The following is a 144,179-nucleotide window of genomic DNA, read 5'->3' as shown; positions in this document are numbered from 1 at the left end:
TTTACCTTTTAAAGACAACATGACTAGTGGCAAGGGACACTTGGTGATAATGTACATGTGTCAAATGACAGAGTGTGTACTGAGATTGTTATAAGACAATTACACATTGTAACTATGCTGATGGTTGTTTATTTGTTTAACCACTGTGTGCTCCTGTTTTTGAAACCCTGGTGTTGAGAGGGTCCTTTGGGCAGTTTGGGTCTCATAGCTTAGAGCTGTGTAAAAGCTTATTTCATCAGAGAACCAATTCCCTCTTCCTTCAACTGACTCAAGGTAATCAGACCTCCAGTTTTGTTATTTCTTGTTTTTCGGTGTTTGCTTTTTAAGCCCATGGATGTTTGGTTGATATCAAGGTTCTTGCTCAGTGTAAAACATACACCTTGGTTTGTCTTCCAACTTGGTACTAAAGGACATTTAAATAGGTTTATTTCCTGAATCGTTGACGCAGTATGTTTAGATACTGTAAACAATTTGTAGTCCGAACCCAGGAGGCATTTTTGTTTTAGGAGGCACCCCAACCCAACCTTTTGGCTTGGTACATAACTCGATGTCCAAACCTACTCAAACGAGGTCATTGCTGGAGAAAAAAAAGTTTCCCCCCATGGGCATTGGTTTGAATTAAAATGGTGCAAAGCTTCTAGATCTAAACTGATCAAATTGTTAAAAATGACTACCCTCACTGTGTTTTATCTTCAATGTGGGGAATTGAAGATAGTAACTGCAAGATACGATCTGTCGTGTCCCATCTTCAAGTGAATGAATCACCAGCCGTCTGCGATTTCCAACACACTCGTAATGATTTCTTCTTGAAGATTTCAAGTTGTCATGAAGTGATATACCTCAGTCACCGGATGTTTAGACTCGAGTCCCACTCCCCCAAGATCCAAATATTAGATTTTCAGATGTTAATTTTAACAAAAGTTTACTTCAGGTTGTAATAACAACTTGTTTCTCACTCGTCGACGAGGACATTGCACTGCTTACCCGCTGAATGCCTCACTATCGGCCTTAAGAGCTTTACACTGTGCTGTAAGCGCAGCATTCTGTGGTAAGAAGAGATACGGAGGCAGGGGTCGTATTCCTAGGAGATATTGAAAACTGTAGTCCTAGTCCGTAACTCGAGATAAGACTAGTCGTAACTCTTTGTGAAATCCATCCAAGGTGGACTAGAAAGCTTCACCGTTTCACAAGTCCACTATAATCTCACAAGTGGATATCTAAAGATTTTCTGTCATCTGCCTCATCTGTACGGCACTTGAATATATTGAGCTTGATGAACAGTTTGTGCAGGCAGTTGTTTAGTATGTAGCTTAGTAGAAAACAAAAACGATAACAATTAACTGGTCAGTCGATCTCCTTGGGGAGATATATTCCTCGTTCCTCTTCTTCATCAGTGTTTTTTGAAACAGGGAACATACTTTTCATTTTGTGCTGTTTTGTTTGTGTGGTAAATATTTAGCTGCTGTTGGACTGAACAAAAAAAAAAACCCAAGGCTGGTTGTGATTATACACCAAGGTGATAGTCCAACAAGGTATTGTGTTGTGTAACGCCACCCATTCTTACCCACAAAAACCCTCTCTTTCTGTCTATTTTTCTGCCAAGGCCCAAGGAGTTCCACATGAATGCATTTCCCATGTTCTGCTTGAGACATTCAAATTCCTGCTTACAATGGATGGTTTCTTTGTCTTCTTCTGTTACTCATCAAATTTCAAGAAGGTGGACACTATTTTAACGCTTGTCTTGTACTCAACATGTTGTGACTACCTGAAACTTATTTGAGAATTAAGAATAATATTTTATACACGTAAGCTTGGGCGATATCACGATATTATCGAATATCGCGATATTAATTTGGAAACGATTTCGATATCGGATGGGTTTGGTTTTAATCGAAATATTGATATATCGCGATATATCGCGATATTGATTAAATATCGTTCCCCAAGCAAAAAGAGAATGCTGAAGATTTTATTTAAGTGTTTAACGCCACTTCCTCAGAAAAAAAAAACAAGAAAAAAGCAATTACAGAAATTACAATACTGGACAGATGTGCATAAAATCTCCATGCTTGTTATATTTGCTATCTGTTTCAGGTTCTACATTGTAACCAAAGCCCTCAAAAGTATGTAGGCTTTTACATTCTTAAGGGTCTTAGACCTGGGGATAAAATGCATTGAGGCCGGGGTGTCTTCCTTTGGTAATAAGCAAAGCAGAAGAACACTTGAAGGCCACACAGTGATCCCACTAAAGTCCTCCTGTCCTCCTCTAGAAGGAGATAAGCAAAACTTTGTCAATAACACCATTCTCGTTAGGAATGTGCAAAGCTCTAGGGCTCTGTTGTTGGCTTTTTTTTTTTTACCTTTGTGTTACCTTCACAAACTTTAACAGTCTGCTCCGAAATCTTTCATACGTCACCCATTTTTCTTGGCTATTGTAAAAAATAAAACACCAGTTGTTCAATCCTCCCCTCAGCTTTTTTTGAAGGTGCATTTTTAAAAATGTTTTTTTTTTTCACTTCATTGTGGCATCATTGTTTCAATTTACCCATAATTTTTTTTAAAAGGCCCTCATCTTCTTAACCTCCTAAACTTTGGATCCTCGTTTTTAAAACTTGTTGTCAGCAAATTCTCTCACCTCCTTTTACTTTAAAATGATGGTCTCCTACTTCAGTGTACATATTTCAAAGGCTTATTTCATGCAGTGCTCTGATTTGTGTGTAATCACTTTTCCCCTCAGACTGTTTTCTTGACATCTCACAGCCTGACTTAACTGACAACTTCTTTATTCCCAAGTGCTAAAAATAATCTATTGTTAAATTGACACCCTGTTATTTGCAGGGTGTTCCAAACTGAACAAATCCTCATTGTGCTATGCCTTTGCAGAATACGCTGAAATCATTATACCCAACAAGAGCAGCGGACAAAACCACATTGTCCGACAGACAAATACCCGTCTTTATAGGGCTGAGGTTTAGTACGAATTCCAATTGAAGACAAACTTTTCCTTTCTTCGTGTTTGTTCTGTAAGTCCCATGTTGGTGACTCCAATTCAATGGGTGGCGTGCCAAAGCAAGAATTAGAGGCAAAGTGTGAAAAAAGTATAGTGGTGTTGAATCTTTACGTCTTCGGGAGGTGCTGGGCATTGGGATAATGGGTTTTGGAGTAGCCTCACATAGTTGGCATTGCAAGAACACTGACTCAGTAAACTCTCGTATTACTAGGCAAGCATTGATCAAAGAGTGGATGGGAGTCCAACTCAACATTAAAACGGAAAAAATCACAAAAAACCTCTGAGTTTGACATTCCACTTGAAAGACTCTTTGAATCTTTCTGCTGATGTTTTAAATCGAGCTGATCTAATCATTGTAGAAAATCTTTAACAAAATAAGATGTGATGCCAAATTTGGCGTCATCTGCGCATTCGTCGGCTTTGAGGACGGTCGTCCCTCAATTTCTACGACAGTACTTGGGATGAATCTTCGTTGTGCTGAAAACGACATCGTTTAGCTGAACAACCGTCGCAGAACCATCCCTATTAACTCACAGAGGAGGGACGGATGTCTAATCCCTGTGATAGCTTGCTCCCTCGTGACTTTTTACAAATACAAATTTCTTTAGGCCAGGTTTTTTTTTTTCCCCGACGCAACTCAAATGAATTGGTCATGTTTCAGAAATATAACCTGATTATTCAAGGAAGAACCCTGACTTTGGTGGAACACCTAATTAAGTTAGCCTCTGAAAATCTAGGGTGACTTAAAGACACTGGACACTATTGGTAATTATCAAAGACCAGTCTTCTTGGTGTATCTCAACATATACATAAAATAATAAACCTGTGAAAATTTGAGCTTGATTGGTCGTCGGAGTTGCGAGATAACTATGAAAGAAAAAAACAACCTTGTCACATGAAGTTGTGTGCTTTCAGATGCTTGGTTTTGAGACCTCAAATTCTAAACTTGAGGTCTTGAAATCAAATTCGTGGAAAATTACTTCTTTCTCGAAAACTCTGTCACTTCAGAGGGAGCCGTTTCTCACAATGTTTTATACTATCAACCTCTCCCCATTACTTGTTACCAAGTAAGGTTTTATGCTGATAATTATTTTGAGTACTTACCAATAGTGTCCACTGCCTTTAACAAGAATGAATTGCAAATCTATAAATCCTTTGAAAGTAACACATAAATAGAAAGTTTTTGTTGTTGTTTTGTTTTGTTTTCTCCAGTAAAAGTACATTGCTCGTTCAATGAAGTTCTGTTTTAGTTTGATCTTGGAACACTGGAAACGTTAAACCTTGAACAGTCACTTTAGTTTAAAGGAACGTTAACATCAGTGAATTAAAATGTCTTCACACTTCTAAAACCAAGAGAGGACACCCAAGATTTGAAACTGAGTTTCATTAATATGTTGACGCAAATGACCTTGTGTGAAATACATGTACTAATTACAAAGGAAATTGCCCGGCAGGTGGCCAGTCTACCCACCGTCTGACCCCTGTCTGGACTTGCTTCCAATACAGTGGGCTTCATGTATCCATGATGGTGGATTCTACAATTTCATTCCAGAACAGTTACGTCCCGTTTTGAAGGTGGATTTTCTAACCTTGGGAAAACTCTTGGGGAATAGCCATTTCTCAGGAAATATTATATAGCCACCCCTACTTGGGAATGGAATACTTGTAAGGGTTTATAAGGGTTTAGCAAGATAACCCAAGGGAAGCTGGCTGAATGTTCATTTTGTTTCCCTGAGAATTGCATAAAGTTTGAAACGAGCTCGGCTCGTGACGTGAGGGCGATGTGGTTAAAATCCCCCAGGTAAATTCATGAGCGCTGGAGTGGAGAATGCTTTAGTAACTTGGAAGTATGTACACACAGTCATAAGCAAAACCTCACTGCTTAGCTGGCCTGTGGAATATGCTTACTAGATTTTACTGCTTCTGAAAGCTGCTGAACATGGGCTCTGGTTAATATCATGAACTGAATCTTGGCGTCAAAACAAAAGCTCCCTCATGGGTATTTTTAGTTTTTGCCAAAAGTTTAGTTAGGGTGGGGAAGGGGGGGGGGAAATCACACGTGGTCGTAAACTTTCGATGACAATTCCACTGAGCCAAGACCTCTTATCCTCGGGCCAGTACTACCTCAGGGACTCAGCTAAAGGTCTTGTGGGGACTGCAGGATGAATGATCTGAGTAAACTTGCAATCGACCTGGTTCATGTTTCTTGATGTTTAATCAATCTTAACAGTGAGTGTGTGTGGTCACATAACCTTAAACCATGGTTAGTTTACATCATGACTTCACATGATCCTTTCAAGACCGCATTCTGGCTTGTGAAGTTGAACACTGTCTTGGTTTTGAAAAAGGTCAAGGGTCAAGAAGGAGTGCTGCATCCTGTTTCCTCAGGTAGTGCTCTTTAGACTGAGCTGCTTTACTCTAAGATGGATTTCCACAGAGCTTTTATTAGTAACTGTCTTGGGGCTGGTCTTGGGGTTAGCCTCATTTATTGGCAACTTTAAAGTGCAACTGTTGAGAAGGTTTAGTAGTGATTTGAACTTGCAAAGGGTGACAAGGAAAATTTAAGTGTTAGTCGACGAGGTAAAAGGAAAACCACGCAGTTTCGAGGCATGGTTTTATTTGGATTATTGTATTCTACTTTTAAAACATCTTTCTAACCATATGCATTTCATAACAAACGGTTTCAACACTTTTCAAAGACCAACTCGACCGATCCAAGGCAACGTGTTGCTTTAAATCCTACCTCTGCACTCAAATTTTGTGGACAATGTCCCCTTTCAAATGCAGTGAAGAGTTGTCTAAACATAAAAAGATTAGAATTGAGAAGTCTCCCGAATTCTGAAAATCTAACTGAACAGAACTGCCCCTTTAAGGGTGGCATAAGTGAAGCCCGAAGCCCAAGCACCTATTAAAGGAAGGAACCTCCCTCCCCATGATCCTTGGTAGGAAGGATGGGGGCAAGAATGACCCCTGGATGAGTAATACACAATGGGTGGTAGCCATGAATTTCACCTCCTGTGCTGTACTGCAGTGCAGTACAACTTTGCTGTTTAAAAAACAAATTGTAAAATGTCAAGTGAGTAATAGTGTGGTTTATTCAGATCGAACAGCTTGTGTTTTTTAGTATTTTGAAAGTCTTATTTGATCTTGCTGACTTTTAAAGAAAATGGAAGAAATCTTTTCCCTTTTCTTAAGAAGCTTCATTCCAATCCTGAGTGAAAAACAGTCCCGAGGTTTGTTATTACTCAGACACATCAAGCATTCACATTTTCCTCTCACCCACTAGCTTTTCAAGAAACCTAGTATTAGGCCTAACCCACTGGTTTTCAAGAAACAATGGACTCAAACCATCGACCCCGCTGCTAACCAAAATAGCAGCGTCATCGCCCGGGAAAGCTAGGATTAGGAGTCCAGTGACACGCTCCCGCCCCACTTTGAATCACTTTCCAAAGAGTGGCATTTCATTGAGATTTATTGATAGACTTGTCCACATAAAATACAAGCCCATAAAAGTACTCCCTAGAGTAAAAAGAACTAAATCACTAGAGTTGAACTTTAGTGCACCCCCCCCCCTAATATTTTGTACCAAGTTTATTTTGTACAAAATTATTTTGTCTGAAAGCGCCCTCTTTTCAAACAACTTCCCATGGCCCACGTTAACTTACCCTATGGTGGAACACATACCGGTATAACGTATAACATGTACACTGGGGAACAACATTTTTTAAAGAGTTAAGACCGGCCGTTTCCTCTTCTTTTTTTTTTCAACTAGAAAGTTGCATTGTCCTAGAGTTTATATGGTCACTCCGACTTGCATGTCATAAGACACATTGGTCAGAGAAATGTCATTTCCTCTCAGGACTCAAGATGGCCAAATTAAAACAGAAAAGTCAGCAGCCTACCCCTGTGGTGTCAATCTAATGTAAAGTGACAGGGTACTAGACTTAACTGTTGTATCACCAGTTACTTAGATAATGAACTCAGACATCTCTGCATCCAGCATTTCTTCATGGTCGAAAAAAAAACCAAGTTTGTTAAGATTTAGGGTTTTGATAAAATTGTTGTCAGAAGTCGTTTATTTTCAGCAACAAGTAGAGCGTCAGTGTGTGACTGGCAGGCCTGTATGCTTGGTTTTTTTTTTAAAGGGCAAGGGCACCAAGGCATTTTCTCCCACGGAAGAAACTCTATGAGGAAATTGTAAATTTTCTACTGGAGCATTTCAGAGGTATAAAGGCATTGACAAGGGGGAATGGATATAATCGCCTTCATTGCCTCCATGAAGTATCAGGGCTGGATTGGTGTTGACTACTGGGAAGACACTTGATTGATGATGATTGGAAAGACATATGAATGAATTTTAATCTGAATGCATTTTTCTTCTAAACGTCATAAGATGGTTACTCCGCAATCAAGAGCTGTCGTACCTTCCTTTAAAAACACTAAATTTCAGTTTAAATTTAGAAAGGTTGTCGCATGTATTCGGAAAGATCTTAAGATGGTTACTACGAAATTGAAAACTGTCACACCTTCCTTTAAAAAGGATAAATTCCAGTTTACATTTAGCAAGTTCCTCGCTTGTATTTGGAAATGCTGTGGTGCATTTTCCTCTTTTCTTCTGACCCCAGTAAGCCTGCTAGCTTGAGGAGCCATGTAGGAGGCAGACGAAGCAGACGACAAACAAATCCTAGCCTTTCACCATACCGTTTAACAGCGTAGAAAAGCCTAGGGATATTGCACGATATTTGTTTGCCTTCTCTAAAACTTTGTGGAATAAGACAGCGTTCATCGCCGTCGCCTTGGTGTAGTTCTCATTCAGCACATTGTGGTGTCGAGACCCGCCGCTAGCCATCCCAAGATCCTTTGGGTTGACAGTAATTGAAACGAAAATGCCCCTCGTCAGAATTCCAGAACCAAAAGCATCTTGAGCAGGAAATCTCGTCCCATCTCAGCATGGTTTAATGGAATCCCCATTGGAGGCATAGCTCTGGCAGTGGTGAGGTCGTGTCAAACTGAGCTGTCGGGTCAAAGGTGAATCACCTGGTGCTTCCACATGTGGAATTCAAACATTTGTCTCAGAAAAGAAGCCAATCCTCCTTCTTTCCTGGCTGAGGAACTCTGAAAGGAAATACGGAATCAGGATGAAGGTTTTTTAATTTAAAAGTCTGGCTATTTATGGTTTTTAAACTTGAGTTTCAACTCAGTTAGCTGTTAAGCATATACATGTGGGCTCATGGTCCTTCATTTTCCAGATGTCAAACATGTGTTCAATGTCATTACTTTCCGCTTTTGGTAGATTTGGGAGGTAAAAGACCTCAGTTTAGCCCAGAGGTTGAAATAATGGTAAAACATTCCCCCACAAAAAGTGTATTTGCGACTGTGTTACACTATGGTTACACTGTGTGTAAGGCCTAATACAGAGTTCAAGACACTATGGTAAAAATGCTGTGTAGGCCCAAAAAGGATTGATTTTTCTGAATGGGAAACTCCCCTGGTTGTCATAAAAGAAAATAATGGACTATTTATGTTGATCCCTGATATTGCCTCTGAGGGGGTATTCTACTAGTATACAAGGAAGCAGAGTGGAGTTACGCTGTCTGTTATGTGGCTCATTGAGCAGAGTTAAATTACATGCAAAATCCGATAAGGGCTTGACATGAAATTATGCTGGACAGGCAGTCTCATTTCAGCTAAAGTGTTTTAGGCAACTTTCTTTAAGGGTTGAGGGGTGGACCTTTATACTGTTATAGGACCTGGTGATCTAAGACAGGTGTCACCAGTTTGACCAGGTATTTTTTGTTGATACAGCAATAGGTAGTGTTTCCTTCCTCTTTGTGGTTGCCTCCAGCAGGATTAAATGCCTCAAGGTTCCATTGATCTTGGAGGTCTTCTCTTAAAGTCACTGGACATTCTCACTTGGTGTATCCCAACACCCTTGTTGCACAAATTTGTGTGCTTTCCTAAAAAAAGGCTTGAAGTCTTTAAATTTTGGAGTAAGAAATTACCTGTTTCTAAAAAAATGTGTTGTTACTTCAGAGGGAACTGTTTCTGCAATGCTTTCCTCCATGGGACAAGCGACTCATCCACCCTTGGACCTTGTCACTTCACTAGTCCTTCTCACCTTTTTAATTGTCCATATTTTAAATGAAATAGGGTACTTAAAAGAAAATATATTGAAAATAATGCTTGAATAAAAGTAGGCCTAGACTTGGTTCCAAGACTTTGATCGTGGCTTTTTAGTCGCCCTGATAGGTTCCAATATACGGCTTTGGATAGCCGCTACAAACAGCGCCCCCTTGTGATCAACCTTCGTCATTTAGCCTACGATCAATTTAGATTGCGAGTTTCGCGGGATAGCTAATAATGTTGGGGCGTTTTCGTCGCTGAGATGCAGAAGAATAAACATGATATAAGACTTGAATCAAGTCTAGAGTAGGCCTCATTTGTTTACTGAGTATTTGGATGCCACAATTTGATAATTATTTTATATCACAAGAGTTTGCTGGCGTTTTTTCCCCTGGAAGTTTCCCCTGTTTTGTTTGTTTGGTTTTTTTTACTTGGGAAATTGGTTTACCCATGGAGCAATCATGGTTTACCTCTCTCATGTGATCTATATATAGAAATCAATGTGGATACATTTTGAGATTTAATTGGTTGGGTGTTTCCAGAAGGGAAACAAAGCCCAACCCTGTATGTGGTAAAAAGGGGACTGGCAGAGGGAATGAATTAGATTAGCAGAGGGGGGATCACAAAGACAGATCTTGGTACTGCTTCTGACATCCAGCTGGTGACCCATAGGACCTGTCAGAATAGTGAGACGGGAATCAAACAAACAAGAAAATCATGCAGTTGCATGTTATGATGGGGGGAGTTGTTAAAGGCACTGGACACAATTGGTAGTTACTCACAATTGTTGTTTGCATAAAAACTTACTTGGTAACGGCAATGTAGAGTTTCTGATAAAACATTGTGAGAACGGGCTCCCGCTGAAGTAGCGCAGTTTTTGAGAAAGAGGTAACTTCTCAGTTCAAAAGCTGGTTGGCGCTTTGAGGTATCGGTGATAACCCTGAGCGAGTATGTCCACACAGGAATCCCTAATAAGAATACATATCTGAGAAGCGTTTCTGCAGTAACGCTTCTCAGATACAAACTGATATCTTTTTACATAACCACATAGTGAAATATGGATTGTGAAAGCTGCTGTATAGGCTTCTAGTTCCACCCAACAGTTTTTATTGCCTTTTTTTAAAGAGTGATTACCAAACCTACAGGCAGGCCCTACCTTTCCTTTAATACAACTGGGGTGAAACCAATTTGGTCTGTCAAATAGTTGAGACAGGGTCGAACAAACATGAACATCATTGGACAGGGACTCCATTGCTTTCTTTTGATTGTAGGCAAACCGAGTAAAAATGCAGAGGTGAAAGAGGTCCTGTCACATAAAGAGCCAAACAGGAGTGGGAAATTATAAGACTGATTTGTAACTTGTATTAAATTGTGTAATGCAAGCCGTCAAACAGTGAAGGCTTGTGTGTAAAAGATTTTAACAAGGTTATGCTGCAGATGGATTTGGATAGTTGAGGGTGGTTTTGTAATGTGGATGTCAGACAGTCTCCTGATCGGGTAACTCCAATGTGGGAGCAGGGTTCCAATATGGGAAACCGTTACCTAATTGGGACAGTTTGACATCGATTGCTAACCCATATAAATCGTAATTGGGTACCATTGATATTCTCATTTGTACTCTCATTCTCATTTGGAAAAGAGGTTCCAATCTGGGAGCTAAATCCCAATCGGGAGAGTTTGTGTAGACAGTTACAAAGAAGAATCCGTTTTGGTTTACCGAAATCATTCCTAATTGCTACCACTGTTATTCTCATTTTGTATTCTCATTCTCATTTGGTCAAGAGGTTCCAACCTAGGAATGTACATGTATATCCCAATTTGGATAGTTTATATTGTTAGTAACAGAGCAGAAGCCGTTGCGGTGACACACAGTGTTCCTATCAGGTCCAGAAAAATATCCCCAATCGGGATAGCTTGGATGACAGATGACAAGTGGATGCCATCACTATGTCACCCGATTGGGTATCACATGGTATCAGAAGCTCACAGGTGGTAAGCACCATCCAAACTTATTCCCCAGCAGATTGGCTCCTAGTGTGGTCCCAGTCTGGTGGCAGTTGAAGGATGGCCCCGTTTTATCATCTCTCATATGGGAAGCCATTTAACCTTCATGTCTCAAGAACAATTAAGAGAACTGAACTCAAATGGGGGTGAGACTTCACAAAAGATCCCCCAAGATTTCAGTGTGAAGGGGAGACCACAGAGAAAGGACCTACAGGAAAAAGAAGAGACCTTCAAATATGTTGCGTAAAGCATAGAGAAAGCGTGAAGGGACTGATATTTTTGATAGGTAGAATTGTAGAGAGAGGACCTTTTTCTATGGTAGAATTTAGTGAGACAGGGTATCCCTTAGGGCTGCTCTCAGAGGGTGGTAGAACAAAATGGTTACTGACCGAAAGTATCGACAGAAGCCACATGCAAAGTGATGCAAAGTGACTTGTGACTGTTTAGGTGTCATTTTCTCTTCCATAATTATGTATCAGGGTGAAAACAAAGTACTAATAATAATTGTTAGAATTTTGTTTTTGCCCTCAAACCTTCAAACCTCCATGTTTGGAAACATGAACAGACTTACAATAATCAGTTGGGATTCGAACTCAAGACCCCTAAACTCTAAAGCGGATCATTGTAAAGTCTTAACCAGGCATGCAACTTTTCAGAGTGCGGATTCGAGTCGCGATCTTGACACTTGTGTCCTTTTTTGCAAGACACTTTACAATTATTGTTTGGTCCTCCTTTGGATGGGACGCGCAGCCTCAAGTCCTGTGTGTTGTTGAGTAATGCACAGAAAAGAACCAAATACACTTAACGTTAAAGGCAGTGGACACTATTGGTAATTACTCACAATAATTATTAGCATAAAACCTTACTTGGTAACAAGTAATGGGGACAGGTTGATAGTATAAAACATTGTGAGAAACGGCTCCCTCTGAAGTGACGTAGTTTTAGAGAAAGAAGTAATTTTCCACGATTTTGATTTCAAGACCTCAAGTTTAGAATTTGAGGTCTCAAAATCAAGCATCTGGTCGCCCACAACTTCGGTGTTTTTTCATTTATTATTATCTCGGATTGACAATTACCAATAGTGTCCATTGTCTTTAAGAGATTTGTTTCGACCAAGTGTTTTCTGGCATGTATATTCCGAAGTCCGGAGGAGGTTTCTCCACAGTATATAAAGATGAAGATGATGAAGGTTCACGCAATGCCTTTTTCTTTCAGTATCAATCACAGGTAACCTTCTGTGCTGGGTTGGGCAAAAGGCTTCATTGTTCTGTTTACATCAGCGGAAGGGTTTTGTGGTCTTGTCCAAAGCTCCCTTAAACTGCCTCGGGGTGAAAAATTTGAATAATATTGTCAGCACCCATTGTTCATCCTCCTCAGTACTTTGCCCGTGATAAAAAAAAAATACACATGATTGTTACAACTTCCTGTAACTGTCAGATCAACCACCCAAAGAGTTGTTGAATGGTGGCTGATGGTGCCACTAAATGCAGGATCACAACCAATTCCTGTGTGTGGTTGAAAATAAATTCGGCAGACATAAACTTTTCACCCTTGTTCCCAATTGACTAGTTAAAAATTTGGGTTGTGATTGTCGGTTTTTATTTTGTAATAAAAGAACGATATGTTGTTGGTGATATTGGTTACACGTGTGCATGCATGGGAGAATAATGGTTGGTGGGAACACTGGTGCAACCATCCGGGGAATATTTGGTTTTGTTTTTTAAATTTTGTTTAGGAATTAGTACCACAAAGTAGGTTCTCTTTTTGTGAATGTTTGTGTATTTTGATGATTTTGTCTGAGAAATAGTAGCAACATTAACAAATTTTTTACCTGTTTTTTTTTTTGTTTTTCAATTTATTACAATGTCAACATTTTGAGGGCTGAAACACAGTCTGGCTCCCGTTTGCCTAATCAGAATCACTAAGCTTTACTGCTTGTGTATACAAGGAACATGTCGACATAGCATTCTTACGGTGACTGCTCTGGATAACTTTTTACTTTTCTTGAAAATTACAAATGCACCGCAAGTAATTGGCCTCGTATTTGAGTTTTGTTTGTTTTGTGAATAATCAATGGAAAGCAAACAGCGGAAGTAGCTTTCTTGGTTGCGACCCGTACCTGTTCATTGTCCCTTGGGGTCCTTGCAGGCTATGATCATATGGTCCTCATCAGCTCTTAGGAAGGCCTCAGGAACACAGGCAATCAGCAACCCAAGGAACACTCTTTCGATTCTGGTATTTTCTTTTTTTCACAAGAAATAACAGATTTATTAGTGTTTTTGTGTCATGTAGGAAAACACTAATCCGTGCGATTGTACCAAGATTACCGCAAACCGGTTTGCTAATCAGAAATTATTGATTGATACCTGGCTTGGTCGATAATACAAGCCACAGTGACCAACTCAGATAACCTGAATTCTCTACCCACTCTTGTTTTTGTTGTTGTGGTTTTTCTACTCGGATATTTTTGTCCGCGGAATGGGTTATTTTTAGGAATAATTTTTTAATGAGGACCTCTTGCGGTTTTGATGAGAAAGTCCTCCTCCGATTCCCTAGGTGGTAAGAAGGGGGGAGTAAATTTACACCCCTGGTGAGACAAAACACCTTACCTAACTCCACTCCCCCAAACACCCCTTAACTATGTTTACCAGGAGGGGGTGTATGTTGCTGTAGCGAGGCACAGCACTTCATTAAGAACAGCAAGTTTTTGACAATCACCATGACTAGGTTGGAAGAAACCATTTGCTAGCTCATTATCATATTGTGTAGGGGCCTCAACAATAAATTTGAAGGCGGAGATGGATTCCAGAAGAGCATACTTCATGTATAGTGCCATAAAACTTTTAAACGGCTACTTCAAATGATAGCAAGGTTAATTTTGTAATAATATTAATAATAATAATATCGAAGTCTTATATAGCGCACGTATCTACCAAACAAGGTACTCAAGGTGCTGAGTATATACAAACTTTCAGAAAGATAGGTTATTGCAGTGATGAATTCTGAGACCCAATTATTTAGCACCTTATAAGGGTTTACAAGGTGCACAGCGCATTAAGCAGCCACAACCAGGAACACCGGGGCAATCCCCTTACTCTTTTTGATAAGTGCACTGGGTTCTTTTACATGCATTACACAACACATGGGACCAACGCTTTTACGTCCCATAGCCAAAGCTGCAGCCAGCTCTATACCATGTTGTAGCCAAGAGACTTCATTTAGTCACAGAACTGAGAAATCTCCCGAATTCTGAAAATCTATTCCGCGGTAGTAGAATATAAAGCAAGACAGTTCTCTATTAAGAACAAAATCTACCTGGCAGGTAGATACACACATGGTGTTACCGCAAACCAAATATATATTGATACCTCACCATCAATGCAATGCCTCAAATCCACAAAAAGCAACAATGCTGTTCTGTACTCAATCATCACAGAGTCAAGGAGGTGTTTTTATGGTGTTTGTAATGACACGCTAATCGAGGTTGGCTTACCAAGGAAAAGTCATTTAGGGAAGGCGTCATTGTTGTGATCATATAATAAGTGAAAGTATAAAAGCCATGCCCGTATACAAAGAAACTTCCAACTCTCCTCTTGCCTCTTTACTAATAAAGCATTAATCCTCTTATCTCACCATCTTCAATGTCTGGACATCTTTTATGGATGATGCCAAATACAATACGACCTGGAAGTGTCATTGCTCCGTCTTATAAGTCATCTCCTTTGTACTTGGTGTGAAGTAATCTACTACCTGAACCTTTCCAATGTGAATGGCTTGAAATGTTCTCCTGGACGTTCACCCAGCTACAGTTCGGGGATTATGATTGGTTTCTTGTGGACAAAATAGTAACATTCTTAAGATGAGCTGAGACACTGTTGAACAATTCTAGATGACACCATGGCTTTTTCAGATCCCAGACCTGTATGCTTCGTTTTTGAAAGGGCAAGGGCACCAAGGCATTTTCTCCTTGGTAAAAGGCATGCTATGAGGAAATTGTGAGATTTCTTCAGGAGTATTTCAATGGCATCAACGCAATGACAAGGGGGCATTGAGGCAGTCGCCTTCATAGCCTCCATGAAGTAGATCAGGCCAGAGAGCCAACGCTCCCTTCCAAAGAGATTTTTTTTTACGTGATATATTGTAGCAGGGTTATTCAACCCATTGGTTGCCATACTGTACATTACTTGTTGTTGTTGTTATGAAATAAACCAATAAATATATGATGCAAGTTCATTAGTTAGTAGTAATAATAATAATAATAATAACAACCCGTTTTTATATAATGCTTTTCACGCCCGATGGGTGTCTCAAAGCGCTTCCGACATTATTTGCCGCTGGTCACTGGGCCTTAAATCATTCTTTAAACCATCTCAGCTCCCTGGGGAGTGTATACAGCCTGTGCGCAATATATGCGCTACTCTGCTCAGCCAATCACAAGACCCATCTCTGTCCTCACAGGTACCCATTTACCCCTGGGTGGAGAGAAGCAATTATACATGTAGTTAAGTGTTTTGCTCAGGAACACAAGTGTCTCGACCGGGATTCGAACCCACACTCTGCTGAACAGAAGCACCAGAGCTGCAGAACAGAAGCATCGTTAGTTATAGCTGCTTCTTGGTGTTCACACCAAGTGCAAACATCACTTGAAACAAGATCATGTATGCCTACATTAGAGATGCAAAGGAGACAGGTTTAAGTTTCAATTTTCTGTCCCTTGTTCAAAACACTGAACATGAGGTTTATTTGTTGAGAGAATAAATCGATCAAAATAATGAGCACTATTAGGTTCATTTCCAGACTACCATGCATTTGTTTACAGGGGTTCTTCTTTTTGATAGAAATTTGCCTCTCTGAATGTATGTAGAACATGCACAGAATAGATTTGCCACCTGTTTGACATAACAACAATGCAAAATGAACTTGAGCGTCTAGCCAGAGCTCACTGTCTGGTCCTGCACGGACACATAACCAACAGGATCTGTGTCACTATCAAACAAGGATGAGAAAAGGGGGAAACTACCAAACAATCAGATCCTGAATTGAAGTTCACACTCGTGTAGACTACCTGCTCGGCTCTGGATGCCCAACCGAAATGTTTTATATTTATAGTGAGCTGAAGGTGCTGTTGTGTGAATGTGTAGAGTCGAGCCATGTCACAGAGCACATACTTCAAATGAAGATATGCAAAGCAACAATAGTAAACAATTTTTTTTTTTTTCAATTTTCAATGGATCCAATTTAGTAACTCTGTTTTTCGCTTCATTTCCTTATTCTACTCCCAAATAGAGGTGTCTTTTCCTGGGAAATGTCTATTTCCCCAGGAATTTGCAAGGGTTGGCAATCAAGTGTGAAAAGGTCAAACAAATTTTGTGTTGGAATGTCCGGTGGATTTCTGTCTTGTGTGAAATGACACAGGTGATGATAAGAAATTCTTTTTTAAAATTGGCGAAAATCCACAACAGACCGTACTGAGATTTCTGACAGTTTTATTCTCAGTTGTGAGAGACCCACACTGAGATCAAATAGTCATAAAAGAACCGTGCTGTCCGACTCCATCACATATTGATTGCAAAAGAGTCACTCTTCGAAAGAAAGGAACTCACCAACCCTGGTACAAAAACCCATTATTTGACAAAACCTGCCCTTGATAAGATTACATAAAACCTAGCCGCGGCAATCGGGGAGCTCCAAACTGTCTGATAATGATAAAAGAGTACGTAATTTTCCCAAAGTGCATGAAGGAAATGGTGGTGCCATGGGTTGGGATGGAAAATGGAACACAATGGGGCATCACAATAAAACTGTCCGGATTGTCCTAATGGTGGCCAGTTGTGGGGAGAATAATGCAGGGATGTTTATGGCTAGACTGGGGGTCAAATATCCATTCTTATAATACTCTGAAGTTCCGGAAGAAAACATCTTTATGTCCGTTTTAACAGAACATCATTGTTTAGAATTAGTCTCTCGTCCATCAGGGTACTACATAATAATACTAATAATGACAAAGAAACTTATAAAGCGCAGTATTGCCGCAAAAACTGACTCAAAGCGCTGAAGAAAAGTCTTGGAATAGTCTCAACGATTCCACTATAAAAGGGAAATCATTCACTGTGAAATAATTAACAAAAATATTGATTACTTTGGGGAGTATTTTGGCGCCAGTTGAGGATAATTGGGACAAATAATCTTATTGTTTTATGCTATTGCGATTCAAATTGAAGGAAATAAATTTTTGCAATACTATAATCAAATAAGTTTAAAGTTCAATCAGGAGCTATGTGGTGTTGCTTTTCCTGCGGCCATACAAAATTTGCAACTCTTCAATCTCTCACTCTTCACCTGATCTGAACAAATTTAGGGAAAAGTGTTTTTTCAATGGAAAAATTACAATCTTTGAGGGTTAAATTGGTGTATCCTTGCTTGCCTGACCCCTGTCCAAGTCGGACCACTACACCACCCACAAGCATCTAACCCGATCCAATTTGACTGCTTCATTGGCCTTTTTAGGGTGCTGAAGGGTTTATTTCAACCCCCTAAATTTGTCACATGGTTTAGGAATTACCCAAATTGTTGGCCGTCAGCTTGTATTTCACTTCAGTCCGTAAAACCCGACCCACAACTGGAGTGATAGTTTTAAAATGTGACGGTGAGAAGAAGAAAACAAAACAAATCGAGAACGGACCATTATTATGAGGAGGGGGATGTTTGGACTCTTAGCCAATCATCTTTCAGCCAACCCGGTTGATGTGCAGTTCGTAAACTGGAGGCCAACATGACACAAACTTAAAAGTGTAATGTGGGAAAATTTACGCTCGCAAGTGGTCTGAATGTTGGGAATTCAGGACACGAGGTTGGAGGTCCGAGGATCCATCCTGTGACAGCTTGGGGTAGGAGAGATGCCAAAGTGTAACACCTTTTTTATGGCAAACCCAAGAATGGGAACATGATTTTTGTCCACGTTGTAGATTTTCAACCGAGACCGCCAACATAGGACAGTTCAGTTGGTAGAGTGCTGGCATGTTAATCTGGAAGTCGTTGGTTCAAATCCTGCTCTAGTCAAATTTTTCTTAGACAACCCCGAACAAAATTATTTGTTATTTTGGTTTTGACCTTTAACTGAAACGTGTAGGCCTACTGAGTGCTTTCCGATTCCTGAAGGGAAATGAATCACAGGCTACTTGGATGGGATTCGAACCATCAACCCCTGCAGTGTATTAGAGCACATGTCTAAATCGCTGGACCACAGAATCTGTCCATTGATGGGAGGCCTGTTCAAACCTATCAGCAGCAACAGCTTTGGTTTGGATGTGGGTGTTTTTCTTCATGAAATTTTAACCAGAGCCGAGTCTTAAACTACACAGAGCCTTGAAATAGTGCAAAGACGGCTGCTGTTGGTGCATGTACGAAGAGGTAGGAGTTTGTGGCAAGGCCAATGACCAAGCTGGATGTCGTTGTACATAATTATTGTACAATCACGTGAACATGTCGCTGGATTACAACCAAGGATCCTGTAACAGAGGATCTATTACATAACAGATTAGTCATTGTTTCATTTCCACGTGGATTCTTTCCCAATAATACCAGACTTCATTATCAGGGTCTGTTATAATTCAAGAGATAAAATAATGCGCTTTGTGTATAAACTGGTTCCTCTAAATTACATCGCTGATAAGTCTGTATCAGTGAACAATATCCTTTCAGAAAAAAAACGTGGCAGTTGCTATTCAAAAAACATCATTTGGCATTCTGTGTGCACAAAATCCGTTCAGTCAAAATATTTTGCTGTGCAAACTGCTGGATGGAATTCATTCGCTGTCTCATCCCCGACAACCCCCCCCCCCCTCCACTACTACTACCAACGACCCCATGGTCCTACTAGGGCCATTGGCTGAGAGATTAGGGAAGTGGTTTTTAGTTTGATGGCTCTAATTTCCTCGTCAGAAATAACAACGGAGGTCAGATGATGTTCAACTATGCGAGTGAATCATTTGCGTTTCCTTGCGGAGTACCGGTATATCCTGGTATAATTGTCTTTTTGAGTGTTCGTCAGACACTTTTTTCCTTTCAGATTTTTTTTTTTGGGTTGTGTTTGTTTTTCTTTCGATTTACCTCTGTTTGTTTAGATTTTTTTTGTTAAAGCTTGTCTTGTCTGGTTCTCGACTTTGATGGTAATGATATGCTTCGTGATCTGTTTATTTATTGTTCAGATTTTTTTTCCTGGCTGTGTTTTTGCATAATTTGATATGCATTTTGAGCAAATTAGTTACTGAGCGGAGGAAACCCACAAACAAATAAAATAAAATAAAAATGAAATAATAAAAAAAACAAATAAGAAGATAAAGAAGTAGAAAGAACAATAAATAAACAAATAATGAGTGATAATGTTTAATAAGGAACTAATAAAAAAAAAAAAATAATAATATAAAACATCGTGAGAAACAGCTCCCTCTGAAGTGCCATAGTTTTCGAGAAAGAAGTAATTTTCCACGAATTTGATTTCGAGACCTCGGATTTAGAATTTGAGGTATCAAAATCAACCATCCTAAACGCACACAACTTCGTGTGACAAGGGTTATTTTTCTTTCACTATTATCTCGCAACTTCGATGACCGATTGAGCTCAAATTTTCACAGGTTTGTTATTTTATGCATATGTTGAGATACACCAACTGTGAAGGCTAGTCTTTTACAATTACCAATAGTGTCAACTGCCTTTAAAATAAGCCTAAGGTGCAACAGCTCAACAAAATGTCATCTCAACAGGTCGTGGACAGTTTCTTCTTATATCACAATAACATTTCAAATGAAATGTAACTTTCAAATGTTACCAGTGAACCCTGGTCCTACACAAAATGTCTACCTTACTTCCAGGAAGTTAGAAAGTTCATCGCGCTTCTCCGGTATAATGCCCCCATTCCGGGGCATCGGAAGAAAGTGCTTCCTGGGACTTGAAAGTCATGTCCAAGCTGTTGGAATACGACTGGTTGGAGAGAGAGTGAGAACGTTTGCGTGTCAAACGCTGGCTTTTGTTGCCTTACCGGTACTTTGGTAATTCCGGAATTCAAACCTGGTCAACCAGGAGGCTTTGAACTAATTGTCGGTTTTTTTCTTCTGGTCTTTGCACTGATTGAAAACTTTGTATGAGGCCACATGTGGATTGATACAGCTTTTGATGTTACCGACAAATAGAGCACTGCGTGTTTGAGAACTCTGTATTAAAGACACTGGAAACTATTGGTAATTATCAAAGACAAGTATTCTCACTTGGTGTATCCCAACTTGTGTAAAATGACAAATCTGTGAAAATTTGGACTCAATTGGTCATCGAAGTTGCAAGAGATTAATGGAAAAAAAATGTGTGTGCTTTCTTTTAACAATATTTTGTTTGAATGGCGATAACAAATGACTGCTTTCTCAAAAACTATACTACTTTAGAGGGAGCTGTTTCTCACAATGTTGTATACTATCAACAGTTCTCCATTGCTCGCTACTAAGTAAGTTTTTATGCTAACAATTATTTTGAGACAATAATTACCAATAGTGTCCAGTGGTTTCAAGACCACCTATTTCCTTGACAATCTCGTGGGTGGCCCACTTTGTCTAACCTAGTAACAGGCATAGATCCCTAACTCAAAGTCAACTGCAAGGTGTCCATCCATTTCAAAGTGTTGTTTCAACTAAATTTTCTGCAAATAATGTAGAATCATGAGTCAATAAAAATGTAATTTGCTCCGGGATGTTGGCTATGGTTGGCAGCCACTCAGGAAAATCCAACTGTGTGGTGCTCAAACTTATCAAATGTTTACCCTTTTTCTTTTTTTGGTGGAGTTCCAACGCAGCATGGTGCGCCATCCAAGTGTGCACCATCTGCTGTGAGGCAAATTAGAGTATTACAGTTTAATATTTTGGCAACAACTTTCAATTTTCGTGTGTGTAAAGCGCAAATTGTTATCATAATACTCGGGCGAGATATGAACCTCTTATGTCAATATTTTTGACAAAATGGTTTTGTGGATTTCAAAGAAGTTCGCTGTGAAAGCCCTAGCTGGAGAGAAAGGAAGAATGTAGAGACAGTTTGCCGTGCTGGTCGTGAATGGTCCGTGTGTACTTAAATGGCTTATGAGAAGTGCAGATTCTTTGTACTTTCATACCAGTGTAACAGTCTTATTTATGTTTCCCTCCTTTTTTTTGGGTATCCAGACATGTGTGGAGGGAAATGGTGTGCGAATGTTTTCAAACAGTCAAACGCCTTTCTTTCCTGTGAGTGGGCCACAGTGGGTTGTGAAAGTCTGTGTCGTCTCTTTGGAGTTACCTTTTGTGTTTGTTGGAAATCTAAACGGTATCGATACTGTCATAAAAAGTTACTGAATTTGTGAATTCGTCGTAAGCAATATTTTCTGCTTAGCAACTTGATGGAATTTTGGCCAGGGTCGTCATAAACAATTGTTGATTCAGCGTGGTCATTATTGAGATTGATTGAGAGCGATGTTTACTAATTGCTCATAAACTTTCTACAAGATTTGTTTGTACACAGGAGACTTTGATATTGCTGACTGTCATACCTAATAAAAAATACCACCAATTTATTTTTGTTTGGTCTCGTTTTACCTTGTAATGATAATCTACAGGCCATGGGGTAAGGGGAATATGCAACAAAGTGGTTTGGAAGGCGGGCTGAGTTAGGCATCAAGTCTTGTTCATGTTTTGCAAAATGTTTCTACCTCTCTAAAGAAAGTGAGGACATTTGAAAAAAATCAAGCGTTTTCATGTTTTTCCCATTCCTAATCTTCATGCATCTTTCTCGTTATTGATATTCAAAATTTTTGTTTGGAGTTCTGAGAAGGGCAATCGGTTGTGGCTGCAGTGTGGTGAAGACCTAAACCTTGCATCTATTGAGACTCCAGTTGGCTGTGTACCATGATTTGTAGTTTTCGGGTGAGGGGGGCTGGGTGGTTATAGGGAGCTTCTTAAAGCCATTATACACTTTCGGAACAGAAACAAAAAAAAAGTTCACAGATTTACAAATAACTTACAGGGTTTGCAGAAGGTAATGGTAAAAGACTTCTCTTGAAATATTATTCCATGAAATGCTTTACTTTTTGAGAAAACATTAAAACAATTATCAATTCTTGACATCGAGAATTACGGATTATAGTAAACACATGTCATGACACGGAGAAACGTGTGGAAACAAGGGTGGGTTTTCCCGTTATTTTCCCCCGACTCCGATGACCGATTGAGCCTAAATTTTCACAGGTTTGTTATTTTATATAGAAGTTGTGATACACAAAGTGTGGGCCTTGGACAATACTGTTTACCGAAAGTGTCCAATGGCTTTAAAAAGTCTGAGGGTAGGAATGATGTTCTGATAGGATCCATTGAGCCATTTGTATCAGTAGGCTTTTCACTGGAATGTTCAAATTACCAAGCTGTAATTCTACCTTGGAGAAATGTTTGGCATAATGTCACGGACGGTCCAGCAGAACATTCTAGTTGCCCACTGGATTTGGGGCGTCTGCCTACGGGGACATTCCTTCTCACCTAGAATGTGCCCGACTTTTAGAGACGCTCCCCAAGGCAAATAAATTTGTTAAAAATGGACTAAAATAGCAGAGGTGGACAGGAAGTATAGTGAGGAGGTGGAAGTGAAAGCGGGCAACGTCAAGGTGCTGCGTAGGTACAGACTTTTTATGGTTCCTGGCAACTTTGTTTTACTTTTAGATCGATGCAATTTTTATGTTACAAGCAATGTGAGATATGTGATTGATTGGGTAGAACAAAGTAAAACTGCAAGGAGAGGAAAAGAAAATGGGTCGTTCTATCCTTTGGGAATAAGGAGGAACCACTTTGGGCAAAAAAGCCAGACCGAAGTTTTTATCTTGTGGTTCCCCTCTCTAAAGTTCAAGTAATGTTAGTCATCTTACATACCGAATGTTTTCTTTGCCACTCATGAGGACAAGGGAAGGACAATGAATGCTCATCAATCATTACAAGACAGATGATTCTTGTCTGTCCTTGTACCCATAAACTCTTAACTTTCATGGGGTGAAGGGGTTGACAGAGGGCACAGTATGTGGTCCCTGGTTTACCCCCACTTTGTTACCCCTGGTGGTTGATCAGAGTCTGGAGAGGGGGCAGGAAGGAGTGTGGTGGGGGGAAAGGACCACATAGGAAGACGTGACTAACCATAAAAACACTTTGGGTTTTCTTCTATAAAGGGCAATTTATAGTGAGTAAGTTGATTTCAACTGGACTTTTTAAAGTTCACTTTGTATAAATATCTGTCTCGGAGAATTGAGTGGCGTAATTAGGTGTTAGCAAAAGTTCCTCGAAATTTTCAGTACAAATGTTGACCTCATGAAATCATGTATTATTTTGTTTTAATTTTGTGTTGCGAAAAAATAAATAACCGAGGACACAATTTATTTCCTAATTGTCTTCAAAGACCCCTCCCATCCGCTTTCCTCAGAACCTTAAAGAAGTTCCGATTACAGATCCGACCCAAATTAATGAGTCTCTTTAAGCTAGGAAACCACTGGGGGAAAAAGAAGTTAAAGGCGGAGATAAGAAGGAAGGGTCTTCTTGCGGAAATGCAAGTCTCAAGACATCGGCTGGGTGAAGAAGGTTCAGTGTTGATCTTAACACTGCGTCACTATTGGTCCGCATCTAATGACTGTCTCAGAGGACCTAGCCAGATGAACATCAAAATTTGTTCTGATTTTTAACAGTGTCTAAATTACGGCTTGGTGTTTCAGATAAGTTGCAGTTGTCGAAATGGATGATATGTGTGTGGCTGAAGTGAAAAGGTTGCGCCCGCAAAAAAAAAAATTATACAAAGTTTTTGTCATAGTTCAGATAGAAACTGGAAGTGCTGAAATTGATTGCTTATGTTTAAAATGAAGCTGAGACCGGAAATACGTCATTTTCTCTCAGTTTTTATTTTATTTTTAGCGACAAGATTTGGTTTCACTTGTGGTAGAGCCACTTCTGGTATAGTGGAGCCTTTTCAAAATGGCATTTTAAACTACATAACATTTCTCAGAAGAGGTACAGGCCTTGATTTGTTTTTGTCCTTGAAGGGGCACTGCGATTCTCCTCTGGTAAAGGGCACTTCAATGAGCAACATTAAAGTTTGGAACTTTGCAAAAGGGTACCACAGCAAAAGCACAGGGCACCACGGCAGTTGCTATTGGTTGGTGCCATGGGCTTACTTCAAGGCATGTCTTCATTGTAATGGTTGAAACGTTGAGTTCCATTAGAGAAGTAATGGGAAGTTTTCCGCTCATAGTTGGAACCGAAATTGCTCTTAAACTTTGTTTGAATTTGCGCTAGACTTGCACGGTTCATCAGAAAAGGAGGAAGTCATGCGCGAGAGATATTGTTCCTGTCATGACGACTTATCGCACAATTTAGGTTTCTTTGCGGAAACATTTCAACTGATGAGTACTAAATACTTTTGGAATATCTCAAATTCCAAACTTCATCCTGGAAATGTGGGTGAAAATATTCCTTTCGAACCCATTTCTGACATGTGCCTCGTTCCCCAGGAATTCCTTGGACTTAACAGCTGCTGGGATTCATCTGATGAGGAGATGATGTTATGAAGTTGACAATGTGGTTTCTTGGGGGGGGGGGGCTCTTCTTTTGACAATACTCGCCCAGGAAAATAAACTTGTGCTGGATACAGTCATGGGGATGGGATGAGTGTTTGATCCGTAATTCCGTTAAAACCGGATGTTTCGGGACTCTTAATTTTGTTCTTCTTGTTCTTTTTAATAAGCATTATCTACTGCTAGGACACCTCCTGTGCTTTGTATGTGGATAAAAAACTACTCAAGTAGACGCTTGTGTGATAATATGACTTCAATAGAACCTGCTACATAGTGATGCGAAAAAGTCAACACTAATCCTGGCGATTGTACCAAGTTTAAAGCCAGTGGACACTATTGGTAATTGTTAAAGACGAGTCTTCACAGTTGGTGTATCTCAACATCTGCATAAAATAACAAACCTGTGAAAATTTGAGCTCAATCGGTCATCGAAGTTGCGAGATAATAATGAAAGAAAAAACACCTTGTCACACGGAGTTGTGTGCTTTCAGATGCTTAATTTCGAGACCTCAAATTATAAACTTGAGGTCTCGAAATCAAATTCGTGGAAAATTACTTCTTTCTCGAAAACTACTCCACTTCAGAGGGAGCCATTTCTCACAATGTTTTATACTACCAACCTCTCTCTATTAATCGATACCAATTAGTAAAGTTTTATGCTAATAATTATTTTGAGTAATTACCAAAAGTGTCCACTGCCTTTAAGAGGCCCCTTCTTGAACGTGGATCATCTACCACAGAAAGAGAATCTGTAGGAGGAAAAAGGATTATTTTAGTAAAGGTGATGTCAAGGTTCCCCGGAAATATCTTTACTTTATATCAAGCAAGGCCAAGCTCCTGAAACGTGACAAATTTTGTATTGGTATTTCACAGGTTGATGTTTATTAATATTAGTACACGAAGTTGTAAATTAATTTACACTCTGCCAATAATAAACAAAGACTGACTTTCCCTTTGGTTTTTGGAATTTTTTGTAGGACACAAAACACAATGTCCACAAATTTACATTAAACTTACAGGGTTTGAAGATAATGATGGTAGAAAGCTTCCCTTGAACTTATTACTTGCTGAGATGCTGTAGGTTTTTGAGAAATAAGTAAAACAATGTCACAAAAATAATTTGTCTCTCAGTGAGATTAAAAAATATTTTAGCATGTACAACGAATACGCAACTTTCCTGAAAACATTGCTCTTTGATTTTCACTTTTTCCTCACACACTTGACAACCAATGAAGCTGAAACTTCTACAGGTAAATTATATTACAAAAATCTTCATTCAATGTGAGAAGGGACTCATTTCATATGGCCAAAAACTTGATCCACAAAAGGTGTCCAAAACCCTTTAATCTTTGGGCTTTAGAGATCCGCACCTGCCCACATGAGTCCTGACTCCATATCTGTCATAATATCTGTACAGGCTGCGACAGGTGAATAATTCAGCCAGGTGAATAATCATGGAGGCCTCCATGATTAAAGTAGCCTTCTGAAGGACGAGGAAAGAAAATTGATTGATTTGTACATTTTGATGAAATAATAACCCTGTACTGGTCTCCATGTGATTCATGTTACTGGGTTTACAATATGAAAGAAAGTAGATCAATTGAAGGACAGCGAACTACTGTGTGAATCTTGTTAGAGGGGTGTCATGGCCAAGCGGTTTAGAGCACCGAACTCAAGCTCTGGTGCTTCTGTTCAGCAGAGTGTGGGTTCGAATCCCAGTTGTGACACTTGTGTCCCTGAGCGAGCTACATAATTGCTTCTATCCTCCTAGGGGTAAATGGGTACCTGCGAGGGCAGAGAGGGTTCTTGTGATTGATTTAGCCGAGTAGTGCATATTTGTTGCACAGGCTGTAGGGCCTATAAGGTCCACAGTGACCAGGGGAACTAGTGGTGGAAGCTCTTAGAGATGTCCTTTGGGTGTAATTAGCGCTATATAAAAACTGGTTATTATTGTTTATAGAGTGTGGGTTCGAATCCCGGTTGTGACACTTGTGAGTGAGCTACATAATTGCTTCTATCCTCCCAGGGGTAAATGGGTACCGCGGATAGGGCAGAGATGGTTCTTGTGATTGATGTAGCCGAGAAGCACATTGACCAGGGGAAATAGTGTTGGAAGCATTTAGAGATGCCCTTTTGGTGTAATTAGCGCTATATAAAAAATGGTTATTATTATTTGTTTACACATAGGATTAAAACAATCAAATGGTTCCACAAATCAAATGTAAACTTTGCCTTTAAAACCGAAGCCTACCCAATGATGGGGTTTGGGGTGGGGGGTCATTAATCATGACTTTACACTCCATATCAAGGCAGTTTTATGACAGTCTGGGTGTCTTATTTAAACATTTTTATGAAATATGCCTGGTCTGTGTGTGACAAAAAGTACTTCTTGCCATCGTGACCTGTACATTCCGTATAAACGTCATGATGCATTATTGTCCAAGTTGTTTAATTTACAGTAACTTTCAGTTAATGTGGACCTTTGAGTGGAATGTGCTATGTTTATTGCCTGGCTGGATGATAATGTTTTATTGGCAGAGTGGAGTGATTGTTTGTGGGGGAGCTGGGGTTGTAATTTTATGTTAGTAAGGGTAAGGGTTATTCATGAACAGATATGTAGGGGAGAGAGGGGTAGGAGTGATATATGGGGAAATGTTTAATTTTCAATCTTGTATTCAGTGTCAATTTCCTTGCACATGTTCGCATATACAACATTAAAATAGTCACTCTTCAATATTTGATCTTCAGTCTTCAGACATAAAGCCTTCCTTAGGCCTCTGAAAGCACATAAGGTTATGCAACAAGGACAATTTTTCTTTTCTTATTTTTTGGACACATTGTGACCGATTCATCCCAAAATTTTGCAGGTTTGTAAAGTGAGCATACTAGTCTTTTTACAAAAATTACCTAAAAGTGTACCGTTCGTTTTTAAGCGCTCGATGAATGAAACGAATGAGAGACTATCGCAACGAGAACCTTTAAAAGTTTGTTATGTTCTCTTATCTTCAAAGGACCAAGTTTATCTCTAGTCTAGACGTACTGTGATGGGCGTACTTTTGTAACATAGTTCACAGACTACACTGCATGCTGAATCCAATCTGGATCCATTCCTTAGAAGCTCTGAGATTACTCCCTGTTGTATGCAAGGAAACCTATGTCTCAGGATCTCGTCTTACAATGAAAAAAGCTCCACCCTAAATTCCTCATGTTGTTTTTTTCATACCTGCCAAAGAAAGTCTTAAGATTGCATTTAACAAAATTTGGAAGGAACACATTAAAATGAAGACGAGTAGAGTATACTCTTCGAAAGGTCAACACCACACCGGCTCTTTTCAGAGCAAACAGTCACCTCAAAAATGATATTTTACACATGGTTGTGCCAGCAAGCTTACTATTTATTAGTTACTTATGACATTAAAATGGTTTTGCAAGGATTGTGAGTTAGCGTCTCTAAAATACATCCTTCCCAGACGTTGTTTTAGAGCCCATTGAGATCCAGTGGATTTCTCGTCTCCCGAAAAAGTTTCCTGTCGTCACATTTGGAGGAAGGAAAGGGAGTGTCGTCTCTGCATTTAGGCCCAAGTCTTTACTCTCAACACTCTGTAAAGAATCCTCGGCCCTCCGGCCCTCCCTCTGGCGGCCATCTACAATGACTCATTGTCTTCAGCTGTCTCTTTTAATCTTAGAGAGGATAATCTTAAAGGGAAGGGTTTGGCGAAGATGGCAGAAACCCTCACCAGAGTTTGAGTGGGTTTGGATTGTAGGCCCCTATGTATGTAGTTCCATACTTGAGAGAAGGGACTGGGTGATTAACTCTGTGGTTAACTTTGCAGTCGAAGCCTACGCAGGAACATTATGTGAATGTGAAAGGCATTGGCTCCAGATTCGGCCGTATTCCAGAAAGTCAAAGTTAACCCTCCTACTGTCTGACCAATCAATATCATCCACTGTGCGGGTTTTGAATGGTGGATAATCTATGTCAACCTTTGATGTGATTTCATGTGCTGGGTGGTTTACACAGCTACACATGTAGTTGGTGCACAGTTCTGCCACCACACAGCTCATGTTGCTGAATCACGGTGGACTAAAACGTTCATCATGAATGATTGGTTTCTACCATCCTGTAACGTTTCAGAGGAGTGGGGTGTGCTGATGACTTTTGCACTTCCAAAAGTCAATTCTTCCCACCGCCTTTAAAAACGACTCTAGCTTCTGGGGATTTCCTTTCTGTACCTTCAGTAACTTGATACCTCAAACCCTCAGAACCCCCCCATGTGGGCGGACCCTAATGATTATGCCTATGCTCATTTTAGACACTTGTTGCTGATTTCCAATCATTGCCAGATTTTTCTCAACTGCTGGTTGATTTATGTGAATCTCCAGGCTGTAATTTGTTCTTTTAACCTTATCCCCACCTCACAAGTTGTACCAGTCAAGAGTGGCTTTGTGTTGAAATACCTTATAATGATTTCCAAAAACTGGTTCAGGTGTCATATATCATAATCTTTGGGTGGGCTGGATGTCCTGATTGTCCTTTTTGAAAAATGACAATATTGGAGCAGACTAAACAGTAATACAAAAACAAGATTCTTAATTTATTATCACACCCCTAGGGGTGTGTATCAAAGAGCTCAGTACTTTGTCCTCAAGGTATTTGGATCTTCCACTCTTGGATTGGATTCTAATATAATATGATTGATAGGCGTGTGCATTTGTACACTCCCCACACATATATCATGCATCGTTCTTTTGTCGTGAAGTACATGTAGTACTTGGTTGAGTGCACAACATTTAATTTTTTCTTCCTTATTTAAAGGCAGTGGACACTATTGGTAATTACTCAAAATAATTATTAGCATAAATCCTTTCTTGATTACGAGTAATGGGGAGAGGTTGATGGTATAAAACATTGTGAGAAACAGCTCCCTCTGAAGTGCCATACTTTACGAGAAAGAAGTAATTTTGCACGAATTTGATTTCAAGACCTCAGATTCAGAACTTGAGGTCTCGAAATCAACCATCTAAACGCATGCAACTTCGTGTGACAAGGGTCAACCATCTAAACGCATGCAACTTCGTGTGACAAGGGTGGTTTTTTCTTTCATTTTTCTCTCGCAAGTTCGATGACCGATTGAGCTCAAATTTTCACAGGTTTGTTATTTTATTCATATGTTGAGATACACCAACTGTGAAGGCTAGTCTTTGACAATTACCAATAGTGTCCACTGCCTTTAAACTGTGCGAAAGGTTAAGTCCAAATGGGGTCATATATTGACCCCTTGCATTTGACGTCATTTTCTCAAACAGTGCCCTCACTGAGGCTAAAAGAGGTGGATGACAGCTGTTATTGATGCGTAAGAATGTGCGCATGACCTCAGCATACCAGCAATGTAACATGTTGTGTAAGAGGTCTGTTGTGTGAGAAAACTGAAGGAAAAAACAAACAAACAAACAAAAAATACTTTTTTAATAATTTGTAACAAGATGAAGCATTTTACAGAAGGGGGGGGGGGTCCACAAAAACATCTACATTGAGATATACCATAAGTTTGTGCAAAATTGGCGAAAAAATTGCCTCCCAACTTAACCAATGGTGTACCACACCCTTTAAGACAAATTGCCTCACATTTGGGGGCTGGGGTACCTGACACCCCCAAAAAGGTACTCATTTCAATACAATACAAAATACAGCATTCATCTTTTTATGGCTGTTTTCTTTTGTAATGGTTCAGCTGTCATGACTGACCGAGAAGCACAATTCGCAGAAATGGATAAGTCCTAACTCCTGAACAAATGTCCCGAAGGTTTCTGCACACCACTCAGCCCACAGTTGTTATCATGTACAAACAGCTAACAAACTTATCACTGTCACTGTCGATGACTTACAGCTATGTTTTATTTGTTTAGTTAAAATGAATAGGTTGGATGGTCAGCTCAATGGAAGAGTTGAACAGTCTTGCATGTTGTACCTTAGTTCAATGCCAAGTTTAGACAGCTTGTCTTTGGTGTGTCATCAATGGTTTTATTCGAGGGCTGTTGAGAGAGTGTCACTTATTAAAGAATTTTACCCACCCACTCATGCCATTGTTTTCAATCAAACAAAATTACTCAACTTTTTTGTCTGAACTTGCCACTACATGTAGGCCCAGCCAACTAAACAAAAACAACATTTTACAAATAACTAAATAACTTTTAAAAGCCCTGTTGCCCAACAAAATCGAAATGACCAGTATTTTTTGTAAACTGTATGAATTGTTTGAATAAGTTTGTTAGTATCTATCCCTTAAATGCCTTGTCTTAGTTTCCCACAAACCCAGTGAGTTTTATCATTTTTTTTATCAAAAGCAGCACTTTTAAAAGCCCCTTCGCACTGCAGAATGACTGGTATTTTCTTGAATTGTTTGAATAAGTTTGTGTGTATCTATGGTAACTCTTGATTTTTACTACGCTCATCATTAAATGTCCTTGGAGCTTGATTACAAAGACAGGAAGCGAAATCAATCACCCCGCCAGAAATAAAACCAAAATCCCAGAAAGTGTATTCCTTGAATTGTCATCGTGGCTAGGTTCTAAACTCTCTTTGAGAGGTGTATGTGGTGCTGTCAATCATATCAGGGTTTCTTGCGGGGCAGTGTGCTGCCATTGAGATCTCTGTCAACTGACTTGTGGCTCCGTGATGACCTGCTCACCCTAGCCACTGATCCTAGCCGTCCCTGGCAACCTTCCATGACACATTTCTATCTAGCTTGATGTGGCCGTTCGGGTCTGAATGTGTCTGTTATTTTAAAACCAATACTTCACACAAATGACAACAAGCAGTTAAGGATGAGACAGTTCTGTGGTATTATGTTGGCACCTGTTTGTTTTTGTTTCAAGAAGTTTGACACTAATCAGATCAGATCCATATTATGAGTTTTCCCTGAATTTTTTCTTTCATTGGCCAGTTAGCTTGTCTTTTTCACTTGTCGTCAGCTTTTTCACTAGTCCCTACATGTATGTCATGTAAAGTGCGGATGTTTTTTCAACTCTGAGCTCGTCAGCCCACTGTATGGGAGAACACTGAAAAAAGAGGGGGGGGGGGAGAGAAGAAGATAGTACCCGTAAAAGGATAGACAATTCCATCATTCAGAAATATCGTTTATAAAAGTTTTGAAAAGTAATAAGATCATAGGTTGCAGTTGTTCATATTGTTCAATTGCCGACCTGTTTTTTTCCCATCAGGTCCAGTGCTGTACTCTTTTTATGTTTCTTCCTTTCCTTGGACCATGGAGTTCTTAGGACAAAGCACTTTTTTCCAGATCCTTTTCAACCAAGAAACAACAAACTACAATAGTCAAACATCAACACAAAAATTAACCACAGCTTCCCCCAGGATGTCCTAAATCTTGACCATTACCTTCTCTTGGAAGTGGCGGTCCTTTCCCTTTAATTCAGGCCAAACGAGGATCATGCTACCAACAATAATCACTGTGGAGGTGTAAACATTCACCATCGATGGTCATGGGGAAATGGTCTTGATTGACCTTTGGGTTTTTGTTTCTTTTGGGGTTTCTGTTTGAGATCTTGGCAGTCTAATTTATCAGCTCATTGAAGTGGTGTTTTTATAAGTGATGACCACAGTGACCCAAAGGAAGGTCAAATCTGATGTCAGGAGTGACCTGCTGAATCTGATGGGAAGGTTGGTCATTTAGGGGTCATCCGGTCCACGGTTAAGACCTCCTCAATGGTTTAGGTTAGGCACTGCATCAGAATTTAAAAGCTGTCCATTCCAAGTTGATCTTGTTAGAGTCCACTCACAATAGTCACCAGAGCTTGCCTCAAACACTAGCCTAGCTACATTGCTTAGTAGAACCTCCTTTGGGCCAGTAAACATAAAGTCTTTTGCCATGTGGGCGACTAAAATCTGTGTAACCTACTTTTTCTATATTGCTCATATTTCTTCCTGATCAAGTGTGAGTGATTTATTTCCAAAGGTGTTAATTTGTTTTATTTCCAAAAGTTTTAATTTATTTTGAGTGCTTTTTTGTTGACAAAGAAACAAGTATCTTTAATACATCAAATAATGTGTTCACAAAATGTTCCAAACCGAGTAAAAAAAATGGAGACACTTAATAATTGACTTCCTACACTTCAAAATTCTCAACATTCCGAACATCTTATTTATGCCACAGTTGAATAACAACTCAGGGCAAATTACTTAGTAATTCATAATAATTTACCAATCAGTGGTCCTCGCGGTCATTCATTGGTGATAAATCCCTAGTAATCTGAGTTGACGTGTTATAATTTAGTGGACACCCTTCAAAGAAAAGAGGGGGGGCCGCCATATTATTATTGACATTGTGGGCTGGTTGTAAAACACTCATCAGAGTAAACCATGGGTGTTAAAGTCCATGAGGTGTCCGATTTGACCCAATTACTCACCAATCTTCCATTATACCTCTGACCACTCTCAGTGACCAGGAATGCTTTAGAATCTGCCGTGTCCCCCCCCCCCCCTTCTTTCTTGACTGGCTGGTGACTTTTTTCCCTGGAACTTTTTTTTCAAGAAGAATTGGAACGTACTTGGTGTTCTGTGTTTCTTTTGACTTAATTGTATTAACAGGTTTTTTTTTTGGGGTGGTTGTTGAGGTTTATGATTTTATACCCATGCAGAGATTGATAAATGAATGGTCTCTGGCCAAGAGAATGAATAAAAAATAGTTTCTGGTCGGGACTTTTTGAAAAAGGAGCTTTTTCTTTTTCTCCTTTTTCATCTTCTTTTAAATAAAAGAGGAATAATTCAACCCCCAAGATCCCTTGAGTAGAAAAGATAGACTTATATTGGAAATTAATCGTTATAAATACTGGGGCGGCTGTGAACAAAGTAAAGCAGGCACAGGCCTGATATTTCACGTAGGCAATGACAGCGATTGCCTCCATGTCCCCCTGGTTATTGCCTTGGTGCCCTTGAAATGCTCTGCTGTAGGAATTGACAATTTCCTCAATTTCCAAGGAGAAAATCCCTTGGCGCCCTTGCCCTTGCAAAAACGAGGTATACAGTCAGGTCTGCAGGCAGGGACAAGAAACTGGTTTTCTTCTTTACTAGAATCTTTGTGATGTGCATTGACTAACGACATGCAGTCTGTAAAACGTTCCATGCGGCTGGTTAGGTACGTCTCCTACACACCTGTTGGCCACAGCTGGATCAACAACGTTTGGCATTGAACTTCTTACCCTCAACCAGCTGGTCAAGTGTTAAATGCCTTGTCTGCCGTCACTATTTCTAGAGTTGCAGTTTCTCAAAAGTGGTAGTTTTCAGCTCAAGTGTATGCTTGGCTAAAAACATATTTAACAGGCCTCGAACTTTGGTCTTGAAAGGCCTCGAACTTCGGTCTTGAAAGGGGCATAGCCATTTTGCTCTGGTAAGGGGCGCCTCTATGAGTAGGCCTGATACTTCACGAAGGCAACAGAGGCGATCGCGTCTATACCCCTTGGTCTTGGTGCCCTTAAAATGCTCCAGTACAAATTTACAATTTCCCCAAAAGGTGCCCTTTCCATTTTTAAAAACAAAGCAAACGGGCCTGTATGGGGAAAATATAAATTTCTATTGAAATTTTGCACTACAGCAAAAGCACAGGGCATCATAGTATTTGCTGTGGGTGCCATGGGTTTATTTGAGGTCTGATTTAATACGGGGCACTCACTGCAAGGAGTAGGCTAACCATCTTGTAGAATGATGCTGTTATAGATGTCAACTTGGATGACAACTTGTGGTGGAAATAGATTTGTTATGGTTGAGAAAATCACGTCTATTTTGTACTGCACCTTTACATGTAAGCTGATTACAGAAAAAAAGTAGGAGTTACTGCCTAAAATGTGTGGCTTTAAATGTTTCTAATACATGTCCCTGCTGGGGTGATACATGAAGAAGGTGTATTGGCTAATAATGTTCACTCAGTTGACAACTTGTGAGGAAAATGGATTTAGAATGTTTGAGGAAAACACTTCAAACTTCCCCTTTAAATTGATTACAGATAGTCAGTGATAATCAGTGTAAATGCTGCAGGAAGTGTGAATAACAGACAATTAAAAGATGTCTAAATTCCTTAACTTGCTCTATTTTTTTTGATTCATTGTTTAGACAGTTAGAAAAGTCAAATGAAAGAGGAAGATTTGTTGTATTTTAAGGTTATGAGTTAGTGGAGGTTGCAAAACGGAAACAGTCGCGTCCACAATCTAGATTCCGATTTTGAGTCATTCCGCCCGTGAACAGGAACAAAATATAAAATGTTATGACATTTTTAAAGTTCCCGACGTAGAGGACGTATAATACGCAGGGCGGGTGTGCTTTTGTGAATAGGCCGGATGTTGTTATGTTGGTTCATGATGCTGTGTGTGAACTCAGAAATCCGAAGATAAACCGTATCAGGTTTAACTTTGAGCTATCCGAACGAAGGTATTTTTATTTTCACAACCACCCTTCACTGCTTGTAAAGTTTAAACCTGTTTGGTTCTTATATGCCGTCTGAACATGGCCATAGTTGCACATTCTGTGTACATCTCTGACCCAGTCACAAGACTAATGAAAATATCCCTTCTATTTGGATATTTCAAAGTCACACATCTGGGGGTTCTGATCGAGCATGGCTTTCTGAGAAGTTGTTGCAGCATATCGCGCTGGGAATGAAGTTGGATAGATCCCTCGCACGTTTTCGTACATTACAGACTAAAAAAAAAAAAAAAATGTGCGAACAACAAAAGTAATTGTTTCAAATGCACAGTTTGGTTTGTTTTTCTGTGCAAAGATAAGTAACTGTGTGAATTATGAGACAGTTTGGTTTGTTTTCTGCGCAAAGATAAGCAATGTGTGAATTATGAGACTCACATCAAACAGGTTCTCCTTGAAGTACTTAACACCTTTGCCGATAAGCACTGGAAGGACAAATCAAGCAAAAGTGATGACAGAATTTGAGTTTGTTTCATTGGATGCCTTCAACAATTTGAAGGCCTTCCCCATGAAGTTTCCCAACAGCTAAACTCAAACTAAAATAACATTGTAAGACTCCATGTTTCCAATTTAGATTAAACTATATGTTTTCAATAATTCAGATCAAAATTGAGCAACACACATTGTATTTATTTCTTTTTATTTATTTCAAAGAACTACTCAATGTTGTGACCTGTATTGAAGTGAACCCCTTTCCTTGATTAATGGTGATTTTTTTAAATGTTAATCCCCGAAGTCTGCTACGGATGTTTTTTAATATAGCTGGCAAAGATAAGAATTCAAGTGACTTCCTTTAAGCCCCCCCCCCCCCTCCCGCCACCCTCTCAAATAATAACAACAACAAATACCAAGTTCAGGTTCTGGTTCAAATCTTCAAATCACTCGTCGTCGTCATCGGACAGTTCCAGACTTTTTCTCAATCATGTTTGGAATGTGACCAGTCGTTAAATATCAATTTGCGAATCTCTTGGAAATTGTTTTGACAAAGTAGAATAATGTGATTTTCCCTGATTGCAAATTGTGAACCCCATGAGAGTAAATTCCTCCAAGGAAAATGTTTTAAATACTTTTAAGCAAAACCCTAAAGTCCCTTGAGTGATCTGATGACCGGATCCATCGGCACTCTAACAAAACCCAACAGCAGACTGTATACTGCCAAGATGCCCAAACTTTTGGACTCAGTTAATTTTGTTAATACTACTAGATCCAGTGGCGTAACTAGAGGTTGGGGGGGGGGGGGGAGTTCGCCTCTAAAACGAGATCCAAGTAGAGCATAATCACTTTCCTTGTGAACCAACCAAAACACAATGCATGTGGATTTTGAAGGGGTTGTGGCGATATTAAGGGTTATAAAAATTGCACGGACATAACCAAATGGAAGTCGAGAACGTTTTTGCAAATTCATGCATAAAATCATTCTCTGACATTTCCATGTCTGGTTTCTAATAAAATCTGAAGTCTATTTCCAAACCTTGTTGACCCGACCTTCTTTTCCCGACCTTCTTTTAGCCGAGGAGCTTCGAGGGACGCTCTTTAGACTTTGAAAAGTCTCAAGACATTTTTACAAAAAAAAACACTCATGGGCCCAATTTCATAAAGCTGTTAAGCAGAAAATACTGCAAGACAAATTTATATTTACTAAGCAAGAAATTGACTCGGTCACCAGCCAAATAACGAAAACTTAACATAATTTTGGCTGGTAACCTGTTTCTGCTAAGCAATACTATTCTGTGCTTACCGAGTTTTTGTGCTTACATCAGGCTTCATGAAATTGGGCCCAGGCGTTACAGGGGAACACCTGTGTGTTTTATACGCGGAAACGGAAGGGAGTTGTAAACGATTCTTATAGAGGGTAATTCCAACCCCTATCCCTCCCCTACCTGTCAGAGTTGCACCACTGCCACACTTCCCGATGGAGGAAGGGGCAGGGGGGTTTATTTTCCTGTCCTTGGATCCACAAATAATTCAGACCAAGTGTAACTCCTGTGGTGAACGTCTTGCAGTAAAATTGTGTGTTTGTTTTGTATGCAACGCTCTGTTTTGCAGGTGGTCCCTGGCAAGTTTCAGTTGCTCTTTCAATGGCTATGATCTACTGCATCCTTATCATGTTCCCTGTGTTAGATGGCAATAACGCATACTGATTTCCAGTACACTAAAAAGGGACCAGTCTATTTGTTCACTCTCACTCAAAGGCTGAATTGGAATTAGCGGCAACAGCTACGGCTGGATTCCCGCGTCACCATGCGTTGGGGTATAGCATGTCCTTACCAACACCCCTAGCAACAGCCGTAGCCATATCCGCCAATTTGGATTTGGCTTAAGGCTGAGTTTGAATCGTGTCTACGGCTATCGCCACAGGATCGCCATTTCATCATAGTTTGTAGTATAGGCCCTACTGTAGGTTGTCCTCTAGCAATAGCCTTTGTGACAGCCGTAGCCAGAGCTGTATCTGCCCAAATCTCCGATGTGATGTTTGCTTGTTGTACATTTACATACGTTTTATGAACTTTCAACTTTCTCGGTTGAGGAATTTTTTTAAACTTTGTTCTACAATGAAACAAGGCCCCTTTGACAACTATTGTACTCCTCTTTTCTTATCAGTGGGAGGGCATGCATCTATAGCGGGGTTGGAACACTACTATACCCCCTCATGTTTGCTAAAGCCGGTGATTAATTTTTGTCTTCCTTCTTTTTTCTCTTAATCCACAGCTTCCTGCAGTGTGGGAGTGTGTTTCAATGGTGGAACATGCCAAGGTGGCTATTCCCAGATGTGTCTCTGCCCCCCTGGATTTGAAGGGCCCAGATGCCAGTACGGTAAGTCAGTATAACAGACAATTGTCTTGTAGAAAAGGCGATTGATTTGATTGTTATCGACCAAAGACCTTCTTTGGAACAGCGTTTTTGGTTTTGTTTTTAAAGGCACTTGACACAGTTGGTTTTTACACAATTTTTTTTTAGCATAAAGTTACTTGGTAACGAGCCCTGGAGAGCTGTTCATAGTATAAAACATTGTGAGAAACAGCTCCCCTTGAAGTAACAAAGTTTTTAAGGAAGAGGTAACTTCTCAGTATTAAAGGACTTCAGGCCTGAAGCCTTAAACATGTATTTGGCAACTGAAAGCACACACATATGTGCAACAAGGGAGTTTTTTTCTGTCATTATTCCCTTGGAACTTCGATGACCAATTGAGCCAAAATTTTCACAAATTATTTTATGCATATGTTGGGATACACCAAGTGAGAATACTAGTCGTTGACAATAACCAAAGATGTCCAGTGCCTTTAAGTGACTACAGGGTAGTGTAGTTTCAGACTTTCAATCTTTAATTTATATTTAGCGCTGCCTGACGCAAAGCGTAGCGGTTGTGTTACTCAATATATTAGGTTCCCAGAATCTTCGTAAAATCTTTAAAGGCAGTGGACACTATTGGTAACTACTCAAAATAATTATATGCATAAAGCCTTACTTGGTAATGAGTAATGGGGAGAGGTTGATGGTATAAAACATTGTGAGAAGTGGCTCCCTCTGAAAGAATGATAGTTTTCGAGAAAGAAGTAATTTTCCACGAAAACTTCCATGACCAATTGAGCTCAAATTTTCACAGGTTTGTTATTTTATGTTGAGATACACCAAGTGAGAAGACTGGTATTTGGCAATTACCAATAAAAGGTGTCCAGTGCCTTCAAAGTTTCAGACTTTTAATCTGAATTTTGGTTTAGTGCTGCCTGACGCAAAGCAGAGCGGATGTTTTCCTCAATATATTACAGTAGGCTCTTCTTTAACGCTGAGGACACTGTTCCCAGAATCTTTGCAAAATCTTTAACCCCGGGGGTTATCCAAAGGTTAAAATGCCATCATTTCAACGTACCTGCTTAGATCAGGATTAAAACAAATTTGTCAGCAATGACTCGACTTACTCGACCTTGTCAAAGATGTTCCTGAATTGATCATCGTGACAGCAATTATTGATTTGTTTCCTAAAACACTTTGAGCAACATTTAATGTCCAGTTCAATTTGGATGATGAATTGTTTCTCGTTCTTTGATTCTTATAAGGGGGGTTGATGACTGTGTACGGGATAGATAAATGTCCTGCATGAACGCATCAAATCATAATTATGAGCTGGCATAGTTTTCAAAACCAATACGGATGATATTGAGTGGTCATAGCATGGTCGTACTGAAGCAGGGTTGACTGTACATTGTAGATGCATTATTGCAGGCTGCCATATTTTAGTGGTCAAATCAAAGGCTTTTTCAACTTTCCAAGTTGTATTTAAAAACTATTACATGAAGCTGCTCACAATTGCCCTGTTGTTGTGTTTCATGGTTAAGGGGTTGTAGCTGTTATAATTGCCAATCCAAATACGTTTTTTGATAGAGTGCCACTCACTTTCTTGGAAATTAAATTATTTGACTTTCACGCAGAGCGTTGTGGTTGGATATTGAAGTACCTTTATTATTTCTAAATAAAAACCTCCTGCCCCCCCCCCATCGAGTTAAAAACCTGCTGAAGATGTTATGATAACACCTACTATGCCAATTAAAGTTGTCTACCACAACATTTAACAACTTCTTGGAAACTTGGTTTTTTAAAAGGAGTTAATCCCCTGTTTGTGTACTCTGTACTAATAATAATAATAACGGGAAGTTAGTCTGCAGCCATTGATGAGGGTGATTGGAAGTCACTACTTTGGCTCAGTTGGTCTAGTGCTGTTTATAAATAGAACTGAGTGGTCGTGAACATCCCTTGACTGCTTGAACCAATGCTTTAACATACCTTGATGCATACTGTGTACATGTACACATGAGCCACCCCTTTCACACTAGTGTATTCCCCGGGGGCAACCATGGGGAATAATGGCCAGCCCTTCCACACTAGGATCACTTCAAGCCACTGGACACTATTGGTAATTGTCTTCTCACTTGGTGTATCTCAACATACGCATAAAATAACAAACCTGTGAAAATTTAACCTAAATTGGTCGACGAAGTTGCAAGATAACAGTGAAAGAAAAAAACACCCTTGTCACCAATGTTGTGGTAATATGAGATGACAGTTTTGGGAAATCGTATCAGTAATGGGAACAGTTTTATCGCTTGGAAAGAAATACCTGGTGTTTGTGAAACTCTAAGTTTAATGGGGAGTAGGAACAAGTTACCAGTAAACAAAATATGTGGGTATTGACCCCTCTGAAGGGGAGCTAAGCCTAGCTGGGATCCAACCACCAATATCAACAAACGGTTAGGGCTCAACCAGAAGCCTTTCGGGGTATTAAACTGCAGAGAAATGAGCCAGAAAATAACAGGTGAATGACCAGAAAGGTTGGTCAGATTTGATTTGCCCTTTTTTTTTTTGACACAACCAAGCATGGCCGGGGAGCCAGCCCAAGAAATTTTTGACAGGCCCCAAAAACCTGGCAGGTAAAAATCGCTCAGTGATGTGTAATAATTGGCGATACAAATAGGTGTGTCCAATAGTTGAGTTTTTGTTTGGGAAATTTTGTTTTTTTTCTTTCTTCCCCTTTGTTGAGAGCGAGAGAAAGAGAGAGGTTTGGGGGCTTGTTTCGAGATGGCATTCGTTTGAACCAGTTAGGCACGTAATTGAGCGTAAGCTTGTAACAAAAATTGCGACAATGACGTACATGCTTGACAAGCGGTCAAACCACAGAAACGCTGTGCTGTCGATCATTTTGAAGTAGAAAAAAAAAATCAAATTCAAAATTCCAGACAAGGTCATGGCCTTGACAAAGCTCTGCTTCTAATGTACGAAAAAACATGACTGATATTACAGTGGGACTTTTTTTAAGGGTAGGTCTAATTAAAGCCTACATGTAGTAAAAGGTATAAAATACCCTTGAACTTTTTTCTTTTTTTTTGGGGGGGGGGGGATGATTTGCCTTTGTTAATCGGCTGTAGACTTAAAGGGTTCAGGATTTTCAATTGAAATTTGGGGGACAAAATCTTGCCATTGTATTAAGAAAAAGAAAAAAAAATTCCTATAGGTGTTGAGTTTGTTTTCTTCATTTTTATACTTTACCAAATACATACATATGGAAGAGTTCAACCATAACTAATGACTTCTTTTTAAGAGAAAGAGCCGAGAGATGTAGCTTTTTCAGGAATTAATTTTTTGAATTCAAAGTGTGGGGTTTATTCTGAGGGGAACTCTGTGTGGGAGCTTTTTCTACCAATTGTCATTATTTTCAATGCTTGGGAAGCGTTTAGATTTTTGTTTTTAGAAAGGAATCAAATTTTGTTTTTCAGTTTGAGTACACACTGAAGTCCCAAATCTTATTCCCGTCTTTTGTTTTGCAGTCCTCTTGTAAAAAAATAATTCCTTTTTTTAAAGAGGTCTTTTAGCAATAACCAGCAATAACCACCAATCGTGTTACTTATAATGAGAGTTGCTCTCTACATTTCCTAGCCTAGGAATGCAGATAATCTCAGGCCTGCGCCAAGGCATTTTCTCCTTGGTAAAGGTAAAGGGCCCCCCTACTGTATGTTAATTTCTACTGGAGCATTTCAAGGGCACCAAGGCAATGACCACGGGCATGGAGGCAATCACCATCGTTGCCTCCATGAAGTATCAAGCCTGTAATCCGTTTCGTTCAAACTAACTACCCAAATAATAATAATACAAAACACTGTGTATTGTTAGCCTCAAGGGGGAAATGAGTCAATCCGATCATGTTCCTGCCACAAGCCATCCTGAAGATTGGTCAGGAATCATGTTGAATTTCATGCCATCAGACATGCCAATCAGGGGAGGGAGCTTTAGACAATGCGTTAAAGACGTTCGTTGCTGAGTCATCCGTTGGAGCTATATTAAGCACCTTACTGTCCATGATTCCCACCCTGTGTTGAATTCATATGGTAGAGGTTAACTCAGTATCATTATAACAAGGGATTGCCTTTAAGGTTTCCAGTGAAAAGCCACAGCCCTTTTGTGCCCTTCACCCCTCTTTGAAGGTAGGCACCAATTCATGTTCTGCCGCTATAATAATATTTGATGATAGAAATCACTATAAATTTACAGTTATAGTTATGGTTAATTATCACAATAACAATTGGGGAGGGGGCGCTGTTCACATCTGCAAACTTTATTTTAATCACCTTTAAAACTCTATACTGTAGGCTGACTTGGTGGCTCTGGCTTCCTTTGTTGCTTAGGACAGCTATAGCCAGAGCCACAAGTTTGGAATCAGCCAAAAAGATTTATATTGACCTAGACATAGCCACTTGAAAAAAAAACTTCATGCTATTATTCATTTTTTGTAAAGCTTAATTGCAACTAGTTCCCTTTTTTTTTTTTTAGTTACATGTAAGTGTGAATGTTTAACTACAGTTCAGTCAGTTAATCTGTTTGTATTTAAAATATATGTACCCATAACTACAAAAGGGTTGGTCATAAACCAGCCTTTTCTACTCCACGAGATTGTCCCGCTGAGACGTGAATTTAGTCATAACTTTCCCCTCAAGCTGCGCCGCTCAGAAATGAAAAGAAAAGGGGAAAAAATGAAATGGAAATGTTCCTTCCGACAGTTCTATGCCCTGAAGTAATTCTTCACCTTGATTGTAAAATCAAAAACGAAACCCTTCAACAAAACCGGTAACCTCTTACTCCGGCAAATAAATCAATTTGATATTTTTCAGGTCCCTAAAAAAATGTGCCAACCTTAAATAAAAGGCAAACACCGCTTGAGCAAGGGTAGAAAAAAAATTCTCACCCGGGGGCTTCAATTATGTCATCTTGGCTTAATAATACCCTTGATGGGGAATTGTGCATGACTTTATAATCAGTTTTTGCTACTTTCTTTGTGTGGTTCGCGCCCCGAGCGTTTGTGGAGCTTTAACAAGGTGGTGAGGCCAGGACTCTGTAGGATTGAAGTTTTTCATTTTTGTCCGATTGCGGCTGGCCCTAGATCTACCTCAGAGATATGGGCGCACAAGTCTTCGTGGAGACCTCTTGAATAAAATTGTTTCCTTTTGTGTCCCAGGGTTATTATTTGGGGTTTTTTTTTGTGGAGAGGGGGAATACAAAAATTCAGGCTTGTGTCTGGGTTGGACAATCAAAATTCCTTGTCACCTCCCTTAATCCTTAATAGGAATTGAATTAAGTATCGGATAATCACTCTTCACAATAGCGATTAAAATGCCTTTTTTTGTAGTAATCCCCAATTTGACATTGTGAACTTGTATAGTGAAATAATTGTTTTGTAACTATCCATATTTTAGATTCATCTACAAAAAATACGCCATCTCCGATACGTACAAATTCATTTACAATTTTGAGGGATTTGAGATCTGGGGCAGATATTGTAGGTCCTTTTGCTTTTTGTATTCTGCCCTATATACGTGGAAGAGAAAGTGCAGTACCCACGAGTACACACTGGTGTTTTTCAATAAGCTTTCTCTGAAATGTCAGCTTATTAAAAAAATACTTCACCTTTAAAGCCAGTGGACACTATTGGTAATTGTCAAAGACCAGTCTTCTTACTTGCTGTATCTCAACATATGCATAAAATAACAAACCTGTGAAAATTTGAGCTCGATTGTTCGTCGGAGTTGCGAGATAACTATGAAAGAAAAAAATCACCCTTGTCACGCGAAGTTGTGTGCTTTCAGATGCTTGATTTCGAGACCTCAAATTCTAAACTTGAGGTCTCGAAATCAAATTCATGGAAAATTACTTCTTTCTCGAAAACTACTCCACTTCAGAGGGTGCTGTTTGTCACAATGTTTTGTACCACCAACCTCTCCCCATTACTCGTTACAAAGTAAGGTTTTATGCTAATAATTATTTTGAATAATTACCAATAGTGTCCACTGCCTTTAAAGAAACGTTACAGAATTGGTAAGAAACAAAAATCGTGAAGATCATAGATTTACATAAGACTTACATGGTCTAATGATGATGATAGTAGAAAACATTCCTTGAAATATTTCTGTCTGAAATGTCATATTTTATGAGAAATAGATAGTCTAACTTCGCGTTTGGAGTTAAAATTTGTAATCGGTTGTTCACTATTCTCTCGTGACCCAGACGGCCGATCGATTTCAAACTTCTACAGGTTTGTCAGTTTATGTATATGGTGGATTACATAAAGTGCTTACACTGCCAGCAACTGTTTTGTTAGCAAAAAAATGTTTTTGTAATGTTCCTTTAAATGTATTTTTCTCAAAACATGGAATGGAATTTCAGGCTGTGGGTGAAATCACCATTTCATGAAGACAGCAATTATTTTGTTTTCAATGAATAATATTTTTAGTTGCACAGAGATCTTGCTGCACCAGTTGAATGACACCAGGGGATGGGAACTAACTATTACGAATTTGTCAAGGATGTTTTCAACTTTTTAAAACTATCACAAAACTCCAACCAATGAGTGAGACAAAACGAGAACACTCCTTCCGTGTTAACGACAGAGATAGATTTTTCATAACGTCATAAACAATTCAGTCATCGTATTAACCTGGAACTACGGTGCTTCGGTTCTTGCCTAATTGTTTGGGAAACAAGGTCTCAGCGCACCTTGATAAACAGGTAAAAGCCATTCTCTCACAGATCTTGAAACTGAAGGTTTTGGTAATTTTTGAAAAACATATCCTCGGGGAGTGATTCACACGAAGGCAAGAAAACAAAATTTCCTTTTTAATTTTTCTTTTTTTATTAAGAGGATTTCTTCTAGTCTTATTATTAAGTTCCTTCCTGATGGTTTAATTAAGGCAAGGAATGGACTATCCACTTTGTCCACCATTCAGTGAATCCCAATCTCAATAAGGCAAATTCGTTAAATGTCTTTTCCCTCTCGGATTCCTCAAGCCGGACGTTTAAGATTGCAATTGACACTACATCTGCCACTAGCCACTTCACATTCACACATACATTCAACAACTCATGATCTCTAATAGATAGAGGTTGCTCGTCAAACGAGGGGGGACACCACAGAATAGAGAAAAAGAGGGAACGCTGTTGTCATGATTTTTGAAGGCACGGTAAACACAGGATGTTCATAACAAGCATCCTGCAGCACCAAAACCCACTTACGTGGTGACAACAACCAAGTTAGGAGTTGTTTTTTTCACTCTATTTAATAAGTTTAAACCCATGTGATGGGATTCTTGTTGTTTCCTGTTTCTCTGTATGATTCAGTTATAAAAGGGCAAGGGCACAAAGGCTATGTCATGGAGGCAATCGCCTTTGATGCCTCCGTTAAGTATCAGGCCTGCACAGTCCTGTTTGTCTGTAACACTCTGTTGCCCAAGACGAGGAGGCTCACTCTAGGCCCGCCTGATACTTACAACATAACAGTCAACTACTAAGTAGCCCAGTCCCTTAACAAGTTAACCCATCACTGATCAACCTGTTAACTTTCCACTGATTATGGGGCGTCTCTGATCGGAGTATCACATGAGATGACTTTGGGTTGGGATTCCGCTGCAAACTCTCAACCTCCTGTTTACCGTATTTTTCCCCTGTATCGTGCAGACGCGACCATATGGCAGCCACCAAGATTATACCCAAGGACGATTTTTTGGCAAGCAATTTTAACCGAGTCTGACAGTTTGATTGAGTAGGAACATGAATATCTTCCCCTTTCCCCCTTTTTTTCCCCTTCAAGCAAAAATAACCTGCCCTGGGAAGGAATATACTGTATATATCACGCTCTGGTGGTTGAAGGAACCTTCCTGTGATGTTCGTCTGATGAGAGTGCTTTTCTTGGTGACTGTTTTATCTCTTGTTTACCCTAAACTCCTTATGACTGTTTTGTTTGTAAACATCGTGTAAGATCCTCACATAAATCACAATTATGCATGTAAACCCTTACTCTCAACAATGTTTCACTGTCTGGTCTCTCCTCAATCTAACAAAATCCAACGCCCTTTAGTCACTCAACACAAACTGTTTGACTCTGATTATGGTGGTATGCCTGATCCCATGTAAAGCTCAATCAGTTTACTAGTTCGGTCCTCAGTCCAACATCATACAGTAAACTCGGCACCCAAACTGTTGGGACTCTGTTTATGGCGGTATGCCTGATCCCATGTAAAGCAGTATCATTTTGAGCAGTTGGCCTACTCCGTCCAACACCATTTACTTACTACATATACATACACAAATTGTTGGACTCTGATTATGGTGGTAACTTTCGATTTATATAGCGCCTAATAACTAACACTTAATTCTCTAAGTGCTTTACATTAGTGCCCTGGTCATAGGGCCAATAACATCCCTTTTTTAATGTTTCTCAGCTCCCTTGGGAGTATACAACCTGGGCAACAGTTTATATCGCTCCAAAGGCTTTTTCATTCACAATATCAACCTCTACCCTCGCAGGTACCCATTTATACCCCTGGGTGAAGAGAAGCAATTATAGTAAAGTATCTTGCTCAAGGACACAAGTGTCACGACCGGGATTCGAACCCACACTCCGGTGAAAACGCACCAGAACTTGAATTCGATGCTCTTAACCACTCGGCCATGACACTCTACAAAAAGCATAACAAGTTAACGCCGGGGGGGAAAAAAAATAAGAAAAAAAAATAACCCTTTCATCGGTGAATTGATAATCAAACATTATCAAACATTTCCTCTTCGCTACTCCCCAGCTGTAAATCTTCTTGATAATTTGTTTTTAATTAGAACCATAAACTCGGTTCTTTGAGTCGGTTGCGATGCTGTTTAAAGTATCCCCTTGAGTAATTGACATTTTCCTGATCACTGTGTTCCAACTGAGATGACCCATATTAAAATAACCTTCGCGTTGAAAGAGAAATGTCATTGAAATACAGGAAATGATTAAGGCATTGATGGCAACGATTTGTGCCACTCAAAAGTTGTGTCATTCCAGCCCCCCCCCCCCTTTCCAATTCCCTGCTACCTTTAAACACCATCATATTTAACGCAGGGTGTACTTTTGGTAAATACCCCGCAAGTTAATGACCCATAAAAACTAAATTGGTAAAGAACACCGTAAGAGGTGATGATGTTTATAAAAGAGTGTGAGAAACAACCCACTTTTAAAATAATTTAGTCTTATAGTGAGCAAATTTTCACCCAAATAGTTCTCAGGCATCTAAAAGCACACAATTCTATGCAACAGGTGTTTTTTTCTTTTTTCTCTTTCAATATTTTCTTGCCACGTTGATAACCAATTGAGTCTAAATTTTCACAGGTTTGTTATTTTAAGCGTACATTGTATGTTTGGATACACCATGGATACACCATGTGCGGATACTGTTCTTTGACAATCACTACGAGTATATCCTGCCTTTAAAGGTTCTATTGACAGTCTGCTGTGTTGATGAGGCTCCATGCCAAAACCAGACACTTCCTGTCAAAACGTAAAACACAAAACTGGGTACTCATCAAGCACAATACGCCTTAAAGGTTCCATTGACGGTCTGAGGCCCCATGCCAAAGACAGACACTTCCTGTCAAAACACAAAACTAGGTATATTTTCTCATCATATACCTTCGTAGCCTTTAAAGGTTCCATCGACAGTCTGAGACTCCATGGCAAAAATCAGTCACTGTCAAAACACAAACCTTTTTTTCTCTTTCTCATCATACACCATATCCAGTGACCATGATCCAGTGGTTAGGTGACTTGCATGACTTGCATGACTTGCATCCACAAGGTTGTGGGTTCAAATCCCATCAAACTAACCACTGATTTCACACTTACTAGAATAAGTAGTCTGTCAAGTTACTGAATCACAGTTTATTGATTTGTGCAATTCACAATCATAGATGGTAGTAATGGTATGAGATAGATTAACTGTTGCCCGCTTGGTCAGCTTGATCGTCTAAACAATCAGCGAACAAACAAACATAATAGTAAAACTTTGAATACATTCTTGGTAATTGAAGAAGGATCAATGCCTTAAAACGCCTCTTTCCTAACCTCACCACTCCCCCACCCCCAATCTTAAAGATGACAAGGCTACCTCTTAAACTTCATAAACATTCACTTCATGTGCACTGACTTGTCGTAATCCGTTAAGTGCGGGCAGAGTGGTCGACTTGTCAATGTCATCCAGACATGCACATGAGACATCTGGACAATTGTGTTCGGAAACAAAGACATTGAAAGCGAAGCTTTATATATTCTGGTGATGACATTGGATCAATAGATTATGGATTGTTGGAGAATGTTTTAGTTTTGGGTGGGTGTGTAGTTTCCCTGGAAGCACGAGTTCTGTGGACTCTGATTGTGGTGATATGCCTGATCCCATTTGAAGAAAGCATGACAAGTTTATATTATACTACGGCAGGCCGTAGTTCAATGGAATCAAACAAGACATTGAGATTGAGTTTAAGCAAAACCAGAACCAGGGCGAGAGTGCTCTCATCTTGGAGGCAATATGACAGACCCGGCCCTCCATAAGACATCTGGACAATAGCATTTAGATCGGAGACATTGACAGAGAAGATGCAGTTCAGCGATTACTTGGATCAAAAGATTATGTAGTTTCTTTGGGGGATTGTTGGGGAATGCTCTAAGTTTAGGATGGTGTGTGGTTTCCTAGAAGCTAAAAGGTCTGTGCCAGAAGAGTTTATGTGTTAAAAGCCAAGATGTATTCATCATGGGGATGGGCAGCTGACAGTTGTATTCTTGAGGAAACTGTAGATGCAACTCCCCCCCCCCCCCCCCCAAAGTAGAGCGTTGGTTTCCGTTACATTTACTCACATTGCATGAAATATAGGATCATCCGTCATGTTTTCATATTCCACCCTTGACTTGTGCCGCCCAAAACTGATAAAATTACTCAAAATGTACATGTATTTAGGAGAGGTGGAGTAATATGAAAACTGAATCGTAACAAATAAGTACTCAAAAAAGTACACATTTTATTGTTACTTTTATGTATGCACTTATTCAAGCATTTGATTTCTCAGGATTTGTCCTAATTTAGGATTTTCTCAGAATCTCCTCGAGCCTTCAGATGTTCTAAAGAAGTAAAGTTAGTCACTGGAAAGTAACAAAGAAATAGTCCAAAACATGTATTTTTGTCTTCTTTGTGATGTCATAGAGTCTAGACGTGCGGGAACCCAAGCAGGCCCACTTTCAGGAATTATCACATTTTGCTTAAACATACTGACAACCACCGCATTGAAGTTTAAAAGAACTTGACGAGAAAGTCACCAAGAAGCTCTTGCACCACAACCTCATCATTCTCTCAACCAAATGACACCATTTTTGAAACTCAGAGTCGATGCGTCGACACGTAGTAGTTTCTGACTTATCAGGCAAGAGCCCTGTACTGGTCATTAGTCAAACACACCTGTATGTATACAAATAATACATACCTGGATTCTGAAGAACTTAAATCCATCCACAAACAACACTCCAACGAGAAAGTCTTGTATCTTCTGCTCGTACCCCTCTTGAAGAATAAGGGATATAAAGAAAGAAGAGTATGGGTTGAGGTTACTCAAAAGTCAGCATTCTAACCTCTTGTTCTGAAGGCAAAACACGAGTGGAGTGCATACACAAGATTGTGAAACACACAAGTTGTGCAACATGTGAATCTGGCCACTGAAGGAGTGCCAGAGGAAACTCTGACTTACCGGAATAACGAAAACAAATTGTATAAAAAGCAGTCCGCTTCTTTCTTATGTCACAATATATTATAATGTTATAAAGTGTTATAAAAAAGTACTATAGGTTTACGTTTATATAACTGGTTGAAGAGAAGCATGCTATGTTTGAATAGAAAGCACAATGACTAGGAATCGAACCCCACACTTTTTGAGTTAATAATACAGACTTCAGTCTCTGTTATGGGTTTGTTCAGTACCATGTGACTGATCTTTGCTGTTAAGGATCTCTTATCTAGGTCACTCCATCAAACAGTCCTACAGATTTGTATTTATACAACTGGTTGAAGTGAAGCAAGTTATGGTTAAAAGCACAATGACTAGTATTGAACCCACACTTTTTGAGTTGATATTATAGACTCCACTCTCTGTTGTGGGTTACTATTGTTCAGTACCATTGAGTTACTGATCTTGGAAGTAAAGGATCTCTTCTTGAAGGCACCCAATGGATTGGAAAGATCACCTTAATTTGTATTATCGATGTTAACCATGTGTCACCTCGGGACTTTTACCTACCCGACGGAGAAATAAGAAATTAACTTGTTTTCTTAAACAGCAGTCAAAGAGGACAATCGTCAAGGGATGTATCAGTTTTCTTATTTAATCTAAAAGACTAATTTGAGATCAAAAACTGCAGGAAACTAGTAATAACTTCAGGGCAAAATAGTTTCTTCTCTGCAAAAAAAAAAGAAAAGTACAAGTAAGTTGAAACTCTGTAAAGACAACGGCCACGACGGAATATGAGAGACCCTTGGTGTATGGTGTCATTTCAATCAGTTGTTATGCCAGCATTAGGTGTCAATGGTTTTGAACAGCCAGCACGCCCGGCCAGTGGAGCCTGGAGATATTTTTGTGGGTTTTTCTTTTATGTGACCGGGGCATAGTTTCTGTCAATATTGAATCGAGAGCAGGGAAGGGTTGAAAAAAAAATATATATATTTTTTTTAAAGATTTATAACGGAGTAGTAGCAAGCCCTCCTGGGTCTAAAAGGATCTCAAATAGTCAAAGAGGTATTTCTTGTGTTTTTCCCAGAACTTCTTTATGCTGTGGATTTAATTGGCAGACTTATAATGTTAGACACCATTAATAATAGTCATAACCGCAGTTTCAGTGTTATTCATGCTGCAGACAAATAGGCCTGCGGTACACAGTGATATTGACTGTTTTACTGCTTAAAGCCATTGGACCCTTTCGGTAAACAGTGTTGTCCAAGACCCACACTTTGTGTACCACAACTTCTATATCAAATGACAAACCTGTGAAAATTTAGGCTCAATCGGTCATCGGAGTCGGGAGAAAACAACGGAAAAACCCACCCTTGTTTCCGCGCATTTCGCCGTGTCATGACATGTGTTAAAAATAAATCCGTAATTCTCGTTAACGAGAATTTATATTGTTTTGCTGTTTTCTCAAAAAGTAAAGCATTTCATGGAATAATATTTCAAGAGAAGTCTTTCACCATTGCCTTCTGTAAACCGTGTAAGTTATTTGTAAATCTGTGATTTTTTATTTTTTTTTCTGAACCGAAAGGGTCCAATGCCTTTAATACCAAACCACATTCTTAACAGAAAATTCTATCAGTGACACCCCTCCCATTATGTCCACGCTGGACGAATAATCCATAATTGCAATACACAATCTGAAAAAAAAAACGTATCTGACAGTAAGTTTCTCAGGTTCTATAAACTGATACATTTACTGGAGATGATTCTCAAAATGCTTCGAAAGCTGTTGCACCAAGTATGTTTTTTTATTGCCATTAATTTTAAGAGTGACTTCTAAACGTAAACCTTTCCTTTATGGTTTATGCTTCTTAAACTTTTAGGAGCATAAACCCTCGTTCAAAACACTCAACATGAGGTTTATTTGTTGAGCAAAAAAAATAAATCAAAAATAATGAGCGGTTTTAGGTGTCTGCGGTCGCGAAACCAAGGGGTCGTAATTAGTGGAAAGCCAAGCAACAAACGCTTAAAGCAACAAACAGGTCTTGTTTTTTGTGACGCAAGACGGCAACTATTTATACTTTTAGAGAGAACACTTCCCTGTTGCCACAATAAATGTGGTTGAAATCAATCCAAGAACTTGAGGGTAACGGAAATATCATTGAGAAAACTTTGGAACTCAGCTGAATGTTTACTTTGTACTTTTTTTTTTATTGAGAAGGGTGATGGTTTCTGTTTTGAAAACAAAAAACCACAGACTTCTTGTTTTATAAGAGCATGTTACACCCCATTATACGTGGTCTTGGTAAAGTTTGATTAAGACCTGGTTTGAGCTACTTATTCTATAAACTCAAACCCTTTGCGGTACCTACACTTTAAAGAGCAGGGTCTGAAAACACCCTAAAGGGGTTACTACTCCCCCCATCACGTTCCACCCTGGGTTGCTCTCTGGAGGTCAAGGGGGGACCAACACCAATGTGACTGTTGTGACTCAACGTCATCTTGGCCATAACCGCCAAGGATGAACAACAAACACATTGCTGTCCTTCTCTGAGTCCACAGACCACTCAAGACCAATGTGACAACAGCTTGGGCAGATAAAGTTACAAGAGTTATTGGTTCGGAAGATTATAAAGTCGCCCCAGTGGTGCTTTTTTTGGTTGTGGTGGTGGGTGGGTGTTCGCTTATGGATGGGGGAATACTAGCACTATAAAAACATAATGCAAGTTCCCCCAAAACAAGTTAAAAGCCAATCTCAGTAAGGAACTGCGAGAAGAAAACATTTCAGATGAAAATAACTTGAGGGATTTTAAGGTAGGAATTGAGGCTCCTCTTTAACCAATGGGATGGAGGGAATTATGTACCAGGCAGGGAGTTCCAAAGAGATGCAATATTTGGAATAAAGCTGTCAGCATGACTTTTTGTTCTGCAACTCAGCAGAGCATGAGTGTATGGGGTGAGAAGAAGCAGAAACAAGCTTGGTTTCTTAACATGGAGTGTTTTGACCAAGTTTGGAGTTTTGGGGTTAAAGCGCTTACACAAGTCAAAAATCTCCTCAGCTTCCAGGATTTGTGGATTTGTCCAGGAAGCTATTTCGGAACCCAATTCATTTCACTTAATACTTTGTCTTAATGTAATCATGCTTCAGTAATGCACCTCCTCCAGCCTGGCACCACTTGCTTCACCTTTGACCTTTCCTCTTCATTCATGTGAGGTTTGGTATTTGGAGGGACTGTCAACGTCTTGAGTGGTTTGGGGTGGACCTCTTGCCCCTTGTCCAGGCCTGGTGTGTGTTCCGTTGATGGTTGTCAACATCTCTCCCTTCTCATTTTAAGACTTAATGCAGCTGAAGACGCTGTGTTAAACATTGTTCACGGCGTGCAAATTTGTCACCAAATCATACAGTAAACTCTGATACTGGGATGATTCCTAAATGTTTGGTCCAAACTCACAAAAGTCCTGTGAGAGAAGAATTAATCAGTGGTCAGAGCTGTCAAAGTTTTTGTTGGACTCTGGTTTTGTTGTGGTTGTTACCTTATGTGGAGTGAAGTATTCAGGGATGAATAGAATTTCTTAGTGAAAGAAGAATTAATCAGTGGTCAGAGAGATGTTGAGTGTTTTGGTAGGTCTAAGGTTTTGTTGTGATTGCTTCATACTGTCCTTATGTGGGTTGCCAGTATTCAGTGAGGAGTAGAATTCTTTTGTGAGAGAAGAATTAATCAGTGGTCAGAGAGTTCTCACATGGAGAGTTCTCACATAGGACTCAGCATGGAGGTAGTTATGGTTGTTTCATATACTGTCCTTTTTCTGGGTTGCCAGTATTCAGTGAGGAGTAGAATTTCTTTGTGAGAGAAAAATTAATCAGTGGTCAGAGATGTCAAAGTATTGGTTTTGTTGTGGTTGTGTCCTTATGTGGGTTGCATTATTCAGTGAGGAATCTCACTGGAATGTGAAATGCTGAAAGGGGGAAGACAACAACACCTCATGGGTATCATAGTGTCCCTTAAAAGCTTTTACATATAGTATGTTCTACTTGTGAAGAACCGGTCTCTTTTGTGAAGATGCGTGTAAGGATTGCGAGTTACTCATACACTATTCATATGGAGGTGTTTTGTTTAGAGTTCCCTTCTTCTTCAAGGTGTGTGGGAAGAAAGACAAGAATTTTATCAGGAGGGGGAAGAGGAAAGGTCGAAGGTACGTGTAGCAGATGTTAGGTCCAGAGGTTATGCCCGTGTTACTCAACCACACATTGACCATTGCAGGGGTGACCATTCTTGATCAGTCACAATGGTCATCCTCCCCTGTGCTTTTTTTGGTCACTTGCGCAACCCCTGTGGTCAGAATGTTAGGACAAAGTTTTGACCAACCTTGTTGTCATCAGTCCTTGATTCAGAGTTAAAAGACTGTCCCAAGAGACCCCTGACCCCATGAGTCATTACTTGATTATGCAGAAGATGGATTTAAAGAAAGTGATGTAATGGTTGTCAGGAAGGGGGGGAAGATGCATCTGCACTCACTTTCTTCGCTGTGAAACAAATGTGTTTCATGATTCATCTTAAGAACTTGCACTATCCTCTCAAGAAGAGTGAGAGATATGAGATAAAGATGTATTGATGAGTGCTGAAACGTGTCCTTGTTTCATTTCAATTATGGACCTTAGTGAAACAGCTGACAGACCAGTGAAATGACAAGCTAATTATTCCTGCTGGCCAGTTACTAAAAGAGTTATAGGGCAAATCCTGATATGTTTTTTTTGGCTGGTAATCTGTTTCTGCTTAGCCCAATCGGTGCTTAGCAGCTTTGTGAAATTAAGACCACTGCTGTCTCATTCTTGAGTTATGTCTTGCTTCCTATATGTTTTGGCTGGTAATCTATTTCTGCTTAGCAAATTCTTTGCTGTGCTTAGCAGCTTTGTGAACTTAGGCCCTCTATTGTCATTCTTGATTTCATGCCTTGCTTCCTACGTGTTCTGTTTGGTTGGGATGGGATGTGGGTGATGCCATAGCTAAGTGATGAATATCATGTTATGAAAACATCTCCTAAGTCATCCCCATTTCAAGACTCTGGCTTTTTATTCCAGGCAAACCCTGTTGAATACACCTTCATAGTGGTAGGCAGCTCTGCAAAAAAGGCAGCAACCACACAAAATGCATACAGAGGAATTCCTGCATGTTATAGTCCTCATTATTAGCCAGAAAGTTAACAATTACCCAACACTCTATTTGACAAACACAGAGAGGGACCTGTTTTTTGTGGATTGTAATTCCCTGGCAGGAGGAGCAGTGGCCTGAGGTGCTCCCCACCGTCCTCAAAAGAAAACCAAAAAAGAAAACTGGTACACACACAGGACTCACGACTCCATACAAATAAAAACCTGTATTGAGTTCCCCACGCTGTAAAGAACACCATCACAAAAGACAGTCAAAATTGGCTGAGGGTTCCTCTACCTGTGGATGTTACGTGTCTGTTTTCTTCTCAAGGAATCTGAGTTTGATAAGAGTGAGCGAGAAACCGGGGGTGGAAATTGGCAGGAGGGATTGTGGTGTGGTGTCAGCGTGATTTTCACTAACAATAAGAAGTCGGGTTTTAATGTGTTATTTACAGGGTCGTTATGATGGATGACTAATTACTGCGATGATTGTACTGGGTGGGAGTTTTTATACAGCAGGGGGCAGTGATAAAAATAAAGAGTATTTGGCACCTGAGTCATGAATGGTTGAGTGAAAGCATGGAGAAATAGACTGGAGCTGGGTGCAAAATGGAATCAATAAAGAGTCGGAATTTCAAGAGTCTGATTAGGCTAAGTTAAAATAAATATGTGTTTAGCGTTCTTATTCGCTTTCTGTCGGGGGGGATTTTATTTGTGTTTTTACCAATTGAAAATAAGATTTTAAAAGTTTCTTGTCTTTGTCCGTTTCCTTTTTTATATCCATTTCCTTTTGTCAGTCAACGGCTCTGAGAAAATGTTATAGAAAAAGACCGACTTTTCTTTTTCCCTTTTTAGAAACAAAAATGGCAATCAAATCAAGGGCATTTGGTTCTTCAAAATACTATCTCTCAACTGTTATATTTATACTTCCGACAGAAATGCTTCTCTGGAAGATTTGTTTCGGTACAACCCTATGTCAGCTTGAAACACTCCAGTTTTGCATTTATAATCTATTTTTTGTATAATTCTTTGTCTTGGAAATCCTGAACTTAAACCATTTCCTCTTTCCCAATCCCCCAACCCCTCACCAGGTACCAATCAGTCAACAGGGAAGGTCCTAACTGAAGGTTGACCTGCCAATAGAAATCTTGGTCCTAATTGATAAGAAATGGATGGAGTCTGCTATTTGTCCCAGTGGTCAGTGGATACTTCCTCCTGTCCACACCTCTTCAAGGTGTCCTTCAAAGTCTTGGTGCAAGACATTTTTGTTGAGCTGGTAAAACCATAGAGAAAGGACAACTCTATGGTAAAACCCAAGACTGTACATACTCACACAAGTGTGTAGGGCCATAGAGAAAGTCCTTCCTCTATGGTAGGGCCTATATGCCTGCAACCATACACCTGCTACAGTGCTATTGTCCCTACTTTGTTTATTCTAATTTTTGGCAACAGCTCACATTATTAGTTTTGTACACGTTTTCCAACTGTGGACTATTCCCAAATCGAGGACCTTATTGCCCCCTTTTGTTATACGTCCCCGGTTTGAATGTGTTTACCTATTAAACGCTACAAACATCATGACTATTTTCCACCTATAGATGAGTATTCCTAAAAATCCTAAACATAGGATTCAAACTGCCTGTATATTATATCCACTGGGGTTGTCTCACCAGTCTAGTGCTAAGACATCTGTTCTAGCATTGCAAAGGTTGGAGGGTTCGAATCCCACCCGAGTGATTTGCCTGTTTTTTTTATATTTTACATGATAACAGAACTTTGTGTAAAGTATTAAGGGTTAAAACAACTTAAATTTAATTCATGTAAAACTTGCATCAGGGGACTCCGTTGTTAGACAAACTCTGAATTCTCAGTTCTTCCCAAAGCCCTGTTGATTGATAAACAGTGAGAGCATGGAGGTAGAAATAGTACTTCCTTGGTGAGAGCGGTGAGAGGTACAAGGATGGTCCCTACACCTTGAGTGTCTACACAATGCCAAGACTACAGGTAGACCAGGAGGAAACAGGATACCAGTGATTGTTTCCAGATGCCTCCGGTATTTATTAGAGAGGCCCTAGGGTCCACTTGAGCTAAGAGGGGCTTTTGTGGCGGCCTTGTCTGGAATACTCCAAGTAATGTACTAAGGTGTCAATTTATGAGTCTTGGCCTGTGTTTTCAATGTTGGAAAATGTGCTGGTGGACAGAGTTGTGGAATTGAAATGGTATAAATTTTGCAGTTAACTGTCGGGATTATCCTTGATCTGAGAGGTGTTTGGTGTGGACAAATTACCTTTGTTTCATTAAAGGGACACTATGCCTTGGATCAGTGCCTTGGACCGGGCGAGTTGGTCCATGAAAATCATTTGAAATCGTTTGTTTAAAAATGCATATATGGTTTGGAAGATGTTTTAAAAGTAGAATACAATGATCCACACAGATTTGCCTTGAAATTACACGGTTTTCCTTTACGCCGTGAAATAACATGGCACGCCAATTTGTGGAGTCAAGTTTTTGACTCCATAAAATGGCTGATCGTGTTAGTTCTCGAAGTAAAAGGAAAACCATGCAATTTTTAGGCATATTTTGTGTGGATCATTCTACTTTTAAATTGGCTTTCTAACCATATCGATTTCATAACAAACGGTTTGAAACGCTTTTCATGGACCAACCTGACCGATCCAAGGCAACGTGTCCCTTTATTGATTGTCTGGTTATAGTTAGTGAGCCTTCTGGTTATAGATTCTCTCCATGGATTGGCTGGAATGATTTAAATCTCAAAGAGGCAGAAGGGAATTGGCTACACCAATATTATGTTGTTATTACTTTCCATTACTTTCCATTTGGAAACTCACTGACACTTCACAGGTTGTACCCTTTTAAAGCCATTGGACCCTTTCGGTACAGAAAGAAAACAAAAAGTTCACAGATTTACAAATAATTTACAGGGTTAACAGAAGGTAATGGTGAAAGACTTCTCTTGAAATATTAGTCCATGAAATGCTTTACTTTTTGAGAAAACGGTAAAACAATATAAATTCTCGTTAGCGAGTATTAGGGATTTGTTATAAACACATGTCATGACACGGCGAAACGCGCGAAAACAGGAGTGGGTTTTCCCCGTTATTTTCTCCCGACTCCGATGTCTGATTGAGCCTAAATTTCCACAGGATTGTTATTTTATATATAAGTTGTGATACATGAAGTGTGGGACTTGGACAATACTGTTTACCGAAAGGGTCCAATGTCTTTAAAGGGTTATGATACCTTTTGTAGATCACAAGTTTTGGGCCATGACCTGAATCCCTACTCACTGTGAATGAAGATGTATGTGATATAATATAATCTACAGTACCTCTAGAAATGTCAGCATCATTAGTCGTCAACTTTTTGAGAAAAAGTGACAATTACAGAATAATGTTTTTAGGAGATTCGCATAAATTCGTTGTACATTCTAAAATATTGTCTGTCTCATTGAGACAAAACCTTTTTTTGTTTGTAAAAAGGCAAATTTATTTTTTTATTTTTTATGAACTGCATGTCAAGACCGTTCAAAAACTACGACGAGAACTTTGTTTTGACATCCTTCTTTTTTTCTCTTCTCTAAAAAACCACAATCCATTTCTGTCTTTCAATGTTTATCCACACACATCCAGAGCTATATTTATCCTTGAAAATCCCTGACTTCTTGAAGGAGGTCTTAAGACTTCTTTTGTCTCTTTATACCTACCCCGCCCCCCCTTTCATTGCACAACATCATACACTGGGATCTTAATTCCTAAGTCCAAGATCGTGTCAAGTATTGACTTAAACGATCCCCTCGGCGGCCGATTGCACCTGCTGGTAGGGAAGAGAGGCAAAACAAGGGAGTCACTTCTGGAGCGGTTCTAACAAAACACTTATAGCTTTAAAGCCATGGTACGGTCCTGGTTTAAAAGGAGAGAAACCGAGACTGGAGCCTAGCATGTGGATTGGGTTTTCAGTTCCTACCTATAGTTGCCTGGGTTTTCAGTTCCTACCAGGGGCCAATTTCATAGAGCTGCTTAAGCAAAAAATTTGCTTAAGCATGAAAATAGCTCGCTTATTTTACACATGTTACTGGCCAAAATTTCATGCCATATACATTGCTTGTGACTTGTATTTAGCTGTTGTTTACTTAGCATAACAGGTGAGTGGAGTCTTGGCGGGAAATCTGATTTTACTAAGCAAGGATTTTTTTGCTTAAGCACAATTTTGTGCTTAAGCAGCTCTATGAAATTGGGCCCTGATGTTGCGTGGGTTTTCAGTCCCTACCTGATTGCGTGGGTTTTCAGTCCCTACCTGATTGCGTGGATTTTCCCCCCCATAGGGGTTTTTCCTCCCACATCTAAAACTGAACTTTTCTTCTTTCCTATTCCTCCAACGGTTATTGGCACTAATTGTAAAGTTGGATGTGTAGTCAAATAAATATAAATAAATAAATAAATAATAAATACATAGCAATTGGTAAGGAAAGATAACTTGTGAAAAGTATCTTGATATACATGATTGAATCAATAAAACCATTTAAGATATGCACTAAGGTTTCAGAAAAATGAAAGTTAATTTTCCCCCTCCCCCAAATAAAAGAAGAAGAAAAAAAAAATATATATATGTACTTTTTAAACCATGGAGGTAGAAAATAGAATGTTTTCTCTTCTAAGTTTGGGTTTTCGCTCACTCTCGCTTTAAGGAAGTCCTCTTAATAGTCCGAGGTGTCCATGTCACACATTTGATATCATCCTAAGTGCTACAGCACATCATTAACAAAACATTGACAAGTTTCTAAAGTATAAATGACTGCATGTGGTGGCTAAGAAAACAGGACATTCCAGTAAGAGTTTCTCTCATGGGATGGATGAATCAAGCCCTTACGCCTACCTCTCTCTACACCCCCCCCCCTCCGAAATGGTGTGATTTGTGGTGATGTTTCTTGCACAGTAATTTTGCTTGAGTAGGCCTTTCACCTACCTCTCTCTACAAATAGCATCCCATGGAAACCTGTGTTTGGATTTGAAAACCACCGTAGCAAATTATTCCGGATTATAGATTTGAAGTGCGTGTACTAACCAGCTCCAAATAATCCGTCCTAGTTACCCTGCCTACTTTCAACACTTACTTGTTGACAAAGGGATGATCACCAGCAACATGGGCTGACCACAGTCCCAAATCAAGAAGTCAACCGGAAGGTTTTCTCCTTTTGCTTTCTTTCAAACTCCTCGATCGGTGGTTTTTCGTTTTTATATAACAATGGAAAACAAATTGTGAATGGACGTTCCAATAGCAACAGCAATAATCCCTTAGTGAAATGAAACTACATGAAATAAATCTACCATGATTTGACTTTTGAATTCTATAGGGAAAGGCAACGAGGGTAAAGGATTTGTTTTTATTGGTTCACATTGTAATGTCAGGATTGTGAAGTTTGTGGAAAAGTCATGCAGGAATGAAATGATCGGCGCAGGAAAAGAAACTTGTTTGTTGATTTAGGAAATTCTGAATGTTTGTTTGAAAATGAAACCTCCATGGTAGAAATGACATCACAGAAATAGGGTAGTGTTTTGGGAATGTTCTTTTTAATGTTCGGTTTGCGGGTTTAAAAATAACCTTCCCTCTCTCCCGATCAAACCTTAACTTTTACAAAAGTTGCTGTAAATTTTATCTTAGGTCAAATCAAGAATATGTTGCTGCAAGCTGCATACCAAGCTAAATGACATATGGACCCAAACTCAAAGGGACCATTTGAATTTAGGTCCAATGCACTTGATCATAATTGTTTCTTTCCACCCAGGAGTACTAGTGAGATCTTGGATGGACTGGCATCCTGCCCATGGGGAATAGAAATACTCTCAGTTTTTTTTAAGGAAACCAGACATTTGGTGGGAGTGGCCGCTGGCTCATCACAGACTTTACTTTTTACTTTTACTTTGCAACAAATAAGACAATTAATTTGTTCTTAAATTTTGTTTTCTTCTTCTTTTGCTCTTTCTTATATAGATGTCAATGAGTGTATGTTCAACAATGGAGGATGTCAAGGTGATTGCTGTAACAGTATTGGAAGCTACTACTGCAGATGCTCACCTGGGTTTGAATTATCACATGATGGTGTTACGTGCATAGGTAAGTCTAGTTCAGAACCGCACATGCTCATTTGAAAGAAAAAACAAAAATTAATATTAATAATAAAAATGATAACAATAAGAGTAAAAAATTATATAGAGCCAAATCCATCGAAAGCACTGATGCTCCATGACTCTTTACAGAGAAACATTTAAAAACAAAATCCCTAAATAGATAAACAGGGAAAAAATAAGGTATATAAATGAGCTTAAAATCAGTTAAAGGCAGTGGACACTACTGGTAATTACTCAAAATAATCATTAGCATAAAACCTTACTTGGTAACGAGTAATGGGGAGCTGATGATAGTATAAAATATTATGAGAAACGGCTCCCTCTGAAGTAATGTAGTTTTCGAGAAAGAAGTAATTTTTTACGAATTTGATTTCGAGATCTCAGATTTAGAATTTCAGGTCTCGAAATCAAGCGTCTGAAAGCACACAACTTTTCTTGACAAGGGTGTTTTTTTTCTTTCATTATTATCTCGCAACTTCGATGACCGATTCACAGGTTTGTTATTTGAGGCATATGTTGAGATACACCTTGTGAGAAGACTAGTTTACCAATAGTCCCCAGTGTCTTTGATTTATGTTTTATAAGGAATGAATAAGTAACACCAACAAAAACCTGGCAAAATCGGGCAAAGTCTTTAGAAAAATATGTTTCTGTTAACAGAGCAGTTATTTAGTCAGCTGGTTTTATTTAAGTATATTTGCCGTTAACAGAACAAGAAATTAACTGTTCCAGTTTCATAATTAGAGTGATTGTTTCAAATCATATTAATATGTTTCATATTAATTTGCCAGACAGACATATTAAGGAACAGATTAGTAACACACATTTCAACAAGGCAAAACCAGACTTGGTGTATGGTTAAAATCGGTATGAAAATATGTAGTCTTTGAAAAAAAAAAATACATTTCTGTTACAGAGCAGTTATTTAGGCAGCTGTTTTTGGCTAAGGATATATAGAGCAATAGAGCAAGAAATTAACTGTTCCAGCCGTATATCCGATGTGTTCCCCCAAACAGTTGAAATGTGACAGCACTCAGATGGAAAAAGCGGATGAACAACTATTGAAAAACACAAAAGTGTTCATGTTTTACCCAAAACATGGAAATTATGTTTATCCTTTGTGTCGGGGAAGTCCCAGCATATTCCTGGGCGTTGCTGTAATCGTCTGCAATTCATGACATCCTTAGAACGTGCACTTTACAGGAACATTGTCACTGTTGTTTTTGTCGAACGTGTAACACATGAATGCCTGTCATTCAATTATGACAGGTGGGTTAAAAATAGATCGGAAAGTTTGTATCTGCCATGCCGGGGCAAAGCCAAGGGAAATGTTTTTACGTGACGCTGCGAAAAAAACACGGATTAGTTCCTTATTTTTCGGGGGGCAAGATTGAGTTCAGAAGTGTTTTGTTTTTGGAAATTTAGACGACCTATATTTAAGGGCTGGAATTTCAAGTGGCAACGTTGGAGACTATTTCAAGGCCAATAAGGATGGGCGGATGTCTGGGTCGTTCAAATCGGAAAATTAATAGTTTCCACCTTACAAGGAAATAAAAATGAAAACATGCACAGTAAAAGAAAAAAGTAACGAGAACACATTTCAGTATTTTGGCTAAGTCATGCTACATTGATCTAAGATGTAGGGTAAAAGGAAAGAGGGCCATGGTGAATAAAGATCTTGAGAAAAAATCCTACCCCAAGGCCTATCAGGACTCAAGCCCTTGTTTGCCTCCATGCCCCCTGGTCATTGCCTTGGTGCCCTTAAAATGTTCCAGTAGAAATTTACAATTTCCTCATAGGGTGCCCTTTACCAAAGAGAAAATGTCCTTGGTGCCCTTGCCCTTTCAAAGACGAAGCATACAGGCCTGAGGATTTTTCCCGATTTCAGGTTTCTCATATATAGCTTAAGGCTTCTTGAAAGGATTAAAGCAGTCACTAAAAAAGGAAGACAGAATTTGGCTATATAGCTATAAACCCATAAACCCAAATGAAAAGGTCGCCCTCTATTGCCCAACTTGATAACCATTTTTTCTGCACCTGTCCTCAGATATCAATGAATGCCGAATTCAGAACGCAGGATGCCGTGGCTCTTGTCTGAACACTGAGGGAAGTTTCACCTGTGAATGTCCAGTCGGTCAGAAACTACAATCTGATGGAAGAACCTGCATTGGTAAGCTGACCTTAACATCCCCCCACCCCCCCCCCCCCCCAAAAAAAAACCCTGAATGTTTTGCAGAAGTTGAGAACATTTCAACTGATGCGAATTATATGTTGCAAATTTCTGACGTTAAAACTCATAACGCATTCGCAGGATGGTTTTTGTACAGGGATTAGACATTTCAGACGTTATCTGAATTGAGACTTTTTATGTCTGCCTCGTGAACAAAAAAAAGCTGGCATATTCTCCATTTTGAACTAAATCCTTGCTGTTTTATCTACATCTGTTGTGGTTAGGATGCTGTTCCAGAAGTGCTCCTTTGAATCTACAATGTGTAACTCTAGGGGTTAGCAAAAGATGTGATCATTTCATACCTCCTAACACTCGGAGCATGGTTTCAGACATACAATGTCTCTCACCCCTGGTTGTATGACCAGGGGCCGATTTCACAAAGATCTAAGATTGATCGTAACTGCAAATCACTCGTAGTTGCTAAGTAAAGTGTGATGTCACAATACAAATCACTATGGTGATACTGAAAATTTGTCTTGCGATGAATTTAATGGCTTTGTGAAATTGTCCCCCGGGGTGGAGTTACACACAGACCATGGAGGCCATGACCACCGTTGCCCCTGGTCTTGGCCTTGATGCCCCTTCAAAAGGTATCCCATTGACTTTAAGATTTACCAATGGAAATGCTCTTTGCAAAATGGAAACGGCCTTGCCCTTTCAAAGATGAAATTCCAGGCCTGTATGACGTGGCCCACTTCGGTAAAAGAAAAGTAAGTTTTGGGTGAATAATTATTAGTTTAATTGGTATTCTACTGCACAGCGGAACCATTGGAGCGGATGTGGAACGTGCTCCCCGGCAGACAAGAAAGAAAAAACATACAGTGTCAGTCAATCCAAAGACGTCACAAACCTAGTTTACCCCGCCCTCATCGCCCTCCTACCCCCTCCCCAGAGAAATGAACGTGCCAAAAACTCCTTCTAGACTGGAGTGGTGAGGATAGTTACTGCATGGTGGATTTCCTCCATGGCCTCAGTGTGTATACATTATGCACATTCACGGTATTAAAATTTACATTACACACCAGGTAGGTTTTCCCTTTGCTGTCGGAAGGCACAAAACCTTGTTTGCACTGAAAGTGGGGTTGGAACGGGGGTGTAGGCTAGTATTTGGAAGCTTCGGGTATGATTTGCATTATTGTAGGGTCAACTGGAGAGGTTTTTGGGTGTTGTGTGGGTAGGAAGTCTTTGGGTGTTTTTGTTGTTGGGGTACAGGGGTGTCATTGGGTCACGCCCACGAAAGGAGGCCGTAGGGGTTTGGGAGCTTAGCTGTTTTGAAATATCATGCTGGATTATCATATCTGTAGCTCGGAAGAAAAGGTCCTAACTGGATGCATTTTTATTTGGTTTTTGATATTGAGAAAGATGAAATTTGGCAGCAGAAATATGCTTACAGGTGGAAAAGCATGTGGGGGGCTCTTAGGGAAGGGGGAGGTTGGCCTACTTACGAGCATCGCTAGTTCCTTTGGACGTAATCGGGCATCCTGGTGTGTCTTGCCAAGTTCTGGTTTGAGTGGGCTGGGGGGGGGGGGTATAAATGATGTGGATTAATGTTCCACAGAGGCACGTACTTCCCAGACGTGTTATGCACGGATGAGTGGGGGGATCGAGGATCGAGGTTAAAGGTTATCTTGATATTGTTATGCACTGAGGTACAGCAAAATAAGGAACCGTGAGGTTTCTATGAACGAGAGAAGAGGTTTCAGAAATGCTGCGTCAAGAACATGTTCTTTTGCATGCTTCTTTAACAATTTTTTTTTTAAGGTGGCCTGGGTTGGAAACAGCAGGGAAAGGATCGTTACTTAAAGTTGAGATATGTTTTTGCTTTAAATTTGTTTATTTATTTGTTTAAAGGTGGGAAAAGGGAGAACAAGTAATTAAACCTCCTATTCTTTTGAGAATCCCAACAACTTAGTCATAGTGAGAGAGATTATCTTACCGCAAACCTCACAAGATTGATATTGACTTATCAAAGGCAAATGACTAAGAACACACCATCCTCATTCCTCCAAAAAGAACTGAAGAATTATTACTACTTGGAAACATTTATTTATACTTGTACCGATTATAAGTTGGCTAACATCTACCATAACAGGGATTTCGTCTCTGTTCACGTTCTTCGTCAAAACTAAATGCTCAAGGTGTTAGTTCCTTGTAAAAATTGTGACAATTGTTTTCACTTTTTTTCTTCACCTAAATGTTTCATGATTTAAAAGAGGCCCTATGATTGTGTGAAATGTCGACAATAAACTATTATCCCTCGGGGTTAAAAAAGATTTATACAAATATCTTTGTGAAAATAAAATAATAGTAACAAGTTGAAATTGACTTTTTCATTTACAGCTGAAGACCCGTGTCTGGTGAGAAAAGGTGGATGTGATCATGAATGTATATCGCAACCTAACGGACACTTCTCGTGTCAGTGCTACGACGGCTTCAAACTAGAACCCAATGGGATGACATGCGCTCGTGAGTACTGCCCCCCTGAAGTCCTTCGGATGACTTCTTTTTCGGGGGGGGGGGGGGGGGGGGTGGGGGGGAATGAGAGTTCTATCTGAAATCTGAGACAGGCCTGATACTTCACCAAGGCAGGCATCCCTTGTTGCCCTTGAAACGCTCCAGTAAAGATTTCCTCAAAGGGTGCCCATTACCAAGGAGAAAATGCCTTGGTGCCCTTGCCCTTTCAAAAATGAAGCATACATGTACATGCCTGCTGAGATGTATGCTTTTTTGGCGTGTCTTTGGCAAGCGGTCTAAATCAACAGACCCAAGCTCTGGTGTTGCAAGCAGCAGAGTGTGGCTTCGAATCCTGGTCATGACGTTTGTGCCCTTGAGCAAAGCACCATAATTGCCTTGTAAAAGGTTGGGAAGGTAGTGCATTCTACTCTACCAGCCAGGCTCCTATGTGGATGATACCCATGCCTACATCCCAAGGAGTAGGTGGCAACTCGTCTCTGGTGGCAGTTGATTTTAAACAATATTTTTACAAAAATGTAGTAAGCAGAATCAACAAGGGAGCTCAGATAGAATTAACACATCTCGCTTCGACATTAACTGTGAAAGCCTCATTGGTTTTGAAACTCTAAGTTTGCCAAAACCTCAGCAATAACTTTGCTCTTTTTTTTTGTTGACAGATTCAAATGGAACTCTCATTAAAAGCAAGCCATACAATGTAACTTGTGAGTTGTTCTTTGTAAGCAATCAATTGTTCGATTGTAAATTGATTGATTCATTTATAATTGATTGATGCAGGTGCGTATTCGTGTAGCAGAGATAATGGCGGCTGCCATCAACTCTGTATGACCTATGAAGATTCCGTACGATGCAGCTGCCATACTGGATTTTACCTCCTTCAGGACATGAAGACATGCGCAGGTATGTAACTCTAGAGGTTGGTTTATAGTCGGTCGCGCGATGGAAATCTTGACGCGCGATCCTTAAAAAAAAAAAAAACAGTTATGACCATAATCTGTGTTTTTTAGGATCGCGCGTCAAGATTGACATCCAACGACCATCTCACGACCGATGGTCGCGCAAGCGACCATTAACCGGCCTTAAGGGCTTTGTCACATGATGCAACATCAGACGTTCAGGGCTTGCACAGTAAGCGAAGAATTATGACCGAAAGCCAAGAATTCAGAAGAAAGGCCTATAAGCAGATCCACAAAATTTTGACCTGATGCTTTTGTTTATCTGAAAGTTGCAGTTTGGGGTATTAGATTCTAGGGAAAGTGGAAGGTATAATTTAATTGAAACATCTCCCAAGGGGAAGGAAGATTATGCTGTGACTTTTCTTGTTTTCGAAGACAAAGTATACCTTTGGTTTCTGGAACCGTTCAATTGTATAGATGTATACGACAGTGAATACTTACATGTAGCAGAGTAGAGGCTTCCCAGATTCAAATTCCGGGGCAGAACAAAATTATATAATTTTACATAACCACATTATTTCGAAGTGAAATGTTTCTCAAAATGCTTGATACTATCGAAAGCTGCTGTAGGCTTCTAACCCAGAAGTTGTTTAATGCCATTAATTTAACGAGTGATTACTAAACGCATGCCTTCCCTTTATATTTAACAGATAAAGATGAGTGTGAGATGGGATTCAACTCATGTTCTCACTTCTGTGTCAACACTGAGGGGTCATATCGCTGTGATTGCCCACCAGGCTACCAACTTCAGCCGGACGGAAGATCATGCGAACGTAGGTTTACTTTGATAGCACAGGGATGTGATTTCTCCCAAAAATGTGTACTGGAAACTTTTTTTTTTATTTTTTTTTATTTTTTTTATTTTTATTTTTATAAATTATTATATTATTCATAAAACATGAGATAAAGCCATATAGATTGCACCAAATTGCTGAGTAGTGCTATTATCATCATAGATAATTGTATGGTAGCAGGCTGAGAACTCGCCAGCTTTCACGTTCAGTTTTTTTTCTTTCTCAACAGTCTATCACTTCCCTGGTAGCAAGAAGTGGTAGGGGAAAGATAACGAACTTTGAAAACCTCTATTGTCTGGCTTTGTGACTAATTAGTTTCAAGCAGAGGGGTTTGTAGTACTGTGGTGCCAATTACAGAGGCTGAATATCAAAGTAAAAAGTAGACATTCGGTGAATGCCCAATATCCAATATCAAAAATAAAAAGTTCGTCCAATATCCAATAGCAAAATAAAAAGCAGACATTCGTTGTGTAAACCAATATGAATGTCAAATGTCCAATATCAAAATAAAAAGTTCGTCCAATATCCAATAGCAAAATAAAACGCAGACATTTGTTGTATAAACCAATATGAATGTCAAATGTCCAATATCAAAATAAAAAGTTCGTCCAATATCCAATAGCAAAATAAAACGCAGACATTTGTTGTATAAACCAATATGAATGTCAAATGTCCAATATCAAAATAAAAAGTTTGTCCAATATCCAATAGCAAAATAAAACGCAGACATTTGTTGTATAAACCAATATGAATGTCAAATGTCCAATATCAAAATAAAAAGTTCGTCCAATATCCAATAGCAAAATAAAAAGCAGACATTTGTTGTATAAACCAGTATGAATGTCAAATGTCCAATATCAAAATAAAAAGTTGGACATTCGGTGTATAAACCTATGTGAATGTCAATATCCAATTTCAAAATAAAAAGTTGTGTAAACCTATGTGAATGTCAAATGTCCAATTTCAAAATAAAAAGTTAACATTTGTTTTATAAACCAATATGAATGTCAAATGTCCAATTTCAAAATAAAAAGTTAACATTTGTTTTATAAACCTATGTGAATGTCAAATGTCCAATTTCAAAATAAAAAGTTAACATTCGTTATATAAACTTATGTGATTGTCCAAAGTCAAACTAACTTTACCCTCATTCAATATTGTCTTCAATTATGTGTTTTTTGTTTGAAACAGAGGAATCCATGGTGATTATTGAGGCAGTCGACCCATGCAGGAATATCAACTGTCAACATAACTGCACCGTCATAGCCAGCAGTCGTACAGCAATCTGTACTTGTCCAATCGGGTTTCAACTCCGTATGGACCAGTTGACTTGTGAAGGTATAATTTTTGTTTGTTTGTTTGTTTGTTTGTTTGTTTGTTTGTTTGTTTGTTTGTTTGTTTGTTTGTTTGTTTGTTTGTTTGTTTGTTTGTTTGTTTGTTTGTTTGTTTGTTTGTTTGTTTGTTTGTCTAGATGATCTTCCCCGACAAGAGAACTCCCACAAGGAGAAAAAGCACCAAGCTGGCAACCGCCAATTAAATCTTTCTCGTACACACATTGGTTTAACTTCTATGATGATGTATTGCACAAATCAAGAAATTGTGATTCAGTAACTAGACGACAATACTTGTTCTAGTCATTGTGAAATCAGCTGTTAGCTTGGGGGATTCAAACCCACAACCTGGTAATTGCAAGTCCTGCGGTCTAACCACTGGACCACGGTGACCTAGTCTGGTCCATGGATGCCCAGAGCCACTGATCTAATTTGTGTGATCCAATTAGAAAATTACAACCATTGTGACTTTTGAGTTTTCCCTAAAGGCCCCCAAAAAAAAAAAAAAAAAAAATTATTGTTAGCATTAATCCCTGCCCCCTTCCTTTTTAAAAATCTGCCTCCTTTTAAATTATAAAGAACTTAGGCAAGAAAAAAAAGGGAAAAAAACAAATAAAAATATCCCAGCTGGTTGTCTTTAAAAATATATCAGGCAGCCATTAAAAATAAAAGAAAAAAAAAGGCCCTCCTCCTTTCTGCTTTTCAAAAAAGGCTTCGCATGTTTTTGTTTTTATTTGGCCAAAGCTGCGACTACAAAGATTTCATTTTCAACTCGTCTTTCCCCTCCCCCCTTGTTCCCCTCCTTGTCGTCTAGATGAGAACGAGTGTGAGAATGGTCAGTCCTGCTGTCACCATGATTGCTACAACACGGAGGGTGGTCACTCGTGCGGATGCTTTGCTGGTTTCGAGTTGGCCGACGATGGATGCTCATGTAATGGTAAGTCAAATCATAGCTTGAAACTCTTGGTCTTAAAGCCATTGGACCCTTTCGGTAAACAGTATTGTTCAAGGCCCACACTTTGTGTATCACAACTTATATATAAAATAACAAACCTGTGGAAATTTAGGCCTCAAGTTCTAAATCTGAGGTCTCTAAATCAAATTCGTGGAAAGTTAGTTCTTTCTCGTAAACTAAGGCACTTTTTATAGAGGGAGCCGTTTCTCACAATGTTTTATACCATTAACCTCTCCCCTTTACTCGTCACCAAGAAACGTTTTATGCTAAATAATTATTTTGAGTAATTACCAAGTGTCCACTGCCTTTAAAGTCAAGTTGTTTATTGAAAACACATCTGCAGATTTTATTTCAATGCTTATTTTAACCCATTTTTCTGTTAATTATTAGGAAGGAAGTTGCCAAGATAAACAAAAATGTGTTTTGTTTTGTTCCAGATATTGACGAGTGTACAAACAACCAGGGAGGGTGCAGTCAGCTGTGTCAAAACACCGCTGGCGCCTACGAATGTTTCTGCTACGAAAAATTCATCTTAGACTCTGACGGCACAACATGCAGACGTAAGTATTCCTTAGGACTACTATCTGATGTGGTGACTGTACATAGCCAACCCTCCTACTGTCTGACCATTCAATCCACTGTGGTCTTGAATAATGGATTTCTATGTGTATTATGGTAGCTTTCAATGTGGTACCATTTGGTGATTGTACACAGTCAACCCTCCTACTGTCTGACTTACTTTCAATATTATCCACCACGTTTGGAATAATACTCTAGATTTGTATGTGTAATGTGGTACCAAGTGGTGAATGTACACAGTCAACCCTCCTACTGTCTGACCATTCAATGTTATCCACTGCGGTTTGGAATAATAGACTTGTTTGTGCATTATGGTAGTATTCAATTTGGTACCATGTGGTGAATTCATTCCGCACGTGTTGTCACAAAACTACCCTTTTACCAGTTTGTTTGTTTCAAATTAATTTTTGTGTGTGTTCTTGGAGTTTATTTATTGAGTTCACCCATTACAAAGTTACTCTTCCTTTAGATGTGACACCATGGATACCGTTACATTTTGTAATGGTTTTTCTTTTTTCCACCGCCTGTTTTATCACTAGGTGTGCCAGAGATCAGGACACCATCACCTCTTATCCTCCCACCTGGTGGACGCGGAGACTTTCAACCACATCTGCAGCCGGATATTAGCATAAGTAAGTCTTACATATTCATGAGCTGATAGTGTTTTAAGGAATTACGTCATGCATATTCAAGAGCTGGCAGCTCTCTCTGAGGGTTGTGCGCTTGTTTCTTGTGCAATAATTTTATTTGTAACTTTTGAAATGTTTGATACTTGTGGTGCTTTTTAAACTTGTGCTTTGCCATTTTTCTTTTTGAGAGTAATAAAGTTTCTTCCTACAGTGTATGTCTAATGATGTAGCAAGGATTATAATGTTTTTATTTTATTATAATACTTAATTCATATCAGCTGATTCTATTCCTTTGTTTGTAGATTGGTTTCTAGCTTTCCGATTAGAATTGTTTGAAGCTATCACAATTTAACTGAAAAAAAAAAAAAAAAAAAAAAAAAAAAAAAATTCACTCACAATTCACCTTATACATATTCATGATTGTCAAAGTTGCCACGACATTTTACTTTAAAATCACTGAAAATAAAATCCTCTTGAATTTTTTGTTCTAGAAAACAACATTTTTTTGTGCATGAAGCCAAAGGAAAGCAACTTATATTAGGAGTAAAAAATATTTTTGTTCGGTTTGTGTTGATTGCTTTTCCTCGTTACTAGAGAAGTTGGCAAACAACTTCCCGCCTGCCCCACCTCAGGAAACACTTTGTCAGCTTCCATTACTCCATCGCACTCATTTGATCAGTCTCTTTTTTTAAAAGTCTTGCTCCATTACATTATCTTTGTTGAGTTTAAGCCAAGGAGCACTGCCTCCTGCTTGATACATAATTGTAGGCTATTTTGGGGGTGAGGTCTAAGCCACGCATAAGCCAGATATAGCCTTGTTGTGACCTTTCTAGCTGTTTTTTAGGGGTAGCTCCACATTGGGCGAAGCTCCTAAAGGTTGTTTTCCAATAACCTTTTATGTTTTGATGATGTTATTCCTGTGATTTGGGTGTTTCGGGTTAATCTTTGACGTGACAAGCTTACCTAACTGGTCCTGCTGGCTGGGCCCAATTTCATAAAGACTAAGCAGAACAATTTGCTAAGCACAGAAAAATATTGCTTACTAAAAACATTTTACCCGCCAAAATCACATTAAATTTACATTGTTGTGACTGGTACCCCACTCAATTTTTGCTTAGCAAATAATTTTGCAAATCAGTTATTTCTGCTAAACAGCTTTATGAAACTGGGCCCTAGTCACTAAATAAGTCAAGGGCAAATCCTATCAGCTATGGCGACCTATGCATTGATTGCCTGATGATGGTAACCTGTTTTGCTCCATCCAGGATGTCTACCGGGTGCCTTTGGTACGCAGTGTGAGTTCAGCTGTAGCGATTGTTCAAATGGAGCTATGTGTAACCAAGAGCAGGATGGATGCGACTGCCCACCGGGCTGGACTGGCTTGGTCTGTAACGAGAGTAAGTATCACTAGTTGGTAATATCACACTGCCCTAGAATTGCAAGGGTCTTGGGTTCGAATCCCACCCTAGTAATATGCCTGTGATTTTTTTTCGCAGAACTCGGGTGTACTGAGTATACAGTGCTTAACACACATCAGTGTATATAGGTAAAAACCAAAATGAATATCTCATACATGTTTAAATTTGTATCCAGTTTGAAAGGCACTGGGCACCTTTGATGATTGTCAAAGACAAGTATTCTCACTTGGTGGATCCCAACATGCATAAAAACAAATCTGTGAAGGAATTAACTAAAGTACAGTAAACTTGCGGGTACAACCAAGTAGTAATTATCTTTTGTGGGAGTAATGGCTCTGAAAAGAGCTGAGCAAATTTGGACTCAATTGGTCATTGAACACTTGCGAGAGAATAATGAAAGAAAAAATACCCTTGCTGCACAAATGTATGTGTATTCAAATGCCTAAAAAAGGGCTTCAGGCCTGAAGTCTTTTACTATAAGAGTGAGAAATTACCTCTCTCTCAAAAACTATGTTACTTCAGAGGGAGCCATGTTTCACAATGTTGTACAATATCAACAGCTCTCCATTGTTCGTAACCAAGTGAGTGTTCATGTCAAAAGTTATTTTGAGTATTTACAAATAGTGTCCAATGCCTTTAAAGCCATTGGACAGTTTCGGTAAACAGTATTGTCCAAAGGCCCACACTTCGTGTATCACAACTTCTATATCAAATAACAAACCTGTGAAAATTTAGGCTCAATCGGTCATCGGAGTCATGAGAAAACAACAGAAAAACCCACCCTTGTTTCCGCGCGTTTCGCCGTGTCATGACATGTGTTTAAAATAAATCCGTAATTCTCGTTATTGAGAATTTATATTGTTTTGCTGTTTTCTCAAAAAGTAAAGCATTTCATGGAATAATATTTCAAGAGAAGTCTTTCACCATTGCCTTCTGTAAACCCTGTAAGTTATTTGTAAATCTGTGAACTTTTTTTTTTTTTTCTGAACCGAAATGGTCCAGTGCCTTTAATGCCTACAGTATGCGTACATCTAGACCATCCCATTGTACTCGATAATGTGGTCCCACTTTTTTCAAGGACCAAATACCATAGCTGTGTAGTTATGATTGTTACCTGTTTTATTGTCATATTTGTCTTGATTCTGAGTTGTGTTATTTCCATTCCTGTTCCAGCGTGCCCTCTCAATACCTATGGTCAGGGATGCAATCAAGTTTGCCCCTGTGTGAATGGCGGTAAATGCGACCCCATTAACGGAGGATGTACCTGCCCTGCCGGTGTCCATGGAGAGTATTGTAGCGATGGTAAGAACATAACCTTTGACCTTGCGTCAATAGACCCTTCCTAAATTGCACGTAGCGCGTACGCATTAACATTTTGGTTGGCAAAATGAGGGAACATCGCGCTGTTTTGTACACGGCTAATGGGTGCGTGACTCAGACGCAACTGCGCGTCTGCTTAGTGCACAACTCTATGGCGTTTGCCAACCAACAGGGTCTGTACGCATGCGTGAATGTAATTAGCATATTTCATGGGAAGGGTCCATTCAAATGGCACTCATAGGGTTATATATAAGAACTGGAGGGCGTACTGGTGATGCTTCTTGCACAAACATGACAGAACCTTAAGGAGACACGCGCGCGCCATTCTGTACGTGTGTTGAATATGAAACACATGTTGGAGTTTGTGTTTATTGAACGCTAGGCAATGCTGTTTGTTCAACTTAGAAAATGGCCGCCTGCGCGCATGCCGGTTCGCGTATTTAGGCCAGTGCGCCCTCTTGTTCTTGTATGTAACTCTATGATGGCACTTCATCATGGTTCTGGAGATTGACAGTAAAATCTGACATACATGTGTCTACATAAACTGACACATCATCATTATTGTTACTAGTTTTCCCTCCATGGGAAAGGTCTAGAAAGCGTTAATTGTGACACTTTCTATTCAAGCTGAACAAAATTAAAAAGAAACTAATGGATGGAAACTAACGAATTTTATTTAAGTGTTTTTTCAATTTGTGTTCAATCTCCCCAGATTGTTGTTAACAAACCTTTTAAAAATGGCTGTATTTTATTTTTTTTTGTATTTACTTATTGACTTATTTGTATTATTAATAAGTACTTGCAGTTTGTTTTTCTGTTTTCAAAGCTTATGAATTTTCTTTAAAAATTATTTGTTTTTCATTGTTTAAGTTTTTTGTTTCAATCTTGCCCGACATTTTGATTATATTGTGAACATTTTGTATGAATGCTTCCTTGGTTCTTGTTTTTCTAGCTGATAAATGAAGTTGAAAAGGTTACTTTTTTTTCTCATTTTTTTCTTCAATCTTGCCCATTTTTTTGAAAATTTTGTGAATTTTGTTTCTGAATCTATCGTACAGGTTGTCCAGTGGGAATGTACGGCAATGAATGTGACCGTTACTGCAACTGCCCTAGCAGTGTTCCCTGCGACAGACGTTTCGGATTGTGCTTATGCCCGGGCTCATTTGGATCACAGTGCAATCACAGTAAGTTGTTTCCTACTTAGCCTTAGGGCTGTGTTATGGTAGTGCGTAAAAGTTGCAAGAGAATAATGAAGGGAAAAATATCCTTGTTGCACAAGTTTGTGTGCTTTCAGATGTAAGGGCTCCAGAAAGTCTTTAATATTTGAAGGATAAATTACTTCTTTCTCAAAAAACTACATTACTTCAGAGGGAGCCGTTTCTCACAATGTTTTATACTATACCAACAGCTCTCTATTGCTCGTTATAACAAGTAAGTTTTTATGCCAACAATTATTTTGAGTAATTACCAATAGTATCTGGTGCCTTTAAGTTCACGTCATCTGAAGTGACTACATTAGAAACCACAATTCAAAAGATAGTTGATTTCAGTTTTAGCATTTTTTTTCTTCTACCTTGTAGAATGTCCGGAGTTCTTCTTTGGGACAGGATGTACAGAGCGATGCGACTGCAGTATACATTACTCATCGGGATGCGATGCGCTAACTGGGTCTTGTGCCTGTAAGGCGGGTTATGAGGGAGTACGATGTGAGAATGGTAAGTGAGATCAGGTGATGCATGGAACCAGTCTAAGGTGATGTAGCGATTTGCCTTCGATCCCTTCTCTCAAACTTTTATGATAATGGGAAACTTTTGAGACGCTGGCGGCAGCAGACAAAGTAATACTTTTTTGGGCTCTGAGCATGCCCGCACATGCTCAGTATTGCACATTTAGGTCTGAGCATGCGCACTTCTGGCGAGAACTGTAAAAAAGAACATCCAAAAGTCTCCCACTGCAAATATTTACTAGATTTAATAATTACATCGGGGATAAAGAGTAATACGTTTGGTTTTAACCTTGCAGCGATCAATGACAAAAACTGTGCATATATGTGTAGCATTTGAAAATGTTTTGTTTTGTCAACTTTTTGTCATCATCCGAATAGTCATGAGGATGACAAGTGACAAAGTGTCAATATTTGTGTAGTTTCGCATTAAAACTGTAGCGACCTCTTGTGACACATTGTTCGTCAAACGGTACCCTAGAGTATTGCCCTCCCCACTCCGTCACAATTAACGTTAAAGTCAGTTGTCACTTTCAATAAACCCAACTGGCTTTGAAAATAAGTTTAAAAAAAAAACAGTTTGTCACCAGGTTTGTCATTGCTCCTCCTCGAACTCATTATCGTCATGATGTAATTTGTCACTTATTGCAGAGTGCCCGTCAGGCCTGTGGGGCGAGCAGTGCCGTCACGTCTGTCAATGTCCCGATGTGTCATCCTGCAGTAAGATCACAGGTGACTGTACCCGTGAATGTCCTGCAGGTTACTACGGAGAGGCTTGCGAACAACGTAAGTCAAGAAAATACAATTCTGATTCTTGTTTATATATTTGATTGATTCAGGCTTTAAAAATATGCAAATACGTGTAAGAAAGATAATGAGCACAAAAGGAAGTTTTGGGATTGCCAAAAAGCGAAAACGAAATCATTATATACAAGAGAACTATTTTTGAATCCGTTGTGAATTTTGTTTAAACTAGAGACTGATCGAGACCTTCTGGGCCCAATTTCATAAAGCCTGTAAGCACTAAAACTTGCTTAGCACAACAAACTTTTGCTTAGCAAAAAAAAGTTTACCAGCCAGAATACCATTGCTGCCCCTGACACCCCAGACATTTCTAAGATCATTCTCAGATGACTCAGAACACCTTAGCGCAGTTTACAAAAATGGTAGTTGTCTTGTTTGAAGGTCCTGGGTGTTTTCATCGTCAGTCAAGTGGTTTTTATAATGACTGAGACAGTGAATGAGTCAAATGAAAGCCGGGATTCCATCTTGATGCCCAATTTTTATGGCTGTGCTTACCACCAAATCCTGCGCTTAAGATCACCATTCTCCGCTTGGTCGGCAAGCGCCACATTTTTGTGTAAGCAGAGAATGTCTAGTAACGTGAGCCAAAATTCCCTGCTTACGCGTGAAATACGCTTGACTAAATCACAAACTTCTACAAGTGCCAATTCTTTGCTTACAGACAGCAGAGCCATGAAATTGGGCCCAGATTTTTTGTCTTTTTATCTTTGTCCTGAGACATTTGTGCCTTAATTTTCTAGCATAAAATGTGAAACTTGTGTGACTTATTAAAATCATAGAAAGTTCATCAATTGTTAGTAGTTAATTTGGGGACAATTTTGTTTTGTCCTGGCGATTATAAACAATCAATTCTTTGTCACCAGTTTGGCAGGGAGATTTATTTCATTTTTTTTTTTGGTTTTTTGTTTTTCTGGCGATTTGTTCTTAATAATTGATCTATGATAAGTTAAATTGAGCTATATTTTTAAAAGTTGTATTATTATAACATGCATGTAAGAATTGTGACCTTATCTTCAGAATGATCATCATGTTTTTAACAATACTTTTTTTTTTATTAACCATATAAAATTAACAGTCACAGTTTAAGATTACAATTTTTGGAGAGGTTAAAGATTTTTCTGAACTGAGCTGTCTCTAATGAGAAGTACAAACTCAAATTGCTGACTCATTTTTAAAGATCGGTCACAAATCTTGTACACAATTTTCTGAAGCATGAAACAGAAGTCATCAACCATGGGCCTTTCTCAAACCTAGGTTAGGACTCTGGCTTAAAGGCAGTGGACACTATTGGTAATTACTTATAAGAATTATTAGCATGAAACCTGACGAGTAATGGGGAGAGGTTGATGGTATTAAACATTCTGAGAAACGGCTCCCTCTGAAGCGACGTAGTTTTCGAGAAAGAAGTAATTTTCCACAAATTTGATTTCATGACCTCAAATTTAGAATTTGAGGTCCCGAAATCAAGCATCTGAAAGCACACAACTTCATGTGACAAGGGTGTTTTTTTCTTTCATTATTATCTCGCAAATTCAACGACCAAATGAGCTCAAATTTTTACAGGTTTGTTATTTTATGCATATGTTGAAATACACCAAGTGAAAAGGCTGGTCTTTGACAATTACCAATAGTGTCCACTGTCTTTAAGCTCCAGGCTCTGTCTGCTGATATTCAAACCACCGCTTGCAATACTCGCTGCTCAAAAAATGCAGGTTATTGGCTGAGCTACGTTTCCACTGCATAACGCAGCCTGAGCCTGAGTCAGAGCCCAAGCCAAGGTTTTAGAAAGGCCCCCTACTATCATCTGTTTATAATTTTGAGTTGATTTCATACTCTCTGCCGCTATTTCATGTATCATTTATTTCTTGATTTCCTTCACACTGCTGCCCGGTAATCCACTTTGTGTATCTGCACACATAGTGTGCGATTACGGGCGTTACGGAGTCAACTGTAAATTTGACTGTCGTTGCGGAGGCAACAACTGCAATAAGATTACAGGTGCATGTTTCTGTTCGGCTGGCTGGACAGGCGTGGATTGTGCCGAGGGTGAGAATGACTATGCTGTGCTTGTTATGCCGAGTCCAATATGGTATTTTGGAATCATCCAAACCCCCTCTTAAAGGAACGTTACAGAATTTGTAAGAAACAAACATCGTGAAGATCACAGATTTACATAAAACTTACACGGTCTAATGACGATGATAGTTGAAAACATCCCTTGAAATATTTCTGTATGAAATGTCATATTTGATGAGAAATAAATAATCCAACTTCGCGTTTGGAGTTTATCGCTCAGTGAGCGTTTTATTCATTTTTGTTTTGGCATCGATGCAATGCAAAATTTGTAATCGGTTTTTCACTATTCTCTCGTGACCCAGATGGCCGATCGATCTCAAACTTCTACAGGTTTGTCAGTTTATGTACATGGTGGATTACATGAAGTGCTTACACTGCCAACAACTGTTTTGTTAGCAAAAACCATATTCTGTAATGTTCCTTTAACAGTAACACCGTTTGATTTTAAACAAACACAACAATTCCAAGGCAGCAAAATAAAGGGGAAAAAACACAAAATGTTTCCTTTTTGGGTGTGTGTGGAAAACCCTGTGAACTTTATGGCTGCCTTGCCTCAACTCTACGAATTTTTGTAATTTTGTAACCAACAAAAATAATTATTGATTTAATAATGCATCTTTTTATATAAAAAAAAATCAAAAAAATCAAAAAACAAAAAAGTTTTATGCTTTGATTCAATTTTTTCTCACAAAAAAATTAATTTGTTTCCTTTTGAAGTTTCGCTTTGGAAACACATTCACCGATAAAATGACATTTTTTTTGTGACTTAAAAAAAAAGGCTTAAGGACGATCATTATGAGATATGACATCATCAAAACCCGAGCTTGATTCCATAATGTCATCTTGGCCGTGCATGCATGTATTTTATGTTATAGCTGTGGATGTCTAACGGTAGCATGTAGCTTTTAGCAATACTAAATCTTTCCTCTAACACATTTGATTTATTAACCATGTAGACTTAGAGAGACACGGAGATACATCTCATTTTCTGGACAAAGAGATAAACTTCCGACTATAAAAGAAAGCAATATCTTACTTGCTGAGACATTTTTATTTTTTTTTTCCCCAATTTGTTTTTCATAGGTTTGTAATTTTTTGTATACGATTGGGATGCAACAATTGAAGACACTGTTCTTTGCAAACTACCACAATTTGAATTCTCGGGCATTCAAAAGCACAACGATTTTATGCAGCTAGTTTTCTTTATCTCTTAACGTCTTGCAACTTTAATGACCAATTGAGCCCAAATTTCTGCAGGTTTATTATTTTATGCATAAGCGGGAATACACCAAGTGAGAAATACTGGTCTTTGACAATTATCAACAGTATAAACCGCATTTAATCCTGATTTTACTCATACATGTACACTACAGGGTTTTGATTGATTGCCCATGCCACCCAGATTCCTCCAGAGTTCAAAGTGGTACTGTGAACCCCCCCCCACTCTTTCTCTCTTTTGACAAGGAAACCCTGATGTCAATTATGAAGTATCAGAAACAGGTGTCGCTGTTGAGTCATTAACACATCAAGTTCAAAGGTCATAGCCTTCTCATTGTCACATACATTCCAATGAATGGAACATTTGTTTGTTTGTTTGTTTGTTTGTTTTTTTATTTCCAAATATCACAATAAATAATCATGAAACATACAAGAAATAAGAACAACGAGTGATAAGAGGAGGGCACCAGGAAAAAGCCTTGGCTTATACAGAGCCTGGACCCTTTATAATGTAAATTAATAGGTTTTAGTTTATAACCAAAAGACATGGTAAAGTAATCGGCATAATTTGAAGAAGAAAAAAAAATTATAAGAAGGAAAATATTATAAGTTGAGAATAATTCAGTTTATTTGCGATGAATTTTTTCTTACCCACGTTTTTCCAAGTTCCTATGATGAAGAAACTATGCATTAAAGGCAGAGTGACTTCTGGTTATTGTACTGGACTATTATCCATGTGCATGAAATAACGAAACCTGAGAAAATTTGGGCTCCATTGGTTATCAAAAGATGCAAGAGAATAATGGAAGGAAAAACACCCTTTTCGTTTCATAGAATTGTGTGCTCTCCTCGGATTGAATTTTTTGGGGGAGGACAAATTACCTGTACAACTTTAAAGTGTAGCGTTTTTAAACTGTATTTTATAGTACAAACAGCTCTCCAGTCCTTTTTTCCAAGTACATTTTATGGGAATTAATTTGTTGAGTAATTACCAAAAGTCTACCCTCCCTTTATTCCAGGGAAACTCCAAAAAATAAAGAGTCTAAAAATAAGAGGAAGATATCCTGGAATTCGGCCAAAGGTCTTTTTTAACCTCAATAAAGGGTTTGGGTACTTCTTGTCTGACACAAAACACAACATCCACAGATTTACATTAAACTTACACAGTTTGAAGATGATAGAAAGCTTCCCTTAAAATATTATACACATAATGAATGTTTATGAGTGCAATGGTGCAAATATGTTCATGAGTTGAAAGATGGAATGTTCTATTCAACGAGGCGGAGCCGAGTTGAATGGAACATTCCAGCTTTCAACGAATGAACATATTCGCACCATTGCACGAATGAAAAACATTCATTATTTGTTTTATATAACATCCAAGTAGATCTTTGTCATTTCGATTGAACTTTCAAAACAAACAAAGCGTAGGCCTCCAATTTTTAATTGTAGAAGACGAATGCTAGTAATTTACTAATATGCCTTGCTGCGTTACCGAAGACAACGCGCACGCAGTGATGTTTTTACTCAGCTTTTTCGTTCCATCCGAAAAGTACCATTGCACGCTGGCAGCGTGCAATGGTATTTTTCGGATGGAACGAAAAGCACGGTGAGTGACTCAGCGTGCAATGGTACTTTTATTTGCTATCACGTGACGGACAATCCTCCAATCAAATGGCAAGGATCTGCTTGGGTGTTATATAATACTTGCTAAGGTGGTGTCTGAGAAATGAGTGAAACAATCTCACCAAAATAATTTCTTTCCTGGGAGATGAACATTATTTTAGCATGTGCAACCTATTTACCAGTACTGGTAAACACGATGTTTGTGCTAGAATAATTTTGGTGACACTGTTTTACTCATTTCTCATAAACTACAGCACCTCCGCTGGTAACATTTTAAGGTAAGCTTTCTACTATCATTATCTTCAAACCGTGTAAGTTTAATGTAAAACTGCGGACTTTGTGTTTTGTGTCCTACAAAAAGTATCCATACCCTTTAAAACTTGAATGTCAACTAAATCTAATTAGTGAATGAGGGATATTTAGATTGAAAGCTTCAGATGATAAGGAAGTTCCTGTACGCATTTCACATGAATAAGCAGTTTTAAAGAAAAAGACAAGAACAAAATGTTTCAGGCTGACGGATCAAGTGCAGTGTAGCTATATAAGCTTGCTTCTATTGCAGGCCTCTAACCCACAGAAAATGTGTTGGTGCCCTGTGCTTTTGCTGTGGTGCCCTCGACAAAGTTCCAACACAAATTAAAAAAATTCTCGTAGAAGTGGCCCTTACTAGAGGAAAACTCAACTCGTTTCTTTAAATTATGACAAATCCAGTTTCTACCCTCTAAGAAGTTTTCAAATCAGAAACGATATTCTCCCTTCTTGAATCTGATATCTGATTTTTTTTGCCCTGAAATATCAAAAATTTCTATTTATTTAGCCTAAAAACGTTTCTCATATTTCCCATGTCATACCAATGCGCCCCTTGTACTCACACTATTTTTTCCTCCAAGGGTTAAATATCATGCCTGAAAATATAACACCTTTAGGTTTAGGACAAATATTACCAATGATGTAAATTTTGAAATTAAGAAACCTAAAAGTGTTGCTGATTATTAAATTGCAAAGCACTTAGTGAGAACCGAGATATCATTATATAATAACAATAATGGCAAAGAATTCAAATACTTTCAAATCTTCGTAGCTTGAGAAGTTTTTGAGACTTGTATCTTTTGTGTTGATGTGTCTGTCTTCTGTTTGTAGTTTTCTTTCTAGCCTCTGACTAATGTCCAGATTGGATCAAAACTAACTACTCTTCCTCCACCCCCATTTTACCCCCCCCCCCTCTATTTTAATATAGATGTAGTGGTGTACACGTAGGTATTGGTGTCAGTAGTGCATGATAGACGACTAAAATTGTTTAGCATTGGTAGAAGGAATAATAACAATCACATGTTTACAAACAAACCTTTAATTTGTTGACAAACAAGGTATTTTTTTTTTTACAGTTAAATGGAGTGGGAAACTTTTGTCCCTTTAATGAAGATCATTGTCATGGTTCTTGTCATGCTCATTGTCATGGCCGTTGTTATTATTGTGACATTGTCATTGTCAATGGTGGTAGTCAGTATTGCGACCATTGTCATGGCCATTGTCATTATTGTGACTATTGTCATTGTCGTGGCCATTTTCGTTGTTGTGATTGACATGGCCACTGCCATTGTCATTGTCTAAAAGAGGGGTAGGATTTTGAAGACTAAGATTTGAAGACCAACTTGCGACCAATCTTTTTCTGTAAACTCATACTGCAAACTTTCTTGAACAGGTGTTATGCCAAGAAAATCTGCAATAGTGAAAATCACCCCCTAAAACTTGCTGCAAAGTCATGCAATAAACGTCCCTTCGGACTCATTTTTTTGTCAAGAATTTGTTTTCTCCACCATAATGCAAGCCAGTTTTACCTTCTTAAACGTAGCGGCAGCTAGTGTAAAGATGAACGACCCTATTCTGTGAGAACGATAGTGTTTTCCTGATGAGTACAGTCAGCCTTTCCGATGTAACATCCTTAAACATTCAAAACTGTGATTCAATGTTATCAATCAGAAGACTTTCTCATTCCTAAGGGTGAGAAATTCCAGGCTCGGCTGGAATTCAGAGTGGTTTCTTTTTCTTGTCGTGGGGGGGATAAGTCAGGCAAATTTCTCCATGACATTTCAAGCCTGTATGCTACTTTTTTGAAAGGGCAAAGGCACTTAGGCTTTTTCTCCTTGAAAGGATAAGCACCCTGTGAGGAATTTGTAAATTTCTATTTGAGCATTTCAAGGGATCCAAGGCAATGACCAGAGAGCATGAAGGCAATCACCTTCATTGCCTCCATACAGTATCATATCAAGCCTGATATTTTACTCAGCCTTGCTGTTAATGGGATACTGTGTCACGAGTATCCATGAAATCTTCTGCAGTCTAGCAGTACCTCCTGGCGCTGGCCAGGGCAAGGGTCTTTATGATCTGCCAAAATCTGGTCAAGTGTACCAAATGGTTGAATCGGTCTTTGGTTTCAAACAGAAAGCAATCCCATTGGGCAAGAAAGTAAGTTTGACAACAAATATACTTTATCGTGCCTTCAGGTACTTTGTCATCCCCATCCCTTTGGAACGTACTTTCATAAGTAGCACAACAACAACAATTCGTGCAGGAAAATCTTGCTAAGCAGAAATAGGTTACCAACTACCATACCATGTGATTAGCCAGTGTTTGCACCCAGTTCCCTGCTGATTTTTCACTTAGCCCTCCAAACTCTGTTTCGACCCCTGACTCCAATCAGCAATCAACACTTATGTTGGCTTTTTCCTTGTTACTTAACTATATTTTTTTCTTTGTTGTGGTATGATAGAATGCCCTGACGGTACCTGGGGGTTGGAGTGTCAGGAGAACTGCACATGTCCGTTATTCAGCCAGTCGTGTGATAAGACCAATGGAGAGTGTCTGTGCCCGCTTGGTTTCTTCGGAGCCGACTGTAACTCAAGTAAGTTTGGGAGGGTTGCATAACAGAGATAGCGATTGAGGTCAGAATTGACCCGGATTTGAATCCCAGGGGGCCAGACCCATTTCTGGGTCAGTTTGACCCGGAATCCGTGTCAATGTGACCCAGAATCTGAGTCAAAATCCAGCTTTTAACCAAATTTCTGGTCACAATGACACGGATTCCGGGTGAGAAATTACCTCTTTTTCAAAATCTATGCCACCTCAGAGGGAGCGGTTTCTCACGATGTTTTATACTATCAACAGCTCTCCAATGCTCGTTCCAAGTCAGTTTTTAAGTTCATATTTGTATTGAGTAATTACCAAACGTGTACCTTCCCTTTAAGGCACTAAGCCGATGGTTTTATTGGTAACTGTATTTCTTCTATTTTTCTTGCACTGTATCAGGATGTCCCAGAGGTCACTATGGTCTGATGTGCAGACACAGATGTCAATGCCAAAATGGAGGGGCTTGTAATGCTGAGACTGGGATGTGCACCTGTTCACCAGGATGGAGGGGTCCAACATGCAGTGATGGTATGGCTTAGGGGATGCTCTATTCATAAAAAAGGGTGTTTCCATTGTGGAGGTTTAATAAATCATTGGTGGTGTTTTTTTCAATATTGAAAACAAGCGTTTAACATTAATGAGCAATTGTGTTATACTTTATCTGAAGTATTGAAGCTCTTTGAAAGATAAATCATTTAGGATTTTTATTAAAAAAAATTTTTGTTTCAATGTTGAAAAAACAAAATGGTTAATAATAATGACTGATTGTTTAAAAAAGTTCCTCAGAAATTTACCCTGCCCCTTCGGAATTTAGAACATCCCTGAAATAAAAAAATCACAACAGAAGATTCAAACATTTTTTAAATTTTTTTATGTAGAATGCGGTGCTGGACTTTTTGGTCAGGAGTGCCAATCCCGATGCGAGTGTGAAAACAATGCCGGGTGTGACCCCGTAACTGGTGACTGTATCTGTACGCCTGGCTGGTCTGGCTCCAACTGTGATGACGGTAAGTGACTACGCCCAAAAGCCACGCCCTCTTTGGCGACGGACACCTGTAGCCAATCTAAACATCGGTGTTGCTTTGTATGTTTATGATGAAGAGAAATGACTCCACCCGATAGCCAGGTCTCAAATTCGGAGGAAAACTCCACAAGGCCATGCCCTCTTGTTGCTCAAACTATTTACTGGCCCAGACTATAAGTGCGAAAAAAATTCTTCCTGACTCAGTTTATTTGATTTAGCACTTTGAGACTGAACAAAATATTGATCTCATTTGTGTTCATGGGAATTATACTTTCATTAATAATGCTTAATAGAATGGTTTTTACTTTTTTTTTATCAGACTCAAAATCAACATTTGTAATTAATTTTTTTTCTTTTCAAGAACAACTGTACTATTTTCTTGTTTATCTTTTCCTGCAGTGTGTCCAAAGGGTGTCTATGGTGAGAATTGTGACAATGCCTGTGTGTGCATGCACAATGCCAGCTGTGACCATATAAGTGGAGCTTGCATGTGTGCCCCGGGATGGAGGGGCGCTATCTGTGACAAATGTAAGTTTCTCCTTCTTAAACAAGTCTTTTCTTGTTTGTCCTTAAAAAGATAGTGACACCTTGCATAAATGGAAATGTTGCAGTGACGCTGAGGTCACAAGCTCATTTTGCAGACAAAGCAGCTATTGCCTGATGATTTGCCTCATTTGGCCTCAGTGAGGGTACTTTTTGGCCTCAGTGATGGCGCTTGTTTTGCCTCAGTGAGGGCGCGTTTTGGCCTCAGTGAGGGCGCGTTTTGGCCTCAGTGAGGGCGCTTTTTTAAGAGCGTGACGTCAAATGCAAGGGGGTTATTCAACACTATCCAACTGCAGCCAGCTTCAAAAAAAGAATGTATTTAATAACTCAAGATTTCATTGAATGAATTTGCCCAAAAAATATTGGTGTTTTCTTTTTAAAGAAACAGAATTTATTTATTTTTTTAAGAAGGTTTTTTTTTTTTTTTTACGGCAGAATTATGGTTGTTCATGATTTTTTTTTTTTTCATTTCCACCTACCCCCCCAGCTTGTCCGGATGGTTTTTATGGTTATGATTGTCAGAACATCTGTGTGTGCAGCAATGGAGCTCGCTGTGATCCAGCAACTGGAGAATGTAATTGTAAACCCGGCTACACCGGTGACCTCTGTGAAGAAGGTACATCAAGAAAGTCCTTTCTCATCTCCAAACACTGTTTTTCTTCAAATTTGTTTCATTTCATTTCTCGCACAAAAACCCCCACAAAAATACTGTTTTACTAGAACAAGAAACAAACTAACAATGATTTACAATATTTGCAATAGGGAGATTAACAAATAGCGCATATTAAATGAGGGCAACAAATGGAACATTGAACTGGAAAGTTCTTCAATATAACTAGAAACAAAATCTTGAATATAACAATGAACACTTTTGGAACAGTGTAAGAGATTGAATGCGTTGTCGTCTAATCTTTTTCTTATTTTGTATTTATGGCCCTACGGAACCAAAACACAAAAATGAAACACCGTTGTTCTTCTGGGTTTAGGAGCCCTGTTTATTTATTTGTTTATATTTTTATTTAATATTAATTAATTTACCATTGTAACATTAATTCTTAAACGGAAAACTTCCAAATGTTTTGTCCATAATGTTAGCAACCAGTAAAAGCATATCACTGAATCATTTAAATGTAAACTTTGGTGTGACCCTTGCTCTCCAAAAAACACTATGAATATGAAATAAACCTATTTCATAACAATTACAAAAATTATAAACCTCAATTAACAATTCGCTACACTGAATTACTTATATAATTAAATCTACTGTTTTTGAGGGGGAAAACACGCCCGACAAAAATCAGACGGACATCTCAAACCCATAGAGATGGAGAAAAACAAAGAGAAAAAAACAGGCGGTAGAAAATGGGGTGGAGGTGGGTGATGGAAAGCAACACGCAGCCTGACTGTCGTGTTCGTGTTTCGTTGCAATGGCGCAGAAAGACAGAGTTTTGCGCACAGCCAATGCTGTTGCTATGTAGGGAGCTTTCCTCCAATCAGAGGCGATGACGTAGTGGGGCGGTCCGCTGGACCCAATGAACACAAGCCACACCGTGACCCTGTCTACTTAACATGACCCTGTCTACTCAGGGATCGCGTTGTAAAAACAAACACGCTACACTTTGTATTACTGTTTGTAAACAAACTGTAAGGGATGCACGCATGGTTCCCGTGTTCCATAAACCTGATTAAGTATGCACTTAATCTTCCTTTATGGCTTAATGTGGCACTTCATATAGCTTAGTGGACACAACACTATGGCACCTATAGGTTTGGGTAAATTTGTCTGTATCACGCATTATATTCTTCTTACGTTTTTCTGTTTTGCCCCTCAGAAAAGTTAGTAAAACTGTTAAAAATAAGGCTTGAAAAGTCTGTTAGAGCCTACTTCTTGTGTACATGTTGGTCAGCCTGTACTTGATAAAATATTCCTACTTTTTTCTAAGCACCATGAATCTTTGCTGCTGTATACACCAAAACCAAACAATGCTTTTTACAGTGGCTTTGTTAGGTGTTTTGTCATTTTGAATTTTGAAAATGGTAAAGAAGAGTGGAGTCAACAAAAGTTGCCTCTTGAATAGAAAGAGTGCCCATTTAGGTTTTGCTTAGCCACTTAGTTTGCTTAGCCACTTAGTTTGCTAGGCCACTTAGTTTGCTTAGCCACTTACTTTGCTTAGCCACTTAGTTTGCTTAGCCACTTAGTTTGCTTAGCCACTTAGTTTGCTTAGCCACTTAGTTTGCTTAGCCACTTAGTTTGCTTAGCCACTTAGTTTGCTTAGCCACTTAGTTTGCTTAGCCACTTAGTTTGCTTAGCCACTTAGTTTGCTTAGCCACTTAGTTTGCTTAGCCACTTAGTTTGCTTAGCCACTTAGTTTGCTTAGCCACTTAGTTTGCTTAGCCACTTAGTTTGCTTAGCCACTTAGTTTGCTTAGCCACTTAGTTTGCTTAGCTACTTAGTTTGCTTAGCAACAGCTTTATGATACTTAGCCCACCAGTTAAACTTTAACTGAAGTTGTTGTTTTTTATACAGATTTTCTTTTCAATGGATTCTCTTTTTGAATTTTCTTAGAGTGCTCTCCGGGAGAGTGGGGAAAGGATTGCATCTACGCCTGTGACTGCGAGAATGACGCAATTTGTGATCATGTGACCGGACGTTGTATCTGCGCCAATGGATGGAGAGGAATTCGCTGCGATGATGGTAGGTCAAAAAATGCCATTGTAGAAAAACAAACGTCCTTTAAATTTAGGACTGTAGCGGTGTTCTTGGGGGGGGGGGGGGACGACAAATTCAGTTTATATGATTAAGGACATAATTTACGCAGCCTGTGAATTAAGAAGAACTACAGCAATCCCTTAGATGGGCAATGATCCCAAACTACACATCCAGTTCTTTAGTTCTAACCTTAAAAAAAAAAGGTCTTCAAGATTCACCTGTTCTCTTATCTGTAGCTTGTTGTGACCATCAATTTTGCTCTTTCTTTTCTCCTCATAAGCGCCTTGTATCCTTTGGTAATTTGGCGCTATATGAGTCAAGTTATTCTTATTGTTATTGGTAGGGTAAAACCAAAAGGAGTATTCTTTGTCTCGATGCGAATTAAACATTTATTAAACTATTGTTATTACTATTAATTTTTGATTTTGTTTCACAGTTTGTGCAGCAGGATTCTTTGGTGTGAACTGTGCGCAGCATTGTATATGCCGCAACGGAGCACAGTGCAACTCAGTGACTGGAGAATGTGACTGCCCTGCAGGGTACGTTGGCCACGCCTGTCAGTTTGGTGAGTTTAACCTTTAACCTACTTTATTGCTATCAACATTGTTCACAGAATGGAGTCACTTCTGAGTTTTACATTTTATTCATTTATTTATGAGTATTATATACAAACAAAATGACCAGCAGCAGTAGCTGAAAGGGTCACTTAAGAATGGTAAAATATAAGTAAATGTAAAAATAAAACAATCGCATATTAGAGGGCAATAGAGTAAATAGTACAAAAGTTACAAAAACCTTTATAAAAAGGTTTAAACAAAGTTTCTAGCTACTTTATCTGGGAATACACACCAGCAGCATGTCACAAGGCAGTGTGTGAATCTGTTTTGAGTAGTGTGGTGGCTCTGAAAAGAAGGTGATATTTTCAGAACCAACACACACAAAAGAAATTCAAACATGGTGCTACAGCAAACCTGACCTAATTATGCGCAGACCATGCAAAGTTTCAAATCCAACTTGACCCTTTGGTGCACAAGGCGGTTGCTAGCTACCACCAAAAACACACCAAATTGGACTTTGATAAACGGTCATAACTTAAAAACTGCAACACACATGTATACCGCCCTCATTCTGTTGTTTAGAGCGATTGTTGAGCTTTTGTTTGATGTGATGTACATCAGGGGGTGCAATTGAAAAAAATTTGAGAAAAACACGGTTGAACATTTATTTTTATTAATCTGTGGGGGAAAAAAAAGCTTCAATTTGAGGTATTGATTCGTCAAATGAGAGCATCCATTTTATTTTTTTAAATATTTTTTTTTCCATTTCTACAGAGTGTGCCCCAGGTTTCTACGGTACCGGTTGTGATCAGATCTGCCAATGTCTAAACGGAGCTGATTGTCATCGAATGGACGGCACGTGTGATTGTCCAAGTGGCTGGTTCGGAGACAGCTGTGAAGCAAGTAAGATATTCAAAGAGAAGAGGGAATACTCAAAAAATAAAAAGTTCCTTAAAAAATAGCTGTGTTGGACTGATAGATAAAACCTGGAAGGTAGTGATAGCACCTAAATAGTTTGGAACATACCCAATAACCCTGGGGAGGGTAACAATGTTATAAAAACATATTTCAGTTAATGAATAAGTCATACGGAAAGGAATTTAACTTGGAACAAAAACACATACATTGGAAAAGCATAATCACGCAGTTTGATTTTTTTTTTCAGTCGGCGATCTTGTCATGTAAATGTTACTTTAAGTTCACCTGTCTGAAACCAAAATTGTTGCTGGTTCGACCCAGAGTCGCTCCTAATCTATTTGGGCCGACTTTGGTGCACCTGTCTGAACCAGGTGTTATATATCTTCGACCAACAATTGATACCCAATTGATATCCATTTCTTCTTTGGTTCCGTGTTCATCGTCTTGTAGAGTGCATGGATGGCTACTGGGGAGAGAGTTGCATGAAGACATGTCTATGTGTTAACGGCGACTGTGACAGAGTGACGGGAGGCTGCACTTGTACAGCTGGATGGAGGGGTTTCTACTGTGACAAACGTAAGTTTTGAATTTATCTATAACGATTACCCAATTCTTGCATCTAGAAAGAGAACAATGATTCTGTTTATATCATTGTATTGAATGTTGGGTGAAATAAAGGAAAGTGATCAACCATGTAAGCTTTACCCACAGTATCAAATCTGTGCTCTTTTAGAGCTTGAAACAAACCAAAACAAATTGCAGCTGTTTCAGTAAGAAACCTAATTAAGTGAGGTTTGTGGCAGCTCGTGTAAATCTCTTTTGAGTAGTGTTGGTTCTGACAAGAACCGGGAGTTGTCTTCTCTAAACCAACACTACTCAAAAGAGGTTTACACGTGCCGCCACAAACCTCACCGTCTATACTCTCACCATGCAAAGTTTCAAGACCTTCAGTGTACTTTGGAAGAAACCTGTCATATTTCTTGAAGATTACCTAGCTGTCACCTCGTTTTCAGATTTATTGATGACAAAAATGGTTAGTTGATCTGATCATTTGATCAAACAAGTTTGTTTTAACTCATTTGCTCACCCACAAAATTCAAAATTTACCATCAGATGCCTTTATTTGACACTCTTTGACTCTCAATGACCCTCTTTTATTTCCCCACATCTCAGCTTGTTTTACTGATTACTATGGTGAAGGATGCGCCGAGGAGTGTTCATGCGGAGAGGGTAACCCTTGTAATCACATAACAGGAGAATGCACATGTCCGTCAGGTTTCAGCGGTAATGAGTGCAGCTTGCGTAAGTTTCCCTTTCTTTTTAATTTGTTTGAAACCTGCAAGGAGTCACTTAAAGGTGGGGTCATCGATTGGTCTTTTTGTCAACAAAATGCTTTTTTTGGGGGGGCACAAATATTAAGAAAGATGAAAGTCTCTAAAGATCTGGTCTCCTAGAGCAAGCCAGTTGAAATGTTGAGATCACTGCCACCAAGTATATACTGATACAATAAAAGTTACATGTGAAAGTTTCAGTTGAATACCATTTCAACTTGCTGAGAAAACAGCAACAAAACCTTTTTTTTTTTCAGGCACAATTATAAAGAAAGTTACTTTGTTCTTTAAGTAACCGATTTTGTGGTTTCCTTTTTGTCTTTCAGCATGTCCTGAAGGCTCGTGGGGCGATAACTGCGTTGAGGAGTGCACCTGCGTTGAGAATGCTCTCTGTAATCCAGAGACTGGAGAATGTTCATGTAAACCTGGCCACCGCGGAAAGAGCTGCAGGAAAGGTAATTATTGTCATTGTCATTGTCTGTGTCAATGTCATTGTCATTATCAGTGTTAGTGTTAGTTTTGTGTCGGTGTCACTGTTAGGAGTTTTGGTGACATTGTCATTGTCATTGGCACAGTGTTTATGTGATTGTCGGTGTTAATAGTGTTGTGGGCGCTGTTTAGCTGCTGCCACTAAACAGAATGATGCTCAAAAGCCAAACTTCTTGATGTTTCAAGATAAAACTTCTGCACAAATTTATCAACCAGGCGCTATAACCTTAGAGAAAATGATTATGTATGTATGTGTGTAGTGTTGGTGTCATTGACAGTGTTTTTGCCATTGTCATTTCAGTGTTGTCGTCAATATCAATGTCAGTGTCATTTTATGAACCATGATCGTCTTAGACCCAACAGTCTTCACAACCGAACATAAAGTGTTGCATTTCTTATTCACCTGAAATCACTTATGTTCAGCTCTGTGAATTCCATTGTTTAGTTTTATGTTATGGACATTTACCCCTTCTAGTATGCTATTATCATCTCACCTTTATTAACTTGTCACAGAGTGTCACCCTGGTCATTTTGGACCCAACTGTAACCAGGTGTGCACATGTTTTAATGGCGCTACATGCAACTCAACCGATGGGACGTGCGTATGCCTTCCAGGTTGGGTCGGACCAACGTGTAACCAAGGTAAGAACGTGACATCAATTAAATTCAAAATTTATTTTATAGCAGGCCTACTCTTCTCAAGATACAACATAAAGTACAACAATTAATCAATCTTTTGAAGAGGTAATTAAATTGAGGCAGTTTTGATATCGTTTAGTTTGCCTGAAATATGGCTCTACAACTCTGTTTTGAACTAAGGCATCAATATCAAATTAACAATTTCACCTTGCATTGAGGTTTTCCTTGTTTTTTTTTTTTTTTTTTTTTTTTTTTTCGCTTATAGCTTGCCCCAAGTCAACCTATGGTCAGTTCTGTTCAGAGTCTTGCGACTGTGACAACTCCGCCGATTGTAATCACGTCACAGGAGAATGTCAGTGTCCACCCGGCTTCGCTGGGCAGCACTGTGAGAAGAGTAAGTAGATTCTTTATTGTTTTGCCGAGGTATCATAATGTGGTGCCCTTATAGGATCAACCTCACATGAGATTCAGGTTCATCAATCATTAAAAAATTTTACAGCATTTATTCACCCCTTGATTTACAAAATATATATTCATAAATATACCTCAGACAGTTTCGCTATTCCTATTGGTGAAGAGCGCGTCATGTCGGGGTGTTTAAACCTTTGATAATGACCAGTGTATAAACATTTTGATTTCGAGACCCCAGAATTAGATTTTGAGGTCTCGAAATCAAGCATCTGAAAGCACACAACTTCGTGTGACAGGGGTGTTTCTTCTTTCATTATTCTCTCGCAACTTCGACGACCAATTGAGCACAAATTTTCACAGGTTTGTTATTTCATGCATATGTTGAGATACACCAAGTGAGAAGACTGGTCTTTGACAATTACCAAAAGTGTCCAGTGTCTTTAAGATTTGTGTTTCTTGTTGTACAGTTTGCCAGGCTGGACACTACGGTCACAACTGCTCCTTGATCAAAGATTGCCATAACGGCGGCCGACTCAACTCCAGCTCTGGACTCTGCACATGTAGTCTCGGCTGGCATGGACCAACATGTCAAGAAGGTAAGAAAGGAATCAACACAAATTTATTTGAAAAATTATGAACAATTTCAGTACCTGTGTGTCAAGGTTGACAAGAAGAAAAAAGGGAACAATTTTTCCACAATAGAAATACAACTCATATTTGCCAAATTGGCAAGAGAATTTCTGTGTATATAAAGATACACAAAAAAAACCAGTGTGTAGTATTTATTGTACTTCAAAAAGAGAAAGCGTACCAGGGAAGGCCCTGTTTGAAGGATTTCAATTGAAATGAAAATATTAAATATTAGCGTTTCCCAACTACAGGTGCAAATTGTTTGCCTGTTTGTTTCAGACTCTTTCTTTTGTTTATAGTCTGATATGTTTGCGTAAGCACGCACATACCAATTAGTTCAGCTTCTTTATATTTGTTCGGATCAATTAAGGGTCTTGTAACATCAATCATTTGTCTGGTCTTACTGGTAATTAGATCAAATTAGATCTTAATTAGGAAATATTAATGATTAACAAAACACCTGTCTCGGATAGTCGGACTCTAACAACACCTCAACGTTCAAGCTTTGCGTGTGAGCAGGAGTAATCAAATTAGCGGATAATTGCTTCAATCAGAGTGAATCGCCCACTGTAATTTTGGAAGCTGAATTGTAAATTGATGCAAGTACTCACCAACTTTGAGATTTTAGGTTCAAGGTACTGATTTTCACCGTGGGTATTTTGTTTATTGACAAGCGGGGTGCATTGATAAGTGAAATGTATTAAATAATTAGCTACTACCTCGGGGAGTTAGTGATTTAACGTAGATTTGGTTATTAGGTGACCGAAGTGACAGGGTTTTACTGTCAGGAGTTAACTGAGTGTGAATAATGTTATTTTGTCAATTGGTCAGAGAGTGTATAAAATGAAATCCATGAAAGGAAAGGTCTTGACTCGTTTTCAGGAAGGCTTAGTGTTAGATATTTCTTCTTAACAAATTTATTTTGTAGTTTTATTTTATTGAATTTGTTTCTCTTACATTTTATTCTTTTGTTTGTATGTATTCTTTTAGTTGTTAGGTTTTTTTTTTTAGTTTTTTTTTGTTTTTTTTTTGGGGGGGGGTCTTTTGTTGTGAAAATTGAATGAAATATGTCACTATTAAGTGAAATGTATTAAGCAATTAGCTACTTCCTCGGGTAGTTAGTGATTAAATGTAGATTTGGTAATTAGCGATTGAAGTGACAGGTTTTTCTGTCCGAAGTTAACTGAGTGTGAATGTGGTTATTTTGTCATTGTCTAATAGTCGGAGATTGTGGGGAAAAAAATTAGGAAAGGAAATCCCTTAACTCAATCTCTGGATGGGTTAGATATTTCTTCTGAAAAAGTTCTTTGTATGTTTGTTTGTTACAGGAATTTTGTTTTCTATAAATTGTTTATATGATGACATGCTCCCCTAATTTTGATTTGAAATGAAGTAAAAACAAGTCTATTAATTTGGTTTTACCCTGACCAAGTAATTTGCCTGTGATTTGTTTGGACTGAACGCTGGAAAGTACCGAGTATACAGTGCTAACACAAATCAGTGTAAGCAGGAATGCAACTTTTCAGATGATCAGCTGATTCCCTCTTTGTTTTCTAAACAGTGCCATATTTTAAACTGAAAAACACTATTCAAAATTTAAGTGTGATAAGTTTTGCAATAAGAAAGGTGCATGTCTGATATGAGGGTAAAAACCAAAATATTAATATTCTTTAATCCCGATGCAAATTCCACATCTAAAACAAGTCCTCCTGTTCCTCCCCTCACAGAATGCCCAGCCAGTCAGTATGGTCCAAACTGCCAACTCCAATGCGCATGCGAGAATGATGGACGCTGTGACCGCATGACTGGTTGCTGCGAATGTGAGGATGGCTTCTACGGTCAACGCTGTGAATATGGTCAGTCAGCTTCTCTTTTCTTTCCCCCCCCCCACCCGCTTAAACTTTCATTCCAATGATCTTATTGGTTAGTGTTAGAGAAGAATGCAAAATTTTTGGGGTTTTTTTGGTTTTTTTTAAACTCTTTTATATGCTCTTTTTTTCCATAGTCCTTTTAAACAAAAAAACAATTGTGCATGTTTTATTGTTAATGTTGTGGTACACGTGTGGTAATTAGTTATTAAATATATTTCGTAACCAATTGAATAAGTTTTTTTTTTTTTAACTTGGTTGCCAATGCAGAAAATAAACATACCAGAATAATAATAATTTTTAAAAAATTAAACGAGCGGGTTCACTCGATGTGGAATCCGGTTGTCTCTTGAAAGACTACAGCTGTTCATGTCGTTCAGCCTTGAGTTTACAACTAGTTTATTCTTTGGCCCTACAGTACGTACAACAAAATTATTGCGACCAGATGTTTAAAAATAGGTTAAAGGAATAAGTAAAAGGAATAATCAGTGCTGCAAATCATTCTACAAATAACAACTTTATTGTCGTAACCCTTCCTCAGGGTGACGGTGTGTATATGTTCCCTTTTGAAAAAAGAAAAACAAAAATCAATTTTTAATTTTCTCTCCAACCCGCACAGTTTGTGATCCAGGCTACTACGGGTCTTACTGCAGCCGTCAATGTGAGTGCCACCCATCCGCAGAGTGTGACCCGGTCAGCGGTCAGTGCCGCTGTCCAGCTGGCCGGACAGGGCCAGAGTGCAAGCAGACATGCCCCATGGGCTTCTTCGGTGCTAACTGCTTGGATGTGTGTGACTGTGCTAACCTCTCCATGTGCAATGCCAAGACAGGAAAATGTGAATGCCCACCAGGATTCAACGGGCAACACTGTGAACAAGGTAGCCACTTGTGACTTTAAGACCACAACCCTTTTTCCCCCTTTTTTTTTCTTCCTTCTAAAAACTGAAATAAAATTAGTAAGAACATGAAGATGAAACCATATGGAACACCCCGGATTGCAGAGTAGGGCTTTTACAACCCAAAGCTAAATTAATAAGCAGGCTTGGCGCTCGCAAGCTTTTGCGCTGGCAAACTTTCATGCTTTTGCGCTCATAGTTCAGGTTTCTTTTTAAAGGCAGTGGACACTATTGGTAAATACTAAAAATATTTATTAGCATAAAACCTTTCTTGGTGGCGAGTAATGGGGAGAGGTTGATGGTATAAAACATTGTGAGAAACGGCTCCCTCTGAAGTGACGTAGTTTTCGAGAAAGAAGTCATTTTCCATGAATTTGATTTCGAGACCTCAGAATTAGAACTTGAGGTCCCAAATCAACCATCTAAACGCACACAACTTCGTGTGACAAGGGTGTTTTTTCTTTCATTATTATCTCGCAAGTTCGATGACCGATTGAGCTCAAATTTTCACATGTTTGTTATTTTATGCATGTGTTGAGATACACCAACTGTGAAGGCTGGTCTTTGACAATTACCAATAATGTCCAGTGCCTTTAACAGCCTATTATTTTTTTTTATATCTTTAGTTTAAAAGTTGTTAAAGTAGAAACACCAACAGATGTGAGAGAAAAAACTGAGTAAAAGGGGTTTAAAAGTTGAGGTGTTTATTGAAAATACACCGGCACATTTTTTTGCTGGGTGAGATATTGTTTCAGTTGTATCTTTGACCGATTTTGAAGTTTTTTTTTTTTTGTAATTTGTTTTCAGAATGTCTAGACGGCCGTTACGGACCGAATTGTCAGTTCATCTGCTCCTGCACGAACGGAGCGTCGTGCGATCCAACTACAGGGAGCTGTAATTGTATAGACCAGTGGATTGGACCCACTTGTGAACAAGGTAAACATTTATACCTCACACATCCCTCCCCTTTCTTTGTCACATCCTTTCCCCATTTTCATAGAGCTTTCGTCTATGTTATTCTCTGCACAATCTTCAATCGACAGCTCAAGACTCATCTTTTCATCAAATAAGCATTTTAAATCCAGATTTTTTGGTGGCAATTTGTTTTGATATATGTTAAATAATTGTTTACTAGTGGTAAGACATCTGCTCTAGCAATGCAATGGTCATGGATTCGAATCCCAATTTCCAACCAATTGATTTGCCTGTGGATTTCTTTTTACAAATCTCAGGAAGTATATAGTGCTTTATACACGTCGGTGTAAGGGTATTAGCAAATTATGATATTTATGTTTTCTTTCCTTTTCTCACAACAGGTGGTCCATTACACTTTTCATCATCATCAGCCAGGCGAGGGGACATGGGTCCTCGTTTTTAACTTTCTCAGCATGTTACCGGCAAAATTAAACGTCTCGAAAAACCAGATTGTATCACCGTGATAGGAATGTTTTGCAGAGGTATGTGAGTGAGTGTGCAAGTTTTTACAGCAATAGGAAGCGAGGCCTTAAACACCAACATCTACTTGTGGGACAAGTTTTATTTATACGAAACTGCGTAATGCAGTTCTTCGTGTGTTGGTACATGAAGCATATTGCAGGTTGGTGTGCTGCATGGAACTTGTTGCTCACGGTGGTCGGGGAAAAAAAAAACAAAAAAAAACGAGAATTTCAAATTATTATATTTTTTGGTTTTACAAATATATACCTTTAAAGGTGCAGTAGACTGTGTAGGTTTGGTGCATGTTGAAATCTTGGCTATTTCTTGTCACAAGAGGGCTAAGAAAATCATGAGATATGCCAAGAGGAGGAGGTATTCAAAGTTTGCGCATAAACCAGCCTTTGATTTTTGGAACCTTAAATTTGGTATTCTGGATTGGTCATCATTTTGTGACTGCGTCTGGGTCTTAAGTTTTGAGGCTTGGGATGAGTCCTCAATTTGAGTTTTCAGATAAGGTGCTCAGTTTAGAGACCTCGAGTTGAGTTCTCAGTTCTGTTTCCTCTTAAGGTTCTTGGTCTTGGGTTCTCAGTTTTGGGTTCCAGTTTTGGATCCTGAGTCTGGCTTCTCTGTTTAAGAAGTTGTATGCTTTCAGATGCTTGATTACGAGACCTCAAATTCTTAATCTGAGGTCTCGAAATCAAAATCGTTGAAAATTACTTCTTTCTCGAAAACTACACTACTTCAGAGGGAGCCGTTTCTCACAATGTATTATACGATCAACCCCTCCCCATTCCTCGTTACCAAGTAAGGTTTTATGCTAACAATTATTTTGAGTAATTACCAATAGTGTCCACTGCCTTTAAAACACTTCCATCAAGATTTTGCCAAGTAGAAACAAGATTAGTTCTGTAACATCGAATGAGTCTAACCAAATAAAAAATAACATAGCATTAATTTATTAGTGTTGATACTAAAGTTGTACCAGTCCTTCCAATGGTTAATAAATATATATATTTTTTTTCCGGTTTAACTTTCATCTCAGTGTATGATACAAGATTGATAAAAACAAAAACATCCCAGAATGACCCGCCCATAGCTAATTTGCATATTTCTTAAACAATCGCAAAGCTTTTACTAATATTTAAGAGTATTTTTGTGAGAGAGAGTAAAGTTTTGGGCTGAAAACCAAGGAAGTATATTGTATTAGATTGAAGGTAACATTTAGTGCGGCATAATAAAAGATACGTTAGGACTGTTGAGTAATTTTAATTAAATTTTAATTAAATTTTTCATTTAGTCTAGAAACTTGGCGTGCCTATTTATAGCTTCAAATATGTATATAGTAAAAACAAAAACAGCATTTTTTGCAAAATCCTTTATAAATTTAAGGACGTTTTTTTTTATATAAACAAACATATGTATTTTATTATAAATATGGCATCTGGTGCTTGAACAGAAGAGCTTAACCTCTTCTTAAGGTATATCTTCCTCTCTTTTTTTTATTTTGGTTATTGTTTTTATATATATATATATTTATATATAAAATAACAAACCCTCATAAATAACATGTACTTGTGATAGAAAAATCATGCTTCCTTATTCTATACTTGCCAGTGTTTCGAAGACAAAATCTTTCACTACAAAAGTGTCAAATTTAATGCGATGGAGCCTTTCACGTTAATTATGTCAATTACTTATCACAGGTGTGCACCTCTACTTGGTGGGTAAAATGAGGAAACATCACTCTTTTTTTTGAAAGAGTCTGATGGTGGTTTGACACATGTACATCTGCCTAGTGCAAAACTCTACCGCATTGGCCAATCAATAGTGTATGTACACGTGCGCGAATGTAATTTGCATATTTATGGTAATGGCTAATTGATTGAAAGTTTGACCACGAACAGTTGTTACCTTTGTTAAAAATAAAACAGAGCTTAAGTCGAGGGTGAATTTATTTGTTATGTACTGGGACGGGGCTAGGTAAAACAATTATTTATATAACAAAAATGTGAGTGCGAGAGGGGAAAGATATTTTCATATTAACTGTGATGTGTATCTTTTATTTCCCTCCAAACTTTCGGAACTGAAATCTCAAGTTTCGGGGGAAACTACTTTTGTTTTAAATTAACAATGTATTTTATGCATTTAAAGACAGTGTACACTATTGGTAATTGTCAAAGACCAGTCTTCTCACTTGGTGTATCTCAACATATGCATAAAATAACAAACCTGTGAAAATTTGAGCTCGATCGGTCGTCGGAGTTGCGAGATAGCTATGAAAGAAAACAACACCCTTGTCACACGAAGTTGTGTGCTTTCAGATGCAGTGAGGTCTCGAAATCAAGTTCGTGGAAAATTACTTCTTTCTCCAAAACTACGTCACTTCAGAGGGAGCCGTTTCTCACAATGTTTTGTACTATCAACCTCTCCCCATTACTCGTTACCAAGTAAGGTTTTATGCTAATAATTATTTTGAGTAATTACCAATAGTGTCCACTGCGTTTAATGTCTTTTTAATATTGTGGAATTTACCAGGGTATAAAGATGAAGAGGTACATGTAGGTCTACAGTTTTTATTTTAAAGATATGTTACATTCTTTGGGTTAGTGTTTTGTTCCCTTAGATGTGTTTGAACTCATTGAGTACATGTTACAGCATGACGAGGGTGCTAATGTAAGTTTTCTTGGTTTGTATGTAGCTCATTGCACCAATGCAGTGCTTAATTGCCTGACCTAAAAAACATTTTGCATTGTGAGCAAGCCCATTGAAATACTGGATAGTCGCCCTGCCTTTGATGCATGCAATAGACACTATGCCATGAAGCCATATTTCAGCCATGTTGCCACTCCAGACTCAAATTTCAGTGGGCACTGCGGCCCTGTTTTGGTTAAACGGTGTAAGTAATTTTTTTGAGATTTTGAGATAAAGACATTTCCCAGTAAAGTGAGGGCGCTCTTTCCGATTCTGAAAATCTTATCGTCAACGGATGAGTGGTTCAGAAGATACAAACTGTATGTATAACTATGGGGTGCCCTTGCATAGTGATCATTGGAGTGCCAAAATGGTGGCTTCAATCTCTTTTCACTGGTGGCGATCAAAGCCCTTTGCACACAGGAATTTTCTTGTTGTCAATGGCATGAAAACTCAGTGAAGTCAAAACGAGCTTGAAACTTTTAGGTCAGAATGAGGCTGACTTTTTAGAGTATAAATGTCATACAGCTGTTTAGCAGGAAATGGTGCTTAGCAATGATTTCTGCTTAGTGAAGAGACTAGTAGGAAACCAGTCTCGAACAGTGTACATTATATTGTGTCTTGGCTGGTAACCTATGTCTGCTTAGCAAGAGTTTACTGTGCTAAGCTAATTTTGGGGCTCAACAGCTGTATAAAATTGGGCCCTGCTCAAAAGCGAAAACAGGCATGAACAAAGAAAAGGGAATCTGCGTTTGAAAGAATGAGTGCTAGCTTGAATGAGGTGTTCGAATTTTGCTTTCTGCGTCCGGTGTCCTTAGTTTTTTTTATATAATTATTTGGGTATTTATTAATTATAGCTCATTATTATTCATGTGTTTATGACAGAGCTCCATGTGCACGGAGCTTGTGGTTGGTAACTGTAAGAAGTAACTGTGTTTAAGCTGGGTTTTTATTTATTTTTACAATAAGCAGTTTTATGGCTGTTAATGTTGTTAGTATATAAATCGAGGAGCTTTTTGTTGTGCAGCCATATTGATTTTCTGTTCAAAGCTAAATGGCTGGGGGCTTTTTCGAAACCATGGCTATTGGCTCAGGCACCGTCCGTCAGCTTGAAGTCCCGACCGAAAATGTACATTATTTTTCAAACTTACTGACTGGAGCCCAAGCTAGAGCATAAGACGAAGCCGTCATTTCCAAAAGGCCTAAAGGATCATAGCAGAAGGATGAAATGGTACGTCACTGGCACTATGGTTGAGACTGGATTTGTTAGTGTGCGGAGTGGATTTGACAAAGGTAGCAGGGGCCCAATACATGTTTATTTAGTCCTTTGTTGTCAGAGTCTATGTTCGAATGCTGCATAATATCTGTTTGCCATTCTGTCAACAACAAAACCCTCGTCTGTTTATACTTCTAGTACAATGTGTGTCTGCGTGTTGGAATATGGGCTTTTAAAGGATTCTAATTTCAGGTATTCACTTCAGCAGCTCGTTTATGTTTCTTCAATGGATACCGATAGATTCTTTTTGCATTTGATGTACCTTTTGCGTATGACATCACTAGCCAGAACAGCGCCCTCATTGAGGTAAAACAAAATAAAGGCGTCTGATTGGTTGGAAGTAAAGAGACGTAGAAAGGGGCCTATAGAAATTCAGTAATTCGAGTTAAGATCATCATTGTTAAATCTTTGTGGAAGGATGTGACAGTATTTGTGGTAAGGTATATTAGTTAATAGATTCAGGTTCTTTTTATTGTTAATGAAATTAGCTTGAGGTCCAGAAATCACTACGGTGATGAATTTCAAACGAGTATTCTGAGAAAGAGTATTTGAGAAAGAGTATTCTACAGAATATTTCCATTTTATTACGTCTTGTGTATTTAACATACTCAAACTATGGCTGTCTCGTCACACAAAGCTTAATGCTTTAATGTAAACTTCTTTTTTGAAACTTCTGTGGTGGTAGCTTTCTGTTTTATAAATATTATTTAGTTGATTGGTTGTTTTTTTTTCACACGCACACACAATTTCGTTTTTGCTTTGCGTTTATGGCTTCCCATAGTTGTCTAATATTGAATGGCAAAGACGTTGACAATGTAAAGGTGTATTGGTTTTACAACATATTAATTGATGCAGTTGTGTCAATGTGATTTTTGTGCGTACGGATTCGTCAACTGATGACGTATGAAAAAAACAAGATGGCTGTATCCGAATTGGCGGTTTTCAGCCACTCCATCAGTGTAGTTCTGTGATTATTTCTATGGCCCTTTTCGAAAACCCCGGCTTTGGATTCGGCTTCAAGCCCCTTTCTCGCGTCTGAAACCCAAAGCCGAAGCCGTGGTTTTGAAAAGGGCCTTTATTTTCTTCCGATGGTTAAGACTCAGCTTGCATGATGGCTATGCTTTTATAATAATAATTATTAATTTTTAGAAACATTGTATATATGTTTATTTTATTTTTGTTTATCTCAGTGTTTGTAACACTGACATATGGGTGCTAACAGTAGAATGTTTGTTTGTCATCAATAATTATGTTGTAGGATTTTGTTTTTGTATTTAAAGAATTGTAACTATTTTGTTAAATAATCGAGCAAAACAGCAAATAAAATAAAAAAATCCCCACTATATTATAATCTTTCTATGCAAATTATTGTTATGTAACTACAAAAACCCTTTGGTAGGTAAGCATCTTTATTTAATCTTAAGACCAAATGATTTTAACCCGAATTACCGATGTATCGGTTGTTTACGATAAGTCTAAAATATTTTCTTTCCCAAACACAATGTTAAATTTGCTGTGGCCGTAACTACATGTCTCAGTTACCGTTATTTATTGAACCTATTTCTGATGTTTAAGCCACGGAAATACTTGTGTTGTAGTATACAATGTTACAAAGCTGCTAAGCGACAAACACTGCTAAGCAGTTTTAATATGCATAGCTTCTTTTCAGTTAAGAATACATCAGGGCCAAATTTCATAGAGCTGCTTAATCACAACACAATTTTGCTTACCAGAATAAGGTTATCAGCCAAACTGCTTTGTCACATGTACAATTTGTAACCGGTATCCTGCTTATTTGTGCTAAGCAGAACATTCCTAAGCAATATTGTCCGCTTAAGCAACTCTATGACATTGGGCCAAGGTGTCGCCGGCAGCTATATATGAAATAGTTGTCGGGTTTAATCCGAAAACTAAACAGTCGTCGGGTTTAACTGAAAAGGGACATCCTTCAACTAATTACCCCCTTTTTGTCCATAATGGTTTTTCCTTTCTAATTTAACTCGTTTGCAGAAACATGAATAATTTGAGTATAAATTCTACAGTAAATTGACAGCTCTCCACTTTAATGCTGGTTCTAATAAATCACTGTTTTGTATACTATAGGTAAATGACAGAAATGTAAATAAATTCAACGCGACAAAATTGAACTGTTCTCTTTGTAATTGTGTCAGACGTCTGTTGTCATATTTCTTAAGTGAATCTAGGTCTATATATTGTTATAAACTATATTAAAAATACATGACTGCGTACTAAAATTGTTTGCGCCATCACATTTTCCTTTGTTGTTAAAAAGGGCGTTCAGCTGTAGCATTACACAAAAGAACGAACTTCAAGCAACCCCCCCCCCCCCACCCCCCTCCGCCACGTTACTTCAAACCCTAACCCTTTACCAAAAGTCCGAAGAATTTCCTCATAAGCATCTTCTTTACTCTTCTTGCAGACGACATTTACTTTGTTTTAAACTACATGTATTTTACAAGAATATGTCACTACGTACGCCGACGCTCCATTCACTTGTACGTGGTTCCGATTGATCATTTTTCAAATTCTCCCTACCTTGTCTCCGCAACTCTTTTGGCGGGAACACCTGTTTGAACAAAAGACGCATCCTTAACAAGCACAAGTGGGCGTGTTGTGGCTGTGTGGCGACATTTTGTTTTTGAGCATGCGATGCTACAATACACACAAACAACAGTGGGAGCATGGTGCCGTGAGAGATACAGATAGTTTTACTGGAGTTTCTTGTTGTTTGGATTAAGTTTACCAACGTCGAATGGTAGGTTCTTCCTTGCAAATAAAGACGAGGATTTAAACTTGCAAGATGTCGGCTTCATCATGAGTGAACTCTGACATACAGGTACGGAAGTATTTATGGTTAAAATGTTACATTTTAGAGTTCTTTATTCGTCCACAATCTTGCAAACCAACTTGTTTGAGTTGCCTATACTTAACTTCCACGTACATTTCACGTGCCTACACATGTCCGACACTAGCCCTGGTAGGACGGTCGGTGCAACGGAGGAGTCCAACCAATTCCATAGAGCTGCTAAGCACACAAATTTGCTTAGCATGAAATTTCTTACTTGATAAGAACAGGATTACCAACCAATTTTCCGTTTGTTGCATATTGCTTGCTACTGTTGTTGAAGCTGTTGTTTGCTCATCCTTAAAATCACGTGGAAACTTTGTTAGTAATCCTGTTTTTACCGAAGGAAGAAAGTTCATGCTAAGCAAATTTGTTACTGGGCCCTGGGCTTTTCCGACACCTACTCTTAGAATTTGTCATTCTTATAGAACTGGCCGTGTTTGTCTTTGACCAAGTAACACTGTGAACTGTCATACTTCATGGGGTGAATAAGCAGTGGTAAAAAATGTAGGACTATGTGATACTGTTGCTGTTAAACTTTATGACAGAGAGGAGATGTGTGATAAATTCTACTCAGCATTTTGTTTATTTGCATCAAGGTTAAATAATAATTTTGGCTATACCAAGTACCAATGCACCGTTTTTTGTAATGTACTGTTCAGTATTTGCGGCACTTTCACGAGTGCATAATGAGCAGTTTTTGTTCACCAGCAAGAAAAGGCAAGAAAACCGGCAGAACATAAACAGTTCTCACATGGCTCGACTGCTAGACAATCCCCGCTAAAAGCAACCCTTTGTGTAAAATGTAAAATTAGTGGATAATTCTACCATAATATTCATTGCTTAAAATATTTGCATCTGAGAAGCACTGAAGTTTGGACAATTAATCTTCACCAATGTGTTAGCAATCTTTAATGAAATTAACAAACGCCTCCGCATCTGCACCGAAAATTGTCCAGGTGCAAATAATGTTTTTACGTGTAATTGGAAATGCAGGGGAAGAATATTTAAAAAAAAATGTACACGGCTGTATAGGATTTGTGTCTTTAATCTTGCTTCCTGCATTACGACTGACTACCTGCACTTAACGCATTAAAGCTCAAAGCTCGGTACTTAGTAGTATGGTGACCGAGGATGGGTTGTAAAAGTTCCTTGAAGAATGTATAATCCATGCAGAGTCTTAGCTCGTTGTGGGTATATGGATGGATGAGCGAAAGACATCTTTAGAGTATTGTTTTCTTCTATTTTTACAAATAAATATAAGGTCTGCTTTATAGTTCTTCACCCCCCCCCTGAAATAACCTCAATACCTCGCTGAGTGTTTGAACCTTTTGGCACATCTATAGGGCCTAGGCCTATGTCTTTATATGTGTTCTTAACCTGATTGTTTTGTATAAAGGCAGCTCCCAATAATAGAGAGCCACGGCGAACATCAAACCTCTTGAAACGTGGCTCAATATTAGTCAAGAATTAATTTTCGATATAGAAAACCATTTCTCAGAGTGCTTTACTGTTTGATAATTTTATGCATTTGTGCCGAATCACCAAAGCTGTTTATCGTGTAAAAGTAACTCGCTGGAAAAGCATAGAGTTGATCACAGTCCACAAAATTAATGTCAAAAAAACTTGTACACAAAATACCGCCCCCTTGTGGTGGTTTATTTATTCAGCATTATTGTTCTCTTCGTTCGGTAGTGAACGGCAGTGTTTTGATCACGGACTTGTATTAAATCACCATTCAATGACCTGTCCAACAGGCTGTTGGACACACACACACACACAGTAAACATTTTGGACCTGTCACTGTCATTCAGAAGATCTCCCATCCTCAATTTCTCGAGTACTTTCCTCCTAAAGTGTCACTTCAAATCACTGCTGCTGCCCACTTATTGCATTTAGCCCTTCAATCTCTTGACCTGTCCACTATTAGTAAAGGCTCTATGGACACTGTGTCCACCCAACCTCTGTCGATGACCAAGAGGGTGCTAAACTCGACAAGTGTATTTGTGGAAGCCCGAGTGCGATGTGGCCATGTTAACACTTATTCACCCATCTAGTCTGAAATGATCAGCAAATTGTGAGATTGTTTAGGTCAGATTAATATAAGGTTTTGACAAGATGGAAAGACGTTGCTATACAGAGTCGAAAAGTTTGGCCGTAAAGAGCTTTTTTTTTTGCTATTTTTTTGCAAATAGAAATGCACAAACGAATTTGACTATTCATTTTTTAACCTGAAATGGTTGGTTGGCTAATGAATACAAAAGCTTTGTTTGTTTTGTGAACAAGCTTTAGCTCCTTCGTGAATTGTATAATTAGACACTGTTTTTAGTAAACTGATCAAAAGTTCAAGCAGACAAAGCACTGTGAAATCTTTCTTCGATTGACTTAGTTTTTGCTCATCCTAGCTTGCTTTTTAAGTTTTACCAACAAGATGATTGCGATTATTTTGTGTTTCAGTCTCAACCTGAATTTCGTGCAAGACTGACTTTCTTTGACATGAATCCTTACTCACTGTGTATGAAGATAAAAAAGTACACACCCCTTTAAACAGCCCTCTCCGATTTTACTAACTCTATCAATTTATACCAATATGATAGTTGTACACTTTTCTCTTTGCCTGTCTGTTTTTTTTTAAAGTTTTTTTTTTACTTTAAGCCCTCCGTTTCATTTCTTTTCCTCATTTATCTTCCAGCGATCTCGCTGGTACCACCGTCTCAAGAGTTCACCAGTACGGTGGCCCCGTCATGCCATGACGCCAGACTCCACCACTTGACTGGACTCAACGCAACCCCGCCGGAAATTCATGTTGGAAATGTAAGTTACCCCCCGCAGCGAACAAATCTCATCTGCTCTCCCGTAAGCTCAGAGGTAAAAAAATAATCCCGAGTTTTTTTTCTGGTTATTTTCCGCCTCGTCTTGTCGTAGTCTGAAATGCTATCCTCTTAAGAAGTACCTTGTATGTCTTGGTAAAGAACACAATGGAGGCGCTCTTGGTTGCATCTTAAGGGTTAATTTGGGGAGTCTGATCGTATGAAAACCCTAAGGATATAGAAGTCTTAGAGTTGACTTGAAGTGCCACTCTTGAACTCTACTTAAGACATGTTTGTTAGCTGTGTAGATTCGTTGTATCAGGGTGGTGTTTCAAAGCACCTTTAGGCTGTGCTCTTTTTATTTCAATTAGTCAATGAAATATCTTCCGCGTTTTTCTTCTTTCTTGTCACCCAGTATAGTTTTCATAAAGTATTATCGTGTTTCTGTTTTACTACAGGCGATGAAATGTTAGAAGATCGAAGTGCACTAAAAAATGAGGGAAACAAAAAACAACATTGAGCCAATTTTTGATATCACCAAAGTTAAAACCAGGTGAAAAAAATGGGACAGATACTTTTTTTTCACAGAATTTTGTTTCAAAGGTGCCGGGTAATGCACAGTAATGTAATGTGATATGAATCCCCATGTTCAGAGCTTTTGTCTTAATGTTGCCTGTTCACTCTTGGATAATTCCCGTACTGACGTCAGAGGATGGTGTTCTGATGAGTGCTCAGATGTTGTGTTTAACGAGAACACAGTTTATTTTGTTAATTTGCTTATTTATTTATGAGCGGGTAGTTAGTTGATTCTAGTGTCTTTACACCTTAAGATTTGGCGAGTAAAACATCGAACTACCTGCAGATAATTTATTGCATGATAGTTGTGCAGGAATTTTTTTTCTGAGTAGTGCACGAGACCAGGGCCACATTTCATAAAGCTGCTAAGCACGAAAATTTGATTAGCATGAAATTTCTTCCTTGATAAAAATAGCATTACCAACCAAATTTTCATTTGTTGCATATTGCTTGTTACTGGTATTGAGATAATATTTGCTTACCCAGAAAATCATGTGGAAATTTGGTTGGTAATAGCTGTGTAGGCGTAGAATGCCCAGTAACGTGGAGTACGCATGCGCACAAACCAAAATCTACTGCTTACCCCTGAAATACGCTTGACGTACGCATAGGCTTGCTCTATGACGTACGTAAGCGCAGAATTCCCTGCTTCCAATCACTGATTCTTTGCTTACGGTAAAGCAGTGCCATGAAATTGGGCCTCGACCGTTGCCCGTGGCTTTTAAGCTTATTAAGTTGTTGAGTTGAAGCTGGAATATATTGAAAGACTTTGGACAGCTCTACTTCAAACTAACCACGTCCATAAAGTTGGAGTAGTGCTGCGGCATTTTCTTTAGGGAATGATTAAACCCCTATGCTCTAGAACTTTGGACAGGAAGGGAAATAGTAAGGTCCAATTTTGGGCGTCGGTGGCTAACAGGTTGACACGTAAGAAATGTTAAATTTGCATCGAGCCTAACAAATATTTTAACATTCTTTGAACACGTTGACACGTATTTGAACCAGACCAAGTTGTTTGCACGTGGCAGAGGTCATTTTGTCGAGGTCTTAAAAGACAGTACTCCCAGTTACTCGTGGTTTATGCATTTCCCAAGCCCGTATTAGCAGACTTTTTTATCAACAGCTTACGGCTATATTCCGTGGAAAGGCAATAAACTCTAACCGTTGTCAAAATATCCAATTCAGACCATTCAATGGAGGTCTTTTGAAATGTTTTTCTCCTTTGAACTTATTGTATGATTGAAGACGCTGTCTTTGAAAAAGGCTGGTCCCTTTTGGGTATTGAATTACAAAAGGCATGAATGCACACATGGGAGGCACAATAAAGAGGACTGAGGCAAAATCATCAGAAGTCAAAGGTCATATACAATTATATCAGTAGGATTTGAAACTTTGCATGGTGGAAATACGACATAGTAATGGATGATCTCTAATTGAGATGGGGTGGTTCTGGGGAAAAAACACGTTGGTTTCAACTCGACGTTTCGAACTGTATGCTCTACTATGCTAGGCATTCTACAGTTAAAGGGCTAGCGCAATTCGGCGCTTGCAAGACTGCAAGCACAAATTGGTCACAGTCGTAATGCGAATAATTCGGAGGCAGAGCCTGAAATTGAATGATATGCTTTTTGTTATTTCTCTCATTTCTTTTAGCGGTGATTTCCTTGGCAGGATGTTTACCGAAGCCTCATACAAGATGTTGTAACAGTTGTTGTTGTTGTTCCTTAAAGTCATTAGACGCCGTCTTGAAAGAAAAGGGAAAAAAAACACGTAAAAACCACAGTCTGCGAAGCTCAATGATTGCTTATCGATTATTTCCATTCTCTGGTTCGTAAATTCATCTTTTTATTTACAATTTTCGAAAGTCATCACCAGTTTATGATGCGTCTAAATAAAGTGATATTTTTAATGGCAATTATTCATCATCGATAGAAGATTATTGTATTTCACAATAGAGACACCATTCATGAGTGCATTACACAATCGAAACACCGTTAACTGGGCTTTGGTACAATTATTGATTATTAACTCAATGTCGATAATTAATAGTTATCATTAAACACTACTTTGGAGGTTTCTATAGAAAGCTATTACCCATGTTATTTAATACGACTGTGTATACATGTACATCATTTAAAGGGAAAGTATACGTTAGGTTAACCACTCTTAGAAATCAATTGCAATACAAACTTACTTGTTTTTAATTTTTTTATTATTAAAGAAGTACACCATCTTTTTGGTTGTATGAAGCATTTTGAGAATTATTCCACTTCGATGTAATGTTGTTATGGAAAACACACAAGTTTATTTTAGCCCCACATACTTTGAATCTGAGAAACGTTACTGTATAATACGCTTTTCAGGTTGTGTTTTCCAATTACTTATTGTTGTTCCTGCATGGAGATAACCGCTTCCAACCTCGTCCCAAGGGGGGGGGGTCGAATTGTTACAAGGTTGACCGCTCTCTCACCCTGGTATTGGATCATTGTCATATCCACAATTTTTGGACACGTATGCAAATTAAAATAGTCTGGCTACTTTTCGAAATTCACATCTTCGTCATTATCTCGTAATACGGTACCAGATTTAATAGCTTGTTTGTATATTGTTGGTTGCCGGCGGCTGGCTGTACCTATGAATATGGAACATATTCTATTGTAAAGTCGTTGTCCAATCAGGGTCCAAGTAAGGAGTTTCCATCCCAGGGTTTACTATTGTAAACATGGTAAAAAAAAAACAGTAAACCATGGGGACGAGGTTGAACCACTTAGGATTTTCGGCGTTTTTCTCAAAAACGCGACCGTCATTTTGAAATGAAATGTTCACATTTATTTATTTGTTTCTATACTTTTATATCAGATTAAAACAATCGAATGCGGTTCCCACAACCGAATGTAAACTTTGCCTTTAAACTTAAAAATGCCAGTCATGAAAAGATGATTTAAAGTGTTTTGTATTGAAAATAAATTTAAATATCGATGATCATTCAAATTAATCAATAGTATCTATAAATCTTTTATAGAGCGGACTATCAATTTATTTTGTCAATTTAAAGTCAAGAAATTATCACTTTTTTTTTATTACGAATAAATTATTCTATCCAGAGAAAGTGCCTATAACAAATAATGAAATCCTACGCAGGGACTTACGTTTACTGCAGGCTTTAGGCTAACTATAATTATTATCATTTTTCTACTGAAGTACATGGTTAAGAATGCACCCCCCCCCCCCCCCCCCCCCCTCAAACAAAAATAAAATAATAATAACAATAATAATAAAATAACAAATAATAATAAAAATAATAATAATAAAAAAATCATTATCATGTAAAAAAAATTTTTTAAATGATAATTAAACAAATAAACAAACAAATAATACAATTTTATCAAATCAAGTAAAATCGTACATTTAATCTGGTATTCAATACAGCACGTGTGGGTTTGTCAGACCTTCAAGACAACGGGTTTTGCCCAAACTTTATTTGCGTTTGTCTGTTGTTTGACAACAAGTGGTTCACATGGTCCGACAGCTTTTGTAACGTTTGTATTCCTTCATTAAACAGCCGTTGCTTACTGAATGTTGTTGAAAAAACAATTAGTTATAACCGAACAATTATTTATAGTAGAGTTTCTTAAAGCTAATTGATTTTACTTTTTTAAAAGCTCAGCATTTCTAAATGAAGTCTGCATTTATTTGTCATAAACACGAACAATAGCTCGAGCCACAAGTCTATGGGAGCGTGAAAAGTCGTAGATTTTGCGTTTTTATCTTCAAGAAGATGATCTCGGAAAAACAACCATTATTAAAGGGTCTATGCGTATGTACTTTTTGTAGGACAAAAACACACTGTCCACAGATTTACACTTAACTTACACAGTTTGAAGATAATGATAGTAGAAAGCTTCCCTGGAAATATTACTTGCTGAGGTGCTGCAGTTTTTGAGTAATGACTAAAACAATGTCATGAAAATATTTTTTGTCTCACTGATCATGAGGCGAAAATTATTTTAGCATGTAAAAACGTATTTTCATGACATTGTTTTACTAATTTCTCAAAAACTACAGCACCTCATCAGCATCTAATATTTTAAGGTAAGCTTTCTACTAACATTATCTTCAAACGGTGTAAGTTTATTGTAAATCTGTGGACATTGTGTTTTGTGTTACAAAAAGTACCCAAGTCTTTTAACAGTAATTTTAGGTTGTTCTATAGGAGAACAAACTGGAGATCATGTTTTTGCATGTTGTTGTTGCGTTTATGAGCACTAAATTGTTGCCTTGCCAGCAACCTTCGCCTCGCCGTTTCTGCCCTTGACGCAGAAACATTTTGATATTATTTACTGACTTTGCATTAATTGGCGATCTCTGAAAGTTTAAAAACAAGGTTTTCACCGTCACTGTAAAGAAAGGCAACACAAGGTGCTGAAAAACAGACAACTTTTAGGCTTAGCACACGGTACTGTTCACATGTAAGCGGAAGGCAAAGATACACAAAGGTGCAGAAGTTTAGAATCAAAGAACTATGACCTAAATTAGTTGAAATAAAAATTTTAGGCTCAAACAAGGGGTTTCTGCTATGCAACATTTTAATTGAGCTGGACTTGATTCCAAAGTTTCTTTAAGTTTCAAAATAGTCGATTTCGTCGATTGTGCGGGTACTTGGCAGCTTGCCTAATAGTTTGGCAACTTGTCTAATAGTTTGGCAGCTTGCGCAATATATTTTAGAAGCATGCCTGAAGTAAGCAAAATTGCGGTAGAAAGCGCATACAAGAAACCATGAATGTTAGGGTTGCGTGCTTGCACAACATGTTACGATTGCGTGCGGCATGCAGAATGCAAGATTGCGTTTGAAAATAGCCCTTTTCATAACTTGAAACACATGAAGAAACAACTTTTAACATCTATGGATGAACAAAATAACAAGAAAACTGCACACTATTTACACACCAAGCAGTGACAAAGAAGACTTGTTTTTTGGTGGGGTTTTCAACGTCAAGGAATAATGGAGGCTTATAGTAAAGTTTACTTCTTTCCCAATTAAAAACAACAACAATGCGTGCCCAAGGAATTGGCAGATAGCATCATTTGACCCTAAGACTTTTGACCTTTGCAAAATGACCCACGCTCTAAAAGTATCCAGTCTGTTTAGCTAAAAGTTCAGTATAAAGTTCGACCATGTTTTCATGTAGGTAAGATTGACCTACGCGTGCCATCCTATCGTTTGTCCTTCTTTTCTGGAACCCGCTTTGCAACAAGTGGATGAAAAACTCCGTTCATAAACCCTGCTCTCTTATCACCGTCGACAAAGCCGGTGCTAAGAGGGTCGAAATCGCCGTGTACAAAGCTTCGCTTGTCTGTGAAGCCAGCTGAGAGAGGGTCGAAGGCCCCTTTCCCGCCGAAACGCTTGTCTGTGAAGCCAGCTGAGAGAGGGTCGAAGGCTCCCCTACTGCCGCCGAAACGCTTGTCTGTGAAGCCAGCCGAGAGAGGGTCGAAGGCTCCTTTCCCGCCAAAACGCTTGTCTGTGAAGCCAGCCGAGAGAGGGTCGAAGGCCCCTTTCCCGCCAAAACGCTTGTCTGTGAAGCCAGCTGAGAGAGGGTCGAAGGCTCCCCTGCTGCCACCAAAACGCTTGTCTGTGAAGCCAGCTGAGAGAGGGTCGAAGGCCCCTTTTCCGCCGAAACGCTTGTCTGTGAAGCCAGCTGAGAGAGGGTCGAAGGCTCCTCTACTGCCACCGAAACGCTTGTCTGTGAAGCCAGCTGAGAGAGGGTCGAAGGCTCCTCTACTGCCACCGAAACGCTTGTCTGTAAAGCCAGCTGAGAGAGGGTCGAAGGCTCCTCTACTGCCACCGAAACGCTTGTCTGTGAAGCCAGCTGAGAGAGGGTCGAAGGCTCCTCTACTGCCACCGAAACGCTTGTCTGTGAAGCCAGCTGAGAGAGGGTCGAAGGCCCCCTTTCCGCCAAAACGCTTGTCTGTGAAGCCAGCTGAGAGAGGGTCGAAGGCCCCTTTCCCGCCGAAACGCTTGTCTGTGAAGCCAGCTGAGAGAGGGTCGAACGCTCCTCGACTGCCGCCAAATCGCTTGTCTGTGAAGCCAGCTGAGAGCGGGTCGAAGGCCCCTTTCCCTCCGAAACGCTTGTCTGTGAAGCCAGCTGAGAGAGGGTCGAAGGCTCCCCTACTGCCGCCAAAACGCTTGTCTGTGAAACCAGCTGAGAGAGGGTCGAAGGCCCCTTTCCCTCCGAAACGCTTGTCTGTGAAGCCGGCTGAGAGAGGGTCGAAGGCTCCTCTACTGCCGCCGAAACGCTTGTCTGTGAAGCCAGCTGAGAGAGGGTCGAAGGCCCCTTTCCCGCCGAAACGCTTGTCTGTGAAGCCAGCTGAGAGGGGGTCGTATGCACCCATTCCAAACCCTCTTTTGCCATCATCTTCTTCAGCAAACTCTTCGAAGATTTCTTCTTTTTCCTTTTCTGTTAGCTTCTCCTTGTCCTGAAATAAAGTGAACAGAACGTATAGTTAGTGAGGTTTTTTAGTTATGCCTCAAAAACATCAGCAATAAAACACATTCGAGATAGAGTTTGGAAATGCCAGATTCCAGATTGGAAATACCAGATTCCATTTTTCCTCGGGGGATACTCGGGGGATCCTCGGGGATGGGATCCTCGGGAATCCATGGAGAATCCTCGGGGATCCATGGAGGATCCTCGGGGATCCATGGAGGATCCTCGGGGATAATCGGTTGATCCATTTTGGGATCCTCGGGGGATTCTCTGGATGATCCTTCGGACTTGGGACCATCGGGGGTTCTCGGGGATCCTCGTGGATCCATGGAGGATTCTCGGGGATCCTCGGGGAAATTCGGTTGATTCATTGGGGTTCTTCGGGGATCCTCGGGGGATCTTCACATATGCTCGGGAGTTTTCGTAGTATACTCCCATAAATGGCTCACATGCTGGCACAGGTTGGTGCTGAAGGCATCCTTTGAATCAATATAAGGTACAGCCTCTGCAATGTTGTCAAAGTGGCCGCCTCTGATTGTGCTGATATGAATCAAAGTAGAGAACAACTTTTTTTTTTTTATATCAAAACCTATACTCGTAAAGCAAATATTTCAAACTTAGGATTGATGACACATGCAGCGTGAAGTTTTTGAAAATTTATAGCTAAAAAAGTGCTAAGCGAAGAGTAATTTAATTCTTAGGAACGGGTCTATGGTGTGATCATCGTTGGAAATAACTGTGTGAACAGGATTGTATAATAGCCCTGACGATGTAGCAGATTGAGAATTACTTCGTGCATGGAGCAATGACTCAGACTTAATGGTACCAACATAGGATATCAATGTCCAAAATCGGACAGACGTGTCGCAGCATCCGTAGTCATTGTTTGATATCAGATCCTATACTGTAATTGCAGCCGGTCTGTGCATGTGGTTCTCTAGGCTACGGAGCATTATGTTTGCACATTTTGATTACTGTGCGATCGGGTTTAAAGTGAAGTAATGATGGTTGCACTTTGCTTTTTGTGTTTTGAGTGTGTGTTTTAACTCTACGTACACTTACGAAGTTCAGACCTGAGAACAAGAGTAGCAATGTATGGACTAGAAACACTGTGTGTTTTAAAGTTTCGCTTGAAAAGGGTTCTACTAGTAAACAAAACGCTATATCAATTATGTCGTGTACATATTTTTAGGTCAGCCACACAGCCCTAAGACCAAATCCTCCGCCAGATTTACGTTGATGAAGGTTTAAAGACATTATTAAGACCTTTTTTTTGCAGTGCTGATTGTCTTTAATCCAGCCAATATTCAGAGAACAAACAACAATGGACCATCAGTTTGATTGAGTGTAAGGAATCACACTTGAAGGTAATTATACGTGACTGGTTTATGTATTTACCCGATACATTATCAAAGGCGATGTTTTGGAGTGTCTTATTTGTAAACCATACGTCATTTACGTGAGAGATGATTTCCACTCTCCTCTGTCCCATCCTCTTGAATCCATGAAAGCTTCATGTCTCGATTCTTCCAGGGTATTTTAATTGTATGCAAACTCACGTCTTGGACCGCGTCTAGCCCGCGTCTAGATAGCTATTTGATCGTCGTGTGGCAGTGTAAAGAGGATATGAATTACTCCCATGATGACTACATGTTATCTTAGAATCGGACAAGGTGGATGGATGGAGGTGCGTGTGCTTGGTTGAGAGGGTGACAACTCTCCTCCCCACCCTTCTCTCTGAGATGATACTCGATCATTTTCTGAAGCCCTCGTGCGAGTTGAAGTGTTGTCTGATGGCTCACCCAAGTTTTTGGTCAAGGAGCAACCACTTCTTATAAAGGAAGATTTTAAACACTGTTTTCATCTTTCAATTATTTCCCCCTTCTGTCACAAGACAGTTTAGAGGAGTTGCGTGGGGAGTTTGCTGATTCGTTTTTGCTTCAAGGAGCAACAACTTCATTTGAACGAAGATGAAATTATGTTATTGTCCTTCAACCATGTCCCTTGCTGTCACGACCCTGCCATGCTTGGGTGATAGTGCTCTCCATCTCTCGCTACGTTTGATCTTTAAAGGCATTGGACAACTTTGGTAATTGTCAAAGGCCTGTATGTGTATTCTCAATAAATTAAAAAATCTGTGAAAATTTGTGCTCAATTGTTCATCAAAGTTGCAAGAGGATAATGATAACAAAAACACACTTGTTGCAAAAATGTGTGTGCTTTCAGATGCCTTAGGCTTTCTGGCCTAAAGTTGTTTAATATTTGAGTGAGAAATTGCCTCGTTCTAAAGAATTACGTTGCTTCTTTAAGCCCACGTTAAGCCGTCTTCAGATTGTTTTGGTCCATATAGAGGGACCGGAATAAAGGTACCCTTTTTCTAAACCAACATTGTGCCGTCTTCATAACGTCTTGAAAACTATTGTGGGTTTAGAAATGAATTTAACCTTGTCTAAAGCAATGTTATACCGACTTAATGTCTTGAGAGCTAAAAGGTTCGGAATGAATATACTATTTTCTATAAAGCAGTCTCCATATATGTCTTGAAACCGTAGGGTTTCAGAATGAATGTACCATTTTTTAAACCAAAACTGTGCCGGCTTCAAAATGACTCGAAAACTACGGTATATAAGAGGATTCTGATTCTTCGGAAATGAATTTCTAAGGCAATGTTTTACCTGACTTCAAGTATTAAAAAAACCAACAATTTCGGAATGAATATACACTTCACTAAGCCAACGTTGTGTCGTCTTCATAATGTCTGCGTCTATATATAGGGGTCGGAATAAATGTACTCTTTTCTAAAACAATGTTTGCCCGTCTTCATAAATGCCTTGAAACTACAAAGTTCGGAACCAATGTACTATCTAACAATAGACCACCCTTTAACCTTGGGTTCTCACCCCCCCCCCCCTTTATGAAGCGCCATCCGCCGCCCTGCCATAAAAATCCGGCAAATATTTTAATAATACCCGACGTTTAATTTTCTTTACATGTACTTCTGAAGTCATCTAGAATAAATTGAAATAACACAAATTTCTACCCGTATCCCTTTTCACTTATTTATTTGATACCCTGGAGACACCCCCCCCCCCCCCCCACACACACACAACTTCATCTGCAATCTGGGACGACAGCCCCTGATGAGTTTGGGGGAAAACACAGCAGTGTGGGAATTTTTCAGATGTCACTGATGTGTCATCAATAATAATAAAATGTCATAGTTTTTTTCCTCTCTCTCTCTTTTTTTTTTTTTTTCGTTCGGTCGTTTTGTATCTTTGAGTCCGGGCAATAAATCACCGTATATCGAGTTTGAGTGCCATCACGCCAGCGAGGTACGGCACCCTAAGCAAACAACGGTTGTACGGATGCGTAGTTCGGCCGTGAAGGACGGGGGAGCAGTCGAGCGGAATGAAACGAAGGGTTTCTTCTGTTGGGGCTGTATATGAAAATCACCGGCTTTTAATGAAAAAGAGCAATTTCGTTGGAACTGAGGCTTGGAGCGATCTGATGAATAACTATAAAAGCCTAGGCTTTATAAGAAGAGTCTATATTTGTGAGATTTTGTTACAGTTTTTTTCTCGTGGTGATTATTTCTTTATATATCACTCTATCTGTATCTGTCGAGTATTGCAACAAACTCCTCACAGGATACATAAGTTGCAGGTGTGGTGTGGCAAGTATAGACAACAATTTTTTTTTTAAATTTGAGCCCTGGCTTTATGAAACAGCAAGGAACATAATTGTGTAAAACAAAACGTAATTCCAGCGCACAATTTTTCTTCCACCCTCCCTCTCAATCATCATCTCAATCATCTCAATCATCTACTAAAAAATTGCAAACTCATATAATTTAATTACGTTGACGATATCCTTAAGAATGTATAAAGCACCTCATTGTACGTTGCGATGCATAACTCATAATAATAGGAATAGACAAGGGAATGTATTTTTCTAGCCACAGCCAATAGGTTTTTTTTTCTCGTCGTGCCCAAAATGACAGGCTTTCAATCTCGATTTGTACAACATGCAATAATTTGGTTATTTGTGTGATAAGAAGATAACTGCGGCAGCCCAAAACAGACAGGGGCGAGTTTCAATCGGAAGAGGACAAAGCTAGATTTCAGCGTCGTTCTGCGTTGAAGTATACGGCGTCCTTAACAACACCCTTAGCAACAGCCGTAGCCGTAGATGAAGCTTCCAATTCGGATACGGCCTTCTAAAGCAGCTTGTTCGTTAGAATGGGCCCCTGTCTTTATCCACGAAGATAAAGACAGGTCGCTGCTCCTTGGATCCAATGATTCCACTGGATACAATGATCTCATTCGATAAACGTGCAGTGACATTAACATTCCATTAGATGCCGAAACGCAATAGAATTTGACTGCGTATCGCTATTTAAAAAGAATGTAGGTCAAAGGTGAATATACACGCCGGTCTCGATGCAGGTCTCTGGCGTTATTCACGAGCCTCGAAGTGTGACGTCAGATGTTCAGGCTACCTGTTCATACAAATTGCATTCCGTCCATTTAACAATTAACATTTTGCGCGAGAGGGCCAATACAAAATGTCAGTTACACTCACGAGCGACATCATAAAGTTGACAAAATGATAAATTATAAAGATAACTCACTCCAGGTTTAAGTATCAAGGCGTGGTTTGCCTTCCTGATTTAACTTGTCACCTTTCATGAAGTAATCCTCCTGTTATATTCAAGAAAATGGCGCAGCGGTTTCAAAATGTATTGTTTGGGAGATTAACTTAAGCCCTTCTCATGAATTTGCTAAATAAGTTCAATTAGGGAAGCACAGTTCAGATTACTCGACAGAGTTTGTATTCAGTATTGATTGATTGCATTTATTTGTGGAGATGAAGTTGAAAAGCACTACAATACCCTATTAACAACTCGATTTGCATTTGGGTAGCTCGCGATAGACGAACTTTGATTGTGATTTTGATACTGTGGAAATAAACTGATAGTGATACCGATACTGAACGCCATCTTTACTAGTGACGTCACGTGGTATCTCTGTACATTACCAATTCGAGCAGAAACATTTCTGTGATTCTGCTTCAGGAGTGGTTTCAGACATGTTTCAATCACATCTATGGCTGTGAATGTATGTCTGTATTACAATCTCGTTGTTTCAATAGTACCGAGTTGGGGGAATGTTTTATCACGAAACCAGTGCAGCAGTGAAGGCATCAAAGATCCTGTACCGTTATTTAAACGCACACACGCCAGCACAGAGAAGAACAAAAAAATCATAAGCACAGGCACTTACTCTCAAGTGCATTTCTCAGTGTAAAACATGACAATACAAGTCCAGACTATACCCTGCCACACTGCCCGAGAGAGAGAGAGAGAGAGCGAGGAAAATTAATGAAATTATGAAGAAACACCGACATATTCTCGAAAGTGACCTTTCCATTGCACTCCTCCTCGCGAAAATTAGAGGAGTCAGTAATGAGAAATCTAACCGATAAAGGAAGGGTTGCTACACGGAGAAGGTCAATGGATGGCAATCGAGGGGGAACGGGAGGAACTAAATGACAACATTACAAATGCAGTTAGAGTGAAAATCACACTTTGATGTTACAATACAGCTATTGTTTGACTCACTAAAATCTTCAATGTTGCATAGGCATGGTTTATTTTTTTTCAGCGAGACCCATACTCCAACAGTCCACGTGGGTTGTCATTTTTAAAAACTAAGATTTCCCTGAGTTTAGAGTGGATTCAGATATTTTTTCTAAATTACTAATAAATTAATATCCGTAAAGCTTATACATTGATAAGGTAGAGCCACCCGATAATATCTGGAAATTTGTGCGGTTGACAGTTGTTTTATTATTTGTTTAATGACTCTATATTGGGGTTTAATTATTGTGTGTTCAATTAAGTCTCTTATAATTAATTCATTGCAAAAGATACCGCAAACCCCCACAGGGATCAACGCATTGTCCTGGCACATCAATTTATATTTAACTCAAGGCTTAGAATAATATTGATATGAAAATACCATTTATGAATGAAGGACTCCCTCCCAATCGGAATGCGGTAGGCTGGAAATTTGTCACTGCTCGTAACACAAAGGACCAGCTTCTAGTATGCCATACGAGACCTTTATTAAAAGGCGTAAGGTGTTCAAGCTAGCTTGACGTAGGTTTTTAGCCAAGGTTTGGTCGGGTCTGTACGGCGTTGTTTCGACAGGCTTGAACTGTCTCCATGCGTAATTTGTAAGCAAAGCGAACACATAGTTATCAAAAACAAAGTTCATACAAGACCTTGTGCATTTTGAATAATTAATTTATTATATACATTTTATTTTAAATGATGTTCTAAATCGGAAAGTGTGTAAGGGTAGCAAACTGACGCTGATTGATGGGCGTTTGACGGTGTCTGTCTGTTATTTTGACTTCCAGTGGAATGAACACAAAGTACACAATTCAAACTAATTTTGCATCTACTTGTATATACGTCATTATCACAGGATACAGTCAGGGGTACTGCCCTGCATCCTGCTGCCCTAGCATTGTCACAACAATATCATTTTCTTTTCATTTTTAAAACAATATTTCCCAAGGCGCTCTGTATAAATACAGTTCAGAATCCAGGTGGGTTAATTGCATGAGAAACGTACTCAGTGAAGTCGTAAATCGTAGTGACGTGTCGGCAAAACATTAAAGCGTCTAAAAACAAATAGATTCAGGGCTTAAACGAAATTGGCTTTGACATGATCATCCTTCTAAACGGCTCCCTTCAGTAGTGTGCTTCTGTCTATTTGGTCGACCCCAAACAAATAATATATAAGTAGGATTTGAAACTTTGCGTGGTGGAAATACGATATAGCAAGGTTTGAGGTAACACCATGTAATGACTATCTCTAATGAGTTGGGGTGGTTCTGAAAAGAACCGTTGGTTTCAACTCTCAAAATAATTTATAGTTTTGCAAAGAGTATATATGGTTTAGCATTGAACTGCGCAGTTCTAGTGCTAGTTTGCAGTAACACCGTGTACATGAGATCTCGCTTTGATTTGTAGTGAAAAGAGAAATGGTGTGAAAATCTGAAATATGAGAAAGCATATAGCACCGGAGAGATGTTGAGTGTAAAATATTGCCTGGAACGACACCCTTTAGAGTTATGTAGAAAGAGATACATTTTCACATGAATATACAATTTGAAGCTGAGAACCTTGTTCAGGCTTCTACAACTTTATGGATGTTTTTCTTTTGTTATTTTCTTGCAACTTCGACGACCAATGAGCCCACAATTTCACAGGTTGGTTATTGTACGTCAATGATAGGATACACCAAATGAGGGTACTGGTCTCTGACAATTACAACGAGTATAGTTTAAGAGCTGGGGATGAACAAGTTATATAAGTATTATACGTGACAGGTTTTTTGTTTGTGAATATTTGCGGAAAGCACGCATTATTCACGTACCGATGTCAAGCATGTTGGAATCTTTGCGCATCTTTTAATCGAACAGTACAGTTAACCGTCGCCGAATTAGTGGCTACAGCTACGGCAACGGCTAGATTTCAACGTCATCATGCGTTTAAGTGTAGCACCACACTTAGCAACAGCCGTAGCCGTGGAGCTGCCGATTTGGATACGGCCTATAACCTAAAAACACGCCCTAAAGGTCATGCACGGAGCGGATTGTGGTTCAAGATGCACGTTCCATTAAAAATGGCTACTGGACAGCTATCCAATTTTTAGACTTCTTTATTTAAAAATCGGCAAGCTCTTGACACCACCCGACCTAAATCCACAACCTTAAGTAGACTGTAAGATGTAACAGATGTTTATCTTTAAAAGAATGACCGATTTCTGAAAAGGTGGGATGGGGCCGATTATTGATGTCGTTCTTAGTGCTGTGTCGCATTTTGAATGACAGGCCGACATTTTGAAGTGCGCGGCACTGTTTCTTCAACTGTACTGTAAGTGGTGGCTCGTAGTAAAATATGGAAATAAAGCAAATGTCAGTCAACGGCCGACGTTATGACAAATGGTTGACACTTTTACCGTTGTTGAAAATGACCCATATCAATTATTTCGTATTGTATTTTTCCCACTTAAAAGACTTGGGGAGGATTGCGTTTTCGAGAAGAATATCAGATTCGAGCGACCTCTGATGAACTGTGGTTGGACCACCAAGTTGTTGGATAGTATTGTCTTATCATTGCGCCTACGTCTTGCTTGAAGTCACCTGGAAGTGGTATTTTTTCAAAATAAAGCTTTTGTCACTAATATATGTGTTTTGATGAGTGGAATGTGAATAAACAGTTAACTAAGGTTTTAAAAAATCAGTTCTTATGCTATTTACAAATTTAAGAGTAGACCCCGACCCGAGAGGGCGCTGTTCGTGACGTCAATCGAGGCAGACTTTGCCTGTAATGCGTAGAGTAAACACAATTGCAAAGTACATGTACGGACCAAGTCGTGAGTTTGTACGTTTCAAAAAGAAAAAAATAGTTTTTTTCCGGCAATGCCGACCAGGTGTATTGCTGCTGAATGCAGAAAAACACTTTTTGAAATGTACCAACTCACGTACCAACTACATGTACTTTGCACGTGTGTTTACTATACGCATTGCAGGCAAAGTCTGCCTCGATTGACGTCACAAAAGGGGTAGGCGGAGTCAGCCCCCCAAACAACTTTATATATTTTTTAAATATATAAATCGTGACAAACAATTACTAAAAAAATTGTTTTATTGTTCGTAAGCATATACCCTTATGTTTGAAATAAAAAATTATATTTCCAGGTGACTTTAAGACGTAGGATATAAAGCATTCATGGTTCTAAAAAATATCACTGACTGAATCCACAACCATTTTTTAATGTTTTTTTTCTTTCAATCATTTAAAAATATTCTTGGTGACTTGGATTGAACAAAAGTAACTTATTTTATTTATTTATTTGTTTATTTATTTATTTATTTATTTATTTATTTATTTTATTTATTTATTTATTTTTTTTTGGGGGGGAGGGGGGTAGAGTGTGCTTTGGTCACTTAGTTTATGAAAGTACTATTTGTATCATTTAATTGAATTGAACAATACACCTATATTTCCTACAGTTGATATGGCGGTTAGGTTTCTTTGCCGATATGAATGTCATATATTTTGCCCCATGAAGTGGAACTGTGTGTTGTAAATCGTTACCAGAATCAATAGTGTCAACTCCCTATAGCAGGTGTAATGGACAGTAAAGGGGGGGGGGGGTCCGTTCGATCAATTGTATCTCTCATCACCCACGACCCTGTTAAAACAAGCAAGCGTGAAGTACCGTAGAGTTAGGTCAACGAGCCCCATCGGATACACGCAACGTGACACGCTAAGATTCCGGAACACACTACTAGTACTACGCGCGCGGTCTCCCCTCAACTCCCTTCCAGTCAACCCTGTAAGAACTTCACTCTCTTCCCTTTCTCTCTTTTTCTTCTTGAGATAAAAATATCGCACCAAGGCCATCTTGGAGATTTCTTTTCCATGATCCTCTTTCCTTGAGACTGAAAGAGTCTTTTCAAGTGGGTCACGGTAGTCGGGAACTCCCCTGAGGCGATGGTACGGCCTGCTACCTCTCGAGAGGCGACCGTGAGAAACACTGAGCTTGCAATTTGCTAACTTTTTTATCAAAATGACGAGGATTGTGATTTCTTCGCCTTTGACGTACAACCAAATCTAATAAATTAACTTTCAGTGTTGTGTGGAAAATCCATATCCTCTTGCAATTTTATTGTGTTATGGAAGGGAGATTGTGGAAATGTAGGGTAGGGTCAGGTTCAATGCCAAAATCAGCGCGCTGCAGGTAATATTATTATTAAACAAAACATCATTCAATAGCAAAGTGTATTAATACTGAATTCGGGTTGTAATGTGAAATTGGATCCACTTGATTAATGCGTTTCAAACGGAGACAATTATTTAAAGCTCAACCATGTTTTTATCAGTGACGTTTGAAGCTTTGCATGGTGCGGGAAATGAGAAGTTTTTTAATATAATGGGTACAGCCTTGTAGAAAAATCTATTTTGGGGGAGTGTCAGCTCTGAAAAGTGCCATTGTGGTCTCGACGTTTCGAACGGTATACTCTGCTCGTTTACAGGGGATCAAAACCATTCTCTTGAAGACGAGCAGAGCATACTGTTCGAAACGTGGACAGCAGACCGGCTAGCCGCGGCTCTTCAACACGTCTCTCATAATAGAGAATTGACACATGGTTATATCCGAAAGTTCACTAGTTTCAGTTACTTCTTAAAGACACTGGACACTATTGGTAATTGTTAAAGACCAGTCTTCTCACTTGCTGTATCTCAACGTATGCATAACATAACAAACCTGTGAAAATTTGAGCTCAATTGGTCGTCGAAGTTGCGAGACCCTTGTCACACGAAGTTGTGTGCTTTCAGATGCTTGGTTTCGAGACCTCAAAATCTAATTCTGAGGTCTCGAAATCAAAATCGTGGAAATTTACTTCTTTCTCGAAAACTACGTTACTTCAGAGGGAACCGTTTCCCACAATGTTTTATACCATCAACCTCTCCCCATTACTCGAATGCCAAGTAAAGTTTTATGCTAATAGTTATTTTGAGCAATTACCAATAGTGTCCAATGCCTTAAGCATCAGTAGCAGTTAAACAAGAGTCAGATGGAAGTCTCAAGCCTAGTTGATCAAGCCTTTTGTTGAAAATATCACTTTGAAACACCCGTATACATTTTCGGAAATGCAATGATAAAAAGGTAATTATAATTCATCGGCGTATAGCTTTGGGGTCCTTGTTTGCAATTAATTTTCTAATCAATATTGGAGCATGTGGACAACATTGGCTGTCAAAAACCAAGCTGCACATTGATTTTGTTACCTTGAAAAATCAGAACAAAACGCTTAAAAAAAACGAATGTCCTCTTTCGAGAAATTGATGTAGGCCTATGTACTTTTGACGTCTTGCAAATATCACTGCCTTAAGTTAATTGACCATTATCTTCTCTCTTGATTAATGTTCGTTATTAATTTATTTGGATCGTGATGGAATCACATTCTCGAACCTTAATATTTACAACCCCGTGGTGAAGTCATAAATCATGTTTAATTTAGAACCCTTTTCAAAAATTGAACAAGTAAACAATAATCAAAGAGCTCTTTCATCGAGATTTCCTGACAATAATCTGGAAACGCACGTTTCCATGGAGACGGAGACATCAGTTTCTCCATATCGTTAATGAAAACCTTTTAAAAACATTTTTCAATGTTTTTTTTCTACAATTGTATGAACCGATTCGTTTAAAATATCCTTGCTAAATAGCACGAGCTATATTCCTTAATAAAAATACATATTTACGGCAATTTGCTGCAGACCTTTTAACCAGTTCATCAATGAATCACGACAATACAGGTGAGTCAACAAATCCATCAAACGCGTTTCTGTTTAAAAAAGCACAAATTGATGAATAACTTTAACAATAAATCATTATATTCTGTTCTGATACCAACAAAAACACGCTGTGGCGAGCCCGAAGTGGAATTAAAAGTTTTCCAGCGCACACATTCTCAAAAATGCATCCTCGTGGAGTATACTTTAGTTCTTTCCTTTGTCAAAGTACTGAACAGTTTCCCAAATACTGTGTACCCTAATTTCCTTGCGGAGCAAACCGGTCTTTAGAATTCCCCCTCGGGGTCCTTTTATTTTCCCCGGTTTCGTTTTGTCCATCGTGTCCATAACATACTGAAACTGAGCACACTCAACTGCACACAGATCTACTTTAGCAAGAAGAAAACTGTGGACGAATCATTTTACCTCGCCATTCGTTAGTCACCAAAAACTGAGTATATGACCGTACCTGGATAAACCGTCTTGGCTACGGTTATTGTCGTTGGCAACAACGACTGTATTGAAGCATAAGCAGTTGCAGTGACTCGGCCATTCACTGCCGAAGCCGTGAATGCGGACACTACAAGCCCTTCTACCCCCCAAAAAACCTTAGATCAGCAAGCTGTGACGTCACGCTGCGTGGTTTGAATTTCAATGAATGCCTTTATCAAAACGAACGGTTATCTAGTTTTAAATCAACAGACTAAAGAGACTATTAACGTAGGCAGATCGACGCTCAGAGGTACCTCCATGCTCAAAGCATCTCAGAGCAAGATGTCTGTTTTCTAAGTCTGGGTGGGTGTATCTGTTATCAAATCGCATACATGCATTAAAAAAAACCTGATTTAGTAGCTACACAGTAGCCGGTATGTTTATGGCCCAAATAGACACTCAATTAAGGACAAGAGTCTAAATTACAGGTGTGATGTATTTTCGAGGGGGTAGACGACCACCATTCCGTGCCCCCGAGTCTGAATATGTTCCCGCCAAATTTGTAACGGTATTCACGGACACGCGGCGGATTTGTCTTTTATACATCAGCGGGTGGAAGGGATGGTGTTTTCTTTCAAATTGGGGAAGGCAAACTGTTCACATGATCACTAGCACTTCATCAAACCACCGAGATCGAGTTCGGAGATATGGAATGGAAAGTGTGTCACAGAAACCGTAATGGAGCCGACAGGTGGAAGAAGTATCCGCGAATCCAAATGTATTTGTTTTCTTTTTTCTTAGGAAGCTAGTCGAAAATGGTTATTATTCGGAATTAGAAAGTAATTTGAACTCTAGCGAAAGGTTTTAGTGAAGACCAAAGATGGTATCTTCTTTGCTGGGGCCACAACTCTGGAATAAAAGGGCAATATGCAATATTTAAAAAGGGGAATTGTAAAGCTATAAAGCTCAATTATTTTTTTTATTGACAAGCCAGTTTCACTTTAAGCCCAACATTATACATTGTTGCCAATGATATCAGAAAGATTACTTATTTGTCTTCAAACATTTAATGTTGATACCCTCAACCGGGGTTATGTGTATGTTCCCAAATGGAATAAAACAGCAAGTAATCTGCTGACATTACATGTGTGTCAATGAGTATTAGTGGAATAGTCTCTTGTATAAGTAATTACTGCAACCTGCTGGCGAAACCCAATATGAAGTCAAACCTCTTATTTACTCATTGAGAATTTAATCGCCCTGCTTTATTTCCAATTCTAATTAGGCAGGTCCTCCGTTTTTGTTTATAGGTTATCGGCATTGCGATCGGTGCTTACAGATCTACTGGGAGCAAGACGAAGATGACCGGCAGGATAAAGGTCAGTTTTCAATTTTTGTTCATCGGAAAAATAGTCTGATTGACGGCTTTGTTTTTGGTCTATAAAAGTTGAGCTACGGCTATGGCTACGACTTTCGCTAGAGTCTTGCTAGTGAAGCCGTAGCCTAAAGCCAACAAAAAACATGTTTAGCGACCTGCCTTTTCGGAATCTAGTTTTCGTCTGAGACCGTTCAAACGTATCTTTTTTTTTTCGATTAGAACACATTTTTTTTAAGGAAGCGGGTGTTGATTTTGGTTATATGTTTTTTCTTGATATTTGTATTGGCCTAACTCGCGTAATCCACTGTCAAATTATTTCGCGACACTTTATATATTTGTTTATTATGCCACACAATATCAGCCATGCTGAGTATGCGTACGTTCGGCACTCGGCTGTAAAATATCTAAAAGCAAAACCTAGTTTATAGAATACTATTATAATACCAGCCGTCGCACAGCCCCTTACCGATTAAACTTCAATCTACACGTGAATCAGCCCGACCGCCTCGAATAGCATTTCTCGACAAAGAGCCTTCATCGGAAATCGATGCCCCCAAAAAAATCTATAACACTCGCATGATGTTGAGTTACATTGACCATGGCTAGATAGCTAGCTAAGCTAAACACGCAGCGTAAACACCACCTTTAATAAACCGAACCCTCTAACGACAAATTTGCATTCACGGTCACTTGCTGTATACAGCTAGTCTCTTGTCCCCCCTCGGAAACACTATCAATTGGTGTTTCCAATCAATTAGGAAAGCAAATGATGAATTGCGATCCGTTTCCTTAACAAAACACCTCCGTTTCCAAGATAAGGACATGATCGCCCTGGTAACCGAATATCGGCGACAGGGATAAAGATTTTTTTCTCTCTCCGAGTATTAGAACCCCCTCGTTTGATGGTGATTATTGAAGACTATTAAATAGGTTTACGTGCATGATACGGCCCTGGCTGGAAGAGGCGATAAAAAAAAACGAGAGCAGTTTCTTAAGGAGCGGCGCCGGGCCGTACTCCTTTCTCTCTTGTTGTCAAAATAAAAACTGAAACCCCGAGTTTAATAATAATTTTTGCACCTGTCAAATGGATCCTGAAGCTTTCGGAATTAGGTTAAATTAGTACCTCTCAATTTGGGAGAATTGAAGTCGGGGATAACAAGAAAACACTCTTGAGATATTTTCTATGGGACAAGGGCTATCGTGTGATGGGCCCGAATGTAGATTGCGTTTTAGTTGATCCACGTGATACGCATTAAGGGAAACGCTGAGGGCAGTATTTTGAAAAAGATTGGGATCGTGAAAAAGGAGGGGGTATTAGGGGGTAGGGCATGACACCTGTGGGGTGCTTAAAAGGTTGGCTGTGGTAGATTTATTATGGTTTAAGTAATTGTGGTCAAGTTTGAACAGGGGGATACAAATTGATGCGCTTTCATCACATTCCTAATTAAGTTTTAAACTGTGATTTTGATTTTATTCGCTCGGGTCGTTTCTAACAATTTTTGTTCAGATACCAACAGCTCCCCTACCCCAGTGATTTTCACTAAATAATTCTTCAAGGCGATTCATTTTTGAGAAGGTGAACCCTCTCTTGAACATTGATCAAAACTGAATGATATTAAAGGGGCATCGAAATATGCACTTCTGATGTATCGATCGACATTGCTTACTAACACACAACTAGGTATCCTCGTTTACAATTAAAGGAAAATTAAATAAAACATGACTTGCGCGTTGGTCGTTCACAACAGTGTCTTCCACTTGATCCGAGATTCGGGCTGGCATGTGTGTACGCGTTGATGTAGAATGAAGATTACACCGTGGTTACCTAATTGCACATCAGCCAAGCCTATTAAAATTGCACATCAACTAATGACATGAAGGGTTGTCACCACTACAGAGAGCAAGTACAGAGCAAGGACGATGAGCAATTTTTTTTTGCACATTAGTATTTGCAATCCTCCAAAATTGTTTTTTTGTCTTTCTTTTCTTTTTTAGAAAATAGAATTAGCTTTTGCAAACAACTGACCAACCAAATCGACCGATGGTGTAAACGCAAAACATTTTGTTTATGTTCTAAGGATTCCATTTTCTTTTCTTTTTCGATTTAGAAAAAAAATCACCAATCGAAAAGCACTGCGACAGTTTTAGCCCTGGCGACTATACACTTTCGTGGTATACTACAGTGAATCTTCATCTGTGCTGTACACAGATACAGAGTCTCAATTGTACAGCACAGAGGAAGAGTCCTATAATATAGGGCTATACGACAGTGGCAATTTTGATGTGCAGAGAAAAAATTTACTGCCGGTGACGATCGCCGCACTCTTCCTCACACCTTCACCGTTGTTTGGCGCCATTCGTTAGAACAGCGATCGTCGGCACATTTTGATGGTCAGGGTGATAAATAAATCAAACACAGAACTTGAAACAAATGATGCTATCTTCTTTTTTTCATTTAAAAGTGTGACAGATCAGTCAAATTTATCACCTGATTGATATTCTGTTTTCGTTTGAAGACACAAAAAGAAGCGAAGTTCAAAAACCCCACTTGAGGGGTGTGGAGGGGTTGCACGAATGTTGAGGGTGTTTGTATTGAAGATATCGCTGTAGTGCACTCGTGATGCGGATCGGTCTTTGTTCTATTCAAGAATGGTTGTCCAGGGCACTGGACACTATTGGTAATTACTAAAAAAACTGTTCTAAAACGTTTTCGACGAATTTGATGAAATTTTCACAGATCGCGGCCGGGCAAGATGGTGATTTCATTTTAAACTATACAAGCTAAAATGAATAAATGCTCTTCCAAAACAAAATCCCTTTTACAAATAACTAAAAAAGATACACTTTGATGTTCACGATTACCCTGGAAACTCCCACATCGATCATGTGTCTCAACACTACACCCTAGACCCTTTTCAGGCGCAGACATTCAGTAGACTGATGACGTCACAATGAAAAGCCATTGTGCTTCTTCTGCACAACTGTCAGGTAAAAAAACCAGGTTTAACCATAAACAGCACTTATATGAAAATATCAGTAAACGAACCGCGATGATCATTAAAGTAGGTGTCTATACTTCGAAGCGCATCTTTGCGCTCAAGACTGTAATGTAATCCTTGATAGTTTAAAACATGTCGAGCTGATTTTTCAATTTACTGGGATGACCTTGGTCATCCGTAGGGAATGTATTCAAAGTGCTCCACTGCACTAAAATCCCCTATAGGTCGATTTTGTATGCAAATGTAAAAAGGGTAGAGTTGTCACTTCTTTAATTTGGTTTCATTGAATATAAGAAAGCAGTGCTATTAACAAGATCCAATTGTATGGTGCTGCTTACAGGGGAATTCTGCGCTTACAGCCCGTATAATCACGCTTTTTATGGGCCATGTAAGCGCATAGCTCCCTGAGACGAATACCATTTTTTCAACTGGATCCAGCCATAGCGACTGACAAAACCGTTGAAGAAGGAGACAACCACCTTTGAGCTGTCCTTTTGTGTCTTTAAAATGCATATGTTACACTGTAATTACAGTAATGGATGGTTCATTCAAACATGGTCCCACCTCAAGCGAATCATTTGCTTAAAACTTGGGTTAAAAGCTTAATTATGTCTTGGCCTTTCGTGAACCATGTCACATGGAAGTATCTCCATATATTACAGTTTACTCACGTTTGTTTTATTAGGAGGTAATTACAACCCATCCAAGAGGAAGGCGCCAGACTAAATAAGAAACCGAAATGAACGGAGACGTGTCGCCCAATAAAAGCTGCAATACTCTGCGACTCTTAAAATTATCCACGTCAAAGCAGAGGCATCATGTCCAACCGCGAAACTTAAAGATGTGTGCTTACAGATAACTCTGGTGATTTCTGTGCGTCCAGCTCGACGTCACGAAATTGCAAGAGATTTTGTTGAAAGTTTTTTTTGCGTAGAATTATGTGCTTTCAGATGTGTGCTTTCAGATGTATGCTGAAGCTTTACTCAGATCTTTAAATACACTACTTTAAAGAGGGTAGTTTCTAACAATGTTTTATAAAATCAACAGCATCTTGGGCACTACTTTTCAGAGTAATTACCCAACCCGCCCTTTAAGCAACAGCATTATGAATGACACTGATTCCGCCACAATGATGCATTTGAACAATGTATTTTACCTTAAAGGAAAATATAAATCATTGATGTGGAGTGTCCCTTTACAAAAAACATAGCTCTGTAAAATAATTCTGTAATCAATTCAAGCACGGAGTCCCGAACCGCGACTCTGAATCGGCAATAATTAGAGCCGGTCAGTTAGAGGTTGTTCGTGGGGCTAATTTCCTCTATCAGACATCTCTCGGTCTTTTTTTTAACATTCTCCAAACAGTATCGATGTTGAAGCCTTGACGGGAGACTAGGAAATCATCCCTGTCGTGTCCAAGGTCGAGTTCCGGATTGATGATGCATTAACAGTGACAATTGCTAATCCGGAACCCCCTCCGGAACGGCCGGATTGTCAGGATGAAAGATCGACTTTCAAACAGGAGATGCTAGAGTTTCGGAACATATAGCGCTCGGTTTCCCATTACCCATTAGTACAACTTCCGAAGTTGAGTATAAACCATTGTACAAAAATGTTCAACCGTCAGAATAAAAAAAAATAACATTTTCCCCGTGTTTGCTCCGGAACTTATTGTGCACTTCAATTTTAATTTGATTTGTCTTGAAGATTTGAGTGGGTGAATAAAGTGAGTAGTGGTAAACAAAATGAATGGTTGATAAAGTTCATGATGAGTTGAGAACTTGGATAAGTTACAGCTTTACTTTTTGCCGATATTGATTAAAAAGTGCATTAGAAAGAAAATATCTTTCAGTCCCTGATAACATTGACAGTCAATCCTTTCCAAAGGCCCAGGGCTTAAAACATCAATATTGTTATACGCCTACATCCCACCCTCGGAATGTCCTTATTTGTTTCATAGAAACAGGCGCTCCACTTAATTAGTGTACATTTCGTTTTCATTGATTTGAAGTGCACGAAAATGAGACTAAATAGACTTTTCAAACGACGTCGCCGCAAAACTACTATATTGATCACACACATTTCACTTGATGTTCCTCATTTAAAGCCAGTGTACACTATTGGTAAGTGTCAAAGACCAGTCTTCTCACTTAGTGTACCTCAACATATGCATAACATAACAAACCTGTGAAAATTTGAGCTCGATTGGTCATCGGAGTTGCGAGATAAATATGAAAGAAAAAACACCCTTGTCACACGATGTTGTGTGCGTTTAGATGGTTGATTTCGAGACCTCAAATTCTAAACTTGAGGTCTCGAAATCAAATTCGTGGAAAATTACTTCTTTCTCGAAAACTACTCCACTTCAGAGGGAGCCGTTTCTCACAATGTTTTTTACTACCAACCTCTCCCCATTACTCGTTAGCAAGTAAGGTTTTATGCTAATAATTATTTTGAGTAATTACCAATAGTATCCACTGCCTTTAACTTTTCTAGTTTTGGAGAAGCTTTCGCTTATATATACCATTAGGCAATACACAACTTTTAACTGACGTCCCAAATTGTTGCTGCATGTATTATTTTTCACAATGGACGTACATTAGATTGACGTGAATTAATGTCTGGATCCCGGCAATAAATCCTTTTGTTTTCAATTAACTACCGTATACAACAATACGTTAAGGTTTTTTTCTTGTGCAAAATCCCAAATGAAAGCTTGTTACTTCCTTAAAAAAATCCATCAAACCAGTCAATTAAAATTTGCCAACAATCGGCTGATAATCGGACCTATCTGAAAAGATGATTTGTAATACCGACCAACTCACATTAAGATAACTTTGGATAAGTTTATTTTATTAATCATCCAACAGCACAATATCAGCGCAAAATGACAGGTTGAATTGTGAAAAGAGAAGAAATGGCAAGTTGTAGATGTGGGAGGGAAAACCAAATTGGGGTTATGGGGGGGGGGGCACCAAATCAGATAAAGACTGAACACCCAATCCACCTGCAAGGGACCGGTCTGGGGTGGGGTGTGAACCGGGGTCCACAGTGAAAGACAGGGAAAGAAACCATTGGTCACGCCATTGATTTCCCGGTAATTGTAAAACAAACCCCTGTTAAAAGTCGTCAAAAGTCTTCAAGTTACCGATGCTCTAAACCAATCGTCGGACGTCGGAATATTTTCTTTAAAGTGTCAGTCTTTTTGTCAATCCTCAGTGAAGACTATTTTGTAACAAACTACCCTCTCTAAATGTAACAGAGTGAAGAAAAATCACTCTTTAGATTTCGAGCTGTCCTCCATATGGCTCTTCAAAAAGCGTGGTGGTTATTTCACTATTTTAGAGGGGTTTCACTCCAGGACAGAGTGAAAAATCACTCAAAAAGATGCAAAATTCAATCTAAAAGAGTGGAAGACCACTCGAAAAAGAGTTGTCCTTCATATGGCTCTTCAAAGAGTGCTTTTTCACTCTTTTACATCAAGAGAGTACCCTTTCATCACAAAGCTCGGTTACTGACGGACACATGTTTCCACCCCTCCGGGCCTCAGGAATTGTACCATTTAATCCTCCTAAACTTTGCAACATCCGGCACTTTCGCCCAAAGCAACAGAACATCTAAGACGCGTAGGCTGTAATCCTATCTTAGGAAATTAATTAAAAGACAAGACTTAAGAGTCGGATTAATCTCTTGGACAAGTTGAATCCGTCTTTAGACTAAGGGGATTGACGATGATTTTGACGTAAACAGCAAGCGGCTACAGCTTACCTCCTCATAATGCTTATAGCTTCAAGAGGGGACACATGGCTTGGGACTTATTTAAAGAACATGAAAGATGACAGCTTTTAATGAGACTTGCTATCTATAGACCTAAAGAAGTTGCCGATCGGAATTAGCAAAGGCACTTGTATGTTTGACTTTTCTCTAACAACTCCAATGACACCAAAGTGTTCTCGCTATTAGATGGGTCTTTGTTAGCTCTTGTTTCTTCCCTTTGATTTAATTACAGAAGCCATTGACAAATGAAACATACGACTGATACATTCATGAGAACACACTTCCTCATATTAATCCTAGGTGTTCAGAATACCGCTGCGGTATCTATTCAAAAACTGGCCACAAACTTTTGAACACTATTCACCTCAACATGCGGGTCGCCACACCCCACCCCACCCAATGAGTCTTAAAAACTTCTTTTTCATCATGTTATGTTTGGCGTGGAGAGCGGTTAAGAGCACCGGACTTAAGCTTTTGTGTTTCTGATCAGAGTGTGGTTCGAATCCCTGTCTTGACACGTGGTGTCCTTAAGCAAGTAACTTTAGAAGGGTTTTGACTTGGTGTTTCTGGTGTTACAGCTATGATACCTAGTTTTGTCTATTGCTGTAAAGTGTTTGATATCTGTTGCAAATTCCTTTTGTATTTACATCTATTAATATTATTTGGAATAATTAGTATTTAGACATAGTTTCCCCTCCAGTAACAACATAACAATCGTGTTGCGTGTATAGTCGAGACCGGAAGGTAACAAAGCTGATCCCTTGCGAGTTCGTTAACAAAATAGCAATCCACCAAGTTCGGGTAACAGACGAAGGTGACCATTATACAATATCAGACTTACGATAATTACTTTTTTTTTCTTTTTCTGTCTCAGCCTCTGAGACCCTTCGGGCGTCAGGCAATGTTCTAAAATGATATCACTCGTTATTCGCTCTGCCGTTGAGTGAATATCGATATCAGACCAAATCACGCGCACGCAGCAAAAAGAAGAAGAATAAGAAGAAATACAAACAACTAGAACTAGAAAGCACGGTAGCTGTATTTGAGCAAATACGGGTATCTCTGCCCGGCGGGGGGTGGAGCATAATATTCTGCATGGTTTATGTTGCACTTGGAGAAATGAAAATTGTGTGTGTTTTGGGGGTGATACAGAACAATATTCGCATACGTTACTCGCGAATACGAAATCCGACCATACGCAAGCGCATACGTAAGCATGCGCACATAATCCCAAATATTTTCACGACATACATGTACGTATGCCGACAAGTTTACAGTTATGCGATGTGCTTTTGGGCCACCGTACCTTTTTGATTGCATACGTTTGCGATGTCACAAATTTATTCGCAAATGTTTGCGCATACGTATGCGGTGTCAAGAAATTATTCGCGAATAAGTATGATGTCGTGATCAGACTGGATGCTAAACATCCACAGATATATATTAGAAATTTTAATTAAACATATGCGACAAAGTATAATAAAATTTTCGACAACTCAAACATATTCGCATACGTTACTCGCGAATATCTTAACGAAATCCCACCATACGCAAGCGCATACCTAAGCATGCGCACATATTCCCAAATATTTTCACGGCATACGTATGCCGACAAGTTTACAGTTACCGTACCTTTTTGATTAGGTAAAAGTCAGCTGCGCACGACATACATGTACGTATGCCGACAAGTTTACAGTTATGCGATGTGCTTTTGGGCCACCGTACCTTTTTGATTGCATACGTTTGCGATGTCACAAATTTATTCGCAAATGTTTGCGCATACGTATGCGGTGTCAAGAAATTATTCGCGAATAAGTATGATGTCGCGATCAGACTGGATGCTAAAAATCCACAGATATATATTAGAAATTTTATTTAAACATATGCGACAAAGTATAATAAAATTTTCGACAACTCAAACATATTCGCATACGTTACTCGCGAATATCTTAACGAAATCCCACCATACGCAAGCGCATACGTAAGCATGCGCACATATTCCCAAATATTTTCACGGCATACGTATGCCGACAAGTTTACAGTTATGCGATGTCCTTTGGGGCCACCGTACCTTTTTGATTAGGTAAAAGTCAGCTGCCTATTATTACATGGACAAGTGATAACACTATTAATATCAAGTGTCCAACTTTTACTAAGAAACACTTAAGTTTGGTACTGTTACCAACAGTATCATGCAGTTGTTTTACAACATATTTCATTGCAAAGACATTTGGCAAGGTAATGAATCTCACATAAATTCCAAAAACATTCAAAACCTTTTCTTAAGATGCACTGTGAAAAGAATAATTTGTAAAAGCTAATAAGCTAATTTAAAACAATTTTTCTATAAAAATGCTCCGTTATTGAATGACTATTGACTTATGGATTAACGGTGACGATTGCGAAGTTTCCTCACTCAAACTAAAGCTCATGTAACTAACAACCATACACGGTTAGCACGGTTAACATCCGTTGGCTCTCCGGGTTTTCACCGAACCCGTATGCCGTGAATAAGCTCCAGACCACGGCAGAGTGTTTTTAACGTTCACGGTGCAGGTCACACTGCGACCGGAAAATCCCCCATTGCAATAACGTGGGGAAAAGCTTCGGTGGTGATCGTCTCGCAGCAGCGCAGCGTAGAGGATTCACTCATCACGTAAATAAAACAACCTCGTTATATTTTTACGTTGCAATTCTGATCGGCTTACAAGCTTTAGGTACGAGGTTGGAATTTTTGGTTCCGTTTTTTACGAAACCGCGGCTTTAGCTTGGGATGTCACTTGGGCTTCGGCTTGGGCTTCGTCTGCCTGTTTGAAGCCCCGTTAGAAAAGCACATGTTTTCTAAATAACTGACGGAGCCTAAGCCCAAGCCCAATATGTGGCCACGGTTTTGCAAATGCAAGCTGAAGAAGAAGAAGAAGGAGAAGAAGAAGAAGAAGAAGAACTAGAAAGCACGGTAGCTGTATTTGAGCAAATACGGGTATCTCTGCCCGGCGGGGGGTGGAGCATAATATTCTGCATGGTTTATGTTGCACTTGGAGAAATGAAAATTGTGTGTGTTTTGGGGGTGATACAGAACAATATTCGCATACGTTACTCGCGAATACGAAATCCGACCATACGCAAGCGCATACGTAAGCATGCGCACATATTCCCAAATATTTTCACGACATACATGTACGTATGCCGACAAGTTTACATTTATGCGATGTGCTTTTGGGCCACCGTACCTTTTTGATTGCATACGTTTGCGATGTCACAAATTTATTCGCAAATGTTTGCGCATACGTATGCGGTGTCAAGAAATTATTCGCGAATAAGTATGATGTCGCGATCAGACTGGATGCTAAAAATCCACAGATATATATTAGAAATTTTAATTAAACATATGCGACAAAGTATAATAAAATTTTCGACAACTCAAACATATTCGCATACGTTACTCGCGAATATCTTAACGAAATCCCACCATACGCAAGCGCATACGTAAGCATGCGCACATATTCCCAAATATTTTCACGGCATACGTATGCCGACAAGTTTACAGTTACCGTACCTTTTTGATTAGGTAAAAGTGATAACACTATTAATATCAAGTGTCCAACTTTTACTTAGAAACACTTAAGTTTGGTACTGTTACCAACAGTATCATGCAGTTGTTTTACAACATATTTCATTGCAAAGACATTTGGCAAGGTAATGAATCTCACATAAATTCCAAAAACATTCAAAACCTTTTCTTAAGATGCACTGTGAAAAGAATAATTTGTAAAAGCTAATAAGCTAATTTAAAACAATTTTTCTATAAAAATGCTCCGTTATTGAATGACTATTGACTTACGGATTAACGGTGACGATTGCGAAGTTTCCTCACTCAAACTAAAGCTCATGTAACTAACAACCATACACGGTTAGCACGGTTAACATCCGTTGGCTCTCCGGGTTTTCACCGAACCCGTATGCCGTGAATAAGCTCCAGACCACGGCAGAGTGTTTTTAACGTTCACGGTGCAGGTCACACTGCGACCGGAAAATCCCCCATTGCAATAACGTGGGGAAAAGCTTCGGTGGTGATCGTCTCGCAGCGCAGCGTAGAGGATTCACTCATCACGTAAATAAAACAACCTCGTTATATTTTTACGTTGCAATTCTGATCGGCTTACAAGCTTTAGGTACGAGGTTGGAATTTTTGGTTCCGTTTTTTACGAAACCGCGGCTTTAGCTTGGGATGTCACTTGGGCTTCGGCTTGGGCTTCGTCTGCCTGTTTGAAGCCCCGTTAGAAAAGCACATGTTTTCTAAATAACTGACGGAGCCTAAGCCCAAGCCCAATATGTGGCCACGGTTTTGCAAATGCAAGCTGAAGAAGAAGGAGAAGGAGAAGAAGAAGAAGAAGAAGAAGAAGAAGAATATCCACCACAAGGACAATATCTCTGCCGTTGCACGGGCAGAGATAAGAATATCCACCACAAGGACAATATCTCTGCCGTTGCACGGGCAGAGATAACTATTGCTAAAACACCTGCGGTTAAAAGAAAACGATACGTGCATTTTTGTGCATTTCCGGTACACCATACCAAAAAAAAGTCAATCCCTTGAAATGATTCACGTATGGGGTGAAGGAGGGGTGGTAAACAAATGAAGACAGTTTCGATCCAGCAAAGTGTGCTCTCCACATTACCGTTTTTAAAAATTTGTCTGCGTTTTGTAAACGGTCATGTAGTTCTTGCGCATGCAGTTGTCTATCGACCGGACGGGTGTACACAATGAACACAGCGCAATGATTTTTCCCCCGAGACTGGTGCCAAAGTGAATTGAATTGCCTCTTCGTCCACACCGAATGTGACTGTTGTTCTGCAGTGTATATAGACGGGTCTTGAATGTACTTTTCAGGTTGCAGCCTTTAATGCTGGGCACAATATTATACCCCTTGAACGAACGGGCGACACATTATAAATACATTTTTGGAAGGTATTGATTTGGAAGTTGTTATATATATGCACTGATAAGCAGTGGTTTCACAGTTGACCCTTTTTTTCAGACTCAAACCATTAAAATTACAGTATCCAAGGAAACGACGTCTATATAGACTAATTCAAAATGTCAAACACCGTTAAAAAGAGGAAAGTGCACAAAATGTGGATAGAATAATAACTGTTATGGCGCGCCCTTTACATTTCATGCATTTGTAAAAAGTCATAGATCGGCTTTTATAAACGTCAGTACCAATTTAAATCATAAGCCAACTTAAAATTCATAAATTTACAATAAAGACACATGTAAAAGTTTAATCTTAGTAATAGTGCTTACTTTTTGATAAATTAACAGCATTGTCACTGCTCATCAAGACCGTTGAATCCTATCCACGTTCAGCGACATTAAAACGAGTATCTATCACCGAAAGGACACCGTGGACATTATTTTGCTCCAAATCAAAAGTCGCCTTAAAGACACTGGACACTATTTGTAATTGCCAAAATCCAGTCTTCTCATTTGGTGTATCTCAACATAATTATGCATAAAACAACAAACCTGTAAAAATTTGAGCTCGATTGGTCGTCGGAGTTGCGAGATAATAATGAAAGAAAAAACACCCTTGTCACACAAAGTTGTGTGTTTTCAGATGCTTGATTTCGAGACCTCAAATTCTAAACCTGAGGTCTCGAAATCAAATTGTGAAAAATTACTTCTTTCTCGAAAACTACGTCACTTCAGAGGGAGCCGTTTCTCACGGCGTTTTAAACTATCAACCTCCCCCTATAACTCGTTACCAAGTAAGGTTTATGCTAATACTTATTTTGAGTAATTACTAATAGTGTCCACTGCCTTTAAGGCGATCTTTGGAGATTCATGTTTTCCGAGACGCTTTTAATGGTTTCTAATGTACTTACCACTTACCGTCAAAATTATTTCGCTTGATGCTTGCTTCAATTACCATTTAAAAAAAAAAAAAAAACAAACAAAAAAAAAACGCAAGTTTACCAAATAATAACTCTGTGTTAAAGCACGGACGGATGCCACGCTTTAAATACACAAAGAATATCTTACACTATAGGGACGGCAAAACGCAATGCTCAAAGGATACAGCATTGTGATGTCCTAACATTTTGAAAGTATTTACGCGTAGTTCAATTGTAGCAAGTAGTGAATGCTGTATTGAACGCAAAACTCAAAGCAGGATTTCTAAAGGGTATCTCTATAGGATAGAGTCTGCATATAATAGTTCCTCTGATGGCATTCAGTAGTGGCGTAACGAGTAGTATGGGCGGAAGCTCCCCGCACTGAACCATTGCCCCCTCGTGCCCCTAAGTGAGTTCCAGGCAAAAAACCCACAAATGAGTGGTTTGATAGAGAGTCCGTTTAATGCTTAGAAGAAGAAAAAATGCCGACACAGCAAGGGAACGATTTGTAATTTGAATTGAAGAGTGCACCTAGTCCGATTCCATGTTATTGGATTTTTTTTTCTCGGAGATTGCGATAAGCTTAACAGTTTAAATTTCTAGTGAGTATAACGTCGGCTCTAGAATACAGGGGTCAAGGGTTCGAATCCAAACAGGAATAGCCTGTCGTATCCTCAACAGAAACTGAAAAACACTGTGTGTGGTTAATATCGTAATAGTATATGAAGAGGTTACCGTGACTACTACCGCCTGCTACACGTACTACTAATATTTATACACAATGTGTATACATCAATTAAATTTGAAACCGACACAATTCTTTTCCATGCAAACCTACAGATATAACATTATATTGCCAGTGTTCATATTTATCTTCTCGGTTTCTATCTCCATGGTTGAACCATACCCGCGGTTTACAAGCCAAGCTATGTCGCATTGTCGTTATTACGAAGCTGGAAATTTACACAGTTCCCGCGCATGAACCCACTTGTACAAGTAATAGCAAACTGGGGTGCCAGTAACTCAACATTAATTTTGTTTAATCTAGGTTGTTCAAGGGGTTAACAACTCTCTCGTTAAACATGGGGTACAATGAAGTTGCCCCGATTTTCAAGCAGCGCAAATTGATTCATTCCACTTACTCCCTCCCCCCTCTCGACTTGACGCTGAAGTTATAATATACCCCTGAATAAATTTGCTATGAATTTGTCAAATGCAAGATGTAATTCTCCTGAAGACGGTCAGAGCACACTAACCGAAACGTCGAGCTCTTCTCAGAGCCACCACTAATCCCAAAAGAGTTTTGTTAACATGGTATCACAGCAAACCTTACTTGTACTTAGAAAGATAAAATAATTATTGCCGCAAATTGGCTTACTTTTCGTTTAACCACTCGGAAAATACTCTTGATGGGTGAACAGAACGAATAAGGATAACAAATAAATAAATACACCTGCATGTATTATATGAAATTAAGCTTGTCGAGATATACTTTACTGTAGGCTGGAAACGTCAGGCCATGATCTATTGCATATAATATTACCATGTCCCTTTGGTAGGTAAGCAGTACAGCTACTTAGTCTAAATTCTCAGGCTTATTACTGTAAAGAAAGACATGAACTAACTATTAGCAGAGTTCTATTTAAAGCCATTGGACACTTTCGGTAAACAGTATTGCCCAAAGGCCCACACTTCGTGAAAAATTAGGCTCAATCGGTCATCGGAGTCGGGAGAAAATAACGGTTAAAACCCACCCTTGTTTCCGCACGTTTTGCCGTGTCATGACATGTGTTTAAAATAAATCCGTAATTCTCGATATCGACAATTGATAATTGTTTTTATGTTTTCTCAAAAAGTAAAGCATTTCATGGAATAATATTTCAAGAGAAGTCTTTCACCATTACCTTCTGTAAACCCTGTAATTTCAATATTGGAACCAGAGAGTCTATCAACAAAAGATGAATTCAATCAGAAGATTGCATTTTCATTCTTTGTCTAAACAGACAATGGAGCCCCCCCCCCCTCCCGAATTGCAGAGAAGTTGGTTTTAGGTCAGCAAACGGAGTTGTTGATTATTTATTTATTAAGAGCAAGTGCACCCAAAGTAGATGTTTACATGTTTTTGTCAGCGTAGATTTGAATGGATTTAAACTGATTGGTGAAATGTGTTTATGGTTTGTTATGGGGTTCGATGTATGTACAGGTTCCGTTTTGACCCAAAATAACCTGATGACGTCACCACTCACGATGAATCTTTGCTGCGCCATTTTGGGGATCGGGTGCCCTGTGTATTACCATTCCTCGCACATGTCATGTGATACACGGACGGTTACAGACGGGTCTCCTGTCTTAATGATGAGGATTAAGACAGGCACTGTTCTGAGTTTTGATCAAAACAGATTGTTTCATTGATTAAAAAAACAAATATTTCAAAGGAAGTCTGTACAACAAAATTATCTTTATATGACCTATGTACGTTGTGTTAAAAACTGTGAATATTTATATGTTCAAAACTTTGAACATTTATATATTTACTCTTTACCAATATTATGCACACCCTTTAAGCAGATCAGTGCAATTTGGCACTTGGCCCAATGTTTAATATGTTAATGAAAAGGTACTGCTTAGTAAATTTCTTTGCTAAGCAAAAGGTAAATGGGCACCAGTTGTAGCAATGTAAACTTAGTAGAGTTTAGACTGGTGATCGGTTTCTGTTTAGCAACATTTTGTTTGTGCTTAGCAAGTTTTCCAAACTTCTATTGGGCTTGATGAAACTGTTCCCTGATCAATCAGCTTGTCCTCAACCAAACGCACAACCCGTCGGTGATGTACGGCGGGTTCATAGCAGCTTCTCAGAATTGATTGTTAATGGACACAGAAACCTGTGTGCAATAATGAAGAAACAAGGGATTTTCTCTGCACACCATACAGTGATTTCAAACAAGTATTTTCAAGGATCGGGTCGCACCGTGCAATGGTGACGGAATGCAGCAATCAGCTGATTTGACAAGGCGTAATAGGTCACCTTGCCAGGTTTCTTCTGATTGCACCTTTCCTGGAGATGATTACTCAGATGCTTCTAAGCAAGGTCCCATTTCAATGAGCTCCTTAAGCACAATGGCAGCTAAGCACAATCAAATTATGCTTACCAGAATAAGTTTACCAGCCAAACTACCATGTCACATGTACAATTTGTGACTGGTATCCTGCTCATTTCCGCTTAGCAGAAATTTGTCAAGCAGTATGGAAGGTTTCTTTTGATTGCACCCTTCCCGGAGATTGATTAATACTCGTGATGCTTCTAAGCAGTGTTTAATTTCATCAAAGAGCTGCTTAAAGACACTGGACACTAATGGTAATTGTCAAAATCCAGTTCACTTGGTGTATCTCAACATATGCATAACATATCAAACTTCTAAACTTGAGGTCTCGAAATCAAATGCGCGGACATGCGCGAGAGTGAATCAGTTTGCATACTAATGAGATACGTCATTCTCGAATCAGCCAATCAAGTTTGCCCACGATACGAACTTTTTTCACCGGCCTAATTCTATGGACGAGTGTTTTAATGGATTGAGGAAAAAAGTACAATGCACGCAAAGCAGCTGCTTCGGTGGTTTACGGATAATCCCGCATAAAATGCGCTATGTTTAACATTGATTTGCGCATTTTTAAGGAAAAGGGTACAAATTAAAAACCAATTGCCGTGTGCACGCTAAACACTGTCACATGTTTAAATTATATGACGTCTGCCTTTAGTGCATCACAAGTCCTGCAGCTGCATCGGTGGTTTACGGGTAATCCCGGATAGTGCGCCATGTTTAACAATCATTTGCACATTTCTAGACAAAAAAAGTTCAAATTAAAAATCAAGTTACACATGTGTACAAGTTACAACATGTGTACACTATGTGACGTCAGCAAGTCAGCTATAGTCAACTCGTACCCGGTCATCCCTGTTCAATCTCCAACGACTTGTACATTAATAACACCGCAGCAGACTGTGTATAACTCGGGGCTCTTGATTCTTCGTTCAAGCCC

General features: G+C 39.0%; 2 protein-coding genes across 3 annotated transcripts; one reads left to right on the top strand and one right to left on the bottom strand.

Moving 5' to 3' along the window:
- The first annotated feature begins 37,950 nt into the window (after nucleotides 1–37,950).
- Nucleotides 37,951–97,782, top strand: LOC117302373 (multiple epidermal growth factor-like domains protein 6). Of its 2 annotated transcripts, XM_033786297.1 has the most exons (34): nucleotides 37,951–38,049; nucleotides 60,944–61,066; nucleotides 63,128–63,250; nucleotides 65,651–65,776; nucleotides 66,560–66,682; nucleotides 67,389–67,511; nucleotides 68,724–68,870; nucleotides 69,678–69,800; nucleotides 70,256–70,378; nucleotides 70,937–71,029; nucleotides 72,292–72,423; nucleotides 73,618–73,746; nucleotides 74,823–74,948; nucleotides 75,345–75,479; nucleotides 76,139–76,273; nucleotides 78,212–78,337; nucleotides 83,982–84,113; nucleotides 84,518–84,646; nucleotides 84,997–85,125; nucleotides 85,542–85,670; nucleotides 86,173–86,301; nucleotides 88,252–88,380; nucleotides 88,832–88,960; nucleotides 89,727–89,855; nucleotides 90,321–90,446; nucleotides 91,044–91,172; nucleotides 91,528–91,656; nucleotides 92,204–92,332; nucleotides 92,595–92,723; nucleotides 93,208–93,336; nucleotides 95,098–95,226; nucleotides 95,858–96,115; nucleotides 96,941–97,069; nucleotides 97,450–97,782. In XM_033786297.1, the coding sequence occupies exons 1-34, from the start codon at nucleotides 38,004–38,006 to the stop codon at nucleotides 97,509–97,511; spliced, it is 4,317 nt and encodes a 1,438-aa protein (XP_033642188.1). In that variant the 5' UTR covers nucleotides 37,951–38,003; the 3' UTR covers nucleotides 97,512–97,782. The 2 variants fall into 2 exon arrangements, with proteins under 2 accessions (XP_033642188.1, XP_033642190.1); XM_033786299.1 differs by lacking the exon at nucleotides 78,212–78,337.
- Nucleotides 97,783–112,038: 14,256 nt separating this feature from the next.
- Nucleotides 112,039–114,265, bottom strand: LOC117302236 (uncharacterized transmembrane protein DDB_G0289901-like). The gene has a single exon (XM_033786082.1). It carries the CDS (start codon nucleotides 114,177–114,179, stop codon nucleotides 113,004–113,006), a length of 1,176 nt encoding a protein of 391 aa, XP_033641973.1. The 5' UTR covers nucleotides 114,180–114,265; the 3' UTR covers nucleotides 112,039–113,003.
- Nucleotides 114,266–144,179: the final 29,914 nt, after the last annotated feature.

The sequence above is a fragment of the Asterias rubens genome, chromosome 18 (genome assembly GCF_902459465.1).
Source record: "Asterias rubens chromosome 18, eAstRub1.3, whole genome shotgun sequence".
Lineage (NCBI taxonomy): Eukaryota > Metazoa > Echinodermata > Asteroidea > Forcipulatida > Asteriidae > Asterias > Asterias rubens.
This window is presented reverse-complemented; position numbering and strand designations above follow the sequence as displayed.

Bases quoted from the DNA above. Each gene is read 5' to 3' on its own strand.
- LOC117302373 (XM_033786297.1), top strand. From the start codon at position 38,004: ATGTGTCTCTGCCCCCCTGGATTTGAAGGGCCCAGATGCCAGTACG. The intron at 88,961-89,726 runs GTGAGTTTAACC...CCATTTCTACAG, and splicing joins TGGCCACGCCTGTCAGTTTG to AGTGTGCCCCAGGTTTCTAC. The intron at 92,333-92,594 runs GTAAGAACGTGA...TTTCGCTTATAG, and splicing joins CGGACCAACGTGTAACCAAG to CTTGCCCCAAGTCAACCTAT.
- LOC117302236 (XM_033786082.1), bottom strand. From the start codon at position 114,179: ATGGGTGCATACGACCCCCTCTCAGCTGGCTTCACAGACAAGCGTTTC.